Source organism: Engystomops pustulosus, chromosome 8 (assembly GCF_040894005.1).
Source record: "Engystomops pustulosus chromosome 8, aEngPut4.maternal, whole genome shotgun sequence".
Lineage (NCBI taxonomy): Eukaryota > Metazoa > Chordata > Amphibia > Anura > Leptodactylidae > Engystomops > Engystomops pustulosus.
In genome coordinates, this window is record NC_092418.1 from 21,514,965 (window position 1) to 21,652,660 (window position 137,696).

The 137,696-nt window shown below is 43.5% G+C and overlaps 11 protein-coding genes across 17 annotated transcripts; 5 read left to right on the top strand and 6 right to left on the bottom strand.

Annotated features, from left to right (window-relative positions):
• Positions 1-2,947: 2,947 nt before the first annotated feature.
• DNASE1 (deoxyribonuclease 1) lies at positions 2,948-15,670 on the bottom strand. Its single transcript, XM_072120187.1, has 9 exons — positions 15,525-15,670; positions 13,161-13,294; positions 10,127-10,215; positions 9,653-9,739; positions 7,528-7,643; positions 6,228-6,340; positions 5,631-5,785; positions 4,867-4,963; positions 2,948-4,599 (listed from the first exon to the last, which is right to left on the bottom strand). The coding sequence occupies exons 2-9, from the start codon at positions 13,290-13,292 to the stop codon at positions 4,546-4,548; spliced, it is 843 nt and encodes a 280-aa protein (XP_071976288.1). The 5' UTR covers positions 13,293-13,294; positions 15,525-15,670; the 3' UTR covers positions 2,948-4,545.
• A 5,878-nt stretch (positions 15,671-21,548) lies between these two features.
• INTS15 (integrator complex subunit 15) lies at positions 21,549-26,466 on the top strand. 2 transcript variants are annotated; one of them, XM_072120189.1, is made up of 7 exons: positions 21,549-21,671; positions 21,982-22,180; positions 22,976-23,197; positions 23,426-23,591; positions 23,681-24,166; positions 24,942-24,981; positions 25,222-26,466. In XM_072120189.1, the coding sequence occupies exons 2-7, from the start codon at positions 21,986-21,988 to the stop codon at positions 25,592-25,594; spliced, it is 1,482 nt and encodes a 493-aa protein (XP_071976290.1). In that variant the 5' UTR covers positions 21,549-21,671; positions 21,982-21,985; the 3' UTR covers positions 25,595-26,466. The 2 variants fall into 2 exon arrangements, with proteins under 2 accessions (XP_071976290.1, XP_071976289.1); XM_072120188.1 differs by having other exon boundaries at positions 21,557-21,753.
• Positions 26,467-31,039: 4,573 nt separating this feature from the next.
• On the top strand, positions 31,040-53,025 carry NAA60 (N-alpha-acetyltransferase 60, NatF catalytic subunit). 3 transcript variants are annotated; one of them, XM_072120195.1, is made up of 8 exons: positions 31,040-31,205; positions 32,564-32,635; positions 33,070-33,260; positions 33,354-33,483; positions 33,565-33,661; positions 33,989-34,223; positions 34,583-34,745; positions 38,411-40,304. In XM_072120195.1, exons 3-7 carry the CDS (start codon positions 33,151-33,153, stop codon positions 34,737-34,739), a joined length of 729 nt encoding a protein of 242 aa, XP_071976296.1. In that variant the 5' UTR covers positions 31,040-31,205; positions 32,564-32,635; positions 33,070-33,150; the 3' UTR covers positions 34,740-34,745; positions 38,411-40,304. The 3 variants fall into 3 exon arrangements, with proteins under 3 accessions (XP_071976296.1, XP_071976295.1, XP_071976294.1); XM_072120194.1 differs by lacking the exon at positions 38,411-40,304 and adding an exon at positions 53,007-53,025 and having other exon boundaries at positions 31,041-31,205; positions 33,145-33,260; XM_072120193.1 differs by having other exon boundaries at positions 31,042-31,205; positions 33,145-33,260.
• LOC140074895 (forkhead box protein J1.2-like) lies at positions 44,398-51,148 on the bottom strand. Of its 2 annotated transcripts, none has more exons than XM_072120191.1 (3): positions 51,057-51,148; positions 46,715-47,179; positions 44,398-45,585 (listed from the first exon to the last, which is right to left on the bottom strand). In XM_072120191.1, the coding sequence occupies exons 2-3, from the start codon at positions 47,171-47,173 to the stop codon at positions 44,932-44,934; spliced, it is 1,113 nt and encodes a 370-aa protein (XP_071976292.1). In that variant the 5' UTR covers positions 47,174-47,179; positions 51,057-51,148; the 3' UTR covers positions 44,398-44,931. The 2 variants fall into 2 exon arrangements, with proteins under 2 accessions (XP_071976292.1, XP_071976291.1); XM_072120190.1 differs by having other exon boundaries at positions 46,715-47,201.
• Positions 53,026-53,047: 22 nt separating the features above from the next.
• On the bottom strand, positions 53,048-58,839 carry LOC140074896 (nuclear factor 7, ovary-like). Its single transcript, XM_072120192.1, has one exon. The coding sequence runs from the start codon at positions 58,587-58,589 to the stop codon at positions 57,336-57,338; it is 1,254 nt and encodes a 417-aa protein (XP_071976293.1). The 5' UTR covers positions 58,590-58,839; the 3' UTR covers positions 53,048-57,335.
• Positions 58,840-66,594: 7,755 nt separating this feature from the next.
• TELO2 (telomere maintenance 2) lies at positions 66,595-78,014 on the bottom strand. The gene is made up of 21 exons (XM_072120196.1): positions 77,866-78,014; positions 77,040-77,393; positions 76,270-76,550; positions 75,988-76,056; positions 75,306-75,453; positions 74,983-75,085; positions 74,829-74,897; positions 74,554-74,695; positions 74,324-74,460; positions 73,656-73,756; positions 73,480-73,569; positions 72,821-72,909; positions 71,910-71,998; positions 71,500-71,616; positions 70,902-70,973; positions 70,580-70,768; positions 69,889-69,980; positions 69,136-69,235; positions 68,449-68,513; positions 67,763-67,878; positions 66,595-67,031 (listed from the first exon to the last, which is right to left on the bottom strand). Exons 2-21 carry the CDS (start codon positions 77,372-77,374, stop codon positions 66,925-66,927), a joined length of 2,511 nt encoding a protein of 836 aa, XP_071976297.1. The 5' UTR covers positions 77,375-77,393; positions 77,866-78,014; the 3' UTR covers positions 66,595-66,924.
• Positions 78,015-82,658: 4,644 nt separating this feature from the next.
• On the bottom strand, positions 82,659-88,235 carry EARS2 (glutamyl-tRNA synthetase 2, mitochondrial). Its single transcript, XM_072120197.1, has 9 exons — positions 87,954-88,235; positions 87,428-87,583; positions 87,166-87,355; positions 85,508-85,980; positions 85,096-85,204; positions 84,856-84,994; positions 84,023-84,153; positions 83,731-83,866; positions 82,659-82,919 (listed from the first exon to the last, which is right to left on the bottom strand). Exons 1-9 carry the CDS (start codon positions 88,063-88,065, stop codon positions 82,836-82,838), a joined length of 1,530 nt encoding a protein of 509 aa, XP_071976298.1. The 5' UTR covers positions 88,066-88,235; the 3' UTR covers positions 82,659-82,835.
• Positions 88,236-88,295: 60 nt separating this feature from the next.
• UBFD1 (ubiquitin family domain containing 1) lies at positions 88,296-97,369 on the top strand. Of its 2 annotated transcripts, none has more exons than XM_072120198.1 (7): positions 88,296-88,440; positions 91,082-91,336; positions 92,036-92,244; positions 93,677-93,742; positions 94,261-94,366; positions 94,683-94,765; positions 96,565-97,368. In XM_072120198.1, exons 1-7 carry the CDS (start codon positions 88,320-88,322, stop codon positions 96,673-96,675), a joined length of 951 nt encoding a protein of 316 aa, XP_071976299.1. In that variant the 5' UTR covers positions 88,296-88,319; the 3' UTR covers positions 96,676-97,368. The 2 variants fall into 2 exon arrangements, with proteins under 2 accessions (XP_071976299.1, XP_071976300.1); XM_072120199.1 differs by having other exon boundaries at positions 88,314-88,377; positions 96,565-97,369.
• A 5,736-nt stretch (positions 97,370-103,105) lies between these two features.
• Positions 103,106-119,669, top strand: RAB40C (RAB40C, member RAS oncogene family). Of its 2 annotated transcripts, none has more exons than XM_072120200.1 (7): positions 103,106-103,363; positions 108,188-108,497; positions 114,215-114,275; positions 114,523-114,583; positions 114,701-114,778; positions 114,921-115,143; positions 115,579-119,669. In XM_072120200.1, the coding sequence occupies exons 2-7, from the start codon at positions 108,356-108,358 to the stop codon at positions 115,872-115,874; spliced, it is 861 nt and encodes a 286-aa protein (XP_071976301.1). In that variant the 5' UTR covers positions 103,106-103,363; positions 108,188-108,355; the 3' UTR covers positions 115,875-119,669. The 2 variants fall into 2 exon arrangements, with proteins under 2 accessions (XP_071976301.1, XP_071976302.1); XM_072120201.1 differs by lacking the exon at positions 103,106-103,363 and adding an exon at positions 107,724-107,857.
• A 4,511-nt stretch (positions 119,670-124,180) lies between these two features.
• On the top strand, positions 124,181-128,207 carry WFIKKN1 (WAP, follistatin/kazal, immunoglobulin, kunitz and netrin domain containing 1). Its single transcript, XM_072120203.1, has 2 exons — positions 124,181-125,295; positions 126,130-128,207. Exons 1-2 carry the CDS (start codon positions 125,137-125,139, stop codon positions 127,618-127,620), a joined length of 1,650 nt encoding a protein of 549 aa, XP_071976304.1. The 5' UTR covers positions 124,181-125,136; the 3' UTR covers positions 127,621-128,207.
• A 641-nt stretch (positions 128,208-128,848) lies between these two features.
• On the bottom strand, positions 128,849-133,135 carry METTL26 (methyltransferase like 26). Its single transcript, XM_072120204.1, has 6 exons — positions 132,872-133,135; positions 131,585-131,744; positions 130,708-130,767; positions 130,431-130,498; positions 129,839-129,917; positions 128,849-129,071 (listed from the first exon to the last, which is right to left on the bottom strand). The coding sequence occupies exons 1-6, from the start codon at positions 133,066-133,068 to the stop codon at positions 129,024-129,026; spliced, it is 612 nt and encodes a 203-aa protein (XP_071976305.1). The 5' UTR covers positions 133,069-133,135; the 3' UTR covers positions 128,849-129,023.
• Between the last annotated feature and the right edge of the window lie 4,561 nt (positions 133,136-137,696).

Consider the following 137,696-nt stretch of genomic DNA (forward strand, 5'->3'; position numbering starts at 1 on the left):
CGCCGCGTCCCAAAATGCCCGATCTATCAAAATATAAAAACGGTTATTGACGACGGTGACCTCCGGAACGGCAAATGGCGCCCAAATGTCCAAAACGCGACTTTTACACCTTTTTAGATGACATAAAAAATGTAATAAAAAATTATCAAAATGTCGCACAGACCTCAAAACGGTAGCAATGTGAACGTCGGCTCATTTTGCAAAAAATTACTCCTCACACAGCTCCATGCGCCAAAGTATGAAAAAGTTATTCGCGTCAGAAGATGGCAACATTTTTTTTTCTTTTTTGTACTCATTCGTTTAATTATTGAAAATGTATTAATGTATTAAAACGCAATAAAACCTATATAAATTTGGTATCACCGCGATCGTACCGAACCAAAGAATAATGTAGAAGTGTTATTTGGAGCGCAGAGTGAAAGTCGTAAAAACTGAGCCCACAAGAACATGACGCACATGCAGTTTTTTGCAATTTTTCCACATTTGGAATTTTTTTGCGGCTTCCCACTACATGGCATGGGGATAATAAATAACATAATGGGAAAGTAAAATTTGTTACGCACAAAATAAGCCCTCACACAGCTCTATACACGGAAAAATGAAAAAGTTATGGATTTTTGAAGATGGAGAGCGAGAAATTAGCGAAAATACCCTGCGTCCTTAAGGGGTTAAAAAGTGGCAAAAGAAAACAAATGATACATATCAGGAACCTTGCTGCTCGCGGACAAGACACCTAAGATATATTATGCACCAATATAAGATTACAGTCACAAATTAAGCAATCAGTCAATGTAGGTAACGTCTCGTCAGATTTATGGAATCGTTAGAACACAAGGAGCTCTTATTAAATGGACATTTAATATCAAAAGGGCAGTGCTTACAACTAACAAGGGTTATTATACAAAAAGGGTCACACATTAAACGGACATAAACATACAATGGAAAAAATGAGTTTGGTAAAATAAAAAGGGATAAAGAAAACAGGACTTAATACATTACATACTTAATACATTACATGATGTTTTAAGCCTGGTGTCTGGGGAAGCAGAAGATGAGACTGTCCACCTGCGACCCCCAAAGAATGACCATTTTCTTTAGATGGAGACTTTCATCTGAATAGATTCTAAGATTCCCTGACCACCCCCTTCCCTCTGCTTGTGATGGCACCAGATAATTGCCTTTTATCACTAGGAGCTGTAAACCAACCTTGTAGCCTCAGAATCTTTCTTGGCTTATATCTTGCCCTGTGGGCATCCTATAAACTTAGATTTAATTCCAGCTTTTTCCTCATGATGCCCCACACAGATACATACTATGATGAATTTAGTGGTGATAGTGTAGAGGTTAGGTAATTGTTCCCTGTTGTAGTCAAGCCGCCTCTTCACAGGTTGATATAGTCACTGCAGAAGCATGCCGGTACTTAAAAGAGACATTGCTGAAGCTGAAATATGGATTATGCCACATTTTCCTTTAATCTATAAATAAAGATGGGGACTTATACCTGTGACCTTTAGTGAGTAGGCCACAACCTATGGTTGAACTGGTGAAAGGATGTAGAGCGTCTCTCCTCCCCCCTACATTGAGGGGTGTCTGGGTGATCACTGCTTGTGTTTTATTGCCCCGGCCTTCAACCTGTGTTTCCAATAGCAGAAGAATTTGAGAGTATCTCTCATATAATTTAGATCTTATCACCACAACACACGTTCTCCAATGTGTCTTATATGCATCTGATGACTCTGCTCTGTCTCTTCTCTCTCTTTTTCTATGTGTCAGATACTAGTAGAATGTTCAGAAGCTAAATAAGTGTATATAAACCCTGTACCCTGATAATCTAAGCACATTGTCAGCACACTGTCTCACAGCACTACAGGGATCATAACGTGTCTGCTTAAAAAGTTACACTTAGGAATCTTACACTAACCATCACTGAGTGGTAGGAGCTAAAACACCAATAACACTGAGTAATATTGTAAAGTAAAGGGGTTATAAATGATCTTTATTGTATAAACATCACAATAAAACTTAAGAACTTTCTTTCATGAGCAAAGCCCTTTAAAAGTTCGGCAAAACTTTGACCCCCAGCAATATGATATCTATGACCTATCCTAAGGACAGTGTGAAAGTCCTATAAAACCCTTTAATAGGATTCATTGCTTTGGAAGATGCAATATTCTCTCTGTGTTTGCGTGGGTTTCCTCCCACACTCCAAAACATATTGGTAGGTTGATTAGATTGTGAGCCCCATTGGGGCTTCTGCCTTGCAGCACTGGGGTCCTGGATTCGAATCCCACCCAGGTCAACATCTGCAAAGAGTTTGTATGTTCTCTCCGTGTTTGTGTGGGTTTCCTCTGGGTCCTCCGGTTTCCTCCCACACTCCAAAACATACAGGTAGGTTGTGTAGATTGTGAGCCTCATGGGGACAGGGACCAATTTGACATGCTTTGTGCAGCGCTGCGTCATCTGTGTGCGCTATATAAATAAAGGATTATTATTATTCACCCCCCAGCATCCCACATCCTTACCTTACCGGCTTGTCCTCAGATGACTTCATCTCACGCTGCCGCTTGTATTTCAAGTACTAGGGAAGAGAATTCTCCCCCGGGATCGTCGTCACTTTTGATTCAGTCTTCTCTTTCCATTTTAATTACTTGCAAATATTTTCTCAGTGACCACAGGGGACCTTATTGTTTTTTAGGTTACGCCGTATACTCACACTGTACTGTATATTCATTCCAATGCAATTATTTGTCAGGTAGTGAAACTTTTCTAAAATGTGTTTATTGAAACCTGAAATTTGTTATTTTTGTCAAGTAAACTGTTAATTGATGTTTATAGCCAGGGATATTATTGTCCACATACCTGCTCTGGTTACATAGTATAAGAACAGGTAAGTTATACTGCAATGTGTGTGATGATACTGACACATCAGAGAGAGAAGATACAAGTGTTCACATTGGATCGTATAGAAGTTTATACACGTTAGAGGAGTTTATCAGAACATGATAGAAAATATAGGCAAAGCAATATTTACAGGTTTTACATAGTTATATACATAATCACACAATACTATAATCCGGCATACAGTATGATACATTATAATACCTGATTTGCTGAGAACTAACCATCTATTCACTCAAAGTGACACTGCTATAAGATTTTACCCCATTAAGCTACCAGCCCCTTCAGGTCGGGTATGAAATGTCTTTTCTAGAATTCCCTCTTTTATGGGAAATCTCACCCATTTACCTATAAAAAAAATCTCAAAGTCGTTGTAAAATGAGAGGAGATGAGTCACTTTCTAGAGGCTGTAGAGGGAAAGTCACTTGATTTCCAATTCTGTAGGACCTACAAACATGGTTGTGGTATTCTAAACATGAGAATGTGATCATTCGAATCACTTGTGGTTTTGTGATCTACAGAACTGGGGATCCAGGCAGGTAAAGACATAGATAGAGAATGTGAGCTACAAATAAGAAATCAAGCTGTCTTCTTTAAGTGTCTATATCTCCATTTCTGTAGATCACTGGATCCCAATCCTGATGTGATTTGAAAGATGAAATTATTATCTTTAAAATGTCTGTAGCATGTTTCTAGGTAACCCTAGATAGGAGCATCTGAAGTGACACTGCTCCTACAGCCTCTAAATGTGATACATTTCAGGCAAAAGATGATTCTTCTCTGCTCATTTTCACATGACTTTGCAGGAGATATTCATAGGTGGAGGGAAAAAGAAGGAAATCTAGAAAGGACATTTCATCTCCTACCTAGGGGGCTGGGAGTTTAATGTGGTAAAATCTGATGACAGGTTCCCTTTAATTATTTACCCTGAAAATGACTTCAAGGAATTTTTGTATGATATTTTACAAAATGATGTGTTTAATTTTAAAAGAGAGTAATAATAGGAGAACCTCTTCTATCAGCCAGTGTTTTATGCTATGGGGAGCAGATCATTGATTTGGAACATAAGGATTTCTCCATAGATTGCGGTTAAACACTAGGGGAGGTCTCTGCATCTGAATTCCCTATAATCAGATAATACTCGGGAAAAAGTGTAAACGAAGACCTCTACATTGCACCAGGTGAAGCTGAGGATAGGTGACACATATGGGGGAGATTTATCAGAAGTGTCTGAGGTAAAACTGTTCTAGTTGCCCAAAGCAACCAATCAGAGCTCCGCTTTCACTTTAACACAGCTGTTTATAAAATGAAAGCTGAGGTCTAATTGGTTTCCATGGACAACTAGAATAGTTTTACCTCAGATACTTGTGATAGATCTCCTCCAATGTGTGATAAAATTGTACATTTTAGGAATCTGTGATTTGATGTTATGTGATCTCGCTTTCGCTGATACCATTTCTCTTATCCTAACAGCTCACACTGCATCACATCAGCCTCATCCGGCCAGTGTTAGCCGTCCCCACCTAATGTCAATGTAAAAATCCGATGGTGTAACCCATAGAGACCTATGCCGTCATGTTGTAAGGTTTTTCTGATCTTCCAATTAATCTACATTTAACTCTGTTCAGTCAGTCATCTTGGGTTTTCTTAAGCCGACATTAGTTCCAACTCCACAGGGTAGTGGTCACTCACCGCTAACGCCTGGGAAAAAGAAAGACCGATAGGTTAATGAATGACTCTACATTGTTAGACATGTACATCAGAGGTACAGTGCAGTGATATTAAAGGACATCTACCACCAGGTAGACTGTAGACTGTATGCAAATTAGCCTGAAGGGCTCCAGGCTCCATTAACACCAAAGGAGCCCCTCAGGCTCATTTGCATACAGTCCTTCACCCTGATGATAGATGTCCTTTAAGTTCTGTTCACAAGTTTTGTTGCTTTTTTTTCTCCAGATTTTTCATTACCTGCTCTTGTGTCAGCTTGTATTGTTTCTGAAAGTTGAAAACTTTGGCTGAGTCGGGTTCTATAGCGTTATGCAGGTCTGCACCACTGATGACAATTCTGTATAGAAAAATAGATGAATAGATTGATCTATAAATACAAGAACTTTGTAATTTATTAAAACAGCCAAACAGGAAAATCTGGCTGCCTTACTGATGGCAACCAGGGCTTCTCCAAAGAGATGCCAGTCCCTGTGTTTGTCCTCCTACTGATATTATATAGGCACAATGGTAGTGGCATGATCACCTTAAAGGAAATCTACCACCAGGATAAAGAATTGTAAACCAACCACACTGACATACTGGTGAGTGCCCCCTTTGGTAGGTTCTGCTTTTATTTTAGCTTATTAGGAGCTTGTTTTTACAATAAAAAGGTTTCAGAAATTATGCAAATGAGCCTCAGGGCTCTAGACTGTATAGATGTCAACAGAGCTTGGAGCCCGAAGGCTCATCTGCATAATTTTTAAAACCACTTTTTCTTAAAAACAAAGGCATACGAAGCTACAAGAATAGCAGAACCTGCCAGAGGGGTGCACACCAGTATGTCAGTGTACTTGGTTTACAATCCTTCATCCTGGTGGTAGATTTCCTTTAACCAAAGTGCTTAGATAACCAATCACTGTGCAGGTTTATTGTTTTTAATCTTGCATAAAAAGCCAGATTTGATCATTGTGAACCGTGTCTTCAGTCACCTCCATATTGGGAGATAATTTATAACTTGCAGTTACCTGTCATATGCACAGTCACTTTTTCCGACTGTGGTGTCAACTTCATCGGGTATGAGCCATGTAAAATCTTCACTGTTGTACATACGGATGCTGTCCCAGTCAGGCTGAGTGACGTAGCTGCAGTCAGCATTGAAGTCTCCCAAGAAGATAATATTCTATAATAATAATAATAATAATAATGCAGTTATTTCATCATTCATTTTATGCAAAAATACCTAAATCCCTGTTAATAGTGACTCTTAATTCATAAAAATTTTATTTGCTTCCATGTGTGAGGAAGTTTCTGGACAGAATCAGTCTACCTCTCCCTCTGGCAGCTGATAATTATCCCTTCTTATTTCCCCAGGAGAAGTCATCTTCTCGGCTATGCTGCCATGTTGGGTTTGCATCTTCCCTGACAAGCAGGGCAAACGGCTATTTCTATTGGCTGCTCTACAATGAATGTCGGATCACAATGTAGAGAGCGACTAAACGCATTCAACGGGTTAACTCAATGAGTGAGAAAAGCAAAAAAAAATCAGGTGCCATCTCTTTACTCAAGCTTCATCAAGTTTTACATGACATCCTCCCACCCCTTATCCCCATCACAATACTTACATCAGTTTGGAATTTCTCCATTACATCCTGATAGACATCGTACAAGGCGTCTATTTCCCGAACTGCATCTTTGGGTGCAGAATGCAATGGCACCAGCACAAAATATTCAATGACTGTGGAACAAAATCATCAATGTTACCCCAAAGTATATCACGTCCTACTCTAACAACCTTTAAAAGGATCTAGTGGAGCATCTAAGCCTCACAATTGTATGGGAGTGATGGAAATAGCCAAGCACAGGTATCTCCGGCACTACCTATAGGCGATGTCTATGGCCGGAGATCAACCAAAGCTGTCCTTGGCTATTTCCATCACTCCCATTCAGGGCCAGCACCAGCACTGGGCATAGAGCTGCTGGGGGCCCCACATAAGGCTGTACATAAGGAATCCATGGGGTGAGGGGGGCTGTGTTTAAAAATCCATAGGGGATGAGGGAGGCTTTATATAAAATAACCATGAGGGGGATGTTTGGGAGGATAAACTAGGAAATATTTTAGGGAACAGGAGACTGTTTTAGTTTCTGAATTTTTAACATGAGTTTACTGCAAAGGGGCCAACTGAGGCTCTGTCGCCCAGTGGCCTACTGACACCTGGTGCCGACCTTGTTTCCATTCAATTAAACAGAGTGGGAGGACACATACTCAACCTGATGCTCCAACAATTAGTGTGGACAGGACCCTCTTCTCCGGATTGATGGGGGTCCCAGCAGTCGGACACTCACTGATCAGCTTGTTATCCTGTGGAACCACCCATTTATCTGCACCCAGAACATGCGCCAGGAGTCTTATGTTTGTCACGTATACAGTAACTCATAGGACTAGTTCCACCAGGTTTGGTGCCAGGTTCCTTTTAACATCTACCCAAATTTTTGCATAAATTATTAGTCCAGTGTGTGTACATGAGGAGTAATACTATTGTGGCCATTATGTGACTCGTATTCTGCATTTTCATCAGTTTTCCCCTCTGCTGCCATGACCGTCTCTAACCCTCAGTAACCTCAGAGCTGGGGGTTAGAATCTTCTATGATATCTCCCATAGATTGCATGAAAGTAGAGGAGAATCTGCTCCATCAGCTATTACTATTACACATCTCACTGAGCTCCTGGTCACTTCTCCCCCCTCCCTTCTCCATAGACTTCTATGTAATCTAGTCCATAACTGAGGCTCTCTCATTGAATACAAGTAGTGATTCCATAGTCAGTTTCGGACGGAGGGAGTGGAGAAAAGGAGCCTGGTAAGTGGAGAAAGAAGCATATACATATTATACAGTATTACAAAGAAATTGACCTATAATACAGACCTGTCCCGGGAGCATTGAACATGACCACAAATGGCTCCCTGCTGAAGCTGTCCTCTCCACTGTACATGTTGTGATCATGGAAGTGGTAGCTGTCGTGTACGTTCACTTTATCATTCCTGTTGGGGTGTGATTTTAGGAAAATTAGAGGTAAACTACTACGACAGCGGCCGCATATACAGTATTACGGTATCTATTTACTTTCTATGAAACCCGTATCTGCCCTATTACTTTATAATTGTTCCGGATTTACCTGTATGACGGCCTCTTGTCATCTTGCATACATTAGATGATGGATTACTCACACACCGGGTTATACTACGTAATACGAGTCTGGGGTATATACACACTGACCAATCCTGCTAGTTTCTGGGGGGTGACCATATAATGTTTGGGGTCTTCTATACTTTCTCCTATATGTTCTAGCAGTGATTTCTCCACTTTTACTTGTTGGAACACGGAGGCTGAGTTGTTTAATCGTCATTGGGGTGCTGAAAGTAGACTAAACGCTTGCTGCCAACCTGCCCACTACTTATAGCTTATCATTGGGGCACCAACATCTTTGCACCCATTATAACAAACAGGGATTATCACAGGCACACAATCCCTACTATACTAGTCTCCTGGCATTGGTGAGGAACATCTCCTACAGATTCGTGGTCATCACGCCAGCCAGACTGTGTCATGTCATCTTATGTTCTGGGCTTTGTGCCAACCTAAACACTGGGCAATGTTATAAAGAAGTATAACAATAACACAAATATTACTACAAAGGTAATACAAACATATAAATCATAGCCCGAAAAAAATGACTCCAAAACTTACATGGCTACACAAGGTCACAGGGACGTTACCAGGGGTTAGACTGTCATAATCTTCTTAGATTTTATACAATGCACTGAGATGCAAGTGATAGAAAAGAGTCTAACTTTATGCAAAATGTGCTAAATCTATCACCTGGTATGTACCACTGCCAGGTCTAAGTTTACCGCCTTAGTAAATTACATTTTTTCTCCAATATTTTTTTTCTACTTTTTTTGTCCCCTGAGTCGACTTTAACCAGGGATCTTCTAGTCATTCATATAATTAAATGCAGTACAGGCAGTCCCCGGGTTACATACAAGATAGGGTCCATAGGTTTGTTCTTAAGTTGAATTTGTATGTAAGTCGGAACTGTATATTTTATAATTGTAGATCCAGACAAAAAGAAAATTGGGCCCCAGTGACAATCAGAGTTTCACATTTTTTTGCTGTAATGGGACCGATGATTATCAATAAAGCTTCATTACAGACACCTTACAGCTGATCATTGCAGTCTGGGACTAAGGTAACATCCAGAGAGGTCATCAGAAGTCTCAGTGGGCAGAGAAGTCCGTCTTTAACTAGGGGTCATCTGTAAGTCAGGTGTCCTTAAGTAGGGGACTGCCTGTACTACTGTTCTGTGCTGTAGGGCAGAGGTCCCCAACCACCGGTCCGCGGACCAGGACCGGGCCGTTGGAGTTAATCAGCCGGTCCGCTGCGCCGCGCCTGGTCAGAGCTCGCTCTGTGTGGATTTATAATGTTTTCTGCCATAGCCGTGACAGCTCGCAGCTCCCGGCAGAGAACATTATGCAGGACGGGGTGGGGCAGGTGGGTGCAGGAAAACAAGCCCAGTGCTCCCACTCATTCTGAACCTATGGTAAGTTGAATCACATTCTCATTATAAATGTCATAATTATATGATAAGTATGCACTAAGCTCCACCCCTCCATAACCCCACCCATATGACCAAAGCCCCGCCCCCACCGGGCCATGGAAAACTTGTCTAGCTTAAAGCCGGTCCCTGGTGCAAAAAAGGTTGGGGACCTCTGCTGTAGGGTATTAGAACCTGTTACAGTGTTAATAACGGTGTAAATAATGCAATGGAAACTCATTACTAGCCCCCAATAGTGGTATAATAAGTCTGATGCAAGGTACCCCTTTGATGCTGTGATACTTATTGACCATGGCATCTAGGGGGTTATATTACTATTATAAGAGTTGTTTTGGATATTGTGATGTTTCATGCAATGGACAAAAGTACAACCACAGAATGGAAAATGATCGATATTTTGGGTAATAAACCTAAAACCAAGTTGAGGAATCTCACCTGTAAATAAACAGGTATCGCTCTTTGTAACTGTCTCTTCCGAGAGTGTCGCTGACCACATAGGAGTAGATAGGCTCTGACCACTGGCTGCAAGGTCATAAAAGAAGCACAGGGTTACGAGTGTAATATTGTATATGACAAAGCCTTATAACAGAGAATATGATTGTGTTTTTGCTCAGTGAGGGGCACTACAAGTATTAGGTCTGTAACTTAGAGGGTCACAGAATCCCTGGGACGCCCAGGACAGAGGCCGAACTGAACTAAATATGACATTGCATTAGTCAAATTTCAGACAAACCGCTCCCCATTTTTTAGCAAAGGACTATAAAGAAGACAGGTGATTGAGGTGAATTATTAAATTTAGGCACCCAGTACATAATGTAGTTCTGTTTTCTGCAGGGTCTTAACCGGCCATCATAGCCAGAGTGAATAGAGATAAGGGATAGGAGAAAGAGATGATGAGAAACATCTAACCTGTTCAATTCATCCATCAAGGTTTTCACTGCACTGAGGTCTGTGTCCCGCACTTCCTGTACCAGGACTATGTCGTACCGCTGCAATACCTGAAAGCAAACAACTACATGTGAGCAATCGCCTCATCCACTGCATGCTTGACACAAGTTACCTATCAACTCTGTCTATAACCTATGTTCAGGGCCGGTGTTAGGGGGTTGCAAACTGGGCATTTGCCAAGGGCCCCCTGCATGTAGACTAATACTCCTTGGTTGAATGCCCTTGGTTGAATCTTCTGTCTATATATCTATCATCTATCTGCAGTCTATACATCTATCATCTATCTCCTGTCTATACATCTATCATCCATCTCCTGTCTATACATCTATCATCTATCTCCTGTCTATACATCTATCATCTATCTGTCTATACATCTATCATCTATCTGCAGTCTATACATCTATCATCCATCTCCTGTCTATATATCTATCATCTATCACCTGTCTATACATCTATCATCTATCTCCTGTCTATACATCTATCATCTATCTGTCTAGTTATCTATCTCCTAGAAAAATTTTTTATTTCCTATCTATATATCTGTCTATCCAACCATTTATCTATCTAGCTGTTTGTCTATCTACATATCTATCTCCTATCTATTATCTATTTACCATCTATCAATCAATCTTTTCTCTCTTCTACTATATCTATATATTTCTCATATGTATCTTCTATCATCTTGTCACAGGTGCTCCCGTGATCGCTGTCTCGGATCGCAGGCGCACCTGTGTTCCTGCTGCTGCCCCCGGTCCCGAGCCCTGCTCACCTTCCCTGGCTCCCGCGATGTCCTCTCTGGCTCCCGCGGCTCGGCGCGCACGTCCCCGTCTCCTAGGGCGCGCGCGCCGTCACTCAAAGATTTAAAGGGCCAGTGCGCCAATAATTGAGCCTCACAGCCTAAGAGAAAGCTTCCTTGCAAGTAATCCTGCGGTCCTGTGTCCTCCTGCGTTCCTGTGTCCTCCCTGCCTTCCTGTGTGTTCCTGCTCCCGAGTCCTGTGTTGCCGTGTTACCTGTGTTCCTCCGTGTTGCTGTGTTCCTGTGCCTGTGTTCCCGTCCCCTTCTGCCTGGACCTCCGGTTGCTGACCCCGGATTGGACTTCACCTTGCATCTCTGCCGTCTGCCTTGACCCTGTGCCTGGACCCAACCACAAGACTGTCTTCTGTTAAGGTACTTAGACCTCGGCTGCCACCGCGGGCTAGTCGCACCTGTGGTATCCTGCCGCAGCAAGTCCACCCCGCTTTGTGGCGGGCTTTGGTGAAAACCAGGTGCCACTTAGACTCCGGTCCCAGGTGTCGGCTAGTACCACCTCCCGCGGTGGTCCAGGGGATTCACACACCCCAAATCCTGACACATCTATCTACAAATTTATATATAATCGACTTTATATTTCTGCATCTATAAATCTATCATCTATCTATAAATCTCTATCATCTTTCATATTTATCTTCTACCATCCATCTACCTCTCATCTGTCTCTCCTATATAATTCTCCTACATCTCCATATTACAGGTACTCACCTACTACTGTGTGTAACTACAAAGTTATTATTACTGTGCAGGGTTTATGGAGCCTCTTACTGACTGTGACTGTTCATAAAATAGTTTTATTTTGGGGCCCCACTTTATTTTTGCCCAGAGCCCCACTTTGTCTAAAACTGTCCGTGCCTGTGTTCACAATGTCTCATCCCCTGTTGCTATTAAGAACACATACCGTACATACAGACAGTTAAAGAAATAGGTGGGAACCGGATCTTTATCTGCAGCTCAGATTCCCAAATATGACTATAACTGTCTGTATCTCTGGTTCTGTAGCTCCCCGAACCACAAGCCTGATGTGATCTAAAAGATGAGATTCTTATCTTTAAAGGGAGCCTGTCATCAGAAACTGGCCTAATAAACTAGTAGCTTTACACCTTATAGATCATGTTTCTTTCCCAGCCCAGCATGAATACATCCCCCAGAAAATCATCTTTGAAGTAAAATGTAAATTGGTTGTATAAAGTCAAGGAGGCGGAGAGTTTAGCAGTGAAGTCAAGCTTTCCCTCCTACACATCCTACTGTGACTTACATCATGCATCAGACTTCAGGAGATCTGGACAGTGATTTCTCTGGGTGCAGGACCATTGATTACAGTGAAGGGGATTTCTCAGGAAGGGAGAGCTTGACTTCAGTGTTAAACTCTCCACCTCCTTGAAGGAGGGAGCCACAGCACCAAAGATGAAGTTCAAAAGAATTTATTCACATGTGCGACCAAACATGTTCAGCGCGACGTTTCGATTCGCAATGAATCTTTATCATGCTTGATAAAGATTCATTGCGAATCGAAACGTCGCGCTGAACATGTTTGGTCGCACATGTGAATAAATTCTTTTGAACTTCATCTTTGGTGCTGTGGCTCCCTCCTTCAAGTATATTGACTCCTGGTTTCCGGCATCAGAAACTTCGGCCGCGGGCACCACCATAAACTGCTTCTCATTTGAGACGGATTGCTGTCCTACCCCTCCATTTGTTTAAACTCTCCACCTCCTTCACTCTATACAACCAACTCACGTCTCACTTCAAAGTTGATTTTCTGTATGATACCACTACCCTGGGCCATGAGAGAAACATGATCTGGAAGGTGTTCAGCTGCATGATAACTTACTGGTAGAGGTTTATTAGGTATATTTCTGCTGACAGGTTCCCTTTACTATGACTCCATCAGCATGTTTCTAGCTGTTATAGATAGAGGTGTCTAAAGTAACACTCCCCCTACATCCTCTAAACTTGACTAATCTCAGGCAAAATATGACTCTTCTCTGATATTTATGGGACTGATTTCAAATAAAAGAGGGAATTCTAGAAAGGACATTTCATACCCTACCTGAGGGGTCTACTGATTTAATGGGGTAAAATCTGGTGACAGGTTCCCTATAATATACTTTATTGTAATTTAACAGATGAACAAGAAGTTATATAACACAGATCTTATATGAACAGATTAAGGGGACATTACCTTTAGTATAACCGGGCTTACTTCAGGATTTTGCATTTTAGAGTCACCAAAAGCCTGAATGTTAAATGCTCCAATTTTTATTGCCGAGGCAGTGTAAGCAGCGAACATGAGCACAATCCCCAAACGTAGCATCTCTGGTGAGACCAAACACAACATGAAAAACAATTGTATGAACATTGCATTAACATTAAGTTCCAAACTAGTAACTATGGGGCAGATTTACTTACCTGGCCCATTCGCGATCCAGCGGCGCGTTCTGTGCGGTGGATTCGGGTCTTCCGGCGATTCACTAAGGCAGTTCCGTCGGGAAACCGCGAAACGGGCCCTTAGTAAATGACCCCCTATATCTCTTCTCTGGAGGTTCCAACACAGCTGTACATCAGTGGGAAACTGTATTGAATTTGGAATGGTGTAATGCTTCCTTTATCCTTTGGGGGCTCTGAAATTAAATACTTAAAGGGGTTTTTCCACTGAGCACGGTGATCTCTATCAGATCCATAAAGATGAATGGAGCAGAACGGACAAGAGCGACCGTCTGCTCCATTAACCTGAGTCTGATGGAGGTACCAGGGACCCCATTGGACCCCTTGCAATCTCTGGTGGTCTTATCACCGAGACCCCTACCAGTCAGCAAATTAGGCCCTACCTTGCTTGGTGGGAAAACCATCTAAAGGAAACCTACCATGAGAAATCTACTATCAGAAGTAGATCTGATGGTAGATGCCTTCTGCCTCTGCCCTAATCTGTAATGTAGTAATCGTGGAACCTAACTTGTTAAAAACGTTATTTTAGTAATGTGTGAATTAGCTGCAGAGGCTACTGGGGCGGGGAGTAGCCTTAGCTTCCAGTGCCCGGCCGGGCTAGTGCATGCCGCAGTAGCCTCTGCAGGTAATTTACATATTACTAAAATAAAGTTTTGAACAAGTTAGGTTACGTTGCAGGATTAATAAATTACAGGTTAGGGCAGAGGCAGGAAGGAGGAATCTAATATCAGATCAGTAGATTCCTCTTGGTAGGTTTCCTTTAAGAGTAATATCTGAAGGGGTTTTCCAGGACTTTGATATTGATGACTTATCCTTGGGATTGTTCATTACTATCAGATCGGTGGGATTCTGACATCTGGCACCCGCTCTGATCACCTGGCTCACTTTCTGGAAAGCACCTTTAAGTACTGGAGAAAACTGAGATCTCAAGAACATTATGTGTACATTATATTCAAGGTGATGCTTGCAAAGGGCATGTGTGTACAGGTAATGTTTCTACTGTTCTGTAATTACATGGGTATTTACATATATAATACATTTATCATACCCACATTGCTAAGAGGCAATGAAACACTAAAGTCTAGCTATATGAAGTACATATTAAAAACTACAGTACATGAAGTATTTTCCAAATAAGTCAGGAATAAAATATATATATAACAGTTACATAATAACATGTCAGGACATAATAGAAGGATACCACAGTATGATAAAGAAATTACAAATGAGAGCACTATAAATGTAGGAAATAAAATGTATAAAAAATAGTAGGAGCACCAGAGACCTAGAACTTGGAAATGTAGTAAACCTTTAGGATGACCCCCAAAAACTACATTAAAACATGCATTTTAGGGGAGGAAGGTGAGTAGATTGCTAACCAGTGAACCAAGATTGACCAAAAATCATTGACAAGAACTACAATATTATCAAAAAGCTGGTCTTATGGAGAGGTGTCACTGTACGTAACAGTAGGATGACTAGAGAGATATAAATGTGGAGCAATGTAAAAGGAGGAACCATTAGAAACATAAAGTCAGAACCTTAGAGGCGGAAGATTAATTATAGTTTTATAACTAGGAGAATTATATACAACTCTACAAACTGGAATATTACATAAGGATGATAACCACAAGTGGAAAAAGAGGAAGATACTGCCTAAAGGGCAATGATAGAAGAGGTTTATAGTGATGAAGCACTCGGCAGAAAGAGAAGGAATACTATAAGGCACAGTCGTGTACTCAAGGTGGAGATGGAGTAGGAGTAAAGTTTCTCAAATTGTAGGGAAGTGTGGTGAAAAAAATTGTGATATCTCAAAATTAGGAGACATTGGCGCCCCTCAGGATGAAGAGCTTCTACCACCGTAAGATTCTGAGGACCCTTGGGTTATAAAATAAATAAAAATAGAAGATATTGAAGAAGATAGAGCTGTAGCCAATGGATAGCGGTGAGGACAAGTTATATTGTGATACACCTCCCCTTTAAGTACTGGAGTAGTATGAGGTGAAGCCTCCTATAATGATAGAGTATGTAGTGTATATAAAGTGCTAATGTCAAAGATAAATGTAATGAAGGTGGCAGAGAATAAGAACCTTATACTTACTGACTGGTAAATCTGCTCTCCTTTCCTGCCAGTTGATGATAGCCTTGCTAAAAGATGTATCATCAGAGTTATTAGACAGCAAGTTATATAGTATCTATCCTCCCACACAGACAGGTGACCCAGAAAGGAATACGACTCCTCCCAAATTTAGTTTTTCCTGATAGTAAAGGCATTGACTGTCATGTCGCACCTGCTCAGCACAGGAAAGTACACTGGTGCACTCCATAAACTCAAGGTCCACAAAGATAAGACCATGTGGTGCATGGGGACTCCATCTGTATCATATAATATAATATAGTGATAGATTTATAAAGTATCACACTGATACAAAAGAGGCAGACAACTCTATAAGACTCTATAAAAAGACTCTATTTTACGTAAAACTATCACCTAGAATTAACTGGAATTTTAGGGTGGGAAGTTGATTGAGGGATTTATTCTGCCGTACTTGGATTAGGGAAGGATTTTTTTCCCCCTAATATGGAACAATGGACATTACTGTAAAGGGTTCCCCGTCTTCTGGATCAATTTAGTGGGATTATAAATTGTATTTCATAAACTTGTGACCTTATTCAGTCATATGGGAACCTTAAAGGGAACCTGTAATCAGAAACTGACCTAATAAACCACTACCATTATGTTGTCAAGCAGCTGAACACCTTCCAGATGATGTTTTTTATGACCCCGTGTGGTGGCATCATCCAGAAAATCATCTCTGAAGTGAGATGTAAATTACTTGTATAAAGTCAAGAAGGGGAGATTTTAACACTGAAGTCAAGCTCCCTCTTTCTCAGAAAGCCCCTTCACTGTAATTGATGGTCCTCCATCCAGAGACATCACTAACCAGGTCTCCCGATGTCTGATGCATGATGTCAATCACAGAGGAGGAGGCGTGCAAAGCTCAGAGCGTTCAGAGCTTGACTTCAATATAAAATTCTCCGCCTCCTTGACTTTATACAACCAATTTAAAGCTAACTACAAAGTTAATTTTGTGAATGATGCCACTACCATGGGCCATGAAATAAAACAAAAGGTGTTACAATGCTTAAGAATGTACTGGTTTATTAGGCCAGTTGCTGATGACAGGTTCCCTTTAAAGTCGTTGAGGGACCAGTTTGTAGGGATCCAGCTGACCACAGGAATCCTGAGTTGGATTGCACTTGATAGAGTTAGAAGAATGGCTTCTCTTGACTTGAGAGAGGACATTCAAATGTTTGATTTTACATATTTAAAGATATATATTGAATATCTCACAAACTAAATGTTAATTTTATCATCCTTGGATAGGTTTATCATGGAGATTAACTACAATGTGTCAAACAATATTTGGAACTAAACAATGATACAAATCTCTCTTGTTACAATGTATCATGCTGGAGTCCCATTTACTTTGCTTACAGAGGATTGCTCATGCAAATACCAAACCCCAAGCTGTAAGAAATATTAGATAAAGATCTGGTTTAATCTGCATGGCATTGTACACTGCATTAGTCACATGATCATCACTTGCTCCTTAGTGACAGACTACAAATTGCCACCTTAGTAAGTGTCAATGGATGCTAATACAGGAGTAGATTGTAGTCCTTCCCTTCAACTAACAAAATGCATGCAGAAAATCTCCGAGAGGATGAGACTTAGCTTTACCTAGTTACCAAGATGCAGGAAACTGAGAAATAAACGATGAAAGAATAATGATACTTTGCAGTCATCCTTGTAAAATATATGAGTGTATAGAACTAGAAGGACACATAAACATTCGTGTGACATTCAATGACACCAATAAAAGTTAAAGAAAGGGTGGAGGAAGGGAACTTATAAAGGAACCATCAGAAGGAAAGTGTATAATTCCTGACATTGGGAGAATCTTAAAGGGGACCGGTCACTATAATCCAATGCGAACATCTATTAAATGGCTTCTTCTCAATCAAGGAGAGATGTATATGGTATACATAGTGGCACGTCTCCAGATGGCTTATGTGACAGACCTCATGGAATTTGGTAATGAATTAAAAGTATCTGCTGTGTTGTGTAGTGGATATCATTTTTAGATATTAAAGGTATTGTTGGTGTTATGTTGTTAAGGTCAATAAAAAAGGGCAGTGCAAATGGATGAAATGGATGAATACATTGACAACTGAGTGTTACCATTCCCATTCTCTGTTCTATAGGGGATTGTACCTGTGCAGGTGTAAGAGTGTGCAGAATAATAGTAGATAAGGTTGAAATAAGACGCAGGTCCATTAAGTCCAACCTATAAACTTACAGTGTGGATCCAGAGTAGGCGAACACCCCATAAGCCTGTTGCCAATTGGCCAACAGCACTGTACAGAGTTAGAAGGAAATATGTGACAGAATTGTTATTTCATGGGGAATACAGATGTGTCACGACTATTAATCCATATTTTAAGATTTTCCTACTTATTTTAGATTTTAACTTTTTTATAGCTTAGGTCATGAAAACTGAATTGTGTGCAGTCATTAAGGCTCCTACATGTAAGTCTACAGAGGAAGTGACTAAGTATTCATGGAAAAGTATGTACAAATATCACCGTAAACAAAGCCTAGAGAGCTCCTGTATTATTCTAAAACTATGGGTACGACACCCAGTCCTGCTTCCTGGCACTTATCATACCTGTGAGCGGCAGTCACTTATACACATGACAGGATTAGGTAATCACATCACAACAACAGTCCTCAGATATTAATCATTGTTGATCGGCGTAGCTGTCCCCAAACACCCCCCAAGGCAGTTCTGTGGTGCGGGGCGCGCCTATAGATGACAATGCACTTGCAGACAGATAGATATCACTAATATGACAGGTGACACATTATTTTTGTTGTTGTTATGACAACCCTAATTATTGCTGAAATCTCAGTAGCATTGCTCCACCACTGCTATTTACGCCCAAATACGTAATGACAACCAATGTTGTTACGTCATTAGAAGTTATAGAGGGATAAGGCAGCAATGTTTAATCTGTCAATCTCCATCATCCCCCTTCTGTCTATAAATAGTATGCCTGTATATGTACATTATATGTCCTTCTGTCTATAAATAGTATTCCTGTATATGTACATTATATGTCCTTCTGTCTATAAATAGTATTCCTGTATATGTACATTATATGTCCTTCTGTCTATAAATAGTATTCCTGTATATGTACATTATTAGGTCCTTACAAAGTTATTTCCAGCTTCTTACATAAAAATAGACATTAGAGCTTAAAGATGAGTTGAAGGGTAAGTCTGTCTGTTTATGGGAAGTGAAAGGGTAATGGTGTATCCATAGGAAATCATTGAAAACCCTATGTAGGTCTTCTCAATGATTGGGAGGGACATGCAAGTAACCAGGGAATGTCCCATTATGGGACCCCTTACAGCTTCATACCATAACACTCTTTCTTCCCAATAAGAATAGCCCTGACTCATTGCTTGTTGGACAGACTGGGGCATGGCCACATGGTCTTTTCTCCATTTCCACATGGGATATGCTTAGTCAGAGCTGTGCCATTTCTTCTTAGGAGCCCCTAAAAGTCATAAACTAGAACTATAATAGTTTCCAAAAGTTAATTGATATACTCTGGGGGTACCAAAAGACACCAGTGACCGACGAGATCCAAGAGCTGCGCTCACTTTATGCAAGAAGACAATACTTCAGGGGAGGAACCGCCCCAAAATTAGAGGTTGCATTTGTGATTGGACCTCAACTCTGCAATGAACTTAATTTCCCAGCCAAATAATATACAGGAATCAGGAATGGCGTAACTTGATGCTGATGGGGCCCAGTGCAAAGGCTGTGCCTCCGACTATAATGTTTGTTTTATTAGTATTAGTTTTCTTATATGGGAAAGTGACACCTTATGGGCCCCCTAAACCTCTTGGGCCCAGTTGCGACCCCACCCTCTGCACCCCCCTGTTACGCCCCTGACAGGAATTCAAGTGTGTATTTCAATAAGGCATCATGATTTATGAATGGTCTTCATAGCAGTCACCATCAGAAGGCTGTCCGTATTGACAGAGGTCTCCTCTTTTCCCTGGCAGGGAACTTTGCTGGGGAGACACTTTCTAGGTAATGGCTAAAGTTAAGTGAATTCCACCCTAAGTCAATAGAAGTGGAATCAATAAAAGTGACCTCTCAGGAATTACATAGATGTCTGTAGTCGATAAAAGGTGGTAAAACATATAAATGGCTAACAGACAGTAGGATTTCTATGGGGTCAGACGGCTTGAGACAAGACATTTAGGTATATATTGCAGCACAGCAGGGCAAAGAAGCACCCCAATAGAGCAAAAGCAAGTCTTTTCACAGAAAATCAAGTATTGTCCAGGCTTCAGTGCTGGGGCGATTATGATGATGTAGGGACCAACAAAGGGGATTAGAAGGGGTTCTGGTTCATGATGTTGTAGCTAGACAATGGAGACTCCATTTATGCTATAAAATATACATAACAGATGAAAGTCTCATTTATTTTCTGCTGAACTGAGAAATTACAGGTTCTGTTAGATTCCAAGTGTAGGTCACAGAGGGACATTACACTGTGTGAAGAGGCCCAGAGGGTGGGGAGGGGACATTTTGTAGATGGGGAGGCCACTGGGAACTTTATACTATGGCTGAGTGGGTAGCACTTCTGCCTTGCAGCGCTGGAGTCCTGGGTTCTTGTCCCACCCAGGTCAACATCTGCAAAGAGTTTGTATGTTCTCTCCATGTTTGTGTGGGTTTCCTCTGGGTACTCCGGTTTTCTCCCACACTCCAAAACATACTGGTAGGTTGTTTAGATTGTGGGCCCCATGGGAACAGGGACCAATTTGTCATGCTTTGTGCAGCGCTGTGTAATATGTGGGCGCTCTATAAATAAAGAATTATTATTATTACTATGTGGGGGGCCTCTGAGGAAGCATAACATGGGCACTATACTCTGTTAGGGTCACAAAAGGGCATTATCTAGTATTAGCGGCAATAAGGAAGGGTTATGACTAAGCTAAAACTGTAGGTACTATTATTGTATTAGTCCAAAAAATAACTGGAATGGGTGGCGATCACAGGGGATTGCTTGGAGTTAGGGTCATAGCCTCACATTTGTAAATTTGAGGGTATTTGCTTACATTGAAAATGCGGTTCACATTTACATGAAAAATGAAATTAAATTAAAAATTAAGAGAGTAAATATGAAAGTATATATTGCAACCACATTGAAAACTACAATAAAATTGGTTTTTTAAATCACTCTCAACAGCACAGCATAAGGAGATATAGGGGTTATCTCCTTATACAAATTTTATGACCTTGTACACAGATGATCAGGTATGGTAAATATGCAATGGCAGACCTCCAGAGACCCCATGGACTCATGGTGAAGTCCATAATACAAGGGCTGATTTATAGCAATATTCTGGGATTCATTTTTGGATCAATATCATAAAGATCGAGGTCTTCCCAAGTCCAGAGATTCCCCAAAAAATGGAAACCTTCTGGAATAATCAGAAAAGTTGTTCTTCCCAGCTCCTGTTTGCACTAGGCTCTCAGTGATTCCTGTGTGACTTGGGACAGTCATGTCACTAATAAGGGGCTAGAGCTAGACCATCATGTTTCATGCCCAAAAATGTTGGAGGTTCCCAAATCCCTTGTATACTGCACATGTGTAACCACATGTTTGGGACCCTGTATCTCTTGATCATTAAGGTCCCAGTGGTCACATTCCCAATTATTTTTCTATCCCTTTTGTTAATAAAGGACCATAGAAACGCTGTTTTAGTGTATATATTGTCCAACACAAATAATACTGCAATGTAACTGAACAAAAGGTCTATAATAAACGACACAAGGACTTCTAGTTATTTTAATGGATTTTTCTTTTACTATTTTACGGGGGGAAAACAATGATCTGTCATTTAGCATCAATTTTAAATATAAGGACATTATCTCGTTTTAGAACACCGCAGTGTTTCCCAAAAATGTAAGTTCTAAATAAAGTTCTGCTTAAATTGAATCAGGAAAGAAAAAAAAAAATATCTGTTTGAGCGCGACGGAATCGAGGCTTGGATGTAGCCACGCCCCGTCTCTGCTACGGTAGCCGGAATGGATATGATTTGTGCCTTTTCGGCTCCCGTTGCTACCGGTGTTTGGTTCCTGTAAACCAGGGGGAAACGGTAATAGAGAGAGAGCGTGGTCCGGGGCGGGAGGAGAACGAGGAGGCTCCAGGGCAGAGCGATAACAAGACATATAGATAAGGTTATTTAGGGGGCAGCTATAACATATCATTATCCCTACACTGATGAATGTAATAATATGCAGGACACATTATAAGGCTTTGGGAGGAATTAGTCTGGGACATAGTAAAAGTTGTGGACTATATTTCCCATGATGCTGCCTGACAGTGTATGCTGAGACTTGTAGTACTACTCAGGATGGATTCTAAATGGTTTTCTTAAAGGCACAACATCTGTTTTCTCCCTGCAGGGTCATGATGAGTGACATCCGCCATTCTCTGCTGCGGCGTGACGCTCTCAGCGCAGCCAAGGAGGTTCTCTACCACCTGGACATCTACTTCAGCAGCCAGCTGCAGAACGCCCCCGTGCCCATGGTGGAGAAGGGGCCCATCGAGTTACTGGAAGAGTTTGTGTTCCAGATTCCCAGGGATCGAGGATCCCACAATAAGGTGACTGCAGCTCGTAGTAGTCTCTGATCAGTCGTTACAGTGTATCAGCGTGATAGTATTAGTTTCTACTTGACCATTTACTTGTGCAGTGATGCGTCACACACCATGTGATGAAATGTGACCGTGCAGGATTACTGTCATTTGTAAGGCACTTGTAAACATGTTATTCCTTCCTCAGCTATGAGAAAACAATGTAAGTGCCACAGATCCCTGGCAAGTGCACCAATTTTCACCTGTTAATTCCCCACCCCACCCACTTGCCATTTTCTATAATAATAATATTCTTTATATAGTGCACACATATTACGCAGCGCTGCACAGAGCTTGACAGATCAGTCCCTGTCCCCAATGGGGCTCACAATCTAATCGACCTACCAGTATGTTTTTGGAATGTGGGAGGAAACCCATGTACACACAGACAGAACATACACACTTTTTGCAGATGTTGACCCTGGTACTTGATCCCCAGCGCTGCAAGGCTGTAATGCTAACCATTAAACTGCCATGCTGCCCCAATTTCTATGTTTGACAGCCTCTTCCCATTATGGTGTTTACACTTTTGATGTCAAACAAGGAGAAGGTGATGTCCATGGTACACATGCAGCGTTCTGGGCACAGTGGCACTGGTTGCTATGTTTTATTCTGTTGCTTTTAACCTGTATAGTGCAATGGATGGAAGCAGCAGAAGTACCATCCAGACCATATGTTATAGAAGTGGCTACTAACCCGACTCATAACTGTACAGACCCTTAGAACTGTTTATTAACTATGACCTCCTGCTTTATCTTCCTTCAGCGACTCACTGCCATGCAAGAGCTGCAGCTGCTGGAGATACTTTGCAACTACTTCCAAGACCAAACCAAGGAGGCAGTGCGTCAGGTCATCTTCTCCTCGCTGTTCAGCCCACAGGGCAATAAGGCAGATGAGCAGCGTATGGTTCTTTTGGGAAAGCTGACATCCATGGCGGTGGCTGTGTGCCGGGTGCCAGTGCTCGAGTGTGCTGCATCGTGGCTCCAGGTACATATCAGTTATGAAGAGTAAATGACTTATGCCCTTTAACATGTAATCTCCTTGATACACGATGCAGGATATTTTCTTCTCTAAACAATGTAGACACACATGGTAACTTACAGCTGGAGTTTTACATGCTCACAGCTTCCAATAACTCTGACTTATGTCTGTAAATAATAACAGGGAAAGTTTTCTACATTGTAAATTGGCTAACAATTCTGTCTATCCCTGCAGCGCACTCCTGCCGTGTATTGTGTACGACTGGCCAAGGCTTTGGTGGGAGATTATTGTGGATTAGTTCCAGGCTCTATCCAAACCCTTAAGCAGATTTTTAATGTCAGCCCCCGTTTTTGTTGCCAGTTCATCACTGCAGTTGCGGCGCTGTATGACATGTCCACAGGTAAGAGAATTTACTGGGGTTAATTAATAATCCTGTACAAAATGATGAGTAAAACTTCTGAACCCATTGTCTTGTCTTCAATCTTTCAGAGGAGCTCATCCCCCCTCACGACCTCCTGGAAATGATTGTATCATGGATTTTCGAAGACCCTCGTCTCATTCTCATCACCTTCCTTAACACCCCTATCACTGCCAACCTTCCCATTGGTTATTTGGAAGTCTCGCCATTGATGGGTTTGGTGAGGTGGTGTGTTATAGCCCCCCTGGCCTACAGGCGCAAGCAAAAGGCTGCAGGTGGTGTGCCTATTGTGGAAGACCAGAACCTTTACTCTAAGCTCCATTTGAGTGTCCTGCAAGGCCTCATGGTCCTTCAGACTCACCTGACGGAGAAAAGTTTATATGGGCGCCTGGCACTTATCCTGTTTGAGCAGCTCGTACCTCTGGTGGAAGAACTGGGGCAACTCTGTGAGGAGCTTAACCCACTGAATGCTGAACAAGAGATGGAGTTGGCATTAGATCGATTGGCACAAGCTTTGCAAGTCTCTATGGCGACAGGAGCATTACTTTGCACTCGGGGTAAGTTTTGAATAAGCCATTGGCTTGACATGAGGGTGTTAGAGTGACACCACTGCCGCTGGTTGCTGTTTCCTCGATAATGATGCCACCAGCCACATGTGGAATCCGGCTTTACGGGTTGGATAATCAGTAGATAATTGGATGTGACTGTGATATGACTCTGTACTATCATCTGCAGTTGATATCAGTACAAATAATTTACATGTCATTACATTTGTTTGTTGCACTATTTTTAGTGTCCACACTACTGTATAGGGTCCAACTTTACCGTGTGACTGATATCCAGTACTTTGAACTTTAATTTGAGATGGGGACCATGTGGGGGAGATATCAGTCACGCGGTGAAGTTGGACCCTATCCAGTACATGTGGACTAGTTGCCCCACATCTTCTACCGTATCAGACTGTATACAGTGGAACTATCAAAAAACAAATTGACATGTAAAGTCTACGTATCATAAAAACTATGATGCTTTGAGTTTGGATCAGACCTGTCTGGGGAATACGGCCCATACGCAGACCACGCAAACACTGATGCTTACCGGAAATTGAGGTGTTTAAAGGGATTTTTTCCATCCTATGGACTGATGATATATATTGCTTTGTGATATATAGGTGTCTTACCTGTGACATCTAATATCATTGATTTTGAAGATGAACACTGTGTGGGCCCTTCATTGTCAGAGATGCTATTACAGTAGATTGGGAAAAACTCTTCAAGATTCAAAAACTTGACATCAAATCTTAACATTTTCATTACTTTTCTTCCCTTGCAGATGATCTGAGAACCCTCTGTGCAAGACTTCCCCATAACAAGTGAGTGCCTTATAGTGTCCTATTGTAGATTACACCACTGCTGCCACCTCGCATCTTGGCTGTTAACTCCTGGTCCCTACAGACTAATGAAAATGTCAGATTAGCTATTTAGCTGTGTATTTGGGCCGTAATACCTGTTATTGAAATGAAGCCAGCAGCATGTCATTCTTTCTGTTTACTCTGTCTGTGAAGTGAACATTGATGCTTATTTGACCCCCAATTATTTTCTTCTCTTTCCAGCCTAATGCAGTTGGTGGTGTCCGGTCCAGTACAGCCGCAGCCTGCTCATCCGACTCTGACCCCTGCATATTACCCTCACATACATACGCCACCCTTGGGCTATCCCACACTCCCCGCTCATGCTGCATTACCTGCACATACAGCCCTGCCCACCCATGCTGCATTACCCACCCATGCTGCTATTCCTCCGCACACAGCCCTCCCTGCACATACTGCTCTACCTGGTCACGCAGCATTGTCTGCTCATGCCACACTCCCTGCACATCCTGCCTTACCCACCCACGCTGCACTGCCCACACACCCCGCATTACCAGGACACCCTGTGCAGACATTTATGCCTGGCATGACCTTTCCCTTTCGGCCAATGCGTTGATTGCATATAGAATATTACACATATGGACTCATTGTCACCGAGGAGACACGTACATGGAGTTGCTTCAAGGATGAGCCAAGACAACAACATGGCATCACGCAAAGAGCGGGTCCAGGCTGCTGTGTTCCAGTATGCCAGGGTGCAGATACTGTGCCATAACTTAGAGTACATTCTCACTATTTGGACCATAAGGAGAGGGTCAATATTATTCATAATTTGTATATAGAAGAGAAAAGGACGAGAGCCTCAATCTCTCAGAGCAGTGGTTTGCTGTCCCTTCAGGGCATGATGGGAGTTGTAGTTCCACAACAGCTGGGAAGCCAAAGGTTGCAGACCACTGCACTAGAGTAAGCATTTGCTCCAGTGACATCCCCACAGTATACAGTTTCCCTGGTATCAGAATACAGGCTAAATAAAAGAAATACCATCTATAACGGAGTAACTTATGGTTCTCTTCTCTCCCTGATTTGCTTTTGTCTGTGGTTCAATAACAGAACCTCAGACTGCAACAAAAACTGCATGTGTGATCTAAGCCTTATAGTGGCCCACCGATGGTCTGGTATAACATTGCACCCTGCTACCTTCCTCCTGGTTTGGTTTTCTATACACTGTTTTGGTTGTATTGGAGCCGACCTAGAACAGTGCACACCAGTGAGGCGGGGACTGGAGTACATGCTGCAACTTAAAGGGCATCTACCACCAGGATGTAGGACCATATGCAAATCAGACTGAGGGGCTCCAAACTACAATGGTGTTGATGGAGCCTGGAGCCCCTCATTTGCATACAATCTTTCATCCTGGTGGTAGATGTCTCTTAAGATCTGATTTCTGTTCCTTTGTTTTCTGGAAATAAAGCAATAAAATTTTATCTGGAGACATCTCCTTCCCTCCCTTTTCTTAGTCAAGATTTGTCTTTCGTAGGATTGAAACAAATCTATTACAGCCCCTTAGGAAGCGGAAGATGCTCTTTACAGTAACACCCCAGAGACGACAAACAGTATAAATAATGGGGCTTCTTGTATGTATCAAATATGCAAAAAAAATTGTGTTCCAAAATGATGTTGAACCACCTTTAATTTGTCATAAAGCTGGTTGATCAAGACTTAAAAGATGATGGCCACTTATACTTACCCTGTTAAAGTTTCCTATAAGACCCCAATAAGGTCACCCATGTTCCTGTTGACCGCTGAAGGTCATGCAACCCCTGTACAACTTCCTGTGATGTGTCCTGCTGGCTTACAGGACATTGAGAGGCCATGTAAACGTTACTGTATGCTCTCCTCCATCATAATAAGGCTACATGCAGACTGCACGGTGGGCAACAGCAGCACGCGGGGAGAGGAGGAGGGGGTGAGCGCTGCTGGATGCCATAGGGATGTATGGCGCACAGCGCCGTAATACGGGAAAAGATAGGACATGTCCTATCTTTTTCCCGGGTATGGTGCCGCACGTGTGCTGCACCGTACCGCTCCCATGGGGCACCGTGCGCCCACTGCCGTCTATGGGTGATGTATATCGGCCGTATATATATATGTCCCCCTTGCAGCAGTGTGAATGTAGCCTTAGACTGTAACCTCTGAGCTCAAACCTCCTCCCCCCATACACATCGCAAACCAGAAGGACACAGGAAGGCGCAAGTCCTGCTGTGTGGGGATGCGGGGTGTTGCATGACCCACGAATCGAAGCGGGTCAGACTAAGGCCTCATGCACTCACTGCACTGCAATGAGGGGAATTTCCTCCCTTTATGGCTGGGTGCAGATGGGAGGAGTAACCATGCATAGTAGAAGTCAATGGGGTAGCTGCAGTTTTTTCTCACAGTCGTGTGAATGAGGTCTAAGTATACTGTAATACAATTATACTTCTATTGAAGTCTTCTCCCCTTGGGTTAACACTGAACATTTCTGACTAGTAATTTTTATTTTAGTCCTCTTAGATTTTATGGATTGAGACCCAGCTGCTGTGAATTACGACTTCCACCTTCCCTCTCCATAGACTTCTATGTACTCTGACCTTAGTATCTGTCTTGCTAGCAGGAGGGAACTCAGCAGATGTTATAGTGAAAAGATGATTAGAGTCCAAGTAAATGGAGAAAGAGGTCCCCTATGCTAATAAGTTCATTCACTTGAGCGAAAATTTCCAGACTAGTTAATAACACAGTATAGAAATACATATTAGCCATGAGCATAATACTGGAATTTACAAAAAATAATGTGGTGGAGCTGATAAGAAAAAGAATATGAAGATCAATGGTAATAACCTACACAAAATATGTCTTTAAAAGAAATCTTCCATAATACCAATAGTGTGTGGATCTGGAAAGCATTCTGATGAGACAACTGCACCCACAGCTGATAGAATATGATACAAAAGCAACAGTGCCTCTTCTGTCCTCAGGATGGGTCTGGTATTGCAGCTCTGTTTAGGAGACCCAGGAAGATCTTGAAAGACCTCCACCAATTTAGAAATGGTCATCATGCAGGTGGCTTCATGTTCAAGGCAGTAATAATGTAGTAATGCCAGAAAGTTATATTATTTCTATAAAATAGAGCCCCCTGTAAACCTAACACCCAGTCTTCAGTAAGAAGCCTACAGTCCCATATAAAAGGAATTACTTCTGTCCCCTAAAATAGTGTGATATGTATCCATTTTGTCATTTAACATGCAGTCCCATGTAAAACACATCCATTGTATCCCCTAACATACAGTCCCATGTAAGAGGCATCCCTCCTGTTTCCCTACAATACTTTCTCGAGTAAGAGGCATCTCTTATGTCCCCTAAAAAGTCTCATGTAAGAGGAATCATTCATGTTCCCCAAACATTTACCCCCCCATGTAAAAGGCATTCTTACTGTCCTCTAACATACAGTCCCATGTAAAAGGCATCCCTTCCGTCCCCTAACATACAATCCCATGTAAAAGGCATCCCTTCTGTCCCCTAACATACAGTCCCATGTAAAAGGCATCCCTTCTGTCCCCTAACATACAGTCCCATGTAAAAGGCATCCCTTCTGTCCTCTAACATACAGTCCCATGTAAGAGGCATCCCTTCTGTCCTCTAACATACAGTCCCATGTAAGAGGCATCCCTTCTGTCCTCTAACATACAGTCCCATGTAAGAGGCATCCCTTCTGTCCCCTAACATACAGTCCCATGTAAGAGGCATCCCTTCTGTCCTCTAACATACAGTCCCATGTAAGAGGCATCCCTTCTGTCCTGTAACATACAGTCCCATGTAAAAGGCACCGCTTCCGTCCTCTAACATACAGTCCCATGTAAGAGGCATCCCTTCTGTCCTCTAACATACAGTCCCATGTAAGAGGCATCCCTTCTGTCCTCTAACATACAGTCCCATGTAAGAGGCATCCCTTCTGTCCTCTGACATACAGTCCCATGTAAGAGGCATCCCTTCTGTCCTCTAACATACAGTCCCATGTAAAACACATCCCTTCTATCCCCTAACATACAGTCCCATGTAAAACACATCCCTTCTATCCCCTAACATACAGTCCCATGTAAGAGGCATCCCTTCTGTCCTCTAACATACAGTCCCATGTAAGAGGCATCCCTTCTGTCCTGTAACATACAGTCCCATGTAAGAGGCATCCCTTCTGTCCTCTAACATACAGTCCCATGTAAGAGGCATCCCTTCTGTCCCCTAACATACAGTCCCATGTAAGAGGCATCCCTTCTGTCCTCTAACATACAGTCCCATGTAAGAGGCATCCCTTCTGTCCTGTAACATACAGTCCCATGTAAAAGGCACCCCTTCCGTCCTCTAACATACGGTCCCATGTAAGAGGCATCCCTTCTGTCCTCTAACATACAGTCCCATGTAAGAGGCATCCCTTCTGTCCTCTAACATACAGTCCCATGTAAGAGGCATCCCTTCTGTCCTCTGACATACAGTCCCATGTAAGAGGCATCCCTTCTGTCCTCTAACATACAGTCCCATGTAAAACACATCCCTTCTATCCCCTAACATACAGTCCCATGTAAAACACATCCCTTCTATCCCCTAACATACAGTCCCATGTAAGAGGCATCCCTTCTGTCCTCTAACATACAGTCCCATGTAAGAGGCATCCCTTCTGTCCTCTAACATACAGTCCCATGTAAGAGGCATCCCTTCTGTCCTCTAACATACAGTCCCATGTAAGAGGCATCCCTTCTGTCCCCTAACATACAGTCCCATGTAAGAGGCATCCCTTCTGTCCTCTAACATACAGTCCCATGTAAGAGGCATCCCTTCTGTCCTGTAACATACAGTCCCATGTAAAAGGCACCCCTTCCGTCCTCTAACATACAGTCCCATGTAAGAGGCATCCCTTCTGTCCTCTAACATACAGTCCCATGTAAGAGGCATCCCTTCTGTCCTCTAACATACAGTCCCATGTAAGAGGCATCCCTTCTGTCCTCTGACATACAGTCCCATGTAAGAGGCATCCCTTCTGTCCTCTAACATACAGTCCCATGTAAAACACATCCCTTCTATCCCCTAACATACAGTCCCATGTAAAACACATCCCTTCTATCCCCTAACATACAGTCCCATGTAAGAGGCATCCCTTCTGTCCTCTAACATACAGTCCCATGTAAGAGGCATCCCCTCTGTCCTGTAACATACAGTCCCATGTAAAAGGCATCCCTTCTGTCCTGTAACATACAGTCCCATGTAAGAGGCATCCCTTCCGTCCTCTAACATACAGTCCCATGTAAGAGGCATCCCTTCTGTTCTCTAACATACAGTCCCATGTAAGAGGCATCCCTTCTGTCCTCTAACATACAGTCCCATGTAAGAGGCATCCCTTCCGTCCATTAACATACAGTCCCATGTAAGAGGCATCCCTTCTGTCCTCTAACATACAGTCCCATGTAAGAGACATCCCTTCTGTCCTCTAACATACAGTCCCATGTAAATGGCATCCCTTCTGTCCTATAACATACAATCCCATGTAAATGGCATCCCTTCTGTCCTCTAACATACAGTCCCATGTTAAGTGTCACTCTTCCACTAACATATAGTGCTGTAGTCCCATCAACACACAGCCTCACGTGAAAACAGCCTTCCGTTATATTTGACATGCAGTCCCACGTAAGAAAACAATAACACTTTCTCTGCCGCCCCCGGGTCATAGGTTAAATGCTATTATGTTAGATTCTTCTTCATACAGCAACTCCCAACTTGCAGTCCTATTAAAAAAAAAAAAATCACCTCTCATCCCTGAAGCAACCACCATCCTGTAGTCCCAAATAAAAACTACAGAAATAATCCATAACTCCCCTTCCTATGTGTGCAGCCCCATGCAAAAAGAATGGGAAATGAAACCCATTCTTCATTCTCTTAATATACAGTCCTATGTAAGAGCAGCGCTTCCTCCCCTGTCCTCTCTGCACAAACCGTACACTACACTGCTGACACTTCCGGTCCCGTGCTCAGTACTATCTCCGCGGCCCCGCCCTTTCCGGTGACGTCACGCCCTCCAGGATCAGTTCCATTCTTGTCACGGCCGATCCTGTTCCTGTTGTGGTGACAGCAAATCAACGGAGCAGCGACGGAAGTACCGGGAGGAGGGAGAGCGGCGGAGACAGCGGTGCCGGGAGCATTGGCGGGTAATGGGCCCGGGATCCAGTGTCATCACCCCATACACTATTACCCCTGTATATGGGGGCTTCTCCTTAAACGGAGGCTCTAGAGATATACAGTGACAGGTGTACAGCCTGATACAGGTTCAGGCATCACTAGGAAACCAGCTGGGGCCCCCAATAATCACTAAAACAGGGGTCTCCTATGTAAACATGATGACGGGTGGGGGTCCGAGTGCCGTAAAACCCATTGATCACAATTTTGGGGTCTCCATTGAGATCCCATTGACCTTCTGTTCATAGCGAAGAATAAGACCCCCCTTCTCTGATCAGTGGAGGTCCCACTAGTTAAACTACCACCGGTCTGTATAAATCGTTTAATCTTTGGCCAATCCCTTTAAATCCACAGAGAAAAATTCTACCGTCTTCCCCTTTAAGGGATTTTAGGATTTTTCAAAGTGTCCTCTATGAATGTCAGCTGATTGCAGGGACCCCCCCAAGACCACCGCTGCAGCTTTTTAAAAAAATGTAATCCTACTTCTATCAGGGCTATTTTGAAAGAGGATCCTGAAGCATGTGATCATAACCTATGGGTGAATGTACATTGTGTTTGCACTGAATATTAAATGTATTTGCAGAGTAAGCTCCTAGCATTTATATTAAAGGAATATTCCAGGAGTATGTTGTTCCCTTATCCTTAGCGCTTTGTTATAGTGGGGGTCCAAAACCTGGCATCCCCTTCCATGAGCTGTGTAATCGCTCTTCTCAGATGTATAACGTAACGTTGATTCATCATGCAGCCTGTCAGTAGCCTGAGATGCAGTACCTAGCACAGCCACTATACAATGAATGGCGCTATACTTGTAATCTGCAGAGCTTGGTTTTTCTGTGGACCCCTCCTAGTACCATACATAAGGATAAACAAAAAAAAATCTAGAATGTCCTTTTATATATTTCTGCATAACATGTCCATGTCTGAGGTTTATGTCCTTTGATGTACATTGTAACATTAAAGTGTCGATGACTGTTCAGGAATGTGTTGATACAATTAAAGGGCATCTCCAGATATGTATAATTTTATTACAGTATATTACTAAATACCCTGCTTTATATTCCTCTTGCAGATATTACCTGCTTGTAGAGCTGTATGGTTACATATAGCATTGTGTACGTATAGAAATCGCTCTCTCCGGGTAGTCACAGCCTCTGAGATCTATATATCTTTCTATGATCTAGAGATATATATATATCTCTAGATTATGTATAATCTAGTGCCAATCCCTAGACGGAAGTAAAGTCTATCACTCCTATTAGGGATGGTCTGGTTTTTGTAGTAATTATTACAAGGACATTGTTAAAGGGACCTCTCTCCTTTCTGTTTCCAGTTCATGGAGTCCATGTGAGGAGCGGAGGAGCCGGGAGTTGCCGATCTGAGGCCGCGCTGCTCCAGAAACAAGGTGAGGCTGTTTGCCATCAGTCATCCCTCTAATCCTGTAGGTCTATGTGTAGAGTACCCGCTCTCTGCCTGGCGGCTTGGCTTGTAATCTTATCTCTGCCAGTGCCACTTTAACAATCAGAGCTGCCTACACAGTATCTGGATACCTACTCCACGGATTCTGTGTCTGGGTGGACAAAGGCGTCCATATCTTGTTGGCACGGTATACAGGAGGCCGCAGGAGCTGGCAGTGTTTGGGTACCTGATACAGGAGGCTGCTCTTGGGTTACAATGGCTGGATATAAGATCCGGGAAGCATGACCCAGGCAGCGTGTCTCAGCGGAGGAGGCTGAGATCGTTTGGTTGGGGGATGGGTATATTGATCACATCGTGATCTCTATATAGTGCCCTGTGTGATATGTGTAGTGTTACTTTTTTATGTAAATCTTTGGATAGAAAGGCGGGTGATGGATGCCCAACTGTACTATATCAAGAGGTAACAAGATGACCCTGTCTCTGCCCTCCTGCCAGGTGTGAATGAGCGAGGAGGGCCCCCCCGCTGCTCTCGCTGACACGGTCCTGCGCTTCCTGTGCCATGATGACATAGACACAGTGAAGGAATTATGTGCCGACTGGTTCCCCATCGAGTAAGTCTACCCCCGTGGGAGCTGACATTGTACCCACCATCATTATGCACATGATGGTACATATAGGTCATACCCTATGCTATTCACCCACAGGTACCCGGACTCCTGGTACAGAGACATCACATCCAACAAGAAATTCTTCTCCCTGGCAGCCACCCACAATGGGCAAATAGTAGGCATGATCGTAGCGGAAATAAAGAGCCGGACCAAAGTGCACAAGGAGGTGAGTTGATTGACGTCAGCATCTTATGTTATCTATGTTGGCATCATGATCTTGTTTAATACTTGACTTCTCTGCTTCTAGGATGGGGACATCTTGGCATCCAGCTTTTCCAGCGACACACAGGTGGCATACATACTGAGTCTGGGCGTGGTGAAGGACTTCAGAAAACAGGGAATTGGTGAGGAGCACAGGGCTAGAGCTTATTTGTATCATGACTTATTTGACATGCTGCAGGGGTGTCACCCAGCTTTCCCAGACCTCTGTCCTGTGTGATATTTTTATGTAAATCTTTCTATAGATAGGAGGGCATTTTTTTATGGCTGCTCAACTGTACTATACAGCTGTACTATACTATACTGTACTGTACTATACTACCTTTGCCCTCCTGCCAGATGTGAATGCTACAGGGATGTCACTCAGCTTTCCCAGACCCCTGCACAGCAAACGTGTCTGACTATGCTGAAACGTAGTCATTTCTTATTAGTGGATGGATCTTTCTTTTCAGGTTCTTTACTGCTGGAGAGTTTGAAGAGTCATATCTCCAGCACAGCCCAGGATCTGTGCAAAGCCCTGTACCTGCACGTTCTGACCACCAACAGCAACGCCATTCGTTTTTACGAGAACCGTCACTTCCATCAGCACCACTATCTGCCGTACTACTACTCCATCCGCGGGGTGCTGCAAGATGCCTACACATATGTGCTATACCTCAACGGAGGCCATCCTCCCTGGACTGTGATATATCCTTCACTGCTCGTGGTTACTTCTAGATTAATGGGGGTTATTATGTCATAGCATAGGGCGCAGTACAGATACTTTAAAATCCATCATAGGGAAGTTGTGCAATAAAACAATTAGGGACTTACCTCTATTGCCCATTCCATCAGCAAAGCCCCGGTTTCCATTGTTTTTGGTTCTGACTAGACTGGGAGTGTTCAGCCTTGGTAGTCACAAGTGCGGTAACAGTGATATTAACAAAGACATTAGATCTGTATGGGAAGGGATGTCAGCCTGAGAAGTGATATCATAATTTACATATGATAATTTACATAGTCACATACATGTTTTGTAGCTTTTCTTTTCCTTAACGTCTCATCACGGACTATCTGCAGCACCTGGGTTCTGCTCTGGCCGGTCTCAGCCCGTGCTCCCTTCCACAGAGGATCTACCGCCAGGCTCACACTCTGCTGCGTAGTTTACTGCCCTGGTCTGGCATCTCTGCAAAGAGCGGCATTGAGTACAGTCGCACCATGTGACAACAGGTACGTCAGACCCATCTGTCATGTGCGATTGATCGCATTCCTCATGGAGACATGGCAGCCGCTGTGTGGACTGGATCAATATTGAGAGTGCAGCACAGTGAATTGCTAAGTATGTTAGATCCATGTAGCCCGTGACATGCCGCGCCGTGCTTCATATTCTGGCTGCAGTCCTGGCATTTTTACAGCATTTATCTTTTAAAGATAAAGGAATAAGACCCTTACACCTTCCATTGTTATAAAGATTGTCTGGAGGTTAAAAAACATTGCTGCTTTTTTTTTTTTTTTAATACAAAAACAGCGCCACACATGACTTTGGTTTGTGCCGGTATTGCAATTAATGGAGCAGTATAGAAATTAATGGAGCTAAGTTGTAAAACTATGATCAGGTGTGGCGCTGTTTTTGGAAGAAAGGAGCAATGGTTATCAACTTGCAGACAACTCCTTTTAGAGAGCTGTCACATGGTGCCTTCTTTAGGGTGATGCAACACATGGCGTTTTTGGTCTGTTTTTAGTCAGTTTTTCCCAATTATCTTAATAGATAAACCGGTTGTAAGCAGCCAAATGCATGGTAAACTGCCAAAAACTGACTGAAAACGGATGTTTAAAAATGGACCAAAAACGCCATGTGTGGCATCACCCTGATCCGTTCTTGGTGTGTTTTTGAACACAATGAAAACGCCTTTGTTTTTGCTTTTTCTTCATTAGTGGAAGTTTAAGCAGCTGTGAAAATGTTACTACAGAATTCAAACCAGCCAAACGCACGATGAACAAGCAAAAACAAATGCGTTTTCAGTACGGACCAAGTGTGACAGCACCTGTAGGGAGCAGTCACGAGTGGCGTTTAATGCATGCGCTTCAAAATGCAATGTAACAGCTGGAGAGATTTGCCTACTTAAATTGATGTTAACATTTGCGTTTACAAAATGCAACCGCTTTGTAAATGCAATAGTTAACATCCATTTAATGAGACAAATCTCCTTTGTTGTATTGCATTTTAAAACTCATGCGCTCAACACCACGTGTGAATTCACACTCAGAGTATGGTCACACAAACCACTAGCGCTGCGTCTCCTAGCGCAGGGGGCTGTGCCTCTGCCCGATCTCATCAGTGTTTCCAGTTAAACGCATACGAATGCTTACCGATCGCATGTGTTTCACTGCATACGCCAATGTTTTAGGGCCGAGGCAAACCCCCATTGTACTACCGCTGCACTTGTATACACAGCGTTAGAGGTACACACCCTCAGACATTAGAGGTTTCTATAAACCTCATTGAATACTAATAAAATTTCAATCAACCTAGCAGCCTCATTCCTTTTTTTTCCTTTTAAATCTTCATTACATTTTTTAAAATATTAATACAATACTATAAAATATGAATACAGTATACAATATTAATACAATATACAATATTTAGTAGCCAAATCAATTACATTTCACAGAAAATGTTGGAATGATCTCGGACATGTAGCAATATACAATAAAATCCCCTTATGGAGGGTTGTATACAATCTTGGAATACCCCTATAGCCATATAATCACTAACCCCAATTTACCCAACCCATGCTGCCCAGTAGACAGCGCTCATTCTAAAACCTCCCCATAGTGTTTAGTCTTATCCATTATAGCCGACCAATGAGCTACACTTGGGGGGATTTGGTCTCATGCAATATCTGGCAATAACCACTCTAGATAACATTGAAAGCCTACAGATAATAGTCAAATAGACAAAAGTTATTCAAAAGTAAAAACTGTACTGAAAAAAAAAAAAAACAAGAATTACGGTCTATCCTCAATCTCTAGCATGAATCTTCTAAAAATCGCTTCTGCTGTGAGAACTCCAGCTCACATGTCAAAAATCTGGGTTCTTATCGCCACATCCAGGACAGGCCGCTTTATCCTGCAACCCGATTCTTGCCAGTAATAAGTGGTATAGTATAACCTATGAACAAAACTATATTGTATTAGTCTGTGACTCGTATTCAATGATGAACAGACAATATTGCAACAAACATCCCTACAATGTTCTTCTGCCATGACCCCTATCTCCCTATTCCCAGAGTTTTTTTATAATTAAATACAATATAATGGGTATAATAATTTTATAAACTTTAGAAAACTGTGATGTTATCCCCCCGTTCAAAAAAAATTATTATTGGTGTTGGTGAAAACAGAGAAACAAAATATTTCCTTTGTTTTTTACATGGGCATCTCGTATTTGTATGCAGTGAACACAAATATTATCCCCTACCCTAAACCATTGTTGAGTTTCCTGAAGTTAAATTAATATCCTATTTCTAAACCGTTAAGCATTTCTAGTGATGCCTAGTGACTTCCATATAGAAGTGTCTACCAGCTTCCAAAATTCTTTAAAAAAATCTTTTTTAATTGCACCCCTACTGTACTTGACCTATGTTAGAAAATCCTAGAAAACCCTGTCAAGCTACAACATTACAGGTTTCTAAATATACGCTGCCGCAGCCTGTGTGACCCAGATACAAGAGATCCAGGAACATGTTCTACTTGCAGTCTATTTTCAATACATTTACTCTGTATTGCTGGTTCCTGGTTTATATACATCACCTAATGAGTCCATATATATGGGGGGGGGGGATATATATGACTGCCAAAGTGAATAGGGAAGACTGCAGTTATGGATAATAGACGTACGAGACATACAGAATTAGTGTTTCATTGGATGGCTTATACAGTATGTAGCCACCACCAAAATTTGGCACCAATTGGCAAAGGGATTGCTCCACTAAATACACGGAATAGGACACAAGTGTCTAAACCCTGATGGTGCCTCATACAAGTGCAGTGCTGGTGTGTATACTCTCCCATCTCTTCAGTCTATTCATTTGTATTTACAGCTCTTTATATGGAGTACTGTGTGGTACATGCACTGGGGCTCTGTTACTATGCATCCCCTGGGGATCTCCGTGTCTGTCCCCCGGTGACATCAGGTGGATAAGTGTCTTCAGTGGGAAAACAACTCTTAAGGCATGCTTACAGCTTTAGGGCTCATTCACACAAACATAATGGGGATTGATATCGGACCCCATTGGCACTCGGCCACAGTGCGGCGAGCACAGGTTGTCTCACCGTGATCGTGCTCAAGACGTGTCCTATATTTTGCTGTGTCATGGGGCTGGACTCCTGCTTCTCTATGGAGAGCGGAGGCGTAAGCAGCCCTCACTCCTCCTCTCTCCTGCGCGTGGCTATATGCACGCCCAGGCGTGCATAGGATAGTCTGAATGTACAGTGTGCACAAGACTGTAATGTTGTTTTGTACTTGGTTATTAAGTTTATACATTGGTTATTAAGTTTATACACTGAACCTACAGCTAGAAGCATTGAATAATTCTGTACAAGCTGCTTATAAATCTTTTATTTCCTTCTGCAGTGTCAACATTTTGGGCAAAGATCATTTTGTTCCAAATATTTAGAGGAAGTGAGATTATTTTCCCTTATCAGTACGTAGAAATTATGGAAACAGACTGGTTAATCTCCTTAAAGGTGTATCCTGCATAATATGGTCACGCCTCTCCTTAGACCATTGCCATTGTGCTGCACTTTCCCCATTAGGGGTCCTGGTTATAGGACTGTTAGATTATAGGCTGATGTCCATTACATAGTGACGTTGTTTCCCCATTTTCCCGCAGATTTAAGCCTTTCCTTTGTCTGTACATCTCCATGACCGCACGCTGGAGGAGCGACGCCATCATAGGATACAGGGTCTGTTATACCTTCCGTTCTCCCGGCGCGCCGCGTCCTGCACCTGCGCAGGACTATGTCATGGGATCTCTCTTTCTGGTCTGGCTGCTGCTATAACCCTTATGGTTTCCTAATAAACTTTCAAAGAAGATCCCATTGTCTCCGGCGACACAGGAAGCAGCCGACGCTCTGCTCTAGTTTTGTAGCCTGGAGCTGCATGTTAATTTTTTTTTTTCCAATACTTTTTTTTTCTTTGAAATTTCTTAGATGTTGGTGTCTACGTGGTTGTGAGGCATGGGTGGAGGAGATGACAGAACTATGCAGTGGTTTAGGAGGCCTCTGCTATGTAGAGGACACAATCGCCTTTCCTTTCCCATTCATGTCTTCCTTATGTGAGCGCACAGTCTGACCAATACTGACCATTTCATACACGATGTAGCTGAGGGCCGCTCCCGGTACAGCGCTGGTGCCTGCTCCTGATGTGGGACATGTACACGGGGGACCTATCTACAAGACAACCAGCAAGGTCGAGAGACGTGTCTTATGCAAGATGGTGGAATCAGATGCCAAGATATTGACGTCTCTATTTTTATTGTTTTTTTTTTTTCTTGTTTGGCCTCATTTATCCTTGGGCTCAATCCTGAGACAGACAGACAAACATAAGACAACACTGTGCAATGTATAGCTGATCTCTGCCTGCATTAGTAATCAGATTTTTACATGTAATCCATAGGGTTATAGTTTATAACGTGTGTGTTTAACCAGATTTTTTTTTTGGCTCCTTTTAGTATTTAAGTTTTATGTGTATTTTAAGGACTGAATTTGCACTTGTCATTATACATGGATTGGCTCAAATTGGTATACAGGCAGTCCCTGGGTATTACGTACAAGATCGGTTCTGTAGGTTTGTTCGGAAGTTGAATTTGTATGTAAGTCGGAATATTTTATAATTGTAGCTCCAGACAAATTTTTTTTGTCCCAGTGACAATTGCATTAGCAAAATTTTGTGCTGTCATGGGAACAAGGATTATCAATAAAACTTCATTACAGACGTCTTACAGCTGATCATTGCAGTCTGGGGATAAAGTAACATCCAGAGGTCACAGGAGGAGAGAGGTCCGTCTGTATCTAGGGGACTGCCTGTATATATAAGTAAGGTCTATACAATATCTATCAAGATACTGCTATTGTTCTTTCACTAGTAACATAGCTATGGGGGTGGTATGTGGTCCTTAGAAGGGCCAGCCCAGTACCAAGCACATACTCTGGGTTGTTATGTCCTCTTTAGCAAAACCTAGCACTGTAATTGGACACCCATTTAGATTTCGGCAGGTCTGGCTGACCATCTGTGTTTGGAGCTTCCAGACTCTCTCTTGATGCCAGTTATGGATCTTCAGAGAACAGACTAAAGGTGGACAATTCCTTTAAGTACAGCAGTCTATGTCTAGGCCTCTGGTGCACTGCTTAAAAGTACAGTATGGCCTGCGCTGGCATTACCCATGCTATGATTTTGTGTGTCTGTGTATTATATTTATTGCACCCTCACGCATCCATACACACAATATATGATTCATACCAGTCGTCATTGGTATACTTAGAGACATAGAGAGTTATACAGCATATACTCACACACTGCCCTCTGCCCCCACCCAGTTGTACATGAATACGTGTGTCTTGTATGTTAGAGTATACAGCGTGTGTGTGAAGGAGTTTGCGGACACCTAATTTCGGGTCTTTTTCTTGGGTTGCACTTCGCTATGGCGATCTTTGTGAAACCCTTTGGATGTTTTCTATTTATGACAAAGTGTTGTAAAAGAATAAACTATAATAGAACCGTTGTCATGCTGACTGTTTCCTTAGCATTACTGGGTCTGATATGGGAACCTACATTACTTATACAGACTCCTGGGTGGCTCATGACATAGGCGCCGAAGATATTGGGAAATCCTGTGTTACTGTAGTCCACCCTAGGCACCATCAGACTGGTCTAGATACTTTGCAGGGACCAGGACTCCCATCATTGCAGTCACTGATTATGCAACAAAGGTCCACTGACTAGAGTCCTGTACTGAAAACATGAGTATAATATGGGACAGTAGTCCGCAGGGAATCAGGACCTCAACTCCTCAACATCATGTATGTTGCATGTGCTCCTAAGTGTCAGTACACAGTGCAGAGCGGCACACAGAGCAAAAGATGGGGCTCTGGGGTGTTATCTAGAATTTGAAGGGGGCATCAGTATCATTCGGAGGCTTCTGCAATATTAAGGGGGCATTGGAGGGTCTCTAGTATTAGGAGGTTGGGGGCGGCTATCTGGGTTTCCAGACTTATTAGGAGAAGCAATGGGGTTTCCAGGATTATGGGTGGGGGGGCCTTTGGGGTATCTCTCCATTATTATTAGAGGGGCTACAATATTAATAGGGGTATCTCCAATATTATTATGGGAGGGCTTCACCATTGGTAGGGGTCTCCAATATTATTAGAGGGCTTTGGGGGGGTTCTCCTGCATTATTAGGAGGCTCTGGGGGATCTCCTGCATTATTTGGCAGCTCTGGGGATCTCCATTTTTATTAGTGTCTGCTCTAGTTGGTTTGTATTTATTTTCTAGTCTGGGGTTTTGGGTACCCTTGAGGTTGACTGGTATGACAATGTGGCCTTCAGACCAGAAAATGTAGTGCACCCCTGCTCTATTGTTACCTAAATGTATATAAAGATGGGTTTATACTACGTGCAGCATATACATTTGACATTTCTCCCAATGGATAGGACTACTCTACCCATAGACCATCATAAACCAAACAGGCTCCTAAAGACACCAGAATACACATAGGATATGTCATCCTTCATGGGTGCATGCTTCTTTTGAAGCAGTGTCAGGTTGAAAGCCCCCCCATTAATTTGGATAGTAATGCATGTTACTACACGAACACCTACCTGTACCACTTGTATTACAGTAACCGTCCGGCTGAAGCTACTCAGCCCTCAAAGGGTTAAGCCGTGTGTGTAGGAATGCATGTGGTGACACGAGGGGACATGTTTCAGCAGGCCCCGATGATAGTGCACTTTGTGTCCCTGCCAGTCACAATGCCCTGGGAGGTAAAAAAAAAGGGGGGCAGTCAACCACCCAAGTCCCCGGGCAGGTCTGTTCATGCTGGACATTCCTAAGAAGTTGTACGAAGGGTTAAAAACTTGATGGACCTGTTCAGAATGACCGAGCCGCTGGATTACCGGAGAGATGGAATGCTGCCCATCAGGAAGGAGCTGGCTAATTTGTTTTATTCTTATGCCCATAGGGGTCATTACCCAGCTTTTCATACACCCTGACTGACATGTAAGTCTTCCCTGCTGTATACATTTATGTTTACATCTTCAGTTACTGCTGTGACTTTACAGTATTTTCTATTCATGAACAAGGAGGCCCAGGATGAACACTGCAAAAAAAAAAAGGTTCAATTGTAGAAATCCAAAAATTTGACAATGGAACTACAAACCCCAACATCTACTGCCACTTTATCCCGAAAGGCTATTCAAACCCAAGAGATAGTCCCTTACACAGATGTCATATTCACAGATGCTACCTCCCGCCGACTAATTAAAGGGTTAATGCTACCGACACCTGATCCACGCACGACTAAAAGATGAGGTTACACGGTTTTATTCTTTACATGTAACACAAGGAAGGGGACAGGAAATTACTGTAGCATCATGGTCACACCATGTAGTACTGGTATATGTGGTGCCCGCTGCCTGTGCCCTCTGCCAGACGCCATCCTGTTATATGGAAGAGGGTGTATGCCATATGTCATGGGTCTCCGTTATTAGCCCTGGGAAAAGGTTGACCTCATATACTGAAAACTCACACCCACCATCATGAGGGAAGCCATATAACGTAGAATGGCTATAGGTTCTGGGTGCCTTAGGGAGCACCAACCCCTGTCTCATCAATGGGGCAAGGACAGCACACTGAAACTTTGACCTAGATCAAAGTGGGCCAAGCTATTAGCCTGCCTGGTTATTACTATAGTAGGGGGTGCTCAGGGACCTTCAGTTATCTCTTTCCCATATAAGGACTATAATTAGGGTCGCCCTAGTAAATTGGTGCCCATTTCCTTTACGTTACGTCTCTAGTCAGGGCCCTGGTACAGATTTTGCATAGCGGCCCAGCAGCTTCAAATTTCACCTCAGAGTTTTTACCCACAATGAATGGCGGCAAAGATCTATTACGTCGTCCGCCATATAATTGGGTAGGATGAGATGGGATGAGTGTTGGCCCCGACAGGTGCGTGACAGGTCCCTGACAGGTGACGGCATCCCATTAATAATTCACCCCGTCTTGGAATATTTATCGAGCTTGTGTTTGCTCACAGCTTGTGTGTTGGCGAAGGAGTGCTGCCACACAGGCCCGTTCAGATCCATTTCATGAAGGAGAGACATTTACACTAACTTCCTGCTTGCACTAGGCTGAGCTAATTTGGAAAGCACTAAACAGACAATATCCAGAAGATAATATCAAGGCCGGACCAGGTTATTGTAAAACACAGCTCTATAATAAGGTAAATGTGTGACCATGTGATACGTGGGGATCCAAAATTGGAGACAACATCGCCAGTCGATATCTTGTTGACACATCATTCATATCAATACCTGAATAAATTTGAAGGGATTTTCCAGAACTTTAAGACTGGTGATCTGTTCTTAAGATAAATATCATATTGGTGGCGGTCCGACAACATACTACGCCACTAATTCGCTGTTCTCTTTGCTGCCTCGTCACCTACAATGGCAGACAGCTCCATCCCTTGTTTAGTGGCCATATCAGGTACTGCAACTCAGCTTAGGTTATCCTATAAAAGGATTGGTCATTCATATCAAAATTTCCTGAAAGTTCTTTAAAACGCTGGCTTCCCCAATGAAAATTGTGAAAAGGGGTCATTAACTATGACGATTCATCTACTAGTACTCTCTTCCAATAGTAGGATCACCTCAGAGACCCAAATGTAACCACAACCTCTGCACCCTTTATAGTTATACTTTCTTATTACTATATTGAATAATTTTTTTCACAACATACTGAATTTGCCTACAAATACTTATGGCCCCACACACAGAGGAAGTGAAGTGTGCACTCCCATATTTCTTCCCTGAAATGTCCACCTGACCATGAAGGGAGTATGAAGAGTCTTTGATGGGGAATATATAGAAATCCATGGAGTGAGACGCAGATAAAGGCTCCTGATAACCTATAGGCTCTGTGACTCGCATACTTGGGGTCTGCCAACCTTATCTGACTCCCACATAGTCTCATTAAGTGTGAGGTCACGGGGGTCATAAGGTGCCTTATATCCAGCTCCAGCTCCTGCACCTTTATACCCCCCTCCTGTGTAATTATACCACGGGAAACTGAGCCCCTGCTGGAAATAATGAGCTGTCATCAGCTGAGAGAAGAGCTGATCACACAGGGATCTAGGATTACACTGGGAACCTGATAAAATGGACAGGGAACTTCCCATACTATTTCCCTTAGGTTTACGAGACCATATTACAAATAAAAGCAGGTGTATTCTAAAAATATTTTAAAAATACTATATTACACTCTACAATAAAATTCAGAATTTCCTAATCCAGACAAACTGATGATCCGCAAATATTTCCAACACAAAACTTTGTAGATATGATACCCTACATTAAAGTCTTATGTTACCCTACTTTAAAGTCTAATATTAAAATGCTACAAAACACAATTCAACTTTTTTTTTTCTGAAACACCACCACTTTTGTCTAAGGGCTATGCTTAGAAAAGCAGAATTCAGCTAAATGAGAGTGCACCGCAATATCAGTCACAGCCTGGGATAAAGAGGGGCGGTATTTTTACATTTTTTTATCTTAATTTTTTGGGGAAAAAAAGAAAAGAAAAAGACACAGTTTTTTCAGCTTCATTTATTATGCATATGTCAGACAGGCCTGCTTCATAGGCCCCATATCTAGATCTGATAATCCTTCACATCACATATGAAACCCATTTATTGTCCACAAAAAGTCCATTAGGTTCATCAATATTTCATATTTCATCTCAGTATAGACCTCTGTACCACCACATTCTTCATATATAACCTATTAGTTTAAAGGATTTGTAAAAAATATATTTTTGCTTGATGTAATAAAATGGCTGTGACCTTAAAGTTCTCCGATATGGTTACGTAGCATCAGGGTAGGCCCAAATGTCCAAAAATGGAAGAGGCCAAGTGTCCTCTTATGGCTAACGTCCCTTAGTTCTTGTTCAATAGATGACCCAACTGGCCTCATGCTCTCACCAGAGTTCTGTTCTGACCATGAGAACCACCTCAAAAGCAACTTTCCAACCATGAAAAGTCAAAGAGACCAAACCCCTAAGACATATTTCAGTTCACATTTTTGTTACAAAGTGAAATCCAACCACTGGTTGCTTTATGGTTTATGTTCCATCACCAGGTCATAATGTCTCAGCCCGCTCCCATGGTGGGCACTCGTACAACACATCCTCAACATAACCACTGTCTATGTACCACTGATCTGCCACAGGTTCCTCTTTCAATTCTTGCCAAGTTGGGTGATGGTCAGGAGGCAGGAACCATTGGCTATCCATTATGGCAGGTTCCTGTTGTGCAACTTCCAATTCCGAAGTGTTGACAACTGAGGCATTGATCCCGGAAGGCCCCAGGTCTCCTTCCCACCACATTGATATTAAGGCTGTCTGCAGATCAAGGTCATCAAAATTGCTTCCATTGAGATGATCATTTTCAGAGGAAAAGAGGTTGTCCGCATGCCGATCCTGTGCCCTCAAGGCTGGCAAAACAGGACTGGTCTTCTCTTGCCTCCTAAGCTGCTTGTAACTGCAAGAAGAACGTGGAGTTTGGCGATTGTTTGGTCGAACTGATGACTGGTATGGGTGGTGGGCAGCTACATTATTGTATCTTGGAGGGTCAAGATGAGAAGCTGGCATTCTTCTCCTTCTCAGTACGCCATTCACAAACATATCAGCATATCGAGGATCCATCTGCCAAAATCCACCCTTCCCAGGCTCATCTTTACCTCTGGGGACTTTCATGAAGCATTTATTCAGAGAGAGGTTGTGGCGGATGGAATTCTGAAATAGAAAACAGTTCATTAGATCTTGGGATCTGGACTTCTGCTACACATTACCTACATCAGGTCTAGTTAATGGAGTATGACTGCTGAAAAGTCAATGAATGACCCCGTCATCTATGCCCTCCCCCACCCACTACCTGCTCAGGTGTCCCTTACAGCCAGGACAAAGTGTCCCATTATACAGCTGTCTCCTGGAGCAGGCAGGTAGCCTGCAGATGACTATAGACAGACACCTGGCACAGACCTCACCAAAAGATGAGGCTGCTCATGAATAATGCAGTGTGTTATAGTCACTGGAGGATTCCCACCTTGACATGTGCAGGTTATTGATGTCCCTCACCCCCACATACAGAATTGCTCAAATGTCCTACACACTGAGGACCTTTCATGTCCAATCATAAAGTAGACATGCAGCTGCTGTATACCTCAAAACCAAGAAGGGACAGATGCATTTGCTATATTATGGCCATGGGTACAATTCTAACAACTAATAATTGCATTTATATCCAGAAAAAAGATGTACTATTCAGTCAAATAGGCTACACTGGATAGCTCATCTCCACATCTGCATTTGGTTGACAATCATCATCAATACAGTCTCTAATCTTGTAAATTGGGTCCTCTAAGCAGGTCCGGGTAGTGGAAATTGAGGACTGTCATTGAGGAACACAATTCATGACTCTAGGTTGAGTCTCTAGGATATGCTCTAAAATGGCTTAGGGAAACCAAATTGTTGTGGGCTAAAACCAATCTGAGATCTACAGTACTAGTACAATATCCCTTCTGGAACATCTTCATTATTGACCTACAGTCCTTTTTTACATGCTCATAGATATGCAACTACCTAACCTTATCCTCAACAAACACATGATACTTTGAAACTGGGAAGCCTCTTTTGAAAGGGCGAATGGTCTACTTGAGACTATAGGCCACCACCACCATTAATTCCAGTGCTCAAACCATTCTCAACCGGTCTTGTCTTAGTTCATCTCTAACACCAACTATTTGGTCAATCTTAATGTGCAAACTCCAGGTCCTGATGTCTGTTGGGACCACATAAGGTATTCACATTGTAGAGAGGCTATAGGAAATTTTGCCTTGGGGCCCAGTTACTTTATTGAACTTACCTGCCAGCTGGGGTCAGCATGCCTATAGTAACAGAAGTTCTGTGTGATCCAGTTATATATGGCGGAGAGGGTGAGTTTCCTCTGCTGGCTTGCCTCCATTGCCATGCATATGAGGGTGGCATAGGAATATGGCGGTTTCACATTAGGATTTGTTCTATAATCCACTTCTTGGATAGGATTTGGTACAGATGAAGGTAGAGAAGGCCAGGTATTGGACCCAATGTTGGATCTCTGTTTCCCTGTACGAGGAGCCTGACAGGAGGCTGTATCTCCAGCTGGAGGACTGCATGGACCTTGAGTTTTGTTAGTTGCAGGAGGGCAAGAAATAGCAAATGAAGTCAAATCTGAGCTCCAGATGGAAAAGTCTTGAAGCCACTGAAGGTTGGTTAAGCTATCATCTTCTCGGATATTGTCCTTCTCCATGTGAGAAGCTTGGGGATTGGAAGAAAGGACAGGCATGGTCCCCTGGAAAAGACCAAGGACAGATCTGTAAAAAAAAGTTATATAGAAAATATGATATAGATGAAGCCACATAACAATCCAAATCTATTCATGGTTCTAGCTCTGTCTTGCAGATTTGTTTCGGTTTATATCTAAGTGACTATCAAAGAAGATAGATGAATGGATGTAATTCCTTATGCCTCCTGTGGAGGCACTGCAGTGAAACTGAACACTTGAAGGTTTGAGTAACAGGAAGCCTCACAATTATCTGATCTTAGGTCAATCTTGTTGTCTAAAAGGTATCACCGGAAGTGAACATACCCTTAAAGGAATTAATATGTTTTTTGAACTATACTTTTTACCATGTGTTTAAAAAAAATAAAAAAATAAATTGTAATTTAGAATTGTTTATTGCGTGGGTGACTTCTATAGGACATCTACATGCTGTGATGGACATCATGCTGCTAGGTGAAGCCCCTGCCACCTCTTGTTTGCCAACTGCTCTCCATTTAGCTGCCTCTTCCCTAATGACAGTAAATATAGATGGATAATTTCCCGCAGCGGGCACAGTCACAGCAGCACCACCTCCCACAAGACCTCACCCCAGAGACTGTTTGTTCAAACGTGTTCAGAACAAATAGCGCTTGTTCCTGCAACCTGTGCGTGTGCCGCGGTCACCCAGGGAGTGGAGTTACATATTCACGCGGCAGCAACCCTTTCATAGCCTGCCATGAGGAATCACCTTACACTACATCATACGGAAAACATAATCCATTGCAACCAACAGTCAGGGGGACATCATGGACGCTACATAGGCCTCACCAAGGCCTACAAGGTCTAAGTCTACGTTATTCTCAATGCCACATTTCATATACTTCATAGACAACATATAACACATACAGGTACCACACATACCACATAATATACACCCTGTGCCGAATATATTCTACATGTACCATATAAATTACACATACAGTAAGACATGTACTACATGTACCACATATACTACATATACCACTTAATGTACACACACAATACCACATAAAATACACACTGTGCACATATACTACATACATTATACACAGTACTAAATATACTACAGTACAAAAGTACACATACAATACCACATATACCATATCCAGCACACATACATTACCATATATACACATACAATTCCAAATATACTATCTATACCACAAAATGTACACATATATTACAGCATATTCTACATATACTGCATGGCGTAAACACAAAATATCACAAAAGCTTCATATAACTCATAAATTATAACTTTATATGAGGAAACCCCCTCACAATCCCCCTGACATTATTTAGCTATGCTTTTCAGTATCTGTATTGGGCCTTAACCAGTCACAACATGGCGATTATTGGACCTCTCCATTGCCTCTCTAGATATGTCTGGGAGGCGCCTCACCAGTCACACCCGCCTCATGTGTGTAGATGTATATGGCGGCCTGATAACATAGTAATATGACAGAAATAAAGCAGCGGCAAGAGTTCATTTTGTCCTGATTGGAGACACTTATCCACAAAATAACACATATACAGGCGGTCCCCTACTTAAGGACACCCGACTTACAGACAACCCATAGTTACAGACAGACCCCTCTGACCTCTGGTGAAGATTTCTGAATGCTTTACTATATTCCCAGACTGCAATGATCAGCTGTAAGGTGTCTGTAATGAAACTTTATTGATAATCCTTGGTCCCATTACAGAAAAAAATGTTTAAACTCCAATTGTCACTGGGGCCAAAAATTTTTTTTACTGGATCTACAATTATAAAATATACAGTTTCGACTTACATACAAATTCAACTTAAGAACAAACCTCCAGACCCTATCTTGTACGTAGCCCGGGGACTGCCTGTAAATCCCTGTATTCTCATATTATGGCATTTGTAGTTCAGTGATGCAGTTTTCAACCTTGTTACTGCCAAAATGGGGGTCCTTGCTTCCCAAATACTAAAAATACAAGTTTTATTATATCCTGATTAATATAATGGTGTCTCACTTTTCATCTATCACTATTTTTACCTCATCATTCCACTGAGCTACCTGCTAATGGCCTGATTGACTGAGGGCAAGATAGTGAGATATAACAAGGTGCACCCAGACTCGTATAATAATGGGTCCGATAAATACAGCAGTAGACAAACCCATTGGAACAATTACTCAACACCAGGGGCTATCACTTATGGGATGATTCACTTATATTAGAGATGATTATTTCTTATTGATCATACATCTTACATTCATGGACATGAATGTGTCAAGAATGTGGCCTTTACACTCATCATCTCTTTTGGTCCAGGTGTAGCAGCCATATGGGGCCCTTAGGGGGCCCTTCATCTGACCTGACACTAAAGAATAGAGGCTATGTACCATTATATACATATTATACTGTACATTGTACAACATAGTATGTGATTTATACATGCTGTATATGTATATTTGCTGCATGTGTATATGGTGTGTGGTGTGTATATACTATATGTGTGTACATATGCTGTATGTCTGTATATGCTCTATATGTGTGTGTGTATATGTGAGTGTATAAATGTGTATGTATGAGTGAAGAACTGTAGGTTTATGTATATAGGTATATAAATGTGTTTGTAATATGAACTTTTTTAAGGGGGCCCCATCAGAAGTCTACTATGGGACCCTGCCTTTCCTAGTTATGCCCCTGTTTGGTACAAAGGTTCCCCTGTCCAATACTGATAGTGTACTATGATAGTAAGATATGAGTATGACAGTCCAATATAATATGAGCAATATTATGAGATGTGATAGCAAGATATAAGCTTGATAATGGGACATGATAGTAGATTAGTATAGAGTTGAGTTTGATTTTATGATATGACAGGACATTTCATATTTACATATTTGATCAGACAATATGATCATGAAATATTATATACATTATAGCCTTATAGTCGGTTTGCAGGAAATGATTGTTATGTGTGATGCTTCATTGTAGCATAAGGTATTGTATGATCCGCCATGATAGTGTCATATTCTATATCATAATGGAATACAATACAACCACTATAACCAGAGATAACCAAAAACTCCAGATCAGGGGCGTAACTTGAGGGGGTGCAGAGGTTGCACCTTGATCGACAAGAGGTTTAGGGGGCCCTTATGGTGTCATTTTCCCATATGAGAAGACTATTACTATAAACCATACATTATAGTCGGGGGCCTGGCACAGACTTTGCACTGGGGCCCATCAGCTTCTAGTTACGCCACTGCTCCAGATGTATAATACAAAACTGAAAAATTGGGGATTATGTAATGTGCCATGAGGATGAATGTAGATTATATCCTGCAGTGTATTATCTGGTCTTCCCTGTAACAGCTGATGTGCAGGAGATGACGCTCCCCTGGGACGTGTGTGACAGGATCAAATCACCTGGAAATATGATCAGGATGGAGAAGCTTTAATAGCGGTAAACAGGTGTCCGGCACCCCTAAACCTGCGATGCTCCCCCACTATACAGTCTATTGCATATATTTCCTAACCTTATAATAAACCATTAATATCTATGCAGTTATAAAATTCAGCGATGCAGCAGAGCTGAATTTGTTATTCATCTCTTAAGGGCTGCAGCCTTTGCATATCTTGCAGTCCCATGTAAACTTAACAATAAATTGCCCGAATCCTTATTTCTCTGCACCTACATCACTACATTCTACTATTGGCACTGGGTCATCATGCATTGGGACATATAATCCCTCGTATGTCCTATGAATCTGCAGTTAAAGGTGCACACTAATTTCTATAGAAAACAAGTATAATTGTACTATAGGCGTAATATAAATTGTAATGTGCACATAAGATTATAAAAGATGTATAATGTATAAGAAGATCTTACCTCGGGGAGGGATTAGCAGGTTGGGGCTGAGGTTCTCTGATAAATGATCCCACTGTAGACTGAACTGCTGGCTCTGCCACCTTACCTCCCCAGGGAGCTCAGCCCTTTAAACAGAACTCTGAAATATGATTGGTTGCTGGTTGCCTGGTATCCTGCGCCTTCATTGTCCAATCAGATTGGGGAAGATTTCCAACCGTTTAAAGGTATTGTCTGCAAACCCCTCCTCTGTGGTGGGGGGTGTAGGAGAGCAGCCTTGTGTGTCCTCTGCCGGTGGAGCGTGATGAAACTTTATCAATAGATCTGTATATGCTATGTTATATAAATCAGGATATCACTATAAGAGTGCCCATAGACATCCCCCAAGATTTAGGGTGCATTTGCATGCAATTTTACAATACAATGATATGATAATACACATTATTAATGAAGATTTTGGAATTCTGCATCCTATCATGTTCCGTATGCAATTCCACAATGAAGAACGGAAATTGGATACTGTAGGAAACATCAAAGGATGTATTACATTTCATGTGAATCCACCCCATAGTATAGACAGGGTGCAAATGCAAAATTAGAGGGGTCATACTAACTTTTATTATTCCCTACCCACAAGATAGGAGGTGACTGCAGCAGTAAATACAACAGATATTTGAGGTGCACTAGAGGTCCCCATCTATGGGACTTCAGGGATGACTCTCACAGCCTCATTGGGGCACCTTAGGGGTCACTTGCAGGTCCTGTTCTGGGTGCTGGGGTCCCTACACCTACTCCACACTCATGTCTAGAAAAAGAGTCTTCATAAGACAAGTTTTGGCAAAAGTTATTGATGTACAGTGTGAACAGAGCCGAATGCACTAATATGTGAAGTAGTCCTGAGTGACAGTCCTGGTTGACAGAGGGTGGTCCGCAATGACCTGTCCTTGTATGAAACAGCATCCTTCATTCTGCACTTGTTCCCTTCCATTTTACAACACTTGGGCGTTTATTGCCCTTGTGTTATTTATTACACCGCGGAAGGGTCTTTTATGCCACTGTCTGCCCCACCATCTTGCTTTGTGCTCCGTTTATACGCTCTCCCCCAAACTCTTTGTATTCCTTTTTGGTTTTATGAGCAGGACAGGACACCCTTGTATTTAACAAATACAAAAATTTGTCCTGCATCTATCATAAAGAGTGAACAAAAGAATACCACCCAGCTTTCTTGAGCCCCTGAATGACATAGTGATGTTACAATAGGACAAAGCTGAAGATGGATCCCATTATTATGTAGATTTTTAATTTGCAGAGGGTCTAGGAAAGTTGGGTGGGATCTGTAAGAGCGTTGATGTTAGTTGTCACCCAGCTTTCCGAGAAAGTGGGATATCTTGTAATGTGGATTATTAGATGGTCATAGAAATATCATGTTGTAAAGGCATTACCGTGGGAATTCCTGGACAGTAGAGGACCACCCTATATGATGCTCATATAGGGACATTGGTCCTGATGGGTATTTAGGTTTAGATTTGTTATAAATGTCTCCCCCCTCAGGACTAAGTCCCCAGCACAAGCTTGATTACTTCTCATCAGACATTTATATTATAATACTGCCCCCTAGTGACATAAATATAAAACTTAGAAAACAAGATAACACTTCCTGTTTTTTTCTAATTACCGTATATACTCGAGTATAAGCCGACCCAAGTATAAGCCGAGGCCCCTAAGTTTACCACAAAAAACTGTTAAAACCTATATATTTTTTACTCGAGTATAAGCCGAGTTTGGGTTTTCAGCACATTTTTTTGTGCTGAAAAACTAGGCTTATACTCGAGTATAGAAGGTATGTCCTGCCTGTAATTGGGATATCATCCCCCCTTCTTGTGGCCCATCCGTAAACCCCTTACGCTCTCAGGACAGCCTTTTATTTTAGTAACAAAAAGGAAAATAACAATTCTCTTTGTCTCTGTTTTGCAGGGTTTTATTTTTTTTTTTACATTTTTAAGGTGCAAGTACGGAACTAAGCATGGGGTCAGTTGTGCTTCGTTTTGCACCTAAAAAGTCTCTAATTTGCTCGACAAAAAGTCACAAAACAAAGAAAACATCTGTCTTTGAAAGATACATTCAGGACCAGAAACACCCACCACTTCTTAAGTCCCTGGCATAGTCGCAAAAATGCCCCCCAAAAGGTCCCAAAAATGTTGAAAAAAGCCAAAAAGAAGAGAGAAAAAAATGGTAAAAAAAAATAAAAAAAAATACATGTCCGCCAGGGAGTTTCAGCAAGGACTGTGATGCAAAGCTATGTGTGATGCTGAACATAGAGCTGAAGGTGCTGGATCCAATCTCATGAGGAGCGTGCCTGAGAATTTAAGGAGAATCTCTGTGTGGATAACTTTTTATTCAAATTAGATATTACAAATCTGATTTTGGTGATGAATTTTGGTCTTCTATCATCTGCTACATAACCATCTTCCCTTTCCAAAACCTTACCCTTGATCTGAGAACTGTCAATCTGTGGAATAGCCTGCCTCAGGCGCTGGTCACAGCAGGGACAGCAGAGAGCTTCAAGAAGGGTCTAGATGCCTTTTTACACCTAAATAACATTGATGATTATGTTATATAGAATTGTTTCCCCTAAATCCCTTCCTCATCCAATCCCTTCCCTTACTTGGTTGAACTTGATGGACAAGTGCCTTTTTTCAACCGTATAAACTATGATACACTATGAAAGGGTGGCTTTTCAAGATGGCGGCCATGGTCTGGACAGATATGACCATCTCCCCTTTGGATTCAGTAATAAAAGGGTGTTTTGGGACTGTTGACACACCCTGTATAAAACCTCCGACCCCCATCTAGTAGTAATACAGACAGTAGAGATGGCTGCCCATGGATAGGTCTCTTCATTCACTTTTACAAGAGTCCCAAAAATAGACATACAGGCACCCTCAGCTATTTTCGGAGCTCCCATGCATGGACAGCTCCTTCATCCGGGGATAACGATTTTGGGATTGGGCCAAAATCTTTCCTGTGAATGTGCCCTATACAATGGGAATAGCCCTTTAAATGTATGCCCAAAGTGTGATGTGAGCAGGGCCTAAATTTAATCTAATAAATTCAAGTTGGGCCTGGTAATCTGATCTAATGTAGATTCTGCTCTTGGTATGTGTTTAATTAGGGAAATTTTTGGATGAAAACAGATTGTAGTGACAGCTGTGACTACTCCTTTGATTTCTATATGTTTCCAAATTAAAGGGTTAATAGGCTCACAAGCTCAGAGAATCAAATCGCGATGAGACCAGTCGTGCTCTCAAGAAGTTTTCCAGTTTATGAGAGGACAAATCAATATGTAACATGAAAATGATTCTACAGTCATAATGAGAATCTACAGTTTAAAAGGGAATGCAATGCCATTCTAGCAGTGTATACTGACACTAGCGATTTACTTTTGAATATTGAAATAAATCCTTCACACAGCCTATACCTATACATAAGGATCATGTGACTTATCGTCTACCCCTGTGCCTAAAGAGTTTTACATTGTGAAGACTCAGGCCTCCCTCTAGTGGACACTGGATTGTACTGCTGATCAGTGTGTATAATATATATAATTTTCCAATAAACTTTTGGTATCAATGCCTCGCTGTTTTCTAGATCTCTGCTTGCTGTCCTTCTACAGGAAACTTCATTGTTTACTTCCTGTGGATAAAAATCAGTCCCTGGTCATGTGATGTCACACGGGTGCACAGCTCGTTATATCCCTGGTCATGTGATGTCACACAGGTTCACACATTGTTATATCCCTGGTCATGTGATGTCACACAGTTTCACACATCCTTATATCCCTGGTCATGTAATGTCACACAGGTGCACGTCTCGTTATATCCCTGGTCATGCGATGTCACACAGGTGCACGTCTCGTTATATCCCCGGTCATGTGATGTCACACAGGTTCACACGTCAATCCCTGGTCATGTGATGTCACACAGGTGCACAGCTCGTTATATCCCTGGTCATGTGATGTCACACAGGTTCACACATCGTTATATCCCTGGTCATGTGATGTCACACAGGTGCCTGGCTCATTATATCAATGGTCATGTGATGTCACATTGGTGCACGGTTTGTTATATCCCTGGTCACGTGATGTCTCACAGGTGTCTGGCTCATTATATTTCTGGTCATGTGATGTCACACAGGTATGTAGCTCGTTATATCCCAGGTCATGTGATGTCACACAGGTGCATAGCTCTGATTACTCTCTGTGATATAACGAGTGGAACACCTGTGTGCTCCATGACCAGGAATCGGTTTACAGGAAGTAAACAACGAAGCTTCCTGTACAATGACAGCAAATCTGGAATTAGTATAATGGTGAGAGCCCGGGCTTATTATATGCGCACGGCTCCCTCTGTGTGTAACTTGCATCAGTAACCACAGAAGAGGCTCAGGAGACTGAGAAACCCCATAGGAAATAGAACTAGAGATATAAGATGAAAATAATACACTCTTCTGTTCAATTCAAGCAAAATGTGGTGCCGTTGTCAGGGCAACCAGAGGCCCAATTTCACAGGTGCCATTTTTAAAATGAAAGAAGCTGTCTTTTTGGTCCCAGACATATGATTTTACATATTCAGTCAGGTTGAACGTTTAAATGGACCTCGAGGTCTAACATAAAAACATGTTCCTATCACACTGTTTGGTTACTATTAGTGATATATTCCTCTACAGCGGCTATTTTGAACCAAGAGAACCAAAAAGCAGCCATCTTAGACAAAGCGGACATTTTAGTTTTAGCCAGGGGTGCTGACCTGCTAACAGCTAATGTCACTATTGTTTTAGAAGTCACTGTGTTTTCATTTTAGCTCTTATCTGTCTGAAGTTTCTCTGCATGAAGGCCATGTTATGACTTAGCAGAGCTAACACAAGGGCAATTAGTCTGAGAAATGACGCCTGAGAGAACAGGGAATAGTTTATACTTCATTAACCCTTTTATAGAATATCTTCAGAGAATGTCCTGGTAAAATTCATTATGGCCAATATCATTGCAGTATTCTATCTCCTTGCCGTATTCTATCTCCTTGCCACGCCCCTTTTTCCTGATAATGATGATTTTGTGTTTTATATATGCGCCTGCGTGTGAATAAAGATTGGGGAAGATTCTACATACACTAAGAGAACTGATGTGTCTTGGGTTTGTGCTCTCTCGTCCCGGTACCGGCCGGGTTAAGAGTTAATTTGAAAGTCACCTTTCATCTAAGCCCTAGATAAAAAATCTCTATCAGTTACGCTCCACAGTGGACACAAGCAGTCACCACCTCATGATCTCAGTATTTGTTTTTGTTCTGCACGTCTTCTGAAATAGGGGAACTACCTTGTTTTACAGGATTTTTCCAAGCAAAGAAAACAATTGGCATCCCCTTCCTTATTGTGTTTGCCTGGAAAACCCCTTTGGTTTCGTAAAAGTTTTACTATCCTATATAATAAATGCAAGTGATATTAGGAGAATAAGGTTCCCTCACTCCCCCACCGCTGATCAATGGGAGTCTGACCCCTGGATCCACCACATATCACAAGCTTAAGGGAGATTTTTGTGAAACATTGACAGCAGTTAACATCAAAGAGATCCCACCAATGAGCAGGCCAAACATACATGTCACATTTAACCCTGGGCAGAAAGTTGGAAACCACTTTAAGCTGAAAGTCCAAATCAAAGTTCTTGATGTAGATTCATGGAGACTCCTGTAAAGTTTGGGAGCAAAGAGATGCCTCATTGATGGGGTGTCATTGGTGAACCAGAGAGGCAGGGTGGTGGGGGACCAGGCAGCATTGGGAAAGGAGTGGTTCGATGAGATGGCAGTGGTTAGTTGAGGTGAGGGTATACTTTTTGTCACTGGAATACCCCATTAATGGGAGCTGTAAAAAAAAAATGTTTTGTGAGCTCCCCCTACTGGTGGTTGGTGGTAGACAGAATTTAATCAGTTTGTGACAGGGTATCCATGGATTCATAGGCCTACAGCAGAACAAAACCAGCTCCAATAGCTAAACATCTTATTTATATTGAATTATAGGTAAACAGTTTTGTCATAAACTACTAGTGGTGTAATGTTACTGGTGAATGTCCCTTATCCTAAATGTTGTCAAATGTTTAGCCTGCCATTGTGCTGAACTACTGTAGGCCACCAGGTACTTTAGGGATGCCATTACTTACCCCACAACCACATTGTATACAATATGTGTGGCAGTACATGGAATATATATGGACACTCAGGGATTGTATATGGATACTACGCTTCCATTATCGTGCCTTTATCTGGGGTTTCCTTTTTTTCGGATAGTAATGCAGCTGTCTGGGAACACACAGAAGGCAGCATGAAGGGTCTCGGTGAAGGTGGTAGAGAATGTGTACAAGTGTCTCATATGATCGAGGAGCTGATAAAAGGATATCAGGCCAGATTCATAGTTTACATATATTCCGAGAAGCTCGACAGGAGACTTTAAAGTCACTTCTTCCCTCACTTTATTGTGGAGGGCAGACAGACAGTTTCGGTATTCGAGACCCCAGGACTTGTTGTTGAAGCCAACGTAGGCATCATCTTCCAGCGTTTTCCTGTCCATGCTTTGGTAAGCCACTCCGACAATCCATTCCTTGGCTTTACGGACATCCACCACCCAAAAATTCTCAGCTGAGATGATGCTACATCCACTGATAATCTGACAGACCTTAAAACGCTCTGGTCCTTCTGGATATCTCTGATCCACATTGGTGTAGGAGACTGATTTGCAATTGGGGGATACCTTTATATAATTACAGGCGGTTTTTACATCTAGGAGAACATCCAAAGTCATTGGTCCAGGGCTCAGGTTGATCAAATCAGAGAGTGTTTTTGTGAGCGTAGACAAGCAACTTTTTAATGTCAAACTGACGGGTGCTTGATCCAAATAAATCGCACCGTTGTAACCTTGTCGGGACATGTCCTTTATCTCGGGACCTTGTAGTAAAATTACAGTATCGGCTGCGTGAAGCAGTTCCTGGGTTTCATTAATCTTTTTGGACAGCTCATGATTCCTCATCTCCAGCTCCTGGTTGACTTTATTGACTTGCATCAAGGCATGTTCCTTCTTCCGAGAGATCTCACCCACGACAATCTTTTTAAATTTCTTGATATCTTTTTCTATCATGGTAAAAAATGAGTTTATTACCTTTTCTAGAGCCTCGGAGGTTTCTTGAATTTTCTTTTTCTGTTCGCCGAGACTCTCAACCCTCTTTTTGGTGGCATCTTTCTCTTTGGTAAGTTCCCTGAGAGAATCTTGTAGCTTCTTCTGAGACTCCTCTTGCAGATGCCGTATGACGTTACAGAGCTTCAGGTTTCTCATCAACTGTGGACGTTGCTGAAAATCTGTTTTGCACTCAGGGCAGGTGAAATTCCTGAAGACATAGGGATATTTCAGAGCTTGTTCAATGCAAACCCGGCAGAAGTTGTGTCCACAAGTCAACATCATGGGTTCCTTATAAATGTCCAGACAGATGGGGCAGATCAGCTCCTCGCTCAGTGATTCCATGATACAAGGAAATAAAAACAAGAGCAAAAATAGACATTCAGACAAGCCAAGCCTCCTCTCAATGTGTCTCTGCTGCTACGTGATGCACATAGTCCTCAGAGAAGAAGAGCCAGAGGGGATTGCCGGCAAAGGAGGTGACATGAAGGGTGACGATTGTGAGTGGTAGATCACTATGTGGACCAGAAAGTGAGTGTCCAAGGAGGTTCTGATATTAACATCCAAGGAGCAGCTGCAGATCTGACCCAGCCCAGTGCATATTTCCTGGGTAACACGTCTTGTGTCAGCAAATGCTACAACACAAATCACATGATGTTTCCTTCTAGCAAACTGGTTTGTGTTTTTTTTTTTTACTTTCAGCTTCTGAGTATTTCTCTTCCACACTGAATTTACTTCACAAGTGCAAAGTACTCAGCATCACTGGCACAATGACCAGGCACCGGGAACATGGGGAGGTCCTACTGGTGTAGGGGCATCAAACCTGGGGTTAGATTACTTCTAAAAAGGTACGTCCATGTTATAAAAACTGCAGATTGCCTTAAACATTTGCATTACAGTTCAGGGACGGGAGACATAAGGTGATCACTGCGTCCACTGATTAACATGGAAACATTTGCACCAGACAACCCCAGACTGAACAGGAAAGTCACAGAAAAGGGGGTATTAAAAGTGTGTTTAAGTGCTGTGCATTATTGCGTCTCTTCAGTACAGTGCAGGAAACTGGTTTAGCCAAGCTTTTCAGTAGGGGTTTATTATAGCTCCACTAGGGGATTCCGGGAAATATGATATTATAGACATCTGGGTGGGAACTACATTCAACTGAAGAAGAGGAGCTGCTGCAGGAGAACAGGGAGAGGCACGTATCTGTGTTTATCACCTTGTTCATTAAGCAGCAACGAGGAGAAAGGTAGGTTAGGGGGAGCTGGTGGTTGGCACAATAAAAGGGGAGCTGCTGGGGGCTTTATTGAGGGGAGTTAAGCAGCTCTATATCAGGGGGCTACAATATGAGGGGGAGCTACTGGGAGGGCACAATAAGAGGTGGGTTGGGAACTGGGGAGCACAACATCAGGGGGGCTACAATGTGAGGAGGAGAAGGGGGCCACAATGTTACAGGGAGCTGGGGGGATACAATGTGAGGGGGAGATGGAGGGCACTAATAGAGCAATAAAATGCATGTCTTAGGGCGAAAACATTTCTGCTACTTGCCTTGCATATTTTGTCCCCCTTTTGCTGGCACACAAGTTGGGTTTATGGAATGGCTGCTCATATTACTGTAGGGCCAAGTTTTGGGTTAATTTATGGGTTCATATCCCTATATCAACAGGAGACGGTCTCTACTTAGACGGGGGGGGGGAACATAGAAGGGGGAAGGCTTTCTCAGACAGTCTCTACATAGTTAGGGTAGGGCTGTCTGAAAGAAATGGAGACTCCACAGGCCAAACCATATATAGGAAGTACAGAAATCCCGTCTCGCTAATGTCCATACCAGAAGACTGATGAAGAGACCCCTAGGAAGACAATTTATCTCACAGCCCTTTAATGGAGGGAAGGACAGTCCACCAGCCCTGGCTCCCCAGAGGTTTCCTGCACAGGTGAGAGCTGATAGGTGGCCCTTCATAAACCGGAGCAGTGATAGTTTAGGTCATTTATGAGCCTAAAAGAATTGTCTTTATTTAAGGTTAATTACTAATAAAATTTGATTCTTCAAAACAGCGTCCGTGGCTGCTCCATTGTGTTATATGTCTCCTCTGCCACCACACACTTCCGCTAGCAGAGGGTCATCCTTTCCAAATGTTTCTGGAGAAAATTACTGTAAACCTGTAAGCTGCCACAACCCTTAATATGAAATCCCACCAACTGGTTTAGAAAATGTTCTCTAATGGCTAAAATTCAATAAATTTGATGCAATGAACTACATTTTTTAATTGCTGACATCAACAACTTTTTGTTCCCTTTTTACTTCTTATGGGGGGAGTGTTCCTCCTTTCTCAGAATCTACTGTCAGTTGTGATGTAATGATGGGTCACCAGTATTATGGAGGAAATTTGCTTACCGAAATTTCCATTTCTTTTCGTCCGTGAGGCAGCACACATATGGGATTTATCCCCAAGGTACAACTCAGAAGAGAACAGGTTAACAAGCAGTAGTAGACAATTAATAATTAGAGTCTTGGCTGACTCCACCTATATAAGGCCGGAGCACACACACAACCCTTGTATGGTATATAGCAATAACGTTTCATCATTTAAGGGCGGGAAAGTTGTGCTGCCTCACGGACTAAAAGAAATGGAAATTTCAGTAAGCAAATTTCCTCCTTTTTCGTCCGTTCGGCAGCACACATATGGGATGTAGCAAGCAGTACTTATGGGGAGGGATATTAGTCGCCTGCTGAAGCACCGCCTTGTGTAAGGCTGAAGCCTTAGGAGGCAGAGAAGTCCATCCTGCAGAGATTTATAGACGAGGATGGAGAGGACCACATGGCAGCTCTGTAGAACTGATAGACGTGACAGAGCTCAGCTAAAGAAGCTGATGTAGAGTTGGCTCTCAGCTGGTCTGGAGCTTCATGACCAAAGAGACTCAACGGCATCTCATGGAGTCAATGATCCATGTGGACAATTTGCCCCCTTATAAAAATTATTTGAAAATGTATTGTTTAAAAGAATTGTTCAGAAGACTGTAGAAATGGTTGGATGAAGGCTGAGCAGGAAAGTAACATGATGCTTTTTGGCAGAATGTTAAGGTAGGAATCCTTGAAGGACATTGCTTGGAGTTCTGCAGTCCTCCTGGACAATATCTTGGCCATCAAGCATGAACATGATAGGCTGGCTGGAGGATTCTTCTGGCCTTAGGATTTTAGTGCAGCAAGAAGATATATCCTTTGTGAGTAGGCGCCCTGGACCTCCACTCAGCGCCGGCCAGGATGTGTCATGTGACGTCACATGTCTTCATGCAGGAAGAAGATAGGACGGCCCGCTGCCTGGACACACAGGTGGAGCCAGGTGCGGCAGGCTTAGGGACGGGTAGCCCTCTCAGCATTGAGGCTGCAGCAGCTATGGGCAATAGGGCCAGGCCCACCTGGGTACACGACGTGCATAATCTATGATTCGGTCGTAGGTCCTGGGCTAGCCATTAGCATCACTGCTACGGTTGGTACAGCGATAGGAACGCCACTGATAGCGAGCATTCTGGATATCATAAATAGGACATCAAGTGTCAACAACTGAAGATTTGCCTCTGCTTAGTGCAGAGTTTTGCATACTCTTGTAAGTTGGAGACTTCAGGAACCTTTTTATAGTAAATGACTTATGTAGGCAGCAACACATTGTGATTGACGCGTTAGAATAATAACATAGAAGTATTGTAACGCTGGTCTGATTGGCTCACAGCCCCCGATGAATAGAGGAGAATATCTTCTCTTGAGTGTTCCATGACTTATGATCCTCATCATCTCCTACATGGGACCCCAACCTCAGAAAGACGTATCCCTCTGGCTAATGTGCGAGGATGAAGAATCCAGAATTTTCTTGCCATAAATTATTGGGACTGGTTCCTTCAGTTCATATATGGGCTTTGCTCATTGCACTACATCTATGGTAACAGGCATTTGGCCAGTGCTCTTGTCACTCACTAACTTTTGTTAGCTGATATCAGGGGAAATATTTCCAAAAATACATTTATAGACTTTCATTACTCTTCTTCAAATTTGAAGTTGAAGATTCAGAAGTTCCATGGAAATAACCAGTCCTCCAGGTATGGAACCTTTAAGGACGTGACTGGCAATGCAGTGGGCAGGAGTCTGAAGCGCTATCCCGATGTTCTCCCGATGTGGAGGCAGGATGGGAATATGAAGATCTGATAGGACAGTTGATGCCGCGCAGTGATACCTCTGAGGCAGAGATATACAACTAGCAGATCGCTGGTCAGGATCTGTCAGGTGGGAAGGTTACAGAGTCTATACTTGATGTATTGTAGAGGACACCAGGCGTCTGATAAAGACTTTGGCCAATCTGAAGAGAAGGACCTCCTTCTTATTGTTGATATTCCACCAGGCCAGATGCACTAACTCCCACGGTTTTGAGTTAAGTGGCCTTTTACCTACTCATGGAAGGTGTTGCCTGTGTCTGACCGACCCAGTGTACAAAGTCGATGTGATGGAACGACAAACTCTTCCTGCTCTTCCTGGATTTTTGAGTCTTTAGATCTTGAAAATTCAAATAATCCTTTTGGTGGAGCGTCCTTATTCCAGAGCTTTGTCCATACAGCTCTTCTTGCCACGACCAAAGCAACCAGGACTTCAGAGGAATCCTTAATGCTGGTAATAGAAGCATCAGATAGCTATTGTGACAGGTCACATGGCCAGTGGTGGCAGAGTGGGATTTCATCCCTTGGTCCCTGGACCTCTAATGCCATTATCAGGTGTGGTCCATCCACGCTGAGAATATATAGACAGGACTGGGTGAGTAGGGAAGACGTCATCATCAGTGACTGGAGAGTAGAATCATCCTTTCCCTGTGGTTTCCCTTCAGGATCTTTAGTGGATTCCACTGGTGGTTACATTCTCCTTCCTCAGAAGGAAGATCTGGTCTGGGGCATCAGATCTAATCTCTGAGATTTAATATTCCTATAAACAAGAATCTGCAATAGAGAATGATGTCTGGAGATGATCCATGATAAGAAGGCTTGGGCCTGGGATCTGTGTGGATCTCTGGATCTGTATCCTGGGGTAACACAGGAGAATAGATACAAGACTCATTCTCAATAGGCAATGGATGAGGACATAACCTCGGCCTAGTTTTCCTCCTCTTTCCACCTCTCATAAGGGTCTGTGACAGCCGCTCAGGAGAGGACGTCTAGTGAAAACACAAAGGACACATTAGTATGAGGTAAAGATGTGTACAGACAAGCCATATGCAGGTAACATCACTGTATGAGGAGTGCTGCTGCCTGGATATGAGAGGATCACTCTCCAATGCCATTCATGTAGAGCAGACTATGGAGAACATACATAGAAGCAGAACTTAGAGATTCTGGTATCATTCTGCTGTGTATCATTATTACAGTATGTCACTATGTATACGGATCATAGATACCTGCACATCTCACCAGACAGAGGATGTGGGTACAGTGTATAACACACAGGCCATGCTCATTACTTACCGGAGGCCGCGTACATGCTCATCACATACCAGAGGCCAAGTGCATGCTCATCACATACCAGAGGCCGAGTGCATGCTCATCACATACCAGAGGCCGAGTGCATGCTCATCACATACCAGAGGCCGAGTGCATGCTCATCACATACCAGAGGCCGAGTACATGCTCATCACATACCAGAGGCCGAGTGCATGCTCATCACATACCAGAGGCCGAGTGCATGCTCATTACTTACCGGAGGCCGAGTACATGCTCATTACATACCAGAGGCTCATTACATACCGGAGGTCTAGTCCAGAGAAAATGGTTAGTAAATTCAGTGTAAAGATCACAGATTATACACATGAAATACCGGTAAGATAATTCTAAGTCAAGCAGAGCTCATAGACTGCATATAAACCCTGGAGTCAGGGCGCAGGAGTGACTAGAAATGCAATAAAGTTCTATGCATTTAGCAAGGTAGCATAGGAGACATTAGACCTGAGCATTGAGCAGGTAGATATTATACCAATGCATTTAGCAGGGATACATAGGAGACATTAGACCTGCTGTGAGGTTGCATGATATAACTGCAACAGGTGAATGCAAATTGAAAATGCACCAATACATAGCAATTGCTGACACATGTGCACAAGAAACACCAGTATGTCCAGGACAGGACAATCTATATCCCAGGAGCTGACATGTAATGCTCCCTGTACTGCAAGTGATAGCAGGACATGCAGAAATCTCTGTACAACATGTGGTAACAGTGTAAATACTGTACAATATGCAAAGATCTCCAGCAGGAGAAAACAGGTTAAAAAACCGTATGACATATCACAGGAGGATGAGAGACCAGCGGCCGGTATACAGCCTGGATATACTCACTGATACAATGTGCGGCCTTCATCCAGGGGAACAAATGGTTAATACCAGGAGCAGCGCTGGGCTGTGGCCTATGCAGGAGGAAACCTAAGCGTCCGATGGTGAGGCACGCAGGGTTAATGAACCACAAGGCCCAGCAGGTAGGAGATACTAGCAGTGATCTCATGTGTCAGTGATGTGTGGTAGATACTCAGCACAGTCTGTATTATTACCCCTGTAAGGACAGGATAGCTGTACAGGCCCTTACCTGGGCTGCGGCCTATGCAGGAGGCGATCCAGGCGTCTGCTGGTGAGGCACGCAGGGTGATGAACCACAAGGCCCAGCAGGTAGGAGATGCAGGAGCGATCTCATGTGCCGGGTACATGGTGGCTGATACACACCACAGCCTCAGCTATTGCCCCTGTAAAGACAGGATAGCTGTACAGGCTCCTCCGGGACGAGGGACCGCATGCAAGCGTATACAGCCCGGGCCGGTCCATCCAAGTGTTCTGTGTAAAGACACAGAGGACCTAGAAAACTTATAATCTAGATAGTTGTTTTTTTTTTTTTTTTTTTTTTTCTTTCTGCGTAGACACACAGGACCTGAACTCTTCTGTCATACCCAAGAGAAAAAGAAATACAAGGGTTGTGTGTGTGCTCCGGCCTTATATAGGTGGAGTCAGCCAAGACACTCATTGTTTAACCCCTTAACGCTCTGCGCCGTAGCTCTACGGCGCAGAGGTATAAGGGATGTATGAAGAGGGCTCACGGGCTGAGTCCTCTTCATACAAAGGTGGGGGTTTTTGCATTTTGCACAAAACCCCCACCGCTAATAACCGCGGTCGGTGCATAATCATGTAAACGAAATATAAAATTTCAAAATTTTATTCAATACAGTAACAAGAAATATAAATGTATAAATTACAAAGACACTTATCATATGGAGAAACCGTAAGATATATCACATTGAAAGGATGTCTGGCTAAAAAATGGGTAGATATAGAAGCTACCACAGCGTGTATGTGCACCTGGCAAGAGACTAAGGCCAGAAAACTATGAGGACAATACCAGTTATAACATGTCCTCATAGATGAAAAAGTAATTGGATAATATTGGCAAAAGTAAACAGGGAAAAAAGGTGTATTCTAGTACTGCCAGTATTTATAACATAAGTAACCACCAGCAGAAATTGAATACAAGAGCTAAAGGACTGAGGGTAGAGCAGGGGAAAAAAATCTCATGATAAGAGAATATATCCCACAATTAAGTACATTATTCAGACCCATGTATACCTTGTGTCATCTTGCCAGAGAAAGCACAGACACGCCGCGGGCCAAGAACCTCGACGTACGTTTCACCCTGCGGCTTCGTCACTAATTGTTTAATTGTCTACTACTGCTTGTTACCCTGTTCTCTTCTGAGTTGTACCTAGGGGATAAATCCCATATGTGTGCTGCCGAACGGACGAAAAAGAAATATTAGATTCTGAGTTCTTGCGAGCATAAAACACAGCGGCAGATAAGAGGACAGCAGTAACACCGATTTTATGGAAACTTTTGATCAACTGTATTAACTGCTACAAAAAGCCTGGATTGTGCCATGTGTGAACCAGAGAGGTCCTATGTGATCCCTGCACCCGTGACTATTCATAGAGTCTGACACCACGAGGCTTCATATCAGCTGGATGAAACCACAGCCTGACCAGACAGATTTGGTATTACAGGAAAAGATCATGTCCCTGAAGCTGTTCCTTTGTATATCCTCCACCACACGGTCCACATGTACCTACATATGGCAATCTAAGAGCTCCTTACAGGGGTGTCTAGAATTAGAACAGAACAGCGCCACATCTGTCTTAAGGTTGTGTACGGTATTGCAACCTAACCCTATTCATTGCCATGAAGATTCGGACACAGCCTAAGGACAGGTGTGGCGCCGTTTATAAAACTCATTACGGAGAAATGTGACAATTAGTCTACATCCAACAATAAGACAAAAGTCAGAAAATATCTTAAAATAAATGAAATTATTTAATTTTTAGAAAAGTTATTTATTTCTAATATTTCATGGAAATGAAGAAATGGAAATCGTGTTGTTACAGCACATCGCCCGTTATGTTATTGGCTTCATCTGTCTGTAATCTGAAGGCTCCGGTGGTTACTCTGTATACATTATGGTGGGATTACAGCTCACCTGGCATCCTCTGTGCTGGATTATTACAGCATCAATTTATATACACTTTATTTACTGCTGATAGAGGATTTTATAGAACAGGGACCTGTCACAATTACTGGGAAAACCCAATTCCAATATAAATGCTGTTCCATCCTCAGAGTGTCACTGGTTGGGGGGTGGCTGGAGGTTCCCCTGTAGTCTCTCCATTAGTAGGAGGCCGCTCATGGCAAGGCGACGACAATCGTCATTAGTGTCTGATTCAATCACATCTAGAAAAAAAAACAAAAAAACATCAGGGTCAGTTGGGTAAAAATTCTGTCCCTGGTCCTACATCCAATTCCAGTGGGACATGGCTGCGTGTTACAATGTGCTCCATAAAAGTGTATTATTATCCTTGGTCCTATAGACAATATCGGTGGTGGCACACGGGAACCAGAAGTGGCAATCAGAGCCCTTTCTGTGGGCACCAAGCCCATCGCCCCAGAACAGAGAATCCTTCTGCAGTCCCTGGCAACTTTAGAGATGCTGCTCTCAGCGCTATTTTAAAGCAACACATCCCTGGCTGCTTGGGACTACAGGATAAGTGAGAAGGTGCAGACAGGGCAGGGATTATATTTGGAGGTCCTTCTGCTGACCCCACCATTCTTCCTGTACATGGAGACCCTGAAAAGAAGCTACAATGACAATCTGAATTTTTCCCTCCTACTTTCAACTGTATTGGTGGCCTCAAGGGGCTGATACGATTAAAGTTGTGGAAGAACAGGGAGCGATAGGTAATTGCTTAAATTGCAATTTTGGCAATTGATGATAAATAATTTGGTTTTAGTTTGGACAACCTCTGCACACTACACAGGTAACTGCACATAGTACACTGCACTGTTTTTAGTAAATGAGGGCCACGGTCTCTAAAAAGTTCACCATGGGCTATACAGTGCACCAATAGTATTACATAAGGAAGATTTACATCTCATCCAATGACACAGCGGGACGAATTTCTCACCTGCCAGCCAGCATTTCATTTCCAGCACCTCGTCACACATGTCAGTCATAAGACGCTCCCAGGGGACACTGAGCAGGATGGTGGACACACAGAACAGGAGACCCTGCCTGACATACCTACAGAGAACATGTGCCATACAGTCACCATAATAACTCAGTTCTATCTATACATTATGCATATACAGGTGGCAGGAGGAAGAAGTAAAGTTAAAGGGGGGTTTATGGAAAAAGCTACATTTCCAGGGGTGACTCTTTGGTCCAGTCCAGTGATGGATGGGATGACACCACGCTCATGTAATAAACTGGGCTCAGAGGATACGTCTCAATGCAATGCACATGACCACTGAGGCAAGTGGCATCACAGCAGTCCTGTGCACAATGTATGCAATGTCATCCCCTCACAGTCACATTATACTGGGTCACAGGAGACTCACACAAGGTTCTTTTTTCCCCACAAAAATCAAAGTGGAAAGCGGAGGTTAAAAAACATGGCTGCTTTCTTCCAAAAACAGCTCCCCTCCTGACCATGGGGTACTGTGTGCTATTAAAACTAAGCTCCATTCATCTGTATACAGCTGCAATACCAGCACGAGCCATGGTGGAGGTGTGGCACTGTTTTTGGAATAAAGCAGCCATGTTTTTACCCTCTGGGTAGAATTTGGTATCAGTGACTTATTGTATACTCACGGGTCAGTGTGAAAGCGGAGGACCCAGACAAACTCCAGCAGTGCCTTCCCCATCTGTGATGCAATCTACAACAGAGCAGGAAGAGATTCATCTATTGCTATGAGGACATTCACACAATACTACAAATGGGCTATAAAGAATGGGAAGTCACAGCTGTAGTCTTTCTTAAAGTCGCCCCCTCTTAGGCAGCGATTTTTACTCAAATCAGACAATCCTTGAAGGGGTGTTCCCATTTCAGCAATTAAATGTTATTGTTTATATAATGAAAAGTTATACAATTTTTTAATATACTTTCTGTATCCATTCCTTGCGGTTTTCTACATCTCCGCTTGCTTTCAGCAATGGGATAGAAGTCTGTACATGGCCATACAGCACGTTAGATCACACAGCTTCGATTACTCATCGATATAACGACCCGTGCCCCTGTGTGACATCATATGACCAGGAATAGAAGGAGCCGTTCACTTGTGTGACATCACATGACCAGGGATATAACAAGCCATGCACCTGTGTGACATCACATGACCAGGGACCTTTTTATCCACAAGAAGTAAACAATAAAGCTTCCTATAGAATGACAGCAAGCAGAGATCTACGAAACCTTTACATTATACAAATAATATTTATTTGCTGAAATGGGAACACCAAAACACACGTTCGCTGTGTGCCCCCTCCTATATACATTACCATGGCATTCTGAGCGAGGTGCATCAGGATGCCCAGCGTGTGCACTAATCTTCCAAGGATTAAGCGATCTTCCCCCAGGAGGTCAAATGTCACGATAGGTCTTTAAGGAAAGAACAAAAAAAAATAATTTAATATGAGTACTTCTTCATATTTCTCCTGGTTCTGTGATAATTCCAGGTTTGGTGGGATAGCCACAATTAGGTCCCCCACCGATCTGTCATAAAAGGGGGTATTCTCATTTGAGCAAATTAATATTATTGTTTGCGTGATGAAAAAAAATTATACATTTTTCCAATATGCTTTCTTTATCAATTCCTAGATCTCTACTTGCTGTTCTTCTATAGGAAGCTTCTATGTTTACTTCCAATGGATAGAAATTTGTCCATGGTCACACAGGTGCACGGCTCATTAGTATCACAGAGAGTAATCAGAGCCGTGTGATATAACGAGCCGCGCACCTGTGTGACCATGGACAAATTTCTATCCATTGGAAGTAAACATAGAAGCTTCCTATGGTATGACAGCAAGCAGAGATATAGCAAACCGTGAGGAATACAGAAAGTATAATGGATAATTGTATAACTTTTCATCATCCAAACAATAACATTTATTTGCTGAAATGGGAACACCCCTTTAATGAATTATCCTCAGAATATTATCATTCATATTTATTACCTAAAATACCCCTTTAAATAAATTTTGTGAATTTGAGAAGAAGAATAAATAAGTATAACGCAAATGAATCCATCATACCGGTCATAGTTCTGTATAAGCGGGAAGAAGAAGTGTCCGGCGACTGCATGATATCGATTAGGTGTGGAGGCCGGGGTGGTGCTTGTCTGCCCCTACAATGAAAGAAAATAGTTATATCACTCAATTGCAGTCACCACTAGGGGGTGCTCACTGAATACAGATTTTTATTGTTGCCATTAAAGGGGTTGGCCACTTATTCTTACCCTGTTAAAATTTAGTGCAAGACCCTAATAGGGTCACATAAAATATAATAACCCCAGGCAGCAGCACTAAGAACTTCCTATGACTTCCAATAACCAGCTGTTATTTTAGTGGATGGGAGTGGTTTATGACAGAGGTTCTATTAGCTTTCAGTACATGGACACAGGACTTAAAGGGAAGTGCAGAGTCCTGCTGTCACATGAAACATGGCTCCTGGGTTATACACACCCTGTTAAAGTTTAGTATGAGTGGTCAGCTCCTTTAAGATCAATACTATCTGTATGCATCCATCGGACTCCAGCTCCCCCTTGTGGTGGCTTCAAGAGGTCAGAACATTGCTATACAGTTTCATTGTATGCTGCAATCTATATTATAGCTATACCCTTATTACAAAGTACAGTCTTAGTTTGCACATCCCTATCCATCATATAGTGATATCTACGTATTATATAAAGCCATATGTTACTTCTAATCACATTTTAGCAGATACCTTGGCAAAGCGCCTCGTTTTACTTTCAATCCTCTCCTCTACAATCTTCCTCCAGTCAACAGATGTGACATCTTTCATGTTCCCAGGTGTCCTGCTCTGAGCCGGGAAGTCACGTGTCTCAGTCTCAGGGGCCGCTGCTTTTTTTGGGTCCACAACCTCTGACAACTCCTGAGCTGCAGCAGCTAAAACCTAATGAAGAAAGAGAAGTGTTTCTGCATAAATTATTTCATCCAAAAATGTATAAGATCTGCAGTTATATTAGTTATGGGTCGTAACAAATATACAGAAAATATATACAAATATTTAGAAAGCAAATACCTACATCCAGTATATCCATCCGCTGTCGCAGGGTGTAGTTTAAGGTGTAGAATTCCCCGGTGAGATACTGAGACACCTGGAGAAGAAAGAGCACGTGTAGTTCAGCTTTCCTCACACATTACATCAACTCCTAGGGGTCCCTACTGCCCTACACATCACAGTCTATAATTCCTTAGTGCACTGTGATGTATGTTATGAAGCCGACTGCTAATGGCCATGATTGGTGACCGTATTAAATCGGGGTCATTTAACCCCTTAAGTGCCGCATCCAATTGTGACCACGGCATCCAAGTTGTTAGATAAGGTGTCATAACATTGGAATAAAAGTACAACCCCCATCACATATATACACCCATAGGCTCCATGCACATGTCCGCACCAGCAGAAGTGTGTTGTGAGCCGCAAGAAATGCCACTCACCCCTCCCCTCTCCATAGGGAGATGAGTGGTCATGTCGCAAATCCAGGCAAGAATGGGACCTGCACTATATTTTGCGGTGATATGATGGCTGTGAGCTAGCTCCTGTTTTTGAAGCTAGCTTTACAGTCACCATTTGCATAAGTGTGCATGGAGCCTTAAAGTGAGTTCCCACTAGGTACTTACTGGTACAGGATCAATGACGGTGACAGACACCATGGCGGCGTATCTCAGCTGTATGAAATTCTCCACCCCGGGGCGGTCATCATAGTGCAAGAGGATTTTGACAAGCTCCGAACTGACCTACATGAGAAGGAAGAGCGAGAATCTATACAGTCATGGCGGAGGGTCTTCTCTACCAGCAGATATGAGCATGTCCCGTCATGGACAGACCACCCTTATACAACTCGAATAGGATCCTGCCACTGGAGACTCATCATCTATGTCTACTTCTACTTACCCGAGTGGTGAAAAGTTAAGGGTGGGGGCAAGTCAGCTTACAGGTAGGTGCTTTGGGCTTGTTTATTCTTTTTGTCTATATGTAAACTTGTAAAACTTAAAAAAATAAATAAATAAATTTTAGTCTCCACTTTTACCTCTTTGGTAGCGGAAGGGTTGGATCGGATAAGACCAGGTAGTGAAGTCATGGTCACATCCAGTTTTTCCACATCATCTGATAACAGCACTAGAGAAATAAAAACATTTTTAAAAAATATATATACAGGCAGTCCCCGGGTTACATACAAGATAGGGTCTGTAGGTTTGTTCTTAAGTTGAATTTGTATGTAAGTCGGAACTGTATAATTTATCAGTGTAATCCCAGCCAGAACTTTTTTGGTCTCTGTGACATTTGCATTTTAAAAATGTTGGGTTGTCATAAGAATCAATATTAACACTAAAGCTTAATTGCAGACACCTGTGATAACTGTTACAGCTGATTATTGTAGCCTAGGACTAAAGTACAATAAATTACCAACATCCAGAGGTCCGTTTGTAACTATGGGTCGTATGTAAGTCGAGTGTTCTTAAGTAGGGGACCGCCTGTATACCGTAATTTATGAACTGATACAAAGTTCAATTTAAAAGTTCAAATTTAGATGACAGCAGTTTCCATATTCCAGAAAGCAACAACATGTTTATGTGACTACTGGGTGCCCCCAGCGATCCTGAAAATAAAGGGTTAAACCAATGCTTTGATTTGTAAAGAGCATAATGTATAAATAATGAGTTGTTAGCACTACAGCATTGCAGCACTGGGGTCCTGAGTCTAATTCCCATTCAGGTCAACATCTGGAAAGAATTTGTATGTTCTCTCTGTGTTTGTGTGGGTTTCCTCTGGGTCCTCCGGTTTCCTCCCACACTCCAAAACACACAGGTAGGTTGATTAGATTGTGAGCCCCATTGGGGACAGGGGCTGATCTGACAAGCTCTGTGTAGCAATGCATAATCTGTGTGCGCTATATAAATAAAGAATTATTATGTACATGAATGAGATGTCTCCCCTCACCTTCCATAGAATCCCGGATATAGGCAGGAACTTTACTTTTCTTCAGCTCAGTGTCGGCGCTCATGTCATATGGAGTCAAGTCATCATCGCTGTTCCATGCAGAAAAGGAAACCAAAATGTCAGAATTACAGGAAGGAAGACAATACAGTCTGCTCCAATATTCACAAAGACATATTATGAAAAATAGAACAGTAAGGTTCATCATTTTCCATTATGAGAGTTTTTCTCTTAATGTCAACCAGATCACCACCATATTGTGCCCAGGTAATACTGTCAAATCCAACTTACATAATACCACCATATAATGTAAGGGTAATACTGTCATATACATCCCAAATAATAACACTACATAGTACCAAACAAATACTGAAATATATACAGGCCGCATAATACCACTATATTGTGCTATATAACACTACAATAAAGTAATATAGCACAACGAAAATACTGACAAACAGCCCCCAGATTACCATCATCGAGCTAATAGAGGCTTATGCAGCCCACATAATGCTGCTATATAGTGCTAAGCTTGTAATCCCAAAATGTTCCCTTCAAAGCATTACCATAAAGTCTACAAATACCAGCACTATATACTAACATATACTATGTGTTGGTCTTTACCAGGGCCCCAGACAAAACTATTGTGAACCACTGATCACCTGTCAAGTTCAGAGTCCGATCCAGCGACGGCTTTGGTTTCTTCGTCCTGTTTGATGTCACTCTTGGACATCTGAATTCTAGACGGAGCGCTGTGAAGCACAACAGTGAGCAGAAATTACCATGGGAACATAAGGGTTAACTAACCAACAAGATGGAGTTCACATCATTCATTTACCTCATAGGGGGAACTTTTACACTCTTCCCAGGATCTGGAGTAGTGACAGATGGAGGGGTCAGCAGAGACTTCAACTCTTTAATTTCCTCATCTTCTTCATACTACAAAATAAAATTGATATTTACATCAAATTATTGCACCAGCAGCAGAATAGTGAGTGCAGCTCTGTAATATATTACAGGATGTAACTCGGGATCAGTACAGGATTAGTAATGTCATGTATGTACACAGTGACTGCACCAGTAGCAGAATAGTGAGTGCAGCTCTGGAGTATAATACAGGATGTAACTCAGGATCAGTACAGGATAAGTAATGTCATGTATGTACACAGTGACTGCACCAGCAGCAGAATAGTGAGTGCAGCTCTGGAGTATAATACAGGATGTAACTCAGGATCAGTACAGGATAAGTAATGTCATGTATGTACACAGTGACTGCACCAGCAGCAGAATAGTGAGTGCAGCTCTGGGGTATAATACAGGATGTAACTCAGGATCAGTACAGGATAAGTAATGTCATGTATGTACACAGTGACTGCACCAGCAGCAGAATAGTGAGTGCAGCTCTGGCGTATAATACAGGATGTAACTCAGGGTCAGTACAGGATAAGTAATGTCATGTATGTACACAGTGACTGCACCAGCAGCAGAATAGTGAGTGCAGCTTACTTTGAAAGAAAGACTGGGACCTCCAGGTTCAAAATGGCGACTCAGACATTCAGCAACTACCATGCCCAGGCATCTGACAGCAGGAAGAGAACTATCCACATACAGGCCAGTCCCGGAGGTTAGGGCAAGGAGTATCTCTGTGTTGGATGTAGGAGGAAAGTAGCAAATCAGCAATGAGGTATGAAGAACCATCTGGACATATAAAGTGCCGCCATATCGTACTCTCTTACCTTGTTTGCAGTCTTCAACCTCTTCTTTGTTCATTAGACTCAAGCAAATAAAAATGGAGCGACTGAGATGAAGGAGCTGGAGGTAAGGCGAGTGCTTGACTACGCTGCCGGATGACCACGCGTCCAGAAGCTCCTTCAGAACCTGGAAATAATAATAGACATATAAAACTTATAATCATTCTGCTGACACTGTAGATTCTTCTTATAAAGACAAGTTTTCCCATATACTTTCTATATCATGGCATCTCCACTTATTAATTTGTGTCTTTACCCACCTTAACCAGCAATGGCCGACGCTCAAGCTCCATAGACAAATATCCCAGAACTCTCTGCAGCGCCTCTTTCTGACCACAACAGGAATAAGAATAATATGTTATTACCAATACGTTATTACCAATGAGTGGGATAGGACTGTAGTGTGAACATTACCTTAAGACTGAACTGTAAGAGCAGCATTTTCTGAGTGAGTAAGAACTGAGTCTTCTTATTCTTCAGAACCAGGTCTCCTAATAATAGCGAGAGGGCCGCCGGCCTGGAGGAGACATGAAGATGGGAATACGAGTGGTTCTTTATTCTCGGGGTCACTGTAGCCCATGATATGTGGGTAGAGGGATAATTCTATAACTAAGGGAGTCCCCTCTTTATTATTAACCCCCGACATCAGAATAGGCTTTTCTGACCTCTGCTGTCTGTACTGTAGTTCTGATTTCAATCACAGACACAAAATACAAGATATGACGCCTTGTACTTACCCATCAGCCACGTGAACCAGCCCCGTAACCACCGGCTCCATCCACCGGTCAGGAACGGACTCTATCAGCCGCCAGCAGATCCTCTGCCAGATGCAGTCTGACTGGACAAGGGTGGTCAGCCGCGGGACCAGGACAGAGAACAGCTCCCCTGTAAGCAGATACATGACAAGGTAATCCACCTTAATGGCTTCTCCCAAGCCCGAAAAACATGGTTGTTTTCTTCCAAAAACAGCGCCACCCCTGACCATGGGTAATGTGTGGTATTGCAACTAAGCTCTATTCATTTCTATACAGCTGCAATACCTGCACAAACCATGCTCAGGCGTGGAGCTGTTTATTGGAAGAAAGCATCAATATTTTTAAACCTCGGCAGAACCCCTTTAAAGGAAATCAAGTAAACCAAGCACACATACTGATGCTTTAAAATTATACAAATGAGCCTGATGGGCTCCAGGCTCCATTAGAACACAGAGACCCCTCAGGCTCTTTCGAAAAATTTAAAAAGACTTTTTTTTTTTTTTAAACCAGGGCGTGAGAAGCTAAAAGAGCAGATCCTGCCAGAGGGGGCGCACATCAGTATGTCAGTGTGCTTGGTTTACAATCCTTCATCCTGGTGGTAGATTGTCACATTTTCTTTATATACAATGTTAGAGAAAATAACATCAAGAACCAGGTTACTCACGTTGACGGCCCTGCATACAGACTTTTCCCAGGAGCTGAGATACAAAAGTGATGGAACAACCTTTCCCATCTAAGAAAGAAAGAAAGAAAAATATTAGCATGAACCACCTGACTTTACAGCGCAATTCCTCTTTGGTGGATCATTCCACCACTATAGCGACCATCTATTCTTAGGGAAGGGAAGGTTTGCAGAATCTCCCAAAAATAAAAGTTGCTCGGTGTTCCTTAGTACTAGGATTGGTAATTTTCCCCCTAATTTCACCATCACCACCCAAACACGTACCTCTTAGAGATATGGACACCATCTGTAGTACCCTTAGTATGACGTTCCCAATATATGGGTAATAATTTTTCGGGTAAAAAACTGCTTTATTCTGTTTTTGGAGACAATTAGCCAAGTGATCTGGTAAGCTGCAGATCCTGGTCAGGATGGCTTCATGTAGGACAGGAGTTGGCGTTGCCTCCAGCTGCTGCTGACAAACCTCCCAGATGACGTCGGCCAGTGCCCCGCGCTGCAAGAACTTCTCCAGGACGTGAACGCAGCGATCAAACCGCATACAGGGTCTGTAACAGGACAAAAGGGGGTCATTGCTCTGTCATGTGTTATACGCTCTTAAAGGAGAGGGTGAATCAACCCCAACTCGTATGTGCAAATTTGTGATGTTCAACTCAGTCCTCAAAATGGGCAGATGGCATCATTGTGTGATCCATGATGAAGAAGGAGCTTCACAGCTTCCTTGTACTGCGATTCAGTAATATGGGCTCTATTGCAGTTACCTGGTATGGCCAGTGCACAGATAATGGGGACCAGAAAAACACCGGCTGACCTCCGCCTGGGAGCAAGTGTCAGTGGTCGTGGGATCTTTGTGGACAGTCAGTAGTCACAACAGTGAACAATCACTCGCCTACTGGCTGCTGACTGTCTGCAGTGATCACATGACCAGTCCATAGGTTATCCCAAGGTTTTTTGTGTTACACATGAAAACCTCTTTAGCTATGCCTTAAAATAAAAATTACATTTGTACCTATAGTAAGTTACGTGTAAAAACTCACGCTGTTCTCACTATGCTGTCCATCAAAACAAGGAAAGCCTGGTCTGCCGGACCCTGTAAGAAGAAACTGTCCCACAGATCCAAACGCTCAGCTCTCAGAAGGTCAAACCACTGCGGACCCATTTGAGTCACCAAAAACCTTAGGAAAGGTGTGTAATGTGTTCTGTTAAATTCAGTGATCTCCTGAGCAGATGCCGGGTCTGCTCCTCCTCCTCCTTTTAGGTAACGTTTGCCTCTGTTCAGCACCTCTACCAGGCGGTCTCCATCCCGGATCTGCGGTAACTCTGTGATGATGTCATGGAGCGCAGAACGCACGGACAGCACGTCCCGATCCATCTCTCAAGAAACTGGAACCCTACAAAAAGAGAAGTACAGGTAGATGGGAAGGAGTCTGATGACTGAAAACAGGTTTGTATCAGTATGTGACCACTGAGACACATAGGTCTGCATGGGAGAAGCATACACTTTTGCCACAATGTCCCATAAAACTGATAATGGCGCGTTTCAGAATGTTGTGGTCAATAGTAAATACAAGACACAACCTGGGGAAGATGTGTTGTCATCAGGCCCCGTCTCCCATCATTAACCATTTATTATTTTGTATCATTAGAAGCATGTGCACTTACAACAGATCTACATATATGCAACGCCTTGTAAGTAGTGGAACTACAAGTCCCAGCACTGATTTGCAGTATACACATGTATCCAGAGCCACAGTAAGTGCTGATCTCTTATACTAGTACGACCCCAAACAGACACATACATGACAGTCAGGGTATTACCATAGTAATAGGGAGTGGAGACACTTTCCTAATTCTATTCATTACCTTAATTACGAGCCTGGCAGCTGTCCATCGCTCAGCAAGACCAGTGTAAGGAGCGCAGACACCTTGGTCCCCTCACCGGAAGTCACGGGCAGCCATCTTTGTACACCCGCAGCTCGACTTGTGCAGCCGATGAAGCATGGTCACGTGACATTTTGGGCATCCCTGTGTGCCGTGATCATTGTTACTCTGCCTCTATCTAGTGTTCATTTTCAGTACTGCAATAACTAGTGCAAACGTCATTTATGCAGTAAAGTATTTTTTGCAGCTCTTTATTTCCGGGGACTTTTTCTTTCTAATCCTCTAACATTTTCAAAGTATAGAATAGTGCATTAAAAAATATAATAACTTAACAAAATGTCTAGTTAAAGGAACAATCCAGTGCAGCTAGTTAGATAGTTGGCCAACGCTGAGGTGAAAGAAGAGAAAGGGAGAACTACCAGGGACTATTTCTGGGTTGTAAACCATCACATTATTATGTCATCTACTTTTTTCCAAAATTCCAAAACCACATATAACAATGTTCAGGGAGATCAGCACAACCTCATTATCTAGAGACAAATACATAAACCTGCCAACTAACGTATCAGCGAAAGATGGACAAAATATGTCGCCATTTATTTTTTGGCCTATGCCAGGCCTTTTTCTCTGCCAAAAGAATAACTCCCCACTCCGCACCCGCGGAAAAGATAGGTCATGTCCTTTCTTTCCCCATAATACAGCGCTGTGCACCATGTTTCTCTATCGAGAGGGGCGGGGTGAGGAGCGCTCACCCCCCTCCTCCTCTCCCGGACGCCGACGTGTGACCGCATGTGTGAATTCGCCTTAACAATGAGATGTGAGCACAGCAGGGTTAGGGCTGTGCACATCACTATAGTCCGGTAACCTGTGGTAATGGTCCCTCTTCATAGTGATTCTGGGATTTCGGGTGTAATGTCCCCTCATAAAATCTTGTAGTGATGCAGGTTTCTCTCTTTCCGTCTTCCTGCAGTCTCCGGGATCCTCCGGCTCTTCCCGCTCACAGCAATGAGATTCCTGCCGTCTACAGCCACAATAATATGAGGAGCACAGAGACCCCGGTCATACAGCGGCATCACCCCAACCTGTCCTACTAGGAGTATATAGGATCAGAATAAACACTTCTGTTATTTATTCATCACTTTTATGTCTGGATTATTGCTGATGTGATGAGTTATAGTGGGAGACATACTGCAGTTATGGGGGTTCCCCATAGATAAATACAATATCAGAACCAAACTTTGTACAGAAATACATGATCAGAATCAAGCTTAGGGTGGTTAAAAAAAAATAACAACACAACAGGTTCCTTTTCCCAGCGCTGTATAATGCGGGATGGGTAGATGTGTCCGGCCACCTCGGCTATCCAGAAGCTGAATACCCAATACAGTAAAAAGTAGGAGGAGAAATTCAATTTACCATTGTAGCTTCCGTCCAGGATCTCCTCAACAGGATGAATTGCAGGGCCCGGAGCAGCAGCTCCAACGTTTATACATCTCTGTCCACACCTTCTCACTCCTCCTCTAGGTAGAGACAGTCCAGGATGTGTCCCTCTAAAATAGCACTGAATGTGGCACATAATATATACTTGGTATATGTCACTCCTATTGGGTGTTGGGTGATATGGGTAGGGTACCAGCCCCAATCAGCAAAATAACAATAACCCAGCACTCCAAATTCTTGTAGAAAGATAATTTTCACTTTATTTTATAAATTTATAGTAATCCAAAATTTATTTGACGTTTCGGTCAAAATCAGATATTTACAATACAGAATTCATAATACAAAGATAGAAAAAGGTCTTACATCTGGTGTAAAAACATCATGGTCATCATCATGGGCACCATGTATCATAGAATCTAGTTATGGAGTAGGCTGGTCTCATGGCAAGTAGCTATAGTCCATGGGCTGCCCGGGACTGCAGAGTAAGGTCTTGAGTCCTGTCTGGTGAACTCTGTATGGGGGAAGGGGTGGTCTGGGTGCCCACAGAGAGGACTCCGTGTGCCGCCTCTCGAAGCAGTGCCATAGGTTCACCACTACTAATAGGACTGTGTGATATTACGAGCCATCCACCTGTGTGACTGCCCTGGGGTTGGGACTAACTTGCTGATCTCACTGATGGGACCGCCACAGATCACAAAAAAGGGGGTCCGTTGTTCCATTTGCAACCAAAAAGAATGAAGGGGCAGGTCATGGTTCTCCTGACCATTTTATGATCTGCCTGGACCTGCATCCCTCTTCTAGGAGCTTTAGAGCATCATCACTGAACACCAGGACCACATCAGGATCTGAAACTTTGTTGTAGCAGCAGAAAACATTTATGGAGACAAAACCATTTTTGGAGGTGCTGGGACCCCCCCTACTACAAGGCAAAGGAGATGATAATCAGTGGTCCCTGTGGTTCCCTTGCTGATTGGTTCTCATTCTTTCTCCTCGAGGCAAAGGACACTGCACCCAAGTTGCTCTGCAAAGATCAATTCAAACGTCTGGGTTATAGTGGAGACATCCGGCACCATCCCCTCTATGCCACAGAAGATTGGGAGAGAATGGAAGATAGACCCAAAGATCCTCCTTTTCCCCAGCCCCCCATTCTTACAAGATCAAGAAGGTGACCACCACCAAAGTAAAGTCAAGAGCATCCCTGACTGGCCCCTATAGACAGTCATATACATTCCAGCGCTCTCCTCCACCCAGAAAGTGATTTCTTCTATATATCCGTCCACCTCTAATGTAATAGTCATCACAAGTGCCCCATATATATCCCCCCCCCATGATCACTCCCATTGTTAGTCCAATTGATGGTGTCATCTGTTCCAAATTGATGTGGAACCAAATATCTTATCATCATCATCGTCGTCTTCATTGCTCCTGGCATCACCATGGAGGTACAGTGCTCCGATCCATCCTGCCGCAGCCCGGGTTCTGACGAGTGACCTGAGGCTGCCGGCTTCTGTCCCCGCCGGGTTCCGCCTCCTGGAAAAAGAACTTGGCAGAGAAGGATTTGGCTTTATGTACCTGGCATCAGTGAGAGATAAGAGCAGCACCATGGCCATTAAAGTCCTCACCAAAATAAATACAGATAAAATCCAGCTGGAAAAAAGGGTGCTGCAGCACGTAGCTGGAAACCCCTATATCTGCCACTTATTTTCCACCTGCCAGACTCCATCATTCGCCTTCCTGATCATGGAGCTCCTCCCTGGCAGCGATTTGGAGAAGCTTCTGGAGGCAGAGGGACCCCTTGATGTAAAGACCACCACCCTGTGTATAGCCCAGATCATCTGTGGGCTACAACACATGCATTAACTTGGAGTCATCCACCGGGACATCAAAACCAAAAACATCACCAGGGACATATCCAGATCTGCGATTTCGGTGTGGCAGTGGAAAACATCTTTGGGGCAAAACTATATTTGGAGGAGCTGGCACTGCCTACTACAAATCCCCAGAGATGATCACCGTGGCCTTGTTGGTAGATGTTCTGACTGGTGGTCATTTGGGGTCCTCCTGTATCGCCTACTGACCAACAATTACCCATTCGGCACATGCAGAACAATGCGCCATCTCCGGGATGTGGTTGTAGCAGGTGATCCCCAATTCCCAGACACCTTCAACACCGAGACAAAGGACATTGTATCCAACCTGCTCAGCAAACAACAACTAAAAAGTCTGGGATATTGTGGGAATGTCCGTCAGCATCCATCACTCCAAATATTGATCCAATAAATTGATGGTGTCGTCTTCGTGAGGAACCACAGAACTTCACTGGATCATCATCGTCTTCATGGCTGCGGTCATCACCATGGAGGTACAGTGCTCTGTCATGTACACTGCTGTATACTCTGTTACCTGCTTGTATATCTGTGCACTTCTGTGTCTCTCATTAGTAGTTGCCCATAGTAACAATGAGATGTCAGCACAGCAGGGTTAGGGCTGTGCACATCACTATAGTCCTGTAACCTGTGGTAATGGTCCCTCTTCATAGTGATTCTGGGATTTTGGGTGTAATGTCCCCTCATACAATCTTGTAGTGATGCAGTTTTCTCTCTTTCCGTCTTCCTGCAGTCTCCGGGATCCTCCGGCTCTTCTCGCTCTCAGCATCGCGATTCCTGCCGTCTGCAGCCACAATAATAGGAGGAGCACAGAGACCCCGGTCATACAGCGGCATCACCCCAACCTGTCCTACTAGGAGTATATAGCATCAGAATAAACTCTTCTCTGTTATTTACAGGACACCAGCTGTAATGTCACCAGAGCCGTCATCCTGAGCTCCTGGCAGAACATCGGACAGAAGACTGGACCCAGCACAGAGGACAACTTCAAGAAGGAAGACGTCCTGCCTGTTCCATCACCATCAGTGCAGGACCCGGCTATCAGTCCAACATAACCAGGGGAGGTAGGTAGGAGGAAAATAACATCATTGCTTTTATCATGTGGGAATCACAGGTAAGTAGTTTTGCTTCAATCCATTATAGTGCCCCCTCGTGATGCTTTCTCTGATTGGTGAAAATCACCAGGAGTACGATGGCCGTCTATCAAGGGGTGGAGGAGGGCGGATTAGAACATGCCTATAATATTATTATCTTGTGGATAGGTGATAGCTTCAATAGTTGGTACAATCCCTTTAATTGCCTGGATGCCACTGGAGATACTACATGACAAGGTGCATCCCTGCAAATTTTGAGAAAACAGAAAACTACCCCAAATACCAATTATTACAAGTCACAAGCTGCCACGGATGCCTCATATTTGCAGGTAACAATATGCACCACACCGATTCATAAAAGAGACACCATTATTCATGTTCTGATATTTACAATTCGTACAAAATATTTACAAAAAAAATGTTCAAATCAGGAGCCACATAAAAAGGCACAATTGTACACAGTGTCCCCAGCGCTCCATTATATTCCATGCATTATACAGGATTCAGGATGTGAGGCTCAGGCATCCAAATTTCAGCTGAGCAGAGACTTCTGTACACGGATCATGGACTCCTCCACTCCTAGTGACAGCATCATCTCGGCCACACTCGGCCCAGTCTAGAAAGACAGAAAAATTTTAAAACACTTCTCTAATAAATGAACTACGACTGTTGTACAGCTGTGGATTCAGCACAATAATGCAATCTGATCATTGCAAATTACAGGCCCAAAGCCTATCGCTGCACTACTGAATAATAATAATAATAATTCTTTATTTATATAGCGCACACAGATTACGCAGCGCTGCACAGGCATGTCAAATTGGTCCTGAGAGGTTTTGAGAATATTTCCAGTTCTGATTTATGATGCCATAGAAGCCTTGTATACGTTCAAGCATGGCCAGCGCCAGCACTGGTCATGTCGGGGCCCAGAGCGGCTGGGGGGGCCCACATACAGAATCCATGGGGGTTAGGGGGCGCTGTATCTAATGAATCCATAGTGGTGAGGGGGCTCTATATAAAATAACCATAAGGGGGCTGTATGTAATGAATCCATAGAGTGTTGGGGGGCTGTTTGGTATGATAAACTAGGGAAAATTTTAGGGAACAGGAGGCTGTTTAAGTGTCTGAATTTTTTATGCAGTCATGTGTGTTCACTGCAAAGGGGCCCACTGAAGCTCTGCCGCCCAGGGGCCTACTGAGACCTGGAGCCGACCCTGCAATTAATTCAACTAAGAAATCAATGTCCAAACCTCTATGCACATGGCAGCCAATAACTAAGATAGAATATATACATAGAAGTCAATAGTGATTAGGATCTATAGATCCGGACAGAAATCAGGAAAGGAAAATTCATCAGAAAATGTATCTAGTTTCCTCCATGAGTCACATTCATCATAAATTTTAATTGTAAAGGCAGTTAATTGCACCTCCCGTCCGCTCAGCGCCAGCCGGAGAACTTTCATGGATGTGCTGTACTTCGTGGTTTTCAGCTGCTGGAGGTGGTTCTTCAGCTCCTTACTCAACACGTCTAGGCTGGTGTCATGGCGGACGTTCTGCAAAATCCTGAAACATCAATGAAGATTTCATTATTATTTAATCATTTTCTAACAATTTTGTAATAGCAATTTTTTTTAAACATCCTTACGGGACAAACCCCCTGGGCGCATGCATGGGTTACCCAACATAAAACTAAACACAAAGGCTGAGAATGATACACACTGCATAACAAGCCTCCCGATATCACTGGCCTCACTGGACAAGCCATGCAGATCCTCCTGGTGCACGGCGGGCCGGACCCACAGATACGAGTAATCTGGAGACAGGAGATCTGTCAGGATGTTCAGGTGTCCCTAGAGCAGACAATAAAAGTTACATTAAACAATCAATCAATGAATTGAGATATTGGGGCAGATTTGTTAAGCTGGATGTTGACCATGCACAATAGCAGCCCTGGAGAGATTTTTAATTATACCTCTGTCTATGTTGTTGGTAGCTGCAGAACTGTTATTTATATTCTAGGATTGTACATGGGGTGTGTCCTCACACTTCTGTGCTCCAAGCTCTCTGCACTGTCCCTTTCGCTCTTAACAACTACTGTAGTAATTAACTAGAAACTTGTTACAGCTTTTAAGAAGCAGCATAGGCTATGTGGCAATTTGAATGCCAATAGCAAAGCAATGTGAGGATACCCTGCAGTGCTCCATGTGCAGCTACAATCCTGGAATGTAAATTCATATTTTGCATTCCTCCTGCGCTTATGAAGGTCGGAAAATAAAGATCTCCAGAGCTGCTACCAATTTCAAACACTGAATATTATTCATTTTCTGATACTGGTGCCGATCCAGTCCATCTGAAATTCTGAAAAAGACTTTGTACCAAGAGTATCTCAGGTAAACCTCCACCTTTATGGTGTGGGTACAAGGACTCTCTTGTATCCAACACAACTACCTTAGAGGGGCGCCGTCTCATCTTGTATTTCCCTTCTCCAGATTTTACAGGAATTTCCCTGCAACAAATACGAACTGAATAGGTTGCGGTGATTGACCACTTACCTTCCTCAGCACTAGTATCCTCTCAATATACTCTCTATCAAATATCAGATCTTTGAACTTTTCTTGCAGTAGCGTCTGCAGCTGTGCCACCAACTGTGCCCGGGTATCAGCCCCTTCAATCCACCTGGTGAGGTGCACCCTATAAGTAATGAAGGGGATGTTTTTAAGATTATATCTTCTGTCCTGCAATGTAGAGGATTCTATAAAGTGCATATTCATTCTACATACCAGAAGATTTACCTGCTGAATTCAGGAAGCTTCTCCAGGTCCAGCAGCGCAGAGTGAGTGCTGATGCTCTGCAGGTTGTACTGCTGAATGAGTTCTGGGAGTGTCCGGCCGGTCTGATTTCCTGAAGGACAAATACTACATTTTACAAAGCACATAGAAATCTTCTATTTTAAGCAGTGATCTTGACCTCCCACACCCATAGTACTTATTTAATTAAATTGTGACCCGGGTGTTAACAGAGCCCCTGTACATATTATGGCTGGAGAAAGCCGCTGCCAGATACCTCAACGTAGATAAATATCGGCCATGATAAAATCATCAGAAGACAGTTATGATTCCCCATACACATAAGATATTCAGCAAGTCCCTTCTGCTTTGCCCACCAACCTGCTATTTATTCATAGTTCTTGTTCTCTATTGTTACCTGAGAATCCTGATCCGCAGTTGGTGATAATATCCAGCAGGGTGTCCGGCAGATATCCTTTCTGGACAAAGTGTTGGATAAATATATCCCCCTGTCGCTTGGACAGTTTGCTGCCATCTTTATTGAGTAGGAGCGGCAGGTGGGCATACTCTGGAGGATGCCAGCCCAAGGCCTGGTACAGGAGCAGATGCTTGGTTGTGGAGATCAGCCACTCTTCTCCTCTCAGGACATGGCTTACAGCCATTTTATAGTCATCCACAACATTAGCCAAGTGATAAGTGGGAAATCCGTCCCCCTTCAGGATCACCGGGTCTCCTTCCACACTTGCCACGTCATGGTGAGTCCAGCCATAGACCAGGTCCTGGAAGGAATGGGCACCGCTAGGTAACTGGAAGCGGACCACAAAAGGCATGTTCTTTGCCATCTTTTCCTTCACTTGGTTGGAGGTCAAATGTCTGCAGCGATTATCATATCTGAAAGGAATAAGATAATGGTTTTTATATCAGAAATAATAATTACTTTATTTATATAGCGCACACAGATTACACAGCGCTGCACAGAGCTTGCCAAATTGGTCCTTGTCCCCAAATCGGCTCACAATCTAATCAACTGACCAATATGTTTTGGAGTGTGGGAGGAAACCGGAGTACCCAGAAACCTACACAAATACAGAGAGAACATACAAACTCTTTCCAGATGTTGATCAGAAACCAAAAGGTCTCACACTGTATATAAAGCAATGCATGAGGGGTGCAGCAGGGACAGTCACTGCACAGAGGGGAACTCACTCGGGAAACTAAACGCATTCCATGAATGATTTCAGAAGGTGACGTGTGACACATCAATCGATGATTAATGGCGGCTTCTCTCATTATAACAACTCCCTGGCCCTAAATGGGTTAAGCATGGAATCACAGGGACATTCTGAGTTGTAAGGTTGAGGGGTTTTCCGAAATCTAGATGTACTTTGGAATTCCCCTTTACCATAAAGGTTAATGGGAAGGGAGACTTTGGAAAGTTAAGCTTAAAAACCACAACATCACATTGGATTATTGGCTGCTATGGTCAAGTGATGTGACTTCTATATGGACAGACTGTAACACTCTGAAGGACCAGTGATAGGTGAATCAGTAGCCGGTAGCACTGGAGCACTGTAAGTATATTTACAGATTACCAACATGTAGTTAAAGGGGTTGTAGAAAGTGTCCATATTATATTGTCTCCACAGAATTGAAACACAATATGATTGATGTGGGTCCAATTGCTGGGACCCCCACCAGTCAAGAAAATTGACCCTCAGCAATTCAGAAAACAGTTCCATTATTATGGTTGATGGGAGTACAAGCAGTTGCACCCTAACTGATCAAACTGTAACATCTGAGTGTGTACAGGGCTTAACATGCACACTTTGTACAAACCCCCTTTAAGGGTTTTTCTGAAATCCTGAAAGATGACTTATCAATCAGGGCAACTACTCATGTCTGAATCATCATGACTGATGTACACACGATGCTGCAGGTGGCAGATTGTTGTAGAATACCAGTACCTATAGCTTCATTCAATGAGGAGGAACTCAAACTGAAGGGAGTCCCAGCGATCTAACCCCCACCAAGACTGCTTGTTATCCCTTATCCATATGTAGAGGGGCTCATTCATACCGTGGTGTCTGTCTACTCCTCAGCGCCTCTTTCTTGATCAGTTCCAGCCTCTGTAGAGTACAGAAACAGCGGTAAGCCGCGCCACTCTCCAGTAACGCCTGCGTTGCTTCATGATATAGATTCAGCCGCTGCGACTGTTCATAGGGTCCATAAGGACCTCCACGCCGGGGACTCTCATCTGGCGGGATTCCTAAAGAGTAGACAAGAATTAGCTACATCTTCCAGAGAACTTTATCAACATGTGAAATTGTAAAGGTCTAACCTGCCCACTCCAGCATATCTTCTATGGCCGCTGCCGCTCCGGGGACCAGGCGACTTCTATCTGTGTCTTCAAGGCGCAAAATAAAAGCTCCTCCATGTTTCTTAGCGAAAAGATAATTGTATAGAGCAGTGCGCAGACCACCGAGGTGAAGAAAACCTAAGGAGATATAAAGTGGTGATGATCGGTGAATCCCCAAATAATAACCACAAAGAAACTGTCATTTATAGCTCTAATTTATCAAAATACTATCCAAAATGTAAAGGCAAAGGCTGCATAGATCACAGATCGTATAATTTCACAGCCGTCCATACATTTGAGAAAAAATATTTCCACCTTAAACAACCTATTTAAGACACTTTGCAATTATTCTTCATATAATTTTGAGCACACAGCTCCTATGCACACCTATGTGTCTCCATGGTTACAGACTAGAAACAACCCCTGTGTAGTCTGGTCCTGTTTTCATTCATTCATTTTTTTTTAGTTTTTTCTGCCTGCACAAGAGTTGAGATAAGTAAAAACATACCTGTAGGGCTGGGGGCAAATCGCACACGGATTTCTTTTGGTGGTCCTCCACTACACCTCCTGGTTCCCTGGTGCAGTGCTGGGAGCAGAACCCTGCCTAGCAGAAGCCGCATCTCCCCCCAGTTTATGGCCTTGTCAGGAACTGTTCTCCAGAATCCACGCTTTCCTTAAAGAACTAAAATTGACGAAATGTCCCTTATAACCGGAGCCATTTTAATGTAGAATTTCATTATACGTCTATTAGTTTGGTCTTCAACAAAATGGCGTCCACAGCGCGGATTAACTTCTTTCTCTGCGCTTGGTTGGCAAATTACCGGAAGAATGGCGAGTCACCGCACCCCCCCCTTGTCTGGTCTCTGTGGTATCAATGTTCTTCCGGTTCTATCTAGGCCTACGGTGGCCGACTGAGTCCAAAACGGCTGATTGTGAGTTTCCCGGCAGCACTAGCGCTGGCGACTTGTACACAATCATCATGGCGTCCCAGGACGGTGGGTACCGGGTCCCCCGAGGGCAGAGCTGTGTGTTAAGCGTCTGTGAGCCGTCCTGAGGCTGGCGGCCGTGTGTTGCCTGGTATTCGGGCTGTGGTGCCAGCTGGCACGGCTGCCCCTGCTGTAATGCCCCTCTGCCTGCTCTCTATTACTGCCTCCATACCCTTCACTGCTGCCACCTCCTTCCCAGGATCCGCCCAGCTACACGTCCTAACTTTGTGCCATCTGTCATTCATGGGTGCCCACCTCGTGTCTCCCCTCCCTGTGTGCCATATGTCACCCATAACCACCTATTGTGTGCCATCTGCTTACATTATCCCCTTTGGGTGCCATCTGCACCCCACCTGGGGCATCATGCCACCCGGAATATCATGTTACCTGTGGCCTGACAACTTCTAGATGAGGTTTATAATCAGGAGTAGTCAGTGTCGCCCTTTATTGGCACAAACAAGGTGGCATAATGTGCCAGCTGCTCCCTCACTCTTTTTGGCAACTTTTTTTTGTGCCTTTTTACTCAGTCAAGCAGCATAGAAGACAATGAAAGCAAAACTTTTGATAGAAAGTGGGGCCAAAAGTTGCGCCACCCCTTGCTGTGTATGGCTGGCACCGCATCCACGCGTAGTTTCTTCCGCTTTTTACCACTTCCATTGACAGGTGTGGCATAGGGTCCCTATAGATTACATCTCGGTGTCATATACATGATATAAATACCAATCGCTAGGTCTGTATGTGCGTGTGCCACAGCTTGCCCCTATGCTTCATTAATCTATTTGTGATATGCTTGCTGTGTGATGCCCTGGCATGTGCATGAGGTGGGCAAGGGGATTCAAATCTGCACAGTGGTGGTCTTTCCTAAAACTGAGGCTGATGTAAGGGAGTGGAGAGATGCTACTGTGCGTTGGGTGGCAGAGGGGTGGTGTCCAGATCATGTCTCTACAGCAGTTGGAAAGCCACAAGTTGGACAGCCCCAGCCTGCAGACATTGTCACGGGTCTCCTTCACAGTTTGCTATAATTTAGAGGCTTCAGTACTATTCAGAGAGCTGCCCCTCTCCCCCATGCACTTTGTTAGTGTCTCTAACGCTCTAACATGTTTGATGTTTTGTCTACAGGATGTCACTCTGTAAATTTTACAAGCTCTTTTTGTTTTGTTTTTTAACATTTGGGGTGGGGTACAGCACAGACCTCCCTAATGGAGTTTTCTAAAATAAAAGTGCACTCTTGATGCCTGATGTTAGGTTTATTCTCCTGCCTGATCTGTGGAGAGACATAACTGTGCAAGAAATTGGGCTGTTGAGGCACAAAGGCATAATTTTTTATTTTTTTTGTGGACAAGGACAACTGAACAGACAAAGGGTCTTTCAGAGATTTTGTATTGGGGACCAGGAGCTTTAAGTTACTCCCTTCCTGAGACACCCAATAAGTATGGGGTACAGGCCCTATGTATCTGAGAAGATTTTGTGTATAATACTCATTAAACGTCAGATGTTTGCTTAAGAACCTGATGCCCAATGTGTGTGGAGCACGTGTACCCGCACCTATTGTTTTATATAGCAGGAGAGTAAGTCTGCTTACTACAGGGCAGTAATTCAGACATGTTACTCCTTACTAAGAAGAGTCTGCAACCCATCCCCCATTATTTGACCCTAAAAATATATTCAGTACATTAATATCACATTGCACGAGGCTTCATCCGTCTAATGACAAGTGACTCCCTGTGTGGCACCTGGTGAAGAGGACGCTCTCATATATCACTTGACTAGTGTGGGGTCTAGTATGAGCCCTGCCTGTCATCTGACCTCAGGCATTGCTTCCTCATGCTATGTGACAGGTGACATTGCTGCTGGCCTCTTCGTGGAGTTTGACTTATTGTTCATGCAGATCTGACGCAGTCACTTGATCCAATATATATTAATGTATGCAAATGAAGAAATAATTTGCATGTTCAAAGAAAAATTTGCAGTGATTTGAAGGGAATCTGTCAGCATTTAAGATTGCAGCAAACTGCAGGCAGTGTTGGGTATTGTCTCCAGAGAGATGTGTAATCATATTCTGTTAGTAGCAGCAGCAGGACAGTGATATATTGATTTGTACAGGATTGTACTGGGGACATGTCCTAACACTGCTGTGCTCTTAGGTCTCAGCACTGAACAGCTCTATAGCTGCTGTAGTATTCATCCAGTAGCCTGCTACAATACTACTTGAACAGCAGTGTGAGGACAAGCCAACACTTGGTGAAGCTATAATAATTTTAGTATTACCTGTCCCTGTATATTTGTTGCCTGGGGCCTCCCCTCTGCTTCCAGATTACTATATTTCATCATTTCCATTTATGTACTAATTTTTGGATCCCCCCCCCCCAAAAAAAAAATGGTGATTTGGACCACCTTTTTGCACACACATTATGTGGTCAGAACCCTCACTATAAAGGAATAGCAATAGGACATCACTTTTCCGGGAGTGAAAACCCCTTTAAATGCTAATAAAAGCGAATTCATAGTGAACCTGTTTGCCCCTAGTGTCAGCTCAGTGACAGGCGCAGCTAAGAGACCTGCTCCCTCCGTTCTGCTGACGCGATGATCTGTCTTGTGTGGAATGATCTGTTTTGTTCATGTCTGAGCTAACCCTCCCTATCCCCTATAGAAGTGGAAGAGCTGGGAATGGAGGCGGATGGACAGCTGAGCTGTGAAGAAGGAGGAGACGCGACTCCTCAGGCCTCTCAGGACAGCAGCTCGGCACAGCCGGAAGCAGACAGCGCCGTCAGCAATGGAGGGGACTCGGATTCGGACAAAGAGCTTGTAGAGTTTAAGATCATTTGGAATAAGAACAAGTACGATGTAAAGCTTCCACTGGATAGTACCGGAGCAAGCCTTAAACAGAAGATTCATACACTCACAGGTAGGTGCTCTGCGGCACGGACCTTGGTGGACTCCTCAAGGGAACGGGTGAGAAAACCAGGGTTTGCCTTGTAATTATTCTCTACAAATTTCCTAATATTTTGTAAATACATTTTCCAAGGTCGGAAATGGAAAACAATCTCCTTTCTGTCCAGGTAGCAAAAGGAGGTATTGTTTTCTATTTCCCACCTTGGAAAATGTATTTGCATGTGTCCCAGAATCCCCTGGTAGAGCATTAATAGCTATAAGTCTCCACACGACTATAAGGCGGCCTTAATTGGCAAACTCTCCTTAAAGAACTCTTACTTCCTGACCTGAATATTTTGTAGACATGGGTGAGGCGGTTTGGCATCATGCTGGATGTGGTTATGTTCACAAGGTTTTCGGCTCATTGTATCTTATCAGATTGGTGGTGGTCTGACAGTGGAGACCGGAATCAACACATATAACAGAGACAGTAGTACAGCTCCATTCTTTGGGTAGAAGATAATCTTTGTTAGCCCAAATTGACTCAACTGGGAGCTGAACTTCAGTTCAGGAACCAACCTCTACATACAGAATGTGTCCCAAGTGTCGGACCCCCACTGATTTGATATTGATGACCTATGTTATGGTTATCTCTGTCAATATACTGGTTACTCCATTTAAGTTTTCTGACAATCAGTCATGTGACGTTACATTTTTCCCATGGGTTTTTTAGGTCTTCCACCAGCTATGCAGAAAGTCATGTTTAAGGGGCTTCTACCTGAGGATAAAACTCTACGGGAAATCAAAGTCACCAACGGAGCAAAGGTTATGGTAGTAGGTTCCACCATCAATGACGTACTGGCTGTTACCACCCCCAAAGAGACCATCCAGCAAGAGGTGAAGGAAGAGGAAAACAAGAAGGAGCCACTGTGCCGACAGAAGGTGATGGTGCAATCTGATCTGCGTTATGGATCTCCTTCCCAGTCCCTCTAGTTGACGGGGGGGCAGATCGAACATGCATTTCAATCTTTAGAAAAGGCACAGATAGCTCTGGAATTTTCACCAGTCCCAGATTTTGAATGGTGGTTGTGCATCAGTTTGGGAAAATGTGAGCCCTCTTCTTTCTACGGGGCAGGGCTGTGTTATCGCAGTCCAGGCACTAACACCTGGGATCCCCAGTGTTAAACTTTTAGATACCGAGGTGTTTAAGCAGGTGGAGAAAGAGCAACCTCTGTCTGTCACCCATTGGCACCCTGCAGCTGCAATCACAGGGTGCCGCTGGTGTGGCACATCAGCCTGGGGTCCAGTGAAGGACTATATGGCTCCCTCTGTTAACTATCTATTATCTATTTAATAGATACCCAACAGGGAAAATATAATACAGGCAGTCCCCGGGTTACATACAAGATAGGGTCTGTAGGTTTGTTCTTAAGTTTAATTTGTATGTAAGTCGGAACTGTATATTTTATCATTGTAATCCCAGCCAGAACTTTTTTGGTCTCTGTGACAATTGGATTTTAAAAATGTTGGGTTGTCATAAGAATCAATAATAACACTAAAGCTTCATTACAGACACCTGTAATAACTGTTACAGCTGTTTATTGTAGCCTAGGACTAAAGTACAATAAATTACCAATATCCAGAGGTCCGTTTGTAACTAGGGGTCGTATGCAAGTTGAGTGTTCTTAAGTAGGGGACCGCCTGTACAACTCATGTTTGTGTCCCCTTATGGTACAAAGTGATAAATAAAAAGTAAATACATAATAAAATATTAAAGTCTAAAAAAAAAAAAAAGGTTTCTTAAAAAAAACACGCAAAAAAATCGCCCTTGTCTTAAAAAAAGAAAAGAATAAAATGTAAAATCACACACATTTTGTACACCCACACCAACCCAGGCTACAAAACTATAATAGTATTTATCCTGTAAGACAGAAAATGTAAAAATTAAATATATATATAATTTCAAAAGTATTTCATTATGCAAAGGAAGGTTAAAAAAAAAAACCTTATAAGGTTGGGTCCACACTATGTTTTGTGTCATACGTTATAAGGACACTTTAGGAGGATTCTGACATGTCCTCACAATGTATGGCACAGACGTATCCCACTGTATACCCTATACCCCCCTCTGCTGAGCACTTGCATCGCTCAGTTGGAGGCAGCAGGATGCAAACATGTAGCTTCCTACGTCTTTCTATCCTGCTTTTTTTTGGCGTACAGGATGCATAGTGACCAGACGGAGGCAACAACTATGCCTCCGTCTGCCACTATTTGTCAATGTATACTATAAGCATATACATCAGGTGCTTTCCCAACACGTAGTGTATACAAAAAAAAGTGATGTTTTTTTCCTTGTTTTTCTTTTTTAATATAGCAACACAGAAAGGTACTGGACAAGGGCAAACCGGAAGATGTCATGCCGTCCCTGAAAGGCGTGCAGGTAAGAGCCAGCGTCTCCTCATTGTCTCTGGTATCTGTCACATAAGCGTGACAGAAAAATATACAAGGCAGGACACAGCGTATGGGCCTCGACCCCCTTTGTACACAAACGTATATGGCGGCTGTAGGAACGACAGCTAGCATACGACCACCCTAGGACTGCATTGTGTAGTAAGGTGAGCACCTACCATATTGTGCCGTCGCCAGAAAAAAGATAGAGCGTGTTTTAACTTTTCATTGTAAATATGGCGAAGCTGCACGTCTCCTTATGGAGAGGGAATGGGTGAGGAGTGCTCACCCCTCCGCTGCTCCAGCTGGTCCTGGCCCGGATACAGCATACGTGTTTGTGTCCATAAGGCTTAACTGTACAAGGTGCACAGTCTGGGGCTATTACACAGAGCGAATACGGCTTAATGGCCCCTAAGCTGCATAGACATTGCATCTATTCGAAGCCTTTGACCGTTTTCTATAGTCCCTTTCATGACGACGATCTATTACTTTTCCTGTGTTCCGTTATAGGAGAGACTTCCGACCACTCCTATATCCGGGATGTACAATAAATCTGGAGGGAAAGTCAGACTGACATTTAAACTGGAGCAAGACCAGCTATGGATAGGTACAAAAGGTAAGTCATATGGGACCTGACTATTTACTAAGGGAATCTGTCACCCTCTTTGTTACCCTCTCATATGGGAAGCACAATTGGAATTTGTCAAGCTCCCAACCCAGTTTTTTTTGTTTGTTTTTCCTTGTCTCCAGCAGTTCCAGGTTAGATGTATAAATCAATTAGCTGCAGGACACATGATACTGGTGATGCTCCAGTCCTGATGGGTTTCTCTTACTGCCTGTTATGTAGTTATACAGCAGTAAGTGAGGCCATTTGGTTGTATAGAACAGAGACTGGGAAAATTAATAATTGCATTTTGATTTTCTTGATGCAGAAAGAACAGAAAAAATCCCCATGGGCTCCATCAAAAATGTAATATCCGAGCCAATTGAAGAAAATGACGACTATCATATGATGGTAAGAGGCTTTTCTATTGCTTTTTCTCCTGTTTGGTAACATGCACATTCCTGTGAACAATTGTAAAGGAAAGCTGTCACATTGAGCATATGTAGGCAGCATGTTATAGAGCAGGAGGAGCTGAGTAGATTGTACATAGTGTCCTATCGGCAGGCAGCATGTTATAGAGCAGGAGGAGCTGAGTAGATTGTACATAGTGTCCTATCTGCAGGCAGCATGTTATAGAGCAGGGGGAGCTGAGTAGATTGTACATAGTGTCCTATCGGCAGGCAGCATGTTATAGAGCAGGAGGAGCTGAGCAGATTGTACATAGTGTCCTATCTGAAGGCAGCATGTTATAGAGCAGGGGGAGCTGAGTAGATTGTACATAGTGTCCTATCTGCAGGCAGCGTGTTATAGAGCAGGAGGAGCTGAGCAGATTGTACATAGTGTCCTATCTGCAGGCAGCATGTTATAGAGCAGGGGGAGCTGAGTAGATTGTACATAGTGTCCTTTCTGCAGGCAGCATGTTATAGAGCAGGGGGAGCTGAGTAGATTGTACATAGTGTCCTTTCTGCAGGCAGCATGTTATAGAGCAGGGGGAGCTGAGTAGATTGTACATAGTGTCCTATCGGCAGGCAGCATGTTATAGAGCAGGAGGAGCTGAGCAGATTGTACATAGTGTCCTATCTGCAGGCAGCATGTTATAGAGCAGGGGGAGCTGAGTAGATTGTACATAGTGTCCTTTCTGCAGGCAGCATGTTATAGAGCAGGGGGAGCTGAGTAGATTGTACATAGTGTCCTTTCTGCAGGCAGCATGTTATAGAGCAGGAGGAGCTGAGCATATTGTACATAGTGTCCTATCTGCAGGCAGCGTGTTATAGAGCAGGAGGAGCTGAGCATATTGTACATAGTGTCCTATCTGCAGGCTGCATGTTATAGAGCAGGAGGAGCTGAGTAGATTGTACATAGTGTCCTATCTGCAGGCAGCATGTTATAGAGCAGGAGGAGCTGAGCAGATTGTACATAGTGTCCTATCTGCAGGCTGGATGTTATAGAGCAGGAGGAGCTGAGCAGATTGTACATAGTGTCCTATCTGCAGGCTGCATGTTATAGAGCAGGAGGAGCTGAGCAGATTGTACATAGTGTCCTATCTGCAGGCAGCATGTTATAGAGCAGGAGGAGCTGAGCAGATTGTACATAGTGTCCTATCTGCAGGCAGCATGTTATAGAGCAGGGGGAGCTGAGTAGATTGTACATAGTGTCCTTTCTGCAGGCAGCATGTTATAGAGCAGGGGGAGCTGAGTAGATTGTACATAGTGTCCTATCGGCAGGCAGCATGTTATAGAGCAGGAGGAGCTGAGCAGATTGTACATAGTGTCCTATCTGCAGGCAGCGTGTTATAGAGCAGGAGGAGCTGAGCATATTGTACATAGTGTCCTATCTGCAGGCTGCATGTTATAGAGCAGGAGGAGCTGAGTAGATTGTACATAGTGTCCTATCTGCAGGCAGCATGTTATAGAGCAGGAGGAGCTGAGCAGATTGTACATAGTGTCCTATATGCAGGCTGCATGTTATAGAGCAGGAGGAGCTGAGTAGATTGCACATAGTGTCCTATCTGCAGGCAGCATGTTATAGAGCAGGAGGAGCTGAGAAGATTGTACATAGTGTCCTATGTGCAGGCTGCATGTTATAGAGCAGGAGGAGTGTTTGTAGGGTGTTATCTGATTTTGCTATGTAGGATTTTCAGTATTATCATCTGTCCATATTTCCATACGTTATCCCCCCCCCCCCCCTAAATTATTTTCTCCTATTGGCAGGCATTTCAGCTGGGTCCTACTGAAGCATCTTACTACTGGGTATACTGGGTACCAGCACAGTATGTGGATGCCATCAAGGACACAGTGTTAGGAAAATGGCAGTATTTTTGAAGATACGCTCACCTCTGGCACAGGACACGCGACCGTGGGAGGAGCCGACCTACAGCCTCACCATTTCTCACCCTGCATCCCCAACCCCTTTCTCCACAGCTCCACAGAAACTTACAAGGGTGGAACTTTTGCCGTTGCAAAACATCCTGTGGGACAGAGAAGGCTTATTTTATAGGAGCCAGAGGTGACCGATCCAAAAATAGTTTACATTTTTAACTCTTGCACGTTGTAGGAACCTGCAACTGCGTCAGCCATATATCCAAGTCAGTAACACAAGCCCCTCTTTTTATCCCCTATCAAATCCTTTCACTGCTAAGGGAGACCTATAGGGAACCCCAATATATAGGTCTTCCTGAGCAGCTTGAGGGGGGAAGTATTGGACCTTTTCTTGCTGACAACCAGCAAATCTTGGAACACCGCCACCTGCAGATGTCACATCCTCACTGCATGCAGGGACCCCTTCAGAACACACCAAGAGACCCCACTGACTGCTGGGACCCTCGGAAAACTCAGCAATGTTTCCATAAATTCTCTTTATATTTAGTATATGCCATGACAGTAATGAAGGGATGTCAACCTGCGTTTTGATTTTTGTTTTTTAATTTTTTTTTCTTGATTTTTTTTTTTTTGTTTCTTAATTAATATAGAAAAAAAATTAAATGGATGCAGGAAAGGCTGCATTATAAAAAAAATATTGTCAATGTCTGAATGTGGTTCAACGGAGCGTCGTGCAGATGCCACAGTCTAAGGCTTAAAGCCTTCATTTTTATTTCTCCTATAGCCACAATATATAGGTTTTTTTAGAGAGAACTTTCTATAAAATACCTTCAAGTTGTAGAAGTGACCACTGGGTGTGTCTTGAATGGTTCTCATCTCATCCAGTTTAATTTACTTGGCTTATCGGTAAGTTTTCATGGAGATCTGTTGCAAATCTTGGCATGTTATTTACATTATGTAATCTGCAACACACATGTTGCACCCTATGCAGTACCTGAGTGATGACATTGATTGCCAAACCAAATGCAATTTTGTCCTGTGTACAGAGACCCAAACAGATCCACACTTATCAAGGGGGCAAGTAGGCAGAAGCTAGGGAGCCTATGAATTGAGTTTTATGAACTTTTCTGAGATTATACTGTGGGTTAGCCATTGATGGTTTGAATGTGGTGTACCCGTGGCTCTTTGCCCCCCTGGGCTTTGAAATGGTTTTCTCTCAATTTAAAGGAAACCTACCATCAGAAATGTACCTATTAAGGTCAATCTGATGGTAGGTTTCCAGTGACCTTCTAAACCCTAACCTATCTTTAGCTAATCCTAGAATATTTTCTACAATAAGCTACAGTTTATCTAACTAATATGCAGAGGCTACTGGGGTGTGGAGTAGCCTCTTCTGGAAGCGGGAGCAAAGGCTACTCCATGCTCCATTAGCCTGTGCGTTCCCTCCCACCTGCTTGTCCCCGGAGCTTTGCTGCCCTGCCTCCACATCCTCGGCTCCTTCATACTGGGCGCCACTATGTGCGCCCTACATAAATATGAGTGTATGCAGAGTATACGCACATGGTGGCGCCCAAAGGAGTTGAGCGCGTGGAAGCGGCTCCGTTATGCACCAGAGATGAGCAGGTACGAGGGACAGCTGAGGCTACTGAGGTGTGGAGTTGCCTTTGCTCCCGGATACTCTACTCCCCATTAGCCAGAAATTAGCATATAAGTTGAACTGTAGTTTAGTGTAGAAAGATTAGCTAAAGATTAGGGTTTAGAAGGTCACTGGAAACCTACCATTAGATCTACCTTAAAGGAAAACTACCATCTATCTATTAACTCCCATGCAGATAGGATCAGATACAGCATGGTTTCCATATATAAATATATCCTCATTTATACTTGTTAGGATATTACAACTGGTCAGGTGTATAACATTTATGTACCACTATGGCACTAAATGATTGATGATACAGTATTCATGTGTACGAGTAGTAAAGGAGTGGTAACTTTTGCTGCGCTAATGTTCCAACAGCGTTATCCTTCACCACCAGAAATGTGAACATTAATTTGATCACCACCGCAATACACATCAATCTTAACCCATTGACCTGAACCACCAGAGATGGAATTAATAATTCTTCCTAGTCTACCTGATTCCAAGAACTGCATTTACCACCAGGTCAGTTTGCAGTCTGCTGCATCTTATAGGTTCTGACGGTGCAGCTAAGAAGTGATATCTTGGGTCTATTCCACTTATTTGTGTAGACAAGTATTCCAGACACATTTTTGCTGCATTTTATAGCCATTGAAGTGAATGGGAGCTGAGCTGCAGTACCTCAGCGTAGCCACTACACAGTAGATGGAGCCAACTACATCCACTCCCAGGCCCCTCCTGATATTAGACATTAATAGCATATCATGAGGATAGACCCATCTAAAAGATTGACTAAAAAAATCATTTACGTAATAAACTCAATATGTTTAAAGGAGTTTTCCCAAGAAACAGGTTAGGCCCTATTCCTGTCATGCATGGCCGGGCTGCCCCATTCATCTTTATGGAACTGACTGAGAAGGGTTGTGCATACGATAGTGATACAAGACATGGCGCAGCTTCTTCTTTTCCTATTCCACCAGTTCTATCCTAAAAACTAAAAAGGAGATTTGTGTCACTTTAAACTTCCCCTAAGATGCAGGACATGGATCCAGGTAGCAGTACAAGGATAGTTGACCGCCTGCCCTAGAGAGTGCATGATTACTGAACATCTATAGCGCCTCCTACAGCATCCTGGACTGAACACGGCTCTCTAATTTTCCATAGAAGACATAATGGGGCTTATTTACTAAGTGTCCGTAGCCGTACTTCTGTCGGATTTGCCGACGTTTTTGGGATTTGCACCGATGTGACAGTTATTTAACTGGGGATTGTATTGCACGCAATCAGATTGTGCCTAAGATGCGCTGGCTTTCATGCGACAGAAAACGGGGGACGGGCCGTCGGATGATTTGACTGATTCGCACCAAGAAGAAGAAGGTGAACTCCGTCGGACCTGAGCGGGGAAGCGATACACGCAGGATATCGGGCGCACAATATTAGTGAATCGCGGCACAGTGCATGAGCTGAGCTGAGCTGAGGAGTCTACAGCACAAGCAAGTCACATGTTGTATTTTGACTTCAAAAAATGTTGTTTATTGAAATGCATCCAAACTACAGCCCAACCCCTGGGACTACACAGAGGATTCTGTCAGGGTGCAAGGTTAGTTATAACACACAAATATATTGTAATGCAAATACTTGGAGAAAGCAGAAAGTTATAATTGCAATGCACGTGTGATGGGCTCCTGTAACCTGTCTTTAGTGAAAATGAGGTCCCTGGTCAGGGCTGGCTTCAGCACCCAAATGACCAGGGCAGGGGCCGGGACCCCAAAGCTCCAAAGGGGCCCACCACCACGATGGGTCAGAAAAAGCGGCAGAACAACAACAGCCGTATTGCGTGCCCCTGGACCGGTCCCACTGCCTCCCCTGATTGCAGGCTGCATAGGAGGGAGGGGGGGTGGGCAATAGGGAGATACTATGGACAACCATGCTGAATAATAGGAAATAGGTCACCATGGGGGCTAAGATACAGAGGTTTATTCCTATGACCAACCTATATCAGCTCCAGGGAAATTGACCCTTTTAGGCTTCAAACTGAGTTTTCTTTCCTGGTCCACTGGGCCTGTGGTCTGACACTACCCCAAATGTATTCCAGCTCTCATCTATAATCCTGCACTTACTGCACAGCATAAAAATGTAAATGTCCATTTTATTCAGTGTGTCATGCCGCCCTCTCCAGCTGGCACAGGGGTGGGTAGATGTGTGTATGAAGAAGATCATAGAGCTTATTGTTATCTGACGGCTGGGCTTGGAGGATAAGTCAGGCTGTCAGATTAGCATAAACATTAGCGGAGCAGCTTTGCCGCATTTAAGATTTCTCCTGCTGTGCCCGCCATTAGGAGAGGCAGTGGCACAAGGTGAACATGGCAGAGCAAAACCAACTTATCTGCCCTCCATGCTGCGCAGACCAGGCGCCACGGTGACTGATCATGGTTTTAGCCGTCTGCAGTTAACGTTCTATGATATGAGCGGCTAATTTCATCCCGTAACCGTAATGATATCTAGTCATTAGTCTTCACAGCGGTACAAGCAGATGGATTTGTAACAATGGCAGGCAAAAATTATAACTACCCCCCAAATTCCAACATTAAAGGAGATTTACTAATAGTTGCAAAGCGGAAACTGTAATGATGGCACGACATCGCACAGTCTTCATTTTGAACGGGGGAAAAAGGGAACACATTTGGACCTCCTTTACCCAGGTTTTGTGACATGCTGCATCTAATATCAGAGCGGAGTGCTGCATCCGTGACCCGTAAAAATTAAAATTAAGTAATAGGTAATTGCAGTATCCCCACAATAGATAGAGAATGATGTGGTTGTCAGCTATAATGGGTCTGTGGGGTGTAATAGGGGTAAATCAGTACCAAGCCCCCATATGGTTTATAGTACTGGTCTCTTTCTATGAGGGAAAGGCACCTTTTTGGCTTACGTCCCTGTGTGGGATTTAGGCTGCGGTCACACGTTCCGCTAGCATTGCGTTTAAAACGCAACGCAAACAAACGGGGGGGGCCCAGCCCGATCGTTTATGCGTTTCCAGCGTATAAATATCCTGCACACAATGCTTCGGCTATTGGAGGAAAACTGACATAAAATTGCCTCCTTTTGGACGGTTCATGTGGTGTCAAAATTGAAACCAATTTTTCCTTTACGCGAGTCCTGTGGGATCCTAGCTTTACCTGTACAAACCTACTTGGTTTGCGAATCTGGAACCATATGATGACCTGGACTGGATACGGCTCCGGGGATGGAAGTCCAAACATAGTTAGGCCTCATGCTCACAAATTGATTTGTATGCCATGAACAAGCCGCACAAATGGCGGCTCATTCACAGCATCATTGATTTCTATTGTGTGATACATGAACCATGTCTCACCATAAATTATAGCGCAAGTCCTATTTCTACCCAGATTTTCGGCACAGCCTGGTCATTTCGGCTCACCTGCAGGTGTCAGATGGTCTGCAAGCAATGCTGTACAGACATTGCAATAAGACTTTATATGTAATACAAAAAGTCACCAGACCGCCACCCTGTCCCAGGGACGTAACTAGCAATAGCAACATGCCTCATAAATATTAAAACTTAACGTTTAATTAATATCAGATAAAAACAGAATCAGTGCTAAATCATCAATAATAAGACAGTACAAGCAAGCGCACAGGGGGAGGTCCTCGGCCCAAGCGCACATGCGTTTCCAGAGAAACGCATGCGATCGGCTTAACATTCGCATGCGTTTCCCTGGAAATGCATGTGCGTTCGGGCCTAGGACCTCCCCCTGCGCGATTGCGTCGCTTTATGAACGGACGCCTAGCGGTACGTGTGACCGCGGCCTCATAGCTCAATCCCTAACCCCATGGAATTGCTCCCAGCCCTTACAAGGGCGGTCCCCAGTCTGCCCCTAAGTGCGGCTAGTATGCCCTCAAGCTGAAGGTATACTAGCCACACTAGTAAGGGCTGGGAGCAATTTTCCGGTACCGGAGGTTACCACAGGTTTCCGGTAACGGTAACACTGCGGCGTTTGTTAGTGCCGAAATTATGGGTCCTTGAATCCTGGACAGAGATGATGTTTCCGTTTTGCTTCGGCCTGCGCAACACAGAAATATTGCTGACTTGACATCCAATCTGGCAATATATGTGATTAAATTTAGTCCAAAAAACATGGTCCATTTGTCAGACAGATTTTCGGCCCTAAATCCATACAGCAGTGTTCAGTTCGGCTGTACTTGGCTGGGATCTGCAGCTACATGGATTCAAACTTCCACCGGCCCTTAGGGGTAATTCAGTTCAGTGCAGTTTTTGTGTTCCAAAGTCAATATTAAACTCTGCTTTATATTTCTTTTTGTTCTAAAGCCAGTTTAAACTTTAATCTACACAGGTTGATTTTACCATTTTGCCATGTTTTACTGCAGTAAAGTTTCATTGTTCCTCTTAAAAATTCAAAACGAAACAAAAACTGCAGTAAAAAAAAAACCGTTGCGCCATCACAGCCTTGCGCCACCTCATCACCACCTCACGCTGCTATATCTTGGGCTGAGTTCACACTAAGAAATGTGCGGCATTTTACTTTTGCAAAGGAAATTTCTAAATTTGTATTTTTAGTAAAAGGAATGGAGGAAAAAGTTTGCGGAGAGGGTGATCGTAGACACCTCTATTCTCTATGAAAAATAAGCAAAATAACGCATCAGATAATTGCGCCCCCTAGATGCGCGCACTGCCACTCTCCTGCCGCCCAGCAGGTGGCGCTGTCTGCAGTTCCCGGCTGCGCGCAGGGTGGAGCCCTCACACTAGGGAGGTAATCTCTGTGGTGACGTCTCCTGCGTCACTCGGCGCATGCGCACTCTGCAGACACGGAGAAGGCAGATTGGAGCGCTAAAGCTGAGACTGATGCGCTGGGCCTGGCTGTGCCTGCAGTTACGTCGGACATTGGAGTCTCTGGTCTCCGTACAGACTGGTTCCAGGCCGGGAGTACGGGTGTGCGCAGAGCAGGCCGCAGCCTGACCCTCGCGTAGTTTTGTGCCTGGTGTCAGGCCTCTTCTCTGGAAGCCGAGTCGGTGAGTTCCGCCTGTAACTTGATGCAGTATCCGGAATTTGTACACTTCCTATTCCTTTACGCTGTTCCTGGGTCTCTATTGGGAGCCAATGTACGTTACACTTTATGTGGTGAACGGTTCTATACCGCCAGCGGAACTACAACTCCCAGCATGTCCTGTCATGTCCTACTGGGGTTTATAGTATCACAAGAGTCATAGAGCCATAGGTGACTAGGCCCTGATGTACAACTACAGCTCCCAGCATTCGTTGCTGTTTCTCTAGGGGGTTGTAGTGTTACAAGAGCCTCAGCCACAGCTTACTAAACCCTGATGTACTACTACAACTCCCAGCATGCTTTGCTATGTTTCACAGGTGATTGTAGTGCTATCCCAGTCCCAGAGCCACTGCTTACTAAACTCTGATGTACTACAACTCCCAGCATTTATTTTCATGGTGCCCGTCACTGGTTACTATTCCCTGATGTATTTCTACAACTCCCAGTGTGTGCTGTTATTTTTGTTGTGGCTTGTAGTGTCAAGGGAAGCAAAGGGTTATTAATTACTGATTTACTACTACAACTGCCAGCATGCTGTGTCGTCTTATTGGGGTCGATTTGTCACCAAATCCACCGGTTACTGTGCTGTAATGTAAAACTACAGGTCTCGGTCTTCATTGTCAGGTTCTAATGGGACTTATAGCACTATCAAAGCCCTGGAGAGGCCGGTTACTTAGCACTGATGTACTACAAGTCCCAGCATGCCTTCTGATTATATTTTATAAGTTCCTACAGACAGAAAGACATGAGATGACATTTTATAGGTTTGTGTTGAGTCACAGCGTGACCTGTCACTTTATCTTTGCATCACAACACCTGACATGTCAAGGCTTTGTGTTGATTTTTACGGGATGATGAAGTTGCTTATATCCACAGATTATTTGCGGACTTGTCACCCCTGTGTGGAGGTGGCTGCTGCTGCTGGTGACCCCAGTATATGTGTAAAGGTCAGTCCAATTGAGATGTAACAAAGTGGCCTAATGCAGATGTGGCGAGAGTGAGAGAGACACCCCTCAATCTTGTGACTGGAGTGTGTTCATGGATGTCAGATAGTTATACTTGTACTATCCGGTGGACTGTCCTCTATAGGGGATAGTAGTCAGATTGGAAGGTATTTGAGTCCCTTTTCCTTTGTGTAAATGGAGCGGCTAGTTACCTCATGGGGCTCAGCTGAAAAAATATAATGCTGGCAATATGTCCAGTGCAAACTCACTCTCGCTATGTATGGCATCTATAGACAGTGCAGCCTGGTCTATTGGTATAAGTGACGCAGAACAGTGAACATCAGTCCGGTGCTGGCAGCGTTTCTCCACAGCCTCCACCTCTCTGCGCCAGGCCTTAATCATGCAGCCAGCATTACTACATGGCCAGATGCCATCCCACCTCCCTGTTACACTCAAAAATGACACATTGCCCATAGCCCGCACTACTAGCCACAGGTGGTGCCATACGGATAAGATATTGACTATCACTCTGCATATGCTGCTTCTTGTTCCCATCTTTAGAGAGCTCTGAGCCTCATTGCTTTATCATGTGGGTTGTCAGGGTTTCATCATGGCGGTGCTGTACCACCTCAAATCTGACAGATGCCAGTGTAAGTTCTGATAACATTTATAACTGGTCACACCAATGGAGGTTTTCTGTCAATAGGACGCTGCTTGGCTTAAAAGACACTACTGTAGAGAGATAGGGGTGACATTTTCTCTTGTGCTGACAGATTTTTATAATCACTGAAACAGGTGCCAGTGATAAGTTGATCTCACAGGTAAATGCTGCAGTCATGCTGTAAATCTGATCATTTTGGCAACCCTGTTCCTCTGTCTAATGTTTAAGGGGGTCCTCTAAATTGCCAGACATTTCTATGGAGGAGAAAAGAGGCATCAGGTTTAATTTCTTGATGAGATTGACTTCTAGGATTATAACTCTGATTAAGAGCCAAATAGAAGTTCTCTATCTAATTCTCAGTTAATAGCTGGTGGCTGGGGACTGGCTGCTATGTCATCTCCCATACACTGCACACGGAAAGTACTATCTGCTCCATAACCCTGTCTCATTGGGAGGGTTGTATATGATGGAGGAGAATAATAATAATAATCTTTATTTATATAGCACCATCAAATTCTGTAGCTGATATGTACTGGTAAGACACAGACAACTTATTCATAGCTCCAGCAGCCTCAGTCTGTGCTATGACACTAGGCAGTGTTCATTGTAATTTTACTGTTGCAGAAGATTTTATCAGATTTCAACAAATCTTATCCAATATTGTGTAAAAAATAATAATAATGCAGCGTTTTTAAATCCTCAGACTTGCTTATGGATTTTAACATTTATATTATAAAACTGAAACACTTTTTGGGGGCCTGTGAGCGACGTCCTGTCCTAAAGACTATGAGTCTTTGTTCCCAGACTATTGTTTGGCAGATCCTCTCTCCGGGTCCATATGTCCTGTGGGATGCTGCTGTGTCTCCAGCACAAGCCATATGCTGCCTCTTGCTCATGTGTAACCACGATGAGATGGGAAGAGCTGGATCACAACATGGACGTGTATGGTATCATGTAAAGGGGTCACCACATGTAGCTATGTGCCCGATCACTTACTCCAGGACAAAGGCTGTGCTCACACCTGCAGTCACGCATCATGTTTTGGTATAGGTATCACGATCTGATAAGCTTTCATGGCTTGTAATGGAAAGTGCTGGAGTGTAGAGATCCCTCAGGAACCGGTTCTGCATGTTTTCCGTGCCCACATGTACATGTGTTCTGACAACATTCCCGTGTGGTGTGCAGGCGGATTACCGAGGTGTGTTTAATGGGATTGATATTGATATGCCGTAAATCTGACTACAGGGGATAATCCCCCTCCTTCCTGACAGAGAAGGGGTCACGCTGTAGGACAGTGTAAAGGAGATTCCTTATTGTCTGTAGGAGTGGTGGGGTCCAGCCATTGTCAGGGTCTGTGGGTATACAGACCTAATAATGATGTGGCCGTACACAAATTCAGAGTGGATAGTCTTCTGGGATACGTAACAATTGTTTGTGGAGATTGTGAGACCTAAATGTCTCACATGACGACTTCTCAGATGGTGAGGGGGTCTTTGCTGGCTAAAACTTTACCTGATCAGTCAACCTTTTGGCTAGGGATACTTTAAGGGGTTAAATGCATTTATTATTTTCTTAACCTCATAGAGATATTTTAATTTCCTCATCCATTTTTCTTTCTTGTACTATTATGTTTTATTACTACAACATGTTAACTGTTATACTAGTGTTTTATACAACTATTAGATTATACTTACACTACAAGAATTATATTCTAATACCATTGCACTGTTATGTTGTTACTCTTCTACTACCATTATGTTATTTTATTACTACTGTTACACTAGTATGTTATCCAACTAATAGTCCATTATAGTATTACTTCTACGTTTCTATGTAATTTACACCATTATGTTATTATAGTACTGTACTGGAGATTCATTTACTATTGATAGATTACTATTACTTTTATTTCATATTATATCATTACGTTTATTATGTTATTGCTATTATACTACTGATACTATTATGTAACTATTACACTTTATACAAAATATCTATTTATCCTACACATTTCTTGTATTATACAACTTATACTGTAGTCTTAGTGCCACGACTGTATTATATAACATTATCACTAATATATATATATATATATATATATATATATATATATTACACTAACTATTATATGACAATTATGGTTACAAAATTACGGTATATAAATATATCACTGTTTTTTGTTTTTTTTTATATTGCATTCTATTACTATTATGTTACTTATATTATGATACTTGTATTACTCTCTTCTTGTTACATTATTGATCAGTTTACTAGTCTGACCCGGTTCTTTGTGTTTGTGTTCCCCTGTTTGTTTGCTTTTGTCTTGGGTCGGGGAGGCAGGTGGATTGTGCCTCTGCAGGAGGGGTGAGAATACACCCCCTCCCCTTCTCTCCATACACTAAATCAGGCGTGAATTATAATGAGGAACCATCGATTTCTTATGGGGCTTGAATCTGCTGAAGGTTTTTTGTATGGTGAAGCTTAGGATGTGCTGTTTTTTTTCCTCTCCTCCTTTTGCTGTCACTAGTTTAACACCATCGGCGCTGGAGAGGTTTGTGTTGCATTGGGTCGTAGCGATCCAGACCCGCTTGTGGCGGCCACGCCAGGGTTAAGATGCGGAGCCATCTGCCTGTGTTTTGCTCTTCATGCAAATAGTCCTGTAATCCGCTCCCCTACCAAGGAGTGGCTGCCGCCCCTGGCCGTCCTCCATTGGAGGAAACCTCCATACCTCTCCCTTCATCATTATGCCAGCCGATGGGAAGAATAGCCTTTTATCCTCTATGATCGGGGGATGAGGATGGATAAGAGAGCAGTCGTCCTACAGGCAGGGGTCCCACGGGCTCTGATCACTTCGGTAAATGCAAATGGAGGACTAATGGTGATACAGGGACAGATGTGAGATGGGGGGAATTGTGCTAAATATAAGGGTCCCAAGGATCCGTATACTGAGTGGTGAATTATGATTGTACCTGTCTGTATATTTGTCTATTTATTTATTTATCCATCCGTCTCACATCTACAGTTTCTGTATATCTGTTAGTATCTACTTCTTCATCAATCAGTATCTATCTATGGTGTCTATGCACCTCGTACCTACGGTGTCTATGCATCCATTAGATTTCTATAGGTTTTCTGATGTGTATTGCTCTCTGTTGAAAGTTTTTTTTTGTCCTCTATTTTTCAGGATTGCTTCCCCGCCCTGTCTCTCAGGAATATTTAAATGAGGCAGCAGTGAGGAAACCCCATCTGCAGTGTCTACACCATAGTAACTTTTCCTGGACATCTTGAGTTGACAGCACCTGGTGGCAGATTTGGAGGAGTCTGACATGTCTTGTTCCTCCTGAGGGGGAGGATGGGCACTCAAGGCAGCCCTGTGAAGAGCTACGACTACCTCTTGAAGTTCCTGCTGGTGGGAGATAGTGACGTGGGAAAGGGGGAGATCTTGGAGAGTTTGCAGGACGGAGCATCGGAGTCCCCTTACTCCTATAGTAATGGTAAGTCTCATCATGCACTGGTTTGGTGGGGTACATTCTTCCAGGACCCTCATGCATAAAATAGCTCCAGCTGAGTTGTAGAAAATTTGCCATACTTGCTCATCTTTCCTCTGTCCGTGCAAACCTGGTGAGGGATGGTGGATGGGCTTCAGACCTTTTACCAATTTGCTTTGTTATCCCTGAGGGCAGTATGGTGGCTTTGTACCTCTGCGGATTGAATTATCCTGTAGCAATTATTCTATTATGCAGATATTTATAAATTCCGAAACTGAAATATTCAGTCGGCATAGACATGATTTGGTGTTTTGGGTGACCTTGAACCTTCATATTTTTAGTGACGGTCCTAACCCAGCCTCTGACTCCCATCAAACCAGTTTATCCACCCTGCCTCCGCTGAATGGCCCCAGACATGTAGTCACCGCTCGGGTGTAATTGTCCCTCTGCTTATTCATTGCTTTGTGATTTGGGGACGGCACTACTTCTATCCATGCTTATTACAGTTTGTGCGTCTTTCTCAGCTCACCTTTATGTTCCGATCAATACAGTTTGATGAAATGAAGATTGCTCGCACTGGTAATGATATATATGTGTCGTCTCAGTGTATAAAACGAGTCTGTATGTAAGGGATGTACACTAGAGACGTGAGGCAGCTCTTATGTATACTGGACAGCAAAAGACAACCGCAGCATTAACATGCAAAGCAGCGGTGCAGCCTGACTAGCGGTTTTTGGTTACTTGTGTTTGCTCCTCTACACATGCTCTTGCTTGGGACTATGCCACCAGCTTTCCTCCTAGTCTCTTGTGCCGACTCCTGAATTGCTGGTGTCTAGCATATTGGATTGGCGGCAACTTACACATGCAAACATTGCATCAGCCACTGTGCCTGTAATATCGGGACTGGGGCTGCATCATAGCTTGGGGTATTCTTATCTCATAAATACATGACATCAATATCCAAGGGGTTTTCCTGCCCCACCCCCCATCGATGAGCTAAATCTGGAACAACAGCTATGTTTGGGGTGTAGAAGCTGAGCTGCAGTTACCCAGTCTGGCCACTGCACAGTACACGGAGCAGTTCTTCTGCCCCGATTCCCTTGGTTGATTTTGATTTCAGAGGCCGCTGAGAATCGGGTGATCCTTGAGGGGTTGCAAGCAATTATTCTGATATGGTAGAAATTAGAAACCCCCTTGGTCTCACCTATGGGACTACCCTCTATCCTGCAAGATGCTACATGACTACATCTCATTTACCGCCTTATCCTGTATAATTTCCACTCATCGCCCGCTGTTATCACCTTGTCGGTGCCAGGCGCTGCTTGCCCTCTGTTATACAATCACTAGGCCTCCAGGACATGTCACTGCCTCCCATTTCCAACATTTATGCTCAGTAACTTTCTCATGGTCAATGGTTATTCCCAAAAATAAAATTCCTTTCCGCCCTTCTCAGTATTTTCCTAAACTTGCATGAGGTTCCCCTGGGGGACACATGAGTCAGGGTTTTTTTTATTCAGTGCAGTCACGAGGACACATCGTTTGTTCTGTAGGCCGGATCCCGCCCCAATGGCGTATATATCACAATAGCAACAGGTATAGGAACATACACAGATTGCAGGTTATAAATAGTCGCCTTGCGTCTTCCCAGAATACTTCCCTGGGTGATGTAGACATCAGAAGGCGCCGTCCGTGTGTAGAAGTGGTAGTTCGCTTCAGGACACAAATGGTTAATAAAGTTTTCTCTGCTGTGAGGCTGCAGCCAAGTTTTCCATGGGCTGAGCGCTCTTCCTACCCCATTATTTGGAGGATAGTATTACTCACTGGGCTCTGCAGGAAAAGCCATTTGCATGATTGGAAATACTGGTTCTACCCCTAATGGCTTCTGGGAAGAGACTTGGAGAGACAAGCAGTGCAGATGATGGATCAGAAGAGGCGGAGGGGATGCACTCAGGGACATCCAGATATTATTTCTACATTATTTAGAATATGATCTATGCTATGGTCGACTCCTTCTGCGTACTTATATCTCTTATAGTACATCTCTCCCTGGAAAATCTGAGTGATAACAAGTACAGCAACACTCTACTTTCCCAGACTCCTGAATGGAGGACTGGTCTTACATAATTGAGACATTTTGATGTTTAATTTTTTTTTTAAACGACAATAAACTTTATTAAAGAGTATTTACAATGCACATAACAGCACATAAACGGTGGTCTCGCAGGACCCCGTATACAAGGGAAAGATGCACAGAACAGCGTACGGTTATACAGTAAGTAAACACAGTCCGCAACCATGGCCGGATCGCCTCCACGGCAAAGAGGAAAAGGGGGGGAAAGGAACGTCCAGCATTTTTAACGTCCAGCCTTACAACAATGTGTTACAGTAAAATTTAGTATATGCTCTTGTAGCAACAAATAAACGGCACCGCACACCTCCATCATATTCTTGCTCCAGGACGGCCAACAATGGTGTACCCAGATAAGGGCGAGAGAACCCCATACATATCAGAGAGAGTGTGACTAGGATGGAGTGTGGGGAACCGCAGTACAGGGGAAGTCAAGCCATTTGTCCCCCAGATGGCGCGGAACCTCCTGTCCTTCTTCTTGTGAATAAATAGGCACTTTTCAAGCAGGAAGGTGTCATTCACTGCCTTGATCCAGTCACGGAGAGGGGGGGGGGGGTGTATGTGCAGCCATCCAGAATCTAGCTGCTGTTTTCCTGGCTTAAAGGAAACCTACCAGTTAGAATGGCAGGGGTAAGTTGTAAGTACCGAGCACCAGCTCAGGGTGAGCTGGTGCCGGTGCTTACTTTCGTTAGTGTTATAAACCGCTGTATCGCGGTTTTAACACTTTTTAAACTTTATAGCAGAAGCTGCTTCGGCGCTGCGCCCGACCGTGCGCGCGCAACGTCTCCGGCATTTCCTATGTAGACCACGCAGCGCCGAAGCAGCTTCTGCTATAAAGTTTAAAAAGTGTTAAAACCGCGATACAGCGGTTTATAACACTAACGAAAGTAAGTACCGGCACCAGCTCACCCTGAGCTGGTGCTCGGTACTTACAGCTTACACCTACCGTTTGAAATGGTAGGTTTCCTTTAATACAAAGTTTTGGTAAGAAAAGCTTTTTCTGCAGTTGAGGATCAGTTCAGGATTCACCAGAAGGAGACAGAGCTTAGGGTCATCCACTCCCATTTTATCTAACAAAAATTTGCGAACCTGCTCCCAAAACCCTCTAACCACGGGGCAGGACCATACTAAGGCTACATTCACACTGCCGCATGGGAGACGTAAATACGGCCGATATATGCCCCCCATAGACGGCATTGGGCGCACGGTGCCCGACGGGACCGATACGGTGCAGAACACCTTGGCACCGTACCGCTCCGTACCCCGTGAAAATGTCCTATCTTTTCACGGCATACGGCACCATGCGCCATATATCCCTATGGAGAGGGTCGGGGGTGAGCAGCGCTCACCTCCTCCTCTCCCAGCTTGCTGCCGTGTGCCCGCCGTGCTACGGTACGGTGGGTAACGGCAGTGTGAATCCACGCTAAGTGAAAGAAGGTATCCGAGGTCTGGAAACCCAGGATGAAATCTGCTAACGCTCCTAGTAGTTGGGTATGCTTGATGGAGTATGTATACCTGAGACTTTCTGTACCCCAGAATGGGGGAGACCAGTTTAGGTAATGTTTTGCTGTTTAATAATCGCTCATAAGTTTTAGGTAATATTATAAGCTTCAGAAGCCTCCTAGTCATTGGACAGTCATCAGTGATGGGGTGGAAATAATCTTGTGTCCCAGGGTTAGATACTTGTACAGCTGGCTGGCGGAAGATCAGCGTTAAAGGGGTTTTGGGTCCATACTATTGGTGATCCAGCTATAGAATTGACCATTAATAGGTGCTGGGTGGCGCCACTACATACAGGGCAGAATAGGACATCTCTCTTTGTAATGTAGTGGCCATTCAGCCATACTGCAACCATTGCTCTCATTAGACATTATTGGTTTAAGGCGATTGCACCCCTATGGAGAGGTTATTAATAGTTTGACCGTGAACCCGTCTCCCCCCCCCCCCCCCCCTCCGCCCCTTTTAAGCGGCCAACAATAAAGGAATGTTTGTTGAGCTTATCAATTTCATTGGACAGACTGACATCTAATATATGTAATAGATTATAGACACTTTCCCAAAATGTGAGGCGGTAAGAAAAGCCGTCACGGTGGCTTATTGGTTAGCATTACAGCCTTGCAGCGCTGGGAACCTGGGTTCTGCAAAGTGTTTGTATGTTCTCTCCGTGTTTGTGTGGGTTTCCTCCGGGTCTTCCGGTTTCCTCCCACACTCCAAAACATACTGGTAGGTTGATTAGATTGTGAGCCCCATTAGGGACAGGAACTGATGTGGAAAGCTCTGTGCAGCGCTGCGTAATCTGTGTGCGCTATATAAATAAAGTAATTATTATTATTATTAAGGCCGGCCATGTTAGATTTGCAGCATACTCAAGTATCCAGGCAGATAGTGGCCATCTGTGGTGTCCAGCAGCTCATCTGAGGATGTATGTGTATGGCAGGAGTGGCTGCACCTGTAGGGAGATTACAAGTCTGTGTCCCTTTAAGCCGGCGAGTGAAGTGATAGTTGTTTGGTTTCTATTTGCTTGTACAGATCGTGTCTGACTCTCTTAAACTTTGTCACCTCTGGTAATAAACTTGCATTGTTGTCACGCTCCAGATATTTCATTGTGCGCTCGCGTCAAAGGAAAAGGTACAGCACGGGGTATACTGACCTCACATAGGTGCAACCCCTGCTATAAACCAGCAGCATATGTCCTGCACTTCCTCCCTCCGGTCCCTGTGCTCACAGCCCTTTAACTGGAGCAGCCCCTGTGTACTTATTACACCCGTACAATGCTTTGTTATGGCTGTATAGCATTGTACTCACACATGCTGAGCTGGAAAGTACACCATTGTATTGCCTCTACCCGCTTTGTCTTTACTCTCATATCCCAGGCCACATGACACTTCTTGGCCGCCCTGATACCCGGCTATAGGCATCAGATTATTTTTGCTGTCCATTTCTTCTTATTTCTGTGGGGATCCACTTGAGTCTGAGGTCAACCTGTGTTTTGGGAGATGTTCTGACTGGCCCTTGTCACAGTCGCACTTCAAAAGTTTTGTAATTTGGTTTGTTGCATGCTGGTTCTTCAGACCTACTCCTTCCTACAGAGGAAGACAGGTGCAGCCTCAGCCTAGAAGTATGAGGAAAGTCCTTCATCCATTAGTCAGCGCCATCGGGGTTGTTGTTCGGCTATGTTGTAGCCTCGTCCGGCGGCTCTCGGCACAGTTTGCACTTTCTAAATAATTGATGACGACCATAATGTTGGGAAAGCAGGAGCGCCCGAAGTGTATTAATAGCAGGAAAGTGTGTGCCGCACAGGAGCTCTTCAGCATCCAGATCTGCTTCATCAATAATTTACTTATAATGGAAGAACAGTGAGTAATTCTGATGCAAAGCTGAGAGGTGATGGAGGGTCCATCCATGATTTACAGCGCGGCCGGGAATCGCTTACATTAACCCCAAGTGCTGGGGAATTTGGGGGTTTTGCAGGAATGGAGCCAATAATGCAATATCTTACACAGCTCATGGGGTGACAGACTATTCTGAAATCAGGACAACATCTTGTAATATTTTCATGATGCACATCTGATTTATGTTTTTTTTTATTTTTCAGGCATCGACTACAAAACTACAACCATCCTCCTGGATGGACGGCGGGTGAAGCTGGAGCTATGGTAAGGGGTACATATGACTTAGTTTCTGTTCTTTTAACAAGTTCAGGGTTATTTTATTCCCCACTCGCCGTTTGGACACATTCAAACTCAGCCGCACTTGAGCGTACATGTGTTTGGGGTGGTTGGGTGTAGTAGCTGGTGGTGTATGGCCAAACTCATCTATAGATTAGGTCCTTGATATAAGGTTGGGTGGGGGTCTAAGACCCTCCTATGGATCTTTGTTCACCCCTTGTACTTCTCTTCACAGGGACACTTCCGGCCAGGGACGGTTTTGCACAATCTTTCGCTCTTACTCCAGAGGAGCGCAGGTAATAAACTCTTCCCACTTTCCATCCTGATAATTGACAAGGAGCAGAAGGTAGATAATACTCCATGTGGATGATGACTGACGTGTTCATAGATGTATGTTTTGCCTCTTTTTGCAGGGTATCCTCTTGGTTTATGATATCACGAACCGGTGGTCCTTCGATGGAATCGATCGGTGGATCAAAGAGATTGATGAGGTATGTGGACTTGGATGGCAACTCACTCACACTCATGGCTTATGCTTAGAAATACATTTCCTCTTAGGGTTGGCCATTAATGTCTGATCTGTGCATTTGTTTGTGGTCAGTCCCAACCATCCAAATTATTTTTATTTTACAGCATGCCCCTGGTGTGCCCCGGATATTGGTGGGCAATAGGCTCCATCTGGCCTTTAAAAGGCAGGTTCCAACAGAGCAGGCCCGAGCTTACGCAGAGAAGAACGGGATGACATTTTTTGAAGTCAGCCCACTCTGTAACTTCAACGTAACAGAGTCCTTTACTGAACTCTCCCGGATCGTGCTGATGCGGCATGGAATGGAAAAGATCTGGAGACCAAACAGGGGTGAGTGTTAGGCGACTGTCGGCAGGTGTTTGGTATTTGTGCCTGGAGGTCTGTGTCACCATCGGCTGCAGGACTGTGAAGTATGCATGAATATTGCAGGGTTTATATATTGTGGCGTGTCCTCACACTACTGTTCTCTTAACCATCTGGCTTCAACTGCTCCACTGCCCAGCTCCTCTGAGTTAAAGTTGTAATATTCAGTCAGAAATCCTATTACATAGGATTAACTCGCAGGGGTTGGGCTCTGGAGCAGATTCATGATGAGAGCACAGTAGTGTGAGGGCACACACCCTGGAATATTAACTTTAACAGTTCTGCTGCTACTAACAGTCACAAAGGTCTGATCTCTCCATGGACAATACCTAATGCTGTATACAGTTTAGCATTATGGGATTTTCCTTCTTACATGACGCACCTTTCTCTTCCTTTCTTTAGTATTCAGCTTGCAGGATTTGTGTTGCCGAGCCATCGTCTCCTGCACCCCCGTGCACCTCATCGATAAACTTCCCCTTCCAGTGGCCATCAAGAGCCACCTCAAATCGTTTTCGATGGCCAACGGGATGAACGCGGTCATGATGCATGGACGATCCTACTCGGTAGCCGGGGGCAGTGGCGGAGCAGCTGGCAGCGGCGGGGGAAGCAAAGGCAACAGCCTTAAACGCTCAAAGTCCATTCGGCCTCCCCAGAGCCCCCCTCAGAACTGCTCAAGAAGCAACTGTAAGATCTCATAGCCATGGGGGTCCGGAAAACCTGAGGCTGCTACAGGCAATAAACCCTACAATGTCAATGGAGAGCCAGGCGTTACAGCCGGGAGAGTCTCTGCAGCGGGCATCGGTATGGTGCCCTGGAGAGGAGTTGGGAGAAGAGGACCCTTGAAGAGGTCCTTCATTTGTTGCTCAGTCACCACCCAACACATCCTAATGCATGATGGACGTGCCTCACTCCCGCTTCCCCAAGAGCAGCAGAATGTGCACTGTGCTAAAGGAAGCCCCTCTATTCCTTATTTATAAGTATATGATAACTGACACCTCACTTTTTTTTTTATATTGAAAATGCTTGACTATACCAATCTTCTGTATCACGCTGTACATAATGTTTTTACGCCCCCTTGTGGCAGGGACAGAAACGCGGAGCATTTGTCGCATCCCTTTGTACTAACCGCCCTATGGATCCTGCTATCCCACATTAACCAGTCATGTAAAGTTATAGACTCGCTGTTAACAGGTGGGGGTAGTAGGTGTATTAACCCTGAGCCTCGTCACCCTCAGTGACGCACAACATGGCCGCCAGCAGAGCACAAAACGGCAGCTCAGCCCCCATTGTACCTATCTGTGAGACCTAAAAAGGACCTATAAATTCTACCTCAACATTTTTTTGGGATGAAGACCTTCTCTGTAAGTAGCGATAGAAGTGTTCACCCCTCAGGGTGGACCCCGACCTGGTGACATACACTTTGTGAACTTTCCATAATGAAGCACATTTGGAAGTGACGGAGTTAGGGGTTCGTATGAATGTGTTGGGCCTGGTTAATAAGGTGGATTTTGGAAGTTTATTCCTTCCATGGGTGTGATTCTGTTATCCGCTACTTCTTTCCACCGCAGGATCATTCTGTTCTATATGTGGTGCCACCTGCCGCTGTTGAATTGGTGATTTCAGTGCAGCAAGGTGACCCGGGTATGGAACCAGGAGGTCCTGCTGTGGAAAGCATCTTTAGATAACCCCATCACAATCCAATCCAACATCTGCCATGCGAAATACATGTATGTACAACTATATACACATGGGAAGAGGAGACGGGTCTGGTGTAAGGTTGGTAACGTGTGGTGCTGGAGTTGAGTTTTATAGGAACGTTATGCAAGTTTACAGAGTAAAAGCAGGAAGTTAGCAGGTTTCTGTCTTTAAAGGGTGTTTCTAAAAAAAAAACAAAAAAAACTAATGATGTATGCTCACCAAGCAACCCCACAGATCGGCTGTACGTGGTGACAGAGTGGACCAGGAAGCAGACAGCTCCGTTCTCATTGTAGTGGTCACACCTGGTTACTGCAAATGATCTCCCATTTAATTGGATGGTAGCTGCTGTGACTTGGTTTGGCCACTACACAGAGCGGCGCTGTCTGTATTATGCTCCACTATCTGTGGGGATCCATCAGTATTGGGAAACTATTCTCTATTTTTTTTTTTTTTTTTTTTTTTTTTTTTTTTTTTTTTAAGCCTTGAAAACCCGATTTACTGTAATTTATAAGAAACAGATTTTACAAATTTACTGCCGATAGTTATTTTTAGAACCAGGATGATCCACAGACTTCAGAAGTCACATGGTGGTCGTACATTGACACGTTCCTGTATATCTCCTCCTCCTGTGCTATGCCCAGTCTATGAAGCAGGACCCTGGCAGAGAGGAATGCCAGCGCTATTGCTGAGAAAGCGGGCATCACCAAGCTGTAAAATCCATCCCCACCCCCAGGTAGTTGGCCCTGATATAACAGAGCTTCCATTTTACACCCCTCTTCCCCCACAATGCTTATGTACAGTAGTTTTATAAACCAAAATTCAATGTTTAAGGGGATCAGCAGGAAATATTAACCCCTTTCATCCTTAACTCAGGGCTGGAGTGAAAGAGCGGACAGTGATGGAGTTGAGTTAGTTGTATGTGTGTGTAGCGAGTACTGGAGGCGGCCATATTGTATAGTATGGTAATGGTGATCACCCTGGGGTGGTTAAAGGAGTGTTTTCATGATTTTGTTATTGGTCAGCTTATCCTCAGGATGGATGATCAGTATCAGATTGGTTGGGGTCCTACACTCTGCACCCCACTGTGAGCAGATTTTACTGCAGCGTTTACACCAAGCATAGCGCCTTACACTGTATAGTGGCTGTGCTTGGAATTACAATGTGGTGATGCTGTGTGACCAGATGTAACGTCACAGGCCTAATACACTGATCTGTGGGGGTGCAGGGTGTGGGACTCTTACCAATCTGGTATTGATCACATATAGCAGGTCAATATTTACCCCTTTAAATTGACTTGACATTACTTCCACTTAAATATTATCTGCCTCCATTGTCTGTGGGATCAGATAACTAGATCTCATTGTTTTGGTTGGAGAAAGAAATTGTTCTTCCTTCGTGTCAGCAGCCATTGGCGTTGAAGATGCGGCAAAACTACAACTCCCAGCATGCCCCATACATTTATTGCCCCTGGACTAGAACTGATTGGCTTTGTTCATACAGTATAAAATCTCTGCTTTCCTTATACTAACGCTATAGATATATTGCAGTTTTTGCTGATACTTTACATATCCCTGAGGCTGTAAACTGCCTTATAGAGAAGGTTCTCTTCTTTAGTCACCTATGGCACCTTACATTTTAAGTTTCTCAGGTATTGTGTACATATAGGCCATCACCTATCCTCCTCTACCTGTGGGATGGATTGGGTATGTTCTGTGGGAATCGCTCCATATCGCTCCTTTTTTCTGCAGTGACCTGAGATCAGATATGGAGGTGCCAGAAATGCTTAGTGTGAAAGGTTTTGGGTATGTTATAGATGAAGCATCCCTTTAAGGAGACTGTACACTAATAATTATGTTCTGGGCTAGTTAAAGGGAGTCTTGCATCACTTGGTAGGATATTTAGAAATAGCAGATATAGCAGTTTTTGAGCATCTTCATTACTAAGAATGATTATAAGGTTGGAAGTGCTATGAAGGCGGGGCTATATCTGGTAGGTGCTTTGATCCTCGGTGGAAATCCCTGCCTAACACATGTTGCAAGATGACCCCGTAGACAATCAAAAAACAAGATGCAACTTATTTTATCTCCAGACATAGACAAAGGCATCTGACTCCCTTCATATGGCTTGTGTATTATAGGAACGTTTGGCTGATTTTATCCACAATTTTTTTTTTAAATTATTTTGCAGTATATGGAATTGCACCTCAATCCAGTTAAAAACACTAATGTCTTGGTGCAGGGTCACCCACCCTCTACAATAAGTATCTGTGCACCCCTTATTTTCTTCTTACCCCATGAGACCACCCCCCCACCTTTCTTCCACTTCCAATGGCCGGAGCAAATACCTAATTTGGTTATGTTTTGGCTCAGTTTATAGAGATAGGAGCGTCACATTAAAGTTGCTCTTTGTCATCCATTGTTCCCTGTTATCAGCCATAACAGAAGTGGCAGATGACTCTATTACATATCGCCAGATGCATCCATACATGTGTCTGATATCATGGCATATGTGTCTACAATCTATCTCTCGTTTGGCCTCTTTGGCATCCCAGAATCCATATCTGGCTTGGGCGACCTACTGCTCTCCCGTTGCCTACCTCCACACAAATTTGTGGTTAAAAGCTAAACTTGAGCTTCTTCCAGCAATCTATAGTTACTGCTGCTCCACACCGACCTAACATTCCCGCTCTGCACCCTGCAATGGTATAGGGCTGAGCCATCCAACTGTGAACACATGATATATATTTTTTTCAAAAAAAAAGAATAAAAATAAATTAAAATCCCTGTGTAACATGATGGTAATCTGTGTGGAGTTTTTATTTTTCTGTCTTATTTAAAAAATTATATATTTTTGTAATATTTCTTCCTGTTGCTTTTAGGAAGCTGAAGCTTATAATTAAAGGAACAGTGTCATACTGTAGCCTGGACATCAGAGAGTCAGAGGGGAAGGGCAAAGCTGGGGTCATGCTCCACCCCTCTGAGGCCATAACACAAGGCATAGTGCATAGTTACAAGATCTAGGGGACTGCCTGAGATGGCTGAATCTTGTAGTGGTTTGTCCCCAACAGCTAGCAGGCGCTACATGTCACTTGTGGGAGGGAATGGGACTCCTGATCTCTTGATTGATGGAGTCCCCAGTGATAACACTGCGTATCCTATGCATACAGTATAAGGCTACTTACACACGATGTAGAATTTAGGATGGGCTCGTGCACAATCCCAAGACGCAAGATGGAGCAGGTCCTATTTCTGCGCAGTTGCTTTCAATTGTCGTCAGCGCATGAGCCGAACTCTCCCACATTGCATCCCGTATAACTGCACATGTCATTGTACAGTCTGTATGGTAAAGATGTCTAGTAGCCATTAAAGGGGAGGCCAGTGTTTTTTTACAAACTGATTGATTGCTTCGCCTCGGTCACAAGGACCCGACTACTGGGAATCCCACCGATCACTAAAATGCACCCCCAGCAATCCGGGGAACAGGGCTCCCGTGCTTGCAAAAAGATGGAATGGCAGGACAAACATATGTCTGAAATTACTGAGCACAGTGCTCAGATATTTCTGGAAATTCTATTCACTACCTAGGAGAGTACAGGAGATGCACCAGCGCTGTTCTCTAGAATCTCTAACTCTCCCATACTATGAAATGGAGCGCCATGAAGCCTCGTTCTTCAGATTGCTCGGGGGTCTATTCTTGTGACTGGTGGGGGTGCCAACTATCAGACCCTCACTGTCAACCTGTTATCCCCTACTCTGGAATTTACTACAGCCCCTTTAGTGCTCCCAACACTGGTCAGTTGTACTTCCTAGACTGCTGAGATTGCATTTGTTACACAAAGCTGCAATACCAAGCTCAGCCACAATACAACCTACAATCTATTCACCCAACTGGAACAGGGCAACTTTGCAGTGATGGCAAACCTTTTAGACACCGAGTGCCCAAACTACAACCAAAACCCACCTATTTTTGCACAGTGACAATGGACACTAATACAGTAAAAAGGAGAATTTCGGATTATCATTGTAACTTCCTTCCATGGTCCTGGGCTGCCTGGGAGTACAAGAGGCCTTGAGTCCTGTTTGGCAAACTCTGCGCTGGGTTGAAGGCGCGGGTGCCCATAGAGAGGGCTCTGAGTGCCACCTCTGGCACCCGTGCCATAGGTTTGCCACCACTGTTCTAGGGTTTTAACTACAGCTGGTACCAGCTCCACTCCTTAGCCCGCGCCATACCCTCCCGTGCAGTCGATACAAATAATTCTTTGATGGTTAATACCACTTGGCCCTAAACTTTGCAGAGTTTTAGGTTGATGGATTTATCATGTTCCTATGTTTCCATATAATACGATGAAATACTTTCCTACACTCCTCCACAGTTCCAACAATGGCTGCCTATTCTTATCCCCTCAGATAACTTGTTCTCCTCTTCTGAGGAATTCCCTGCCACCCCCTTAAGCGCTCGCATCTATGGAGCTGCATTATCCCGTACTCAAGTTCTCAAGGCTTTCTATGCCGCTCAGATCCCGGGATGACGTGGACTCGGCTTAATCATCTGCACCACAATGAACAAAGCATTACAAAAAAAAAACGGCACTGATATAAGAGGGGGATCTCTTGATGCTCCCTTCCTACGTTGGTTGGTAATCATGACTGAAATATCTGATTATTATTGAAATGAGTTTGTGTTTCCCATACAGACCTCTCCATTGATCACTACTCCTCCCATTGTCCTGCAACATCAGCTTTTCCCCCAAATGTCGGATGTTGGTCCATGTAAATTAACCCATCAACACCCTCACTCCCCTCCCCTTACATCTTAATGTTTCACGTACACGTGTGTGTGGACAATACCCTCGACAAAAACCTGATCTCAGCCTCCCCATGGAGCGTGTGCCAGATATCCATGTAAGGCCACAGCTGGGATTGAGTCCTGCTAATGGCTGTGTAAAGGCTAGCCTCATAATTAGCCGGCCCTGGCGTGTGGGGTGGTGAGGACGCCTTTGTTCGGCAGTCGCCCTGCAGGCAACAGGCTACATGGGACCTCCAGACCCGGGCGAGATGAACAGATGGGGCGATCGTGGATTTCTCTGCACCCACTACAAACATAAATCCTTTTCCCTTGGAAAATAAGACGTCTAGCATGAAACACAAATCTTATATCTGTCACGGATTCATTACAGGATCAGACAGAGGAGAGCGGAGGCTACGGCTTTGTCTTTGTTTCCTCATGAATATAACAATCTGTAATTTACTATTATTACTACTTATTTCAGGACTAATGGTTCCATAGAGAGGCGGAGGGTGTTATAGCCATAGACTCCCAGTAATGTCAGTGAAGCTTCATGTCACATTCATGTTTATTTCAAATACAGGCAGTCCCCGGGTTACATACAAGATAGGGTCCGGAGGTTTGTTCTTAAGTTGAATTTGTATGTAAGTCGAAACTGTATATTTAATAATTGTAGATCCAGACCAAAAAAATTTTGGCCCCAGTGACAATTGGAGTTTAAACATTTTTTGCTGTAATGAGACCAAGGATTATCAATAAAGCTTCATTACAGACACCTTGCAGCTGATTATTGCAGTCTGGGAGTATAGTAAAGCACTTAGAAAGCTTCACCAGAGGTCAGAGTGGTCCGTCTGTAAGTATGGGTTGTCTGTAAGTCGGGTGTCCTTAAGTAGGGGACTGCCTGTAGTCAAAACTCATGGTGTTCAAAAATACAGCAAATAGCGCCTCTTAGGCCCCTTCCACACTAGCGTTTTTCACGCGCGTGTTTTGCACATGCTTTTGCCGCGCAGAACCTGCATTGCACTCTGTCCCATTGTTTCCAGTGGGCTTGTCCTTACTTGCGGGGGTTTTTTTTCACGCGCGTCAAAATCGCAGCTTGCTCTACTTTTGCGTTTCACGCGCATTTTTCACGCCCCGTTCAAGTCTATGGAGAAGCATCAAAAACGCATTGCACTCTCGAGCACTGCAAGTGCAATGCGTTTTAAATCGCTAGGTGATGTGAAAAAAGTCAGGAAGTACCAATTTAAGAATCATATGATTTTAAAAACGTGTGTGAAAAACGCAAACAACACACGCGTGAAAAACGCAAAAACGCTAATGACTCCAAGGAACAAAGGACCAAAAACACAGCAAAAAACGTCAGTTTTTCACGCATTGCACCCTGACGTGATCTGCAACGCAAATGTGGAGGGCACCAGGATTCATACTGCGATATAAATGCATTCAAAATGACCCCTTATCTTCTTATGGAAGGCCCCATACTGAATCACTGATGCCATCACTACTGTCCAAAAGTGGAAACAGTAGTCAAAGTTAAGGCCCTATACCGCACCCTTACCCCATCCCCTTGTGTGCCCACCTTTCTGTGGCTACCACACTATACTATCACGCGAATGATAAAGCCCTCTATAGTGCTGCCTATTATAACATCAGCCTCTGCCACACATAGCAATGGCAGAGGCCTAATAGTGGAGCTGACAGCCGATGGCTCCCTGCTTCATCATTTTGTTGGCTCTCTGCTTCTATTGCATATCTCTCCTCACACCCCACACACAATACATAAAAATACTGTCCACCAATGCATCTAGTAAAAACAATAACGTCCGGGAGAGCTACTGGTTACTACTAATTTATAAAAACTATCCTGACAGAAAAATTCGCGTTGTTGGCCTTAACAACCAATCAGTTATTAGCTATAATTTGTGAAACAGCCCTCGAACATATAAAAGTTGGTTATATAATTGGTTATTATGGCCAAAAGGCTAAATTTAGGGCCTAATGAGGGAGATTTATTAGAATGCCTTTAAAAAATTAATCTTTGTTGCCCATTGCAACCTATCACAGCGCAACTTTCAATTTACGGAAGCAAAATATGTCATGTAAGCTGTGCTGTGACTGGTTACTATGGGAAACAAAGAGCATCCTGATACTGCTATTTACGTGATTGTCGAATACAGGTATCATTACACTAAATATATATAAGATGAGATGCATATGGATGTATTGTTCTTCCCCTTTCTGGGCACTAGTACATGTTTTATAACTTCAACCCCCCCCCCTCCCCCAGGGCATTGTGGATCTTGTAGTTCCCTGATCCTTTTAGAGGAATGGGCCGGATTGTCAGGGAGATGTCAATGCAGGGACTGAGTATGTGTGGGAAGGGGTTAAACGGCAGCGGCCTTTGATCCCCTTCATTTAATGTCTGCCAGAAGGGAGGGGGCTACAGACTGGCAGCCACCAACACTGAATGAAAGGAGACAACAAGGGGTGGAATTGGGTTACTCCCCCCATCTCCCACCCCTATCACGGGGAAGCTCAGCGCTCCTTCCCTCCTCCTCTCCCCTTCCTCACCGTACACCTCTATGGCACACACATGTAGGCAGACTCCCTCTGTCTCATCCGCACACTACACCTCTGCCAGCCGCGCCATACCTGCCAGACACACAATACTATCCATAACAATAGGTACACCCTTGGCATGAGTGTGCCCCTCACATACTCTATACCCCCACACCAACGCATACATAACACAAGGCACCATTGCCCCGAGGGCACATGCACCAGTTGCTGCAGCACGCACTCCACAACATTGCCCAGATGCCCTGTGTGGCACTTACGACCCCTTACCCACTAGGGAGCAACGTGGGCAGACATACATAAACCAGTCTGCTACTCCTGCCTGCTGTCCCCATCACCCCCTATAAAAACAGACAGACTAACCCCCTCCCTACTCACAGACAGGGTCTGCTCCCTCCCATTCAGGATCCTTTTTAGAAAGTTATCCTGTCCCACATCAGGGGCGGGTAAAAGGAGGACAAGAGGGGAGAAACTTGGCACGTCACACAACACTCTGGAGACTGTGCCCACAAGATGCCTTGGTCCCTTTCTCTACCCGTGCTGTCAGGAATGGCATTCTGAATCACCTGGCACACTTACCTTCTGCTGACGGGACATGCGCAATACAGGTCAGGTGCCCCTACGTATCCCCGAACCCACATGTACTTGACCCTGCTGGCACCTACATGGACTAAGACACAGGCACACACCATGTACAATGCAATATTGCAATCTTCAGTCTTGCCTGTTACATTCTTATCAATTATGTAATATTGTTATCAAATATGTAATTTGGGACTTACATGCCTCCCCCTGACCTATGACATACACGTTACTAACTCCTGACAAATATGTATTAGACTCTGGGACACGTGACGCTGCACATATATGTGCGCGATCTGGAGTTCTAGTTAAAGGGACATGAGGGCTACACTTATTTTTCTTCTGCTTTGTCTACAATACCAACATGCTCGCCCCAGCACTGCCAGGGGGCATTTTGGCATCTGCCCAAACCAACTGAATGCCAACCTGTGGGTGGACGCCCAGAGCACCTGTGAGAGAGAATGTGAAGCCGATCAGGTAAGAATGAATGAAGGTTTAATCCATCGATCTGCCTGTAATCCTTGCATTCAACCCATTATGAAATGTGCATTGTACTTATGGTAATTCAGCCGTGTAAATGTGACACTGAATACCCACGGAGACGTAGAAGAAGTGAGCGAACACTTGGAACAGCTCAGTAAGAGTGAGCTATGTGTGGATTTTAACACATATTTTATATGGACTTTTCAAAATGTTAACATCTTGGTTGGACATTAACCTTAAGAATGAAGTATGTTATACTGTGCAGCAGGTCCAAACATTGGGGCACATTTACATGCCCGGCCGTGGAAGTTCACCGAAAGTGCATTGTCCGACGATCATGCACTGTGCGGCCATTCACTAAGACCGTGCGCCCGATATCCTGCATGTGTCGCTTCCCCGCTCAGGTCCGACAGAGTTCACCATCTTTTTAGTGGTGCATGTAAGTGCTTGGGATTGCAACACAATTTGAAAGTTAAATCCCATTCACAGTCCGAATCAGTCGGATCGTCTGACGGCCCACCCTCTAAATTGTGTCGCATGGAAGCAGCGAAGCTGTGCCAAAACAGGATTGCATGCACCAAAATCCCAGCGCAGACCTGTTAAATACTCGAAAAAGGTGCACAGTCCGACGAAAGAATGAGACAATCTAAAAAAAATTCAGCAATAAACCTGCCGAATGTAATCTAAGGCTATGAAGAGAGAAGGTTCTTAGTATAGTAGACACGATCTCCCTACATTCATTAATTTCAAATTGTGGTTCTCCAGTGTAACTACAACTCCCAGTGTAATCTCATATAGTAATAATATGTCACTGTGGTTCCTTTTCAGGACTGTGAACCCTTTGAGAAATGTTGCACCAATGTTTGCGGACAGCAGAGCTGTGTGGCGGCCCGCTATCCTGATTCTGGCCTGCCTGCCCTCGGATCTATCTATCCTGCCACCTGCGCAGGTTTCGTCTGTGCTCAGCAGGGATCTGTCTGCGAGATGTGGGAAGGGCGTCCGGTGTGCCGCTGTCGGGAGCGATGTGGGAAGCAGCCGGGGTTCACCTGTGCCTCAGATGGTTTGACCTATTATAATCATTGCTACATGGATGCTGAGGCTTGCGCCAGAGCTATTACGCTGGTTGAGGTGCCATGCAAGTTTGTGTCTTCTTGGCCCCTGACCACTACAGCACCTTCTGAAACCACCCTCCTGCCGACCCAACCATCAACACCATTGGAAGTGGCGGTTCCGCCAGCCTTGTACCATTCACCAGCACCGCAGACGGTTTCCATAGGTGGTACTGTGGGGTTACAATGCGAGTCTAGTGGTCGTCCACGGCCTGAGATCCTTTGGGAGAAGTTGGGCGAGGGTCCTGCAGCACCACTTATGCGACCAGACCAGATGTATGGCAACCTGGTGGTGACCAATTCTGGCCAACTTGTCATCTACAATGCACGCCCAGAAGATGCTGGCATTTATGTTTGCATGGCACGCAACTCTGCAGGACTTCTCCGAGCTCAGTTCCCACTTTCTGTTGTGAAGAAGGGGATATCCACAGGGGTTACAACTAACCGCCGTCCTGTTCACCCTTCTGAATGCCTCAAGCCCCCGGATCTTAAAGATTGCCTAGGTCTTCGAGTTCTTTGCTGGTTCTACGACTCACAAAGCGGTGACTGCCTGACCTTCTATAACAAGGGGTGCCCCGGGGGTACCAATGTTTTCCAAACCTACGAAGAGTGCAGATCGTCATGCCAGCCCCGAGCACCAGATCTCTGCACCTTACCACCTGTAAAGGGACCATGCAAGGCTCTGCAGTGGAGGTGGGCTTACAGCCCTCTAATGCGCCAATGTTTCTCATTCATTTATGGTGGGTGTAATGGCAACCAAAACAATTTTGAGAGCAGACAAGCCTGTGACGATCGCTGCCCTCTGCCACGTGCTAAACCATGCCAAGGATGCCATCTACGAGGAAGACTGGTCCCAAGCTTGTGTCGTAGTGACTTTGTGATTGTGGGGAGGCTTGAGGATTCTGGAGAGGACCGAGTGCTGCGGGTGGTCCTCATAGAAGTGCTAAAGGATGACTACATGGGTCTCCGTCTTTTCCATACCAAATACTTAGAAGTGACAGTGGGGGACGGTGGAGGAAGCGGCTGTGTGTGCAGCAGTCTCGCCGGCTCAGGAGACAATCAGCTCTTGATCATGGGTGAAGTACAAGAAGGCATGGCTTTATTAGGACCCTCAAGCTATGTCCGGCCCGCTAATGAGAAAAGACTGAGGAAGGTCAGAGACATGCTTGAAAAGGGAACATGTCAGATGCTAAACCGATTTCAGGACTGAGAAGACAAAGGATTTAAAATAGTCCTTTCCACAGTCCCTAAGCACTCTACATAATAGATCCTGATGCTGGTGATCAGTCTCTATTCTGACTTCATCTCATGTCTCAGTTATGTCACTAGATCCTTGTTTTAATGTATAAATTATAATCTCATAAACTCACCAAATATGCAGAGAGTTATGCATTACTTGAGTCGGAAAAGGGATCACCCTGGACAATCCCTTTAAGTAAGAGGGGTCCCCTAATCACGGGCTGTCCCTGATATCTATATTCTGTGAGGGATTCTAGTAAGTGTTCAATTTCCTTATAGCGCCACCACTGAGGAAATAAAGCATTACATTGTTCTCAGGACCCCTGAAATCAAGTGGAAGGGGGTCTTCATGTCCTCTGTGTGAATGGAGGGGTATTATACAACACATTTAATAATAAGGCAGGTGTGACATGACTTTATTACATGTTATATATGTATTAACCTTAAATATAGCTCACTGTGACATTTTTATGGTTTTTGCAGCTCTTCTTTATACTGTATGATGCATCCAGTCTGCTGGTGATATTTCTATCCTATGTGTTATTTTTATACATCAATTACTTTTTTTCTTTCTCATAGTATAAATAAATTGTAATAACTCTTTGCTTTACTTCAAATCTTTCAGTAAAGTGGCTAAATGTATATTGTAACCTATGGGGACGGGGGGTTGCTTATGGCATTATAGGTTCCATTACAGACCCTTAGTGTCTATGCACCAGATAAGTTTATGATCAAGTTTATGACCCCTAGTGATTTTGAGAACAGGGGCCAGCATATCCCCTCTAGAAATGGACAATTGTGACTTCTTGGACAACAGTGTCCCACAGCTCCATAGAAATGAATGCAAAATATGCAGACCCCCTGTTCGTGAGGTCCCAGTAGGTATGGAAACCCCTTTATATAGGAAACTATATTAAAATCTACTTTTGAATAATAATTCTGAAAACTATTATCCCTTACATGATATGTGGGTTGTGCACTACCAAAAAAGGTCACCAGGGGGAGAGCCATACTTAAAGTATAATTTTGCCCAATCAGAATGTAGTCAAAAACATTTTACCCTTTACTTTTTTAAGCCCCTTTCACATAGTTTGCATTTAAATTGTACAGAATCCCTTATTTCTATAGACAGTTGTGTATTAAAAATGTATTTTTGCAGACCCAAAAGAATGATCAACTCCAGTGAACACGACAACTGGTTGTGATTTTATGGTTTCCTTTATTCTGGATAATTAATACATGAATTGTAATTAGCTTTACCCAAATGTAAGTACTGATATACATAAAAAAATGAGCGAATATTCCCCCTTGAAGGTGCTGACTGCAGGGTGTAAAGGCTGATACGCAGGCGCCTCCTGTAGATATGACCTTGGATCACATCTTACGGAAGATCAAACACTTGTTATTTGCTGGCATGTCCACCTGTAACGCAAGGTAAGAGCAGGAGATCAGTGGCGCAAAGGTTTGTGTGTCACATGGTAGGAGAGAGGCATTGGTTAGTCCTGTGGGGGAGGGGTAGACATAAAAACGCTATTGTGTCTGTCATTATGACATTGTCGCACCCGCCGCTGCCCTGTAGACCATTAACCTTGGTTATTACGGCAGCCTGCAACACTTTAACCGGCAGAGTTCAGGATGTCAATGTAAGATGTAGACACCAGGGACGCTCCATTCACCCATTGACGTAAAGAAAATCTCCATTCTGAACACAAACGTTCTCTTTCTTAAACTTTGGAATTATTTTTTTTAGAACATTGCAAACAGAGAGTTTTAATCATGACTAGACAGACTTTTCCTTTAAGAAACTTTTTGAATCCCAATACTTTAAGGGTTTATAGGCTTCTTATCCATACACAGCATCACATTTATCCATCTCCTGCACCTGATGTTGTAGTATTTCATTTAAAGAATATACCGTAACTGTGGGGATATTAAAGGGATTGTCCAGGATTTTGAAAGGACCAGTTGGAGTTAGACGTGTATGGAGAGGCCCTGATTCTTCAAGACAGAATGAAAGAAGGATTGTGGACACATGGGAGGCCACTTGTTATCAACTTTGTTAAAAACTTTCTCCCCACTGTGACAACATGCATGCTCAGCTCCGTAAATTATAGTAAGAAGCTGGATGGAGTAGCCTTCAACCAAATATTTACCATCTAAAGTATATGGCCACCCTAGGAACTCCTTACCATTCTCTCCAGCGTCATTCCGCAGCGTTTTGCCAGCTCATGCAGATCCGATGTGTCCCAGATTCCCCAGTCAGGATTACTGCAAAACAGCATCAGACAGGGGGGTACGGATTAAAGAGGTTCTCTGAATGTAGATATATGTAATCACGTGACCGGAGATGAGACATGACAACTACTAAGCTGATTTTTTTTTACTTTTCATTGTTATAAGGTCCGACAACCAAAAAGTTTAAATCGGGATATCAAGAAGCGGGTCACCATTAAGAGGGCATTAGACTGAGGTCACTCATATCAATCTCTTTTTATATGACTACTACACATAGCATACAAATTTATCAATTCAAGTTTATTAAATTTGATATCAGGGATCATATCAGACAGGTTAAGGGGTGGGCAATGTTGTGCCCTGTGGCCCTATATCTTCTAACATTGATCATCAATGAGACAGTTTATAGGAAAAAGTACTAGTAGGTACAGTACTTTGTTAAGTAAATATCACTGATCTATAGAAAAGCCATTTAAACGTAAACATGAAACGAGTCTAGTACATAGAATAACAAGAAGAAAGCAGAGAGGATACATTGAGTAATACCTGTTTTTCAGACTCTGGTTAAAATCAATATTACTCTGTGGGGTGAGGACGCCATTGACAGAGTACGGCTAGGGAGAAAACGGAGGTAATGGTTAGTGAACGCAGAGATGTCATGGAAAGGCGGACTAGATCTAAGGCTAGACACAGATGCGACAATCTGCTCTCGGTAAAAGTATACTTTTCAGATCTCTTGCATTGTGTGGCCCTTAATATACCAGCACCCCATTACTACCCATCACAATGAATATCAGCATGTTATACTATGAGTCGGTCTTACCCCATAGGTGAGGAGGACGCCTCCTGGTTGCAGGACATTTCCAGCCCCGTAAAACAGACCCTGGTGAGCAAATAGCCAAATTATAATAAGGGTAAAAAATTTACTGAAATCTTACTTAAAGGAAATCTACCATAAAAATCCATCATGACAAACCAGGGGCTCTTACTCATAGATCCAGGAACCGTGACTGTGGTAATCCTCTTATATTTGTAATCCATGGCTTCCCTTGTAAAATCAACTTTAAAAAATTATGCTAATGAGTCTAAAGGGCTACTGGGCGGTTGCCTGAGCCCCTCTGTGCTGCAGATAGGCTGTTACACTGTCTCACCCTATCCCTCTCCCAGTCATTTTTTTCTCATCTATCTGGGTTTACAAAGTGCCACTCTTACAGAAAGTAGCAAATCTTGATGTGATCTAATAGCAGATTAGGGGAAATTTTAATCGCTAATTTTTACTATGGGTTTTTTGCAATCTATGTTCCTGTGAGGCATTATCCATACATGCTCCCATCATGCAAATACATATAACTACAAGCATGTTGTGCTACTATAATATAGGTGTAATAATACAGCAAGGATGGTGCCACCAGTTCTTGAGTCCCTTGTATTGTCCACTTATTACACAGCAGCCATTGAGCTCAATTGCTGCCCATACAATACAAAGAGCACGCCAGAAGGATAAGATGATGGAACAGAATTTCATTGATCTGAGACCACAAATATCTAAAGTTTCTAATATTCCCTTCATATCTATGGCATATCTTCATTGGTATATTTTGTGGTATTCATGGGGTCCACCTTTTGGTCACAATGTTAAAAAGATTTCAAGCAACCCAGGCACTCAATTTGAACAAGTAATTAATGCAAACAGTAGTCACCTGTGTACAGCTGGCTTCTGATATATGGATCATGTTGATGCAGACGACCATTTGCAGAGAATTTGGCTCCAGGCCCCAAGTTTTCCAGCTCTGGGAGGCATCCAAGGTGCGGGGTTGCTCCACATTGGTAAGAGACCACTTGGAGATATATTCGGTTATACTGCAGAAACAGAAAAATAGTCTGAATAGTGTGTTAAAGTGATAACCTTATTCTATCTAGTAGATGATAGTATGAAGCCAACATAATATAGTGCGTAGTACAATAAGGCCAACATTCTGCTACAACAACCGGGATAAGGGGAAGCTACGAGGAAAGATGTTTAACCTCTTAGCTGCTGAAGTAAACAACAACTGTAATATCTAAGTGGTTATATAATATGCGACCTCTTCTACCTGTCCACTGTCATTTTGAGCAGTCTGCCCAAAAACGCATGCATTAAAAAAATGTTGCGCTTTGGTTGCGTTTTCATTGCATTTTAAAACGCATTACAACAGCTGAGATGAGGTGATTTGCCTAATTAGATTACTGTTAACGTTTCCGTTTACCAAACGCATTGTAAACACGATGTTAACACATGTGTTTTGTTAACAAGCATGTTAACAAATGTAAACGGTAATGTAATTAGGCAAATCACCTCTCCTCAGCTGTTGTAATGCGTTTCAAACGCAATGAAAATGCAGGACAAAATGCAACGTGTGACTGCGCCCTCAATATTTATTTGAACGTTAAGATAATGTCCTTTGTAGTAGCCCTGGACAAAACTATTTTTGTGGTGCAGTAGGTCCACAACTGTCTGTCCATTACAACCCTCTGTTACCACATTGGAACCCCATGATACCAATAGGGATTAAGTGACACCCTGTTAAGAAAAGTTATTTTGAATTGCAAAGATGGTAATACTACATGTACTTCCATATGGTTCTCATATTACTAAATATTGACAATATTAATAAAATGTGGCAACAGAGAATTGAAAAAAAACTATAAAGAAAAGAATTGCTCTGTTACAGAATTCAATATTAAAGTCTATAGATTGTTTATATGCCAATTGAAGGTTAACATGTCGTGGCTTGTAGTGGACAATAAAGTTTTAGAAACACTAGTTTGAGAAGTCCGTAGCAACCAATCAAAATTCAGCTTTCATTTCTCAGCGGCTCTATGGAAAGTGAAAGAAGCGACCTCATTGGCTGCTACGGGTTTCATTATCTCCTACGCTTCCTACCTAACCTGATGCTTGTCACCTGACCTGTTCCGTCCACGTGACCCGCTCTGGTCACATGACTCACCTCCGCAGGCAGCGCTGGTCCATCTCGGAAGGAAACCAACGCACATTGGGCAAGGCCCGGGCGAAATGAGCCGCGTGCTGCCCGGTGCCCGATGCCACCTCCAGCACCCGCACCTCCGGGGCTGTGGGGAGCACATACTGCCGCAGGACGTCAAGGATCGGCTCCTTGTTCCTGTCGGCGGCCGCAGCTACTAGCATCCTCCCGAGTTTCACCGTGCAGCCTTCTCTTACTGCGTCTATGGGGCGGAACTACAACTCCCAGAATCCCACAGTCCTAGGGAACTACAGGGCCTTAAAGTGACAGAACCACTTATTAATATTCTGAAAAGGAGAAATCGTTTTGTATTTGCAGAAGCTTCAGATTTACTTTATCACTAAAATCATAATGATAATGGAGGAAAGTAAAATCCATGTAATGAGGAAGGGCCTTAACAGGATGTGTGGCCCTCTAAGTGACACTTTTTAGAGCCACAACTTGCAGGTTGTGCAGTCATTTATTTGGACAATGTGGAAATGCAAGAACAACAATCTACCTGCTTAGTCTTACAAGAGGCAACTAACTTAGTGGTTACACACACACACTGACCTACTCTCCCTAAATACTTGGTCCCAAAACTTTGATGCAAACTTCCACACAGTTGGTATTATTGGGCACTGCTCTGGCAGCCCAGCACCCTGATATATAGGGCAGACCACTACATAGAGGTTACATGCGGTCTATGTGATGTCTAAGGGTAGTGTCACATTGGCGCGTGTGCTCCGATTTGTTTCCCTGCCTGTGATAAAACCTCTAAAGGTTTAACATTGCTTTGAAAACATCCCCCCTGGTGGAAAAAAAAACAACGGACGTTTCATCAGTTTATTTTGGGCACCCATAGCCTTCTATTGCGTTCTGTGAAAAAAATAGCAAATGTTTCATAATTTTGTTCCATGGATGACGGATTACTGAAAATACAAGCCAAAGAGAAAATCAACGGCTTTGTGCAGCATTGTGGAAATCACTGAATCACGGATGTGAAAAAGAACGCCGATGTGAAACAGCCCTTAGGCATGAGACGTTTATTGCATAGGGCCAATCGGGGACATGACAGTCTCTGCCAAAAATTGTTATGTTTGATGTTTATGTTTAAAATTGTAATGAAATAACAAAACTGAATCGTGTTACATCTATTCATTCCCCTGTTATTCCTCCTGGCAATGTCTAATATCCTATCCAAACTGGCTCTGATCATCCCATTTAATTGGGTGCAAAATCCTTCTCAGATTGGATAGTGTATGGAGGCTCCATATTCACAAAGCAAAGGTGACCCCCAGTTGTCAGTTTGTGAACACTTTTTCCATATGAGTAACAGATGGACAGCAGAGTAAGGTGACCTGTGCTGTGCTCAGGCTGCAAACCACAAATTTGTGGTTTGTTTTTACGGTCTGTGTGTCCTAAAGGGGGAGGGGTGACTATTTAAAATAATTTGCTGGACAAGGACAAAAAAAAGCTAACGTTGGGTGCGTTGGTGTGGAGATCCACGGGTGTGCACCAACAATGCCAGAAGAAGAGAGGAGATAAAAGCGTGAGAGATTCAAGTGTATTCTACTGGGAGGGAGATATATATAAAAGAGTGACTCTCACCTTATCCAGTAGAGAATGGAGCATGTCATAAGTGAATTAAAGGAGAAGAGCTGCTGCTGACGGGACTCCGGTCCGAGCATCTAGCGGTGACGGACTTGGCGTTGTAGTGAAAATCCACGAGGTACTCGCGGTACTGTCCCGTTCTTGTGGGCGCTGCTACACTCAGTGAGTAGATGGACTCTTGTATTCATAAAATATTTTAATAGAAAACACTACGCGTTTCGGCTCCGAGTCGGAGCCTTCGTCAGGTGAGAAATTACATACCTGACGAAGGCTCCGGCCCGAAGCCGAAACGAGTAGTGTTTTCTATTAAAATATTTTATGAATACAAGAGTCCATCTACTCACTGAGTGTAGCAGTGCCCACAAGAACGGGACAGTACCTCGAGTACCTCGTGGATCTTCACAAATAATTTGCTGGGGGCTGGGGAGGGCTGTTAAAAAAAAAAATAAACCTATTCTTGGATCCTCTGGTGCCCCAGGACCCCCTTGCGGTGATATATCGGAGCCATGCCCCTGTTTGTTTACGGGGGCACAGTACCTAAGCTCTCAAAGCTTCCGGCGGTCCGACCCACCCGTCTCCTGTACCAACACTATATCAGGTGCTAGGAAGGAGACCGGTTGGGGGTGTCGGGGCCATCGGAGCGGATGTGCCGTGCCCCTGTAAAGAAACGGGGGCGGCTCTGACAGTTTAATTCTTTCGAACATCCCTCCCCAGCCCAACTGCAAAGTTTATAAAATAGTCGGCCAACCCCTTTAAGTTTGTACACGCTTTTGTGGATCTCCAAAAAGGAAGACCAGTTTGTCCCAACCCCTTGAAGGGTCACATGATTGTGTTAACTAGCAGCTGACCTGTAAATACAGATGTTACACAGGTGACACCAGTACGGGATCCGTAATTTTCATGTTCGCACAGACTTCTGTGGGAAGGCCAGAACTGCAAACACGGACAAGACAAGGACCCGCTCTGAGCTTTCTAAAACCTTCAGGGCGCATTCACATGATGCGTTGTGTGTCACGTTTTTAACTTATTCCACTGGCTTCAAGGCTGAAGCCAGTGGAATGCGTCAAAAACGCACAGATCCTTTAAAAATATTCATGTGCCCACTGAAATGAATGCGTCAGTGTCCCATCCGCAGGAAAAGCAGAAACTGACATAAACAGCAATCGTGTGCATGAGGCCTAATAAGGAGACAATTCAGAATTATCACTTGGTGTAAATTTTCTGTAAAAGACCCCATTTCCCTCTATCACCCCCTGTGTCTTTCTGCCTAGTGACTCGTGACCTTAACTTCATGGCTGATCAAAGGAATTTATTCTCCCAGATTTTCCAAGCCCTGTCATTGAGAAGAGCATGCTGGGAGCGACCAAGGACGTCCTCCAGGAAAGGTCATTCAAGGGGAGCTCTGTGTAGTGTGTCCAGCATGGATGGTAGCAGATATCCCAGAATCCTCTGTATCATGATAACTATAGGATTTCACCATGGCAGAACGTTCTTCAGTAGATAACTGTATAGATGTGATAATCTGCACATTCCCTCAAGCCATGTGACCCATGTGATACTGACATGGAGGAAATGGCACATTATCCATCATTACTTGGCAGAGGAGGAGAGGATCCATGTATCTCAATATCTACACTGTCTATAATATCTATCATCTAACTCATATCTATTCATCTATGTAATCTATCATTCATCTATCTATCTATCTATCTATCTATCTATCTATCCATCCATCCATCCATCCATCCCCTATCTATCTCTATCTAAATATATGTAGGTATCCTCATATCTATCACATTCTATCTATCTATCTCTCATCTATTATCTATCAATTTATCTATCTCTACCTCTCTCATATCTATATGTCCGTCCGTGCGTCTGTCTGCATAAAGCACATTAGGCCTCGTGAAAGGCAGTGGCCCATAGAGATCATCCAGTGTAGAGTGAGATTTTGTTCTCTGTTATCAGCCACTTCAGGATTTACTGCAGTCTTTAGGTTTTCGACCTAAACAATCTGTCATCTCTGGGCTGATCCTGGCTGTGACCTTCAGCCCCACAAGCTGAGGGCCAGCTGTCATAGAACAACACATGCTTCTGGAAAGTCACATTTAACCCCGTCTGCATGCCTAAGAGATGGGTCCTGGGTCTGTAGGGGTTTCCAGACATACTCTCTTAAACTTGAGTCACCTTGACAGGGGATAATATGACCTTTGGTACAAATATGGGTGGCATTTAAGTAAAGGGGTGACTCTCTACTATCCATACAGAGGAAGGTTGTACTTGTTTCCTGGCTCCATAAACCTGATTTAAGTAAATGTTAAAATGTATCAGATGACATACATTGTATCAATCTGCAATCAAGGTGTTAGTGTGTTTCTGGATACAACTGCAACAAACCCTCAGCTATAAGAAGTAACATTCTTGTCAAGATTTGCAGTATCTGAGTGTAAATATGATAATTCCTATTCACTGACAGCAAGCAGAAAACATTCTAGCACTTATATCCTCAGGGAGTGATGGTACATATATCACAGTACAGTAAGGCTGCCCCCAAAGACATACGATTGTTGAGTTAGAGATTGGACAGGGTGGATTTAAAGGGATATTAAGAACATTTAAAGGGGTGGTGTGTCTCTTTACATTTAAGGTTTGGGGGTAAGCATTTAACCACTCAGACACCCAATGGAAAATGAAGCACACGCGAGTTCTAGAGCGTTGGGTATGAGTGGAGGAGGGGGTGCATGGAGGGGGTGCATGCACCTCATGAAGTCAGGGGGTCGCACCAAGGGTTAAAGCAATTATGCCTTATACACTTTGGCCTAAAAAAAGGGTACATGGCACCCCTTTTCTTTTGATCAGTGTGGGTCCCAACAATTGGACAGCTTGACCCATATTAATACCAGATAAGGGGCGCCAGTCTACTGCTTATCCCCTCCTCAGCATAGAAATACTACATGCTTGCCTGAGCTGAATGGAGATCAGAGGGCAGGAGCAGGGTAGTGTTTTTCTAGGCAGGGCCCGGGATTACATGGATGTAATATCAGAGCAATAAGTCTGATCCTACTGATGCAATAACTCTGTAATCCTCGCACTGTCTGAGCTCCACATAGATAAGCGGCACTCATGTCTTACACTATACAACCTCAGGGCTGCCCTAATCTTAAAGACACAGCTCTAAGAAGTATGTGCTGGGTGTGTC

Excerpts from the sequence above, each read along its gene's own strand:
- DNASE1 (XM_072120187.1), bottom strand. The coding sequence starts at position 13,292 with ATGCTACGTTTGGGGATTGTGCTCATGTTCGCTGCTTACACTGCCTCG. Across the intron at positions 10,216-13,160 it reads TAAGCCCGGTTATACTAAAG|GTATTGCAGCGGTACGACAT; the intron begins GTAATGTCCCCT and ends GTTTGCTTTCAG. Across the intron at positions 7,644-9,652 it reads CGATACCTGTTTATTTACAG|GAATGATAAAGTGAACGTAC; the intron begins GTGAGATTCCTC and ends ACACCCCAACAG.
- INTS15 (XM_072120189.1), top strand. The coding sequence starts at position 21,986 with ATGATGAGTGACATCCGCCATTCTCTGCTGCGGCGTGACGCTCTCAGC. Across the intron at positions 22,181-22,975 it reads ATCGAGGATCCCACAATAAG|CGACTCACTGCCATGCAAGA; the intron begins GTGACTGCAGCT and ends ATCTTCCTTCAG. Across the intron at positions 24,167-24,941 it reads AGCATTACTTTGCACTCGGG|ATGATCTGAGAACCCTCTGT; the intron begins GTAAGTTTTGAA and ends CTTCCCTTGCAG.
- NAA60 (XM_072120195.1), top strand. The coding sequence starts at position 33,151 with ATGAGCGAGGAGGGCCCCCCCGCTGCTCTCGCTGACACGGTCCTGCGC. Across the intron at positions 33,662-33,988 it reads CTTCAGAAAACAGGGAATTG|GTTCTTTACTGCTGGAGAGT; the intron begins GTGAGGAGCACA and ends CTTTCTTTTCAG. Across the intron at positions 34,224-34,582 it reads CATCCTCCCTGGACTGTGAT|GGACTATCTGCAGCACCTGG; the intron begins ATATCCTTCACT and ends ACGTCTCATCAC.
- LOC140074895 (XM_072120191.1), bottom strand. The coding sequence starts at position 47,173 with ATGCCTGTCCTTTCTTCCAATCCCCAAGCTTCTCACATGGAGAAGGAC. Across the intron at positions 45,586-46,714 it reads ATGCTGACCCCAGCTGGCAG|AATTCCATCCGCCACAACCT; the intron begins GTAAGTTCAATA and ends TTTCTATTTCAG.
- LOC140074896 (XM_072120192.1), bottom strand. The coding sequence starts at position 58,589 with ATGGAATCACTGAGCGAGGAGCTGATCTGCCCCATCTGTCTGGACATT.
- TELO2 (XM_072120196.1), bottom strand. The coding sequence starts at position 77,374 with ATGGATCGGGACGTGCTGTCCGTGCGTTCTGCGCTCCATGACATCATC. Across the intron at positions 76,551-77,039 it reads GACAGCATAGTGAGAACAGC|ACCCTGTATGCGGTTTGATC; the intron begins GTGAGTTTTTAC and ends GTCCTGTTACAG. Across the intron at positions 74,461-74,553 it reads GGTTGAAGACTGCAAACAAG|AGATACTCCTTGCCCTAACC; the intron begins GTAAGAGAGTAC and ends CATCCAACACAG.
- EARS2 (XM_072120197.1), bottom strand. The coding sequence starts at position 88,065 with ATGCGGCTTCTGCTAGGCAGGGTTCTGCTCCCAGCACTGCACCAGGGA. Across the intron at positions 84,995-85,095 it reads AAGCTTCCTGAATTCAGCAG|GGTGCACCTCACCAGGTGGA; the intron begins GTAAATCTTCTG and ends CATTACTTATAG. Across the intron at positions 82,920-83,730 it reads TGGCGCTGAGCGGACGGGAG|ACTGGGCCGAGTGTGGCCGA; the intron begins GTGCAATTAACT and ends CTGTCTTTCTAG.
- UBFD1 (XM_072120198.1), top strand. The coding sequence starts at position 88,320 with ATGTTCTTCCGGTTCTATCTAGGCCTACGGTGGCCGACTGAGTCCAAA. Across the intron at positions 93,743-94,260 it reads CGTCCCTGAAAGGCGTGCAG|GAGAGACTTCCGACCACTCC; the intron begins GTAAGAGCCAGC and ends GTTCCGTTATAG. Across the intron at positions 94,766-96,564 it reads ATGACGACTATCATATGATG|GCATTTCAGCTGGGTCCTAC; the intron begins GTAAGAGGCTTT and ends TCCTATTGGCAG.
- RAB40C (XM_072120200.1), top strand. The coding sequence starts at position 108,356 with ATGGGCACTCAAGGCAGCCCTGTGAAGAGCTACGACTACCTCTTGAAG. Across the intron at positions 114,779-114,920 it reads GGATCAAAGAGATTGATGAG|CATGCCCCTGGTGTGCCCCG; the intron begins GTATGTGGACTT and ends TTTATTTTACAG. Across the intron at positions 115,144-115,578 it reads GATCTGGAGACCAAACAGGG|TATTCAGCTTGCAGGATTTG; the intron begins GTGAGTGTTAGG and ends TCCTTTCTTTAG.
- WFIKKN1 (XM_072120203.1), top strand. The coding sequence starts at position 125,137 with ATGAGGGCTACACTTATTTTTCTTCTGCTTTGTCTACAATACCAACAT. Across the intron at positions 125,296-126,129 it reads GAGAATGTGAAGCCGATCAG|GACTGTGAACCCTTTGAGAA; the intron begins GTAAGAATGAAT and ends GTTCCTTTTCAG.
- METTL26 (XM_072120204.1), bottom strand. The coding sequence starts at position 133,068 with ATGCTAGTAGCTGCGGCCGCCGACAGGAACAAGGAGCCGATCCTTGAC. Across the intron at positions 130,768-131,584 it reads CAGAAGCCAGCTGTACACAG|GGTCTGTTTTACGGGGCTGG; the intron begins GTGACTACTGTT and ends TTTGCTCACCAG. Across the intron at positions 129,072-129,838 it reads GAATGACGCTGGAGAGAATG|GTGGACATGCCAGCAAATAA; the intron begins GTAAGGAGTTCC and ends CTTGCGTTACAG.